The sequence below is a fragment of the Ceratotherium simum genome, chromosome 32 (genome assembly GCF_057802395.1).
Source record: "Ceratotherium simum simum isolate JZ-2026a chromosome 32, ASM5780239v1, whole genome shotgun sequence".
Taxonomy (NCBI): Eukaryota; Metazoa; Chordata; class Mammalia; order Perissodactyla; family Rhinocerotidae; genus Ceratotherium; species Ceratotherium simum.
The window spans coordinates 28355300-28499478 of NC_141931.1; the positions used below are offsets into that span (position 1 = coordinate 28355300).

General features: G+C 37.9%; 2 protein-coding genes and 1 pseudogene across 3 annotated transcripts; all 3 read left to right on the forward strand.

The window, feature by feature from the left end:
* The first annotated feature begins 23848 nt into the window (after positions 1–23848).
* On the forward strand, positions 23849–37459 carry LOC147912991 (aldo-keto reductase family 1 member C23-like protein). The gene is made up of 9 exons (XM_014783691.2): positions 23849–23938; positions 25918–26085; positions 26933–27049; positions 28363–28440; positions 28901–29023; positions 31813–31922; positions 32826–32991; positions 35681–35763; positions 37417–37459. The coding sequence occupies exons 1-9, from the start codon at positions 23849–23851 to the stop codon at positions 37457–37459; spliced, it is 978 nt and encodes a 325-aa protein (XP_014639177.2).
* Positions 37460–44173: 6714 nt separating this feature from the next.
* LOC101406189 (aldo-keto reductase family 1 member C23-like protein) lies at positions 44174–102977 on the forward strand. 2 transcript variants are annotated; one of them, XM_087420905.1, is made up of 9 exons: positions 44174–44257; positions 46503–46670; positions 47523–47639; positions 48949–49026; positions 49484–49606; positions 52745–52854; positions 53768–53933; positions 98556–98638; positions 102935–102977. In XM_087420905.1, exons 1-9 carry the CDS (start codon positions 44174–44176, stop codon positions 102975–102977), a joined length of 972 nt encoding a protein of 323 aa, XP_087277031.1. The 2 variants fall into 2 exon arrangements, with proteins under 2 accessions (XP_087277031.1, XP_014639180.2); XM_014783694.2 differs by lacking the exons at positions 98556–98638; positions 102935–102977 and adding exons at positions 56568–56650; positions 58322–58364.
* Positions 102978–136867: 33890 nt separating this feature from the next.
* The window catches only part of LOC101406446 (aldo-keto reductase family 1 member C23-like protein), a 14229-nt pseudogene continuing 6917 nt past the window's right edge, over positions 136868–144179 (forward strand).

Genomic DNA, 144179 nt, shown 5'->3' on the forward strand with positions numbered 1-144179 from the left:
TCACAGAACTTTGAGACTAAAAGTTTTTCAGGACCTGGGTACACTTTCTAACACCTTTACCTGCAACTATTACTTCCTCTCATGACCACACTCATCTGTCATAACCACTGGGCTTTCTAAAGCCATGCTCTTCAGCTGGGATCTAACCAACAAGCTGTGTACCCCACAGTCTTTCCTAAAACGATTCATCCTCAAAGTAGAGAAGGCTGTATAGTTATGTAGCATAACTTTATGTTGTTAAGATTTAACACATAATTATTGAGATGGAACAGGTAGGCTGCAATTGTACCCTTTTTATTCTTTATAATGTCTCCCTGGACATTTTTTCAGTCGGTTGATTGAAATTCATCTTGAAGGGCTGTTCCCCTGGGAAGATCAGTGTATATGACAAATATAGGCAAGTAAACTCCCTAGGCCTGCTTCAAGCAGGAAAAAGATAAGGAGAAGAGGCAAAGGCTCAAGAAAATATGCTGTCTAACTAATTCAGAACTGTTCACAAAAGAGAGCAAAATTTCAATATTATTGAAAAGGCTAGAGTTCCAATTTCTGATTACACAGATAAAGACGTTAGAATTGAAGATTTCCATCCTCATAACAAGAAAAAAGAAAAATAAACTAAAAATCAACAATTCTTCTTAGGTTCATCAGAAAATTGAAGTCACAGGGAAAATTGCAGACCCAACACTTGGAGAGACAGGTGGATACAGAGAATCACGACTTACTGGGAACAGGAGAATAACAAAGTTAGTCAAGTACCATTACTCAATTTCAGGGTCTACTAGAAAGGTACAGCAATCAAGAGATTGTGGTATCGGTGAAAGTATAGACCAATCAATTGATCAGAATAGGGAGACCAGAAACAGAGCTACACAAATAGAGTTAACTGATGTTTGAGAAAAGATCAAAGGCAACCCAATGGAGAAAGAATGTTCTTTTCAATGAATGGTGCTGGAACAACTAGACATCCAGATGCAAAAGTGAATCTAGACTAAGACCTTACACCTTTCACAAAAGTTAACTCAAAATAAATTAATAGACCTAAATGTAAAATGCAAAACTATAAAACTCTACAAGATAACATGGGTGAAAATCTAAATGACGTTGGGCATGGTGATGACTTTTTAGACACAACATCGAAAGCTCAATCCATGTAAGAAAAAGATTGTTAGACTTCATTAAAATAAAAAGCATTCTGCTCTGTGAAAGATGCTGTGAAGAGAATGAAAAGACAAGCCACAGACTATGGGAAAATACTTGTGAAACTATATCTAATAAAAGATAAGTATCCAATGTATACAAAGAACTCTTAAAACTCCATAGTAAGAAAACAAACAAACCAATTTAAAAACGAGCAAAAGATTTGTATAGACACTTCACCAAAGAAGATATACAGGAGGCAAATAAGCATATGAAAATTTACTCAATATCATTTGCCATTATGGAATTGCAGATTAAAAAAAATGAGATACCACTACACATCTACTAGAATGGCCAAAATTCAAAACAATGAAAACACCAAATGCTGGTAAGGATGTGGAGCAACAGCTTTCATTACAAGTGGGAATGCAAAATTTGGAAGGCACTTTGGAAGATAGCTTGGCAGTTTCTTGCAAAACTAAACATACTTTTACCATATGGTCCAGCAATTGTGCTCCCTGGTATTTATCCAAATGAGTTGAAACCTTGTGTCCATGCAGAAACCTTTACTTAATTGTTTATAACACCTTCTAATAACTGCCAAATTATGTATGGAGATTCACTGGATATGGATACATAATTGTATCTATAGAGTATAGTCTTATTCAGTGATAAGAAGAAATGAACTATCAAACTATGAAAAGACATGGAGGAACCTTCACTGCATATCACTAAGTGAAAAAAGCCAGTCTTAAAAGGCTACATACTGCATGATTCCAACTGTATGACATTCTGGAAAAATCAAAACTATGGAGACAGTGAAGATACCAAGGTTGCCTGGGGTTTGGAGGAAGAGAGAGAGGGAAGGGTGGATAAGTGTAGCACAGATGATTTTTGGGGTGATGAAACTATTCTGTTTGTAGACAGTAACAGTGGATACACATCAATATGCATTTTTCAATATTCATAGAGCTGTACAACCCAGAGGAACCCTAACGTAAACCATGGACCTTAGTTAATAATAATGTATAAATATTGTCTCGTCAGTTGTCACAAATGTCCCACAATAACGCAAAATACTAATAATATGGAAAGTGGGGGTATAGGAACATGGAAGAGACTGTGTAGGAACTCTCTGTGCTTTATGTGCAATTTTTCTGTAAATCCAAAACTACTTAAAAAGTAAAGTTATTAACAAAAATAAAAAATGTATGGTCCAATTTATATTTCTTCTAACAGTTCATTCCCATTAACTAAAAAAAGTTTTTGAGCACTTGCTAAGAGTCAGATTTTGTGATTGTCTCATGACACAACTGTTCAATGATCTGATATACACGTAGTCAAGATGTCAGTGCTTCTAATAGTTCTGAGGTCTGTGAAGGTGAACTGGAACAGGATGTGAGGTCACTCTCTGGTAAGCACCTACATCTTAGTGAACTAGGTTAGCAGGTTGCTAGGCTTACTCACATAAGATCAAATGGAGTCGTTTTGGGGAAACTGGTTTCCAAGGGGGTTTTTCCTCACAAGGGAAATGGAGCCAGACTTCAAGGGACCATCCACCTCTGTGAGTTGACCTACTTGATATCTGCAGGTTTATGGCAGCTCTCTTATGCTAGACATTTTCTGCCTGCACAGCATTTGGAGATACCAAAATTCCTTCATAACCTGCAGAGTAAACTAACAATTTCATTCCATACTGGCTTACAGTAGCACAAAGGTAAAGAGCAGATATTCCCTGGGCCTATAGGAATGTTCAGAGATGAAGCCTGAGACAGCATGATCTGTGAATGGCACTTGTATTCAATGCAGACTATAAGAACAGCCTTCTATTTGTAGAACTGAGGCAAGGGAGCAAAATTCCTAGCTTGGCGATAATTTCTACATTGTGCTCTGTGAAATTGAAGCTGTCAAAAATAGTCCCTGCAAGTAAGAGGCCATGGAAACTGCAGTTCTAAACATAAAGCATTTGAGAAATCATGGAATCCCTTACAGAGATTCAGCTAATATACTCCGAGTAAAAGGCCAGACAGTTATATCAATATTGGTCTATTTGGCATCAATATCAGGAAACTTGACTTTCAAAAGAAAGAGTGCAATCATCCTGAATCATAACTTAACACCTGGAACCACGAGAGTTACCACAAAACCCCAAGACATGCAGGAGCAAGAGTGTTACTGAAATCAAAAATGCTGAATCAAACAAGGAAACCTACCACCATGAAAAAGAACCAACAGACTCAACAAATAGGAAACAAAACCACACAAGAAGAAATAAAACAATAGAGTCATTTGAGCATGACATGAAAATAATTTGGTTTAGCACTCTCTAAGGAATTAAGAAGGGACAAACACTTATGAAAAGACAAGGTAACTAAGTAAGAAAAGACAGAGGAGAGAAAGAGCTAATTGGAAAATATTAGTTTATGAAAAATAAATCATTTCAATAAGATAGGAAAGCCCCAATAGACGCAATAAATAGGAGATTAGACACAAATAGCTATGAATTTTTACTTAAATTAGTGATTCCCTTTAGAACCTACTTGATTTCTTTTTTTCTACCAAAGCCAATGACAACAGTGTATTCTGATGACTTCCATGTAAAAGAGGTTAAGTCACTTTGAACCTGAAAACCGGCACAACACCTCTAGGCTTGCTCACCTTTGGAGAAAACACATATCCTTCTTGTTAAATTTACCACACCGATTTTTCAAATTACTAGAGAGACTGTTTCCTTCCAGTGGGGTGACTGCAAGAGTGGGCCTTGAGATTAACACTCAAGCTGTTCAGCAGGGCTGGTCTGTGGTCCCAGGTTCTGACTCTCCAGTAAGGCCCTGGCTACCACACACTATGCCTCCTGAAGTTTATGGATGAAGCATGGCCTTAAGGGCTGCCCATGGGTTTTGGGACCAAACAGCTGCCACTAGGGGCCTGAGGAGGCACTTTAGAAAAACAGATCCTTAGCCTACTGGGGTGTCTTGGAGAGTGAAGTCCTGGGCTCCTGTCAGTGGCATGAGGACTCAGATTCCTCTCTGCCGTGAGAAAGAGACACTTCAAGTGGGCAGCTGGGCCTAGACACACAGCCTCCTTGGTTAAATAGCAGTAGCTCCATCAGGACAGGGCCAAACTCTAGGAGGATGACCTCCCGCATGCTCAATCCCTCACCTGCAACCATGGGTGAGGTGTAATTGCACTTTCTGCCTGTCCTCTTGGCAAAATGAGGAGCCCCTTGGGACAATGGCAGTGACGCCATCACACAGAATGGAGCTCATGGGCCAGTGGTTGCATTCCACCCGCAACTAGCACATCCATGACTGGAATGGGACAGACGACTCTGCTAAGCTGGCAGGGTTGAAAGCTTTCCATTTGGCCCTCCCAAGATGCCCTGAAGAGATGCCTAACTGAGCTCCATGTTTTTACTTATTCATGGATGACTGCAAACGGTCTTGAAAATGGCCTGGAAAATAGAAAAAGCTTGTTTTTATTAAAAGAGAAACTGCTTTGGGCAGCCCCCATTTGGCAGGCATTTGTGTATTTTCTCCTGTCATTTGTGTTACTCAAGTCATGGCTCTCACCCAAGGCTCATCAGAGGCTCCATTAATGCCACTGCAGACAACCAATAAAAACTCAAGCAGCTGTATTGGCTCGCCCCGAGTACCAGGGTCACAAATAGGCCACCCCAACACATCAACTCTGGCCATCTGGGCTCATAGGACTTGCAGCCATAGTGGTATCCAGGCTCTGCCTTGGGACTGTCCCTGGATAAAATAGCCATTGATAACTGTGTCCCTTGTAACTAAAGTAAACACTGGAGACTCTCTCAGTGGGGAGCTCTTCCCTCTGGCCGGTTACCTTACTTCTGATAACAAATGGATTGTGTTGCTCCGCTGCCCTCCTCAGGTGCCATGTGACATGCTCTTACATGATATATACACAGCAGGGTAATGCTTGCCTATCCCACAGGGCAAGCCAGTGCAGACTCCACAATACAGGTCTGAGTCTATGTTGGTACCTCTGATCACAGCCTCTGACTGAGGCTCCCACCTGACTTCCCAGCCTGTATAAGCATGGACATTGGAACAAGGCATACAATGGAATTTTTACCCTCCTATTGCCCTCAGTGGCAGGTTTAACTAAAAGACGTAGTGGCTTCCTAGGGAATTGCTATGTTACAATCAGGCAATGGTCCCTCTAAATGGATCTCTCTCCTGCCTTAGGCCTTGGTCCTATTACATTTTAGACTGGAGGGCCTTAACATATCCCATACCAACTTTCATAAGCCACCGCGTCTCTACATATTAATTTTCAAGGAGAGGTAAAAGGATTCCATGTTCACCAAGAGTCTATTTTTATATTTACCTCATCACTCACTACTTCTTCTGCTTTCATTTTCTAATCATCCATCCTCCCATGAGGGCTGAATGCAGGGCACATCCTATGACACAGTGACAATAGAATGCCCTGAGGGACCCCTGATAGCTCTGCCGTGAGACCATCAGGGAAAGCTTATCTCTTCTCCCTGCTCCAAACTCTTTACCAGAGTTCCCAGAGTGCAATGGCTAGTTAATAAATCCTAATGCTCTCTCTCTGCTATCTTGCAGGAAATAGAAATAATTGTCCCAGGGCTGACTTCAGGACGAGTGTGGACCACTAAGAGAGGACATGACAAGTTCCACTTAGTGAATGCTAGCTGTAACCAAAAATGACCAGGGATGAAATTCCTGTGATTTCAGTGGAGTCCCCAAACCACACACAGATAGTTGGGGGTCCACATTCCTATGGATATGGAGATAAAAGGCCCCTACATCCACAATTGTCCTACCCTCCCCTGGTAATGGTACAGATCCCTGGGAGAGCAGCTACAAAATTAACAAGAAACAAATTTATCAAACGAAGCTGATAGCCCTTATGCCGGCTGGTTGTGTCTGCATCTGGTCTGGGTACTTGGCTAGTTTGTGACACTCAGGCTCAAGCACTTCGACCTGAGGATTGTTACAAGTTCCTGGACAATCAAACGTGCCCCTAGAACAATTGGATACTTTAAAATTGGAAATGTATGGAGTCTTTCCTAAACTTGTTTAGAACAGCTTGTCATGGTGTACGGTTCACCCAGGGCCTAGGTGAGAAGAAAGGTCACATGCCAGATGGACAGCGTGGAAAGCCTGCATGCCAAACCACTCACTAGGCCATTATCATAGCTGAACACATTTTACTGGAGGCGGGTCCATCTGCACCGTTACTGAGATGAACTCAGGTTGCCCAAGGCCCCTGTAATGACTTATCTGGGTAAAACTGGTGATTCTTTACCAACCACCCTGCCATCCCAGTTACACTGGTTTTCCAATGCACTTCCATAAACGAGCTCTGTGGTCAGGCTCAGAAATCACTGCATAAGCAGGCCAGGCCTTTGCCAACCTTGGAGATCTCACTGATATTTGCAAGTCCAGTTCTTGAGTCCAACAATGCCAGCAGGTCGCCCAGATTGCCCAGGTCGATTTTCATCTTTAAGAGCCTAAAGTTAGTAACCCCACACCACCTGAGAGGGTAGCCACTTGGGAAGGCTATCCCAGGCCCAGAGAAATGACATTGCCCCAGCCCGAGGACTCACTAGTGGATATGATGGCCTCTCAGACCCTTCGATGCCCCAGGGACAGCACAGAGCATCCCAGGAGAGACTACAACCACACACCTCTGAGTGACCAACTTTACACAGAGTAAACACTGTACCCTGCTGACATGACTGACTTTCTACTGTTGGTGCTTATTGGCCCTGGGACCTTGCTTGCTCAAGGACACCTGCCCCACTGTGAGTCCTGCCACTCACTGCTGGGACTCCAACATAACTCATGCCCACATTCTTCAAGTGCAGTGATTACATAACTCTCTTAAAACAGAGGTACCCACCAACATTACCACCCTATCTAGCCTACATGGCTCCCTGGCGAAATTCCCTCCCTCTGTACACTGCAAAAATCTACAGGAGATTTTCTTGGCCCAAAAACGTGGTACCAAGAGATTTCCACAGATACTCCATTTCTCTCTAGCACTAGAGATACCCATCCCTACACAAGGCCTCCACTGGCACTTTCTCTGTCTCTTATATCAGAGAATATCCTTCCCTACAAGAGTCCTATATGGGACCGGCACTGTGGCCTAGTGGTTAAGTTCATATGCTCCACTTCTGCAGCCCAGGGTTCCGTTCATGGGTATGGATCTACACCACCTGTCAGTGGTCATTCTGTGGTGATGACCCACAGACAAAATAGAGGAAGACTGGCACTAATGTTAGTTCAGGGCAAATCTTCCTTGGAAAAAAAAAAAAAAGAATCCTCTAATAAGACCCAAATCGTGTCTCATGTGATAAATTACCCATTGCTGCACGCAGCCTCCACCAACACCCTCTCTCTTTTATACCAGAGAATACCCATCCCCACACGAGGACTTTCCCGTAGCCCACACTCCCTGTTACATCCCAGAACACTCATCCCAGCACCAGGCCTAGACCAACATCCACTCTCTGTTGCTTACAAGAGATTCATCATCCCAAAATGAGGCTTCCAATAATATGCACTCTCTCTAGTACAGTAGATAGTATCTGTCACAACACTAGGCTTCCACTGACACCCACCCTCTCAGTGACACTAGAGGATACCCATGCCAGCAGGAGGCCCCACTAATAACCACTCTTCCTAGCACTGGAGGATACCCATGCCATTGCGTGGACACCACTGACACTCTCTCTCTCTTACACTAGTGCTTATGCATTCCAACACGACACCTCCACTGACAACCCCCCTCTCCTACCATAGAGAACACCCATCCCTGCTCTCCCATGCCACACTGTACTGCTCAGGCCCTAACCGTATCCCTCCCCCTGCTGCTCTTCCCTACTGCCACATCAGCACCACCAACATGCGTGTCCATCTTGCTCAGATGACAACTGAGCCTTTAAACAAATGCATCTATTGGACTTACCCTGATCACTGTCTTTACTGAAGCACCACATATTCCTCTACCCAACAGACGTCTAGATCAGCAATGACATATGTGAATATCAGCACCACAGTCAATGCCCATCTGCCCTGTACCATGTATTCCTCTCACCCCATCTAGGCTTTCACTAATTGTTTACCACAGTCCTCCCCAGGGGTGAAGTGCAAGACCCCTCTAGAGGACAACACAAATCATGCACAGTCTGTGTCTGTCCTGCCCCACCTACTGTCCTCCTCCCTCAACTCTTGACTCATATATCACCTACTTCATTTCACATCACCCTCTTGTACAGATCGTTCCAGAGATGGGTTATCAGGTGTACTGTGGAACTGATACCTCCACTTCTCCCCCTTCATAACCCATCTATTTTGTGATCCCCTTTCCCATAGATCAGCTATCAATCACTTGCTTCCCCATCATGGTAGGATTTCTTGTTCTCATTAAGGACACCCCTACCCTGACTGCGTCCTTCTGCCAACACAAATTGTGAGTCCTAACTATCCCGTATACTCTTTGGTGTGTAAGCATTGCCCATTCCACAGAGGACTGACACAGCAGGCAAACTTATAGAGGCCAAAGGGCAAATGTCTCAGGCTTTAATATCTCAAATGACACAGACGCCACAAGCCCTTGGCCTCTTAAATTAGGTAACATTTCTCTTACAGAATCTATACATAAAAGGAATTATCTTGTACTCTGAACACATTTCTTTGCAATAGCAATACTAGAAGGATGGGAGCAGGGGTTGCTAAAAGATAGGGAACCAGAATGCTGAAAGGGAAGGTGGGGTGACATTCAAGGCAGTTTTGACAAATGTCACAAGTTACCAAGCACTAGGTCTTACCTTGTAATAGAATCACTTAATTAAGACTTTAAGAGTGGTCAGAGTGTGTCTAATCCATTTTTATGTGTGGAGAAGAATAATATCTACAATTAATTATCCCTAGTTTCATGCTAAGTAGGCTAAACTTACTCCACCAATCAATACACGGAAATCAACTTTTATTGAATAGCCAAAAATTGGTTAAATTTTTGAAAAATCATATCTCTGTGGGCCATCCCCAGTGGCCTAGTGGTTAAGTTTGTCGTGCTCCACTTTGGTGGCCCAGGCTTGGTTCCTGGGTGTGGACCTACACCACTCATCAGTGGCTGTGCTCTGGCAGCGTCTCACATACAAAAAGAGGAAGATTGGCAACAGATGTTAGCTCAGGGTGAGCTCAGTTTCAATATTAATATCTCTGAAGAAACAAACTGCAGAAAAACATATGAAAGCAATGATTGTAAAATATATTACTATACCAACACTTAAACTTCTTTCAAAAGATTTTAGTTTTTCATTATTTCTAATTTGGCTTGGTAACTTTCTAGGTCTATGGCTACCTATTTTAATGCTTTCCTGGAATTTCATTAATCTTACCCTATCTGAAAGCAAAAAGATACCTTCAAAGACAAGCCCAAATATTGTACAGAGCGACTTCAGGGAAATGGCAGACTGAGAAGCACCGGGAATCCATCTCTCCACCTAGACAGCAATTGTGTGGGTAGAGTCTGTCTGAAGTAAGGATTTTGGATTTCTGGGGTCTCTTTGAAAGCTTGCCACATCCCAGGGAAAGCTTGGCTGGCAAATTGCAGTTAATATTGGTTGATTACAGCCCTCAGGGCGGCAGGGTCTACCTGTTCCCCAACCTCCCAGGCTGTGGCAGGCAGCTGTGAGGATGGAAACCAGAGGTTCTGGTGTGGCTTGCTGGAGCCAGGGCAGACAATAAGGAACTTGTCTTCATGTATGAGTGTTCTGTGTTTGATTATGGGTTGCTGCTTCTGATTGCTGAGGTGCAAACATAGAGGCTGCCATTGGTTCATACCCCGCTGGCTAACGTGGCTTCCAGGGCACTTAAAGGAGCCGTCCTTGCTTTGTTGGGTGTTCAGAAACACTGTTATGGAGGGCATTGCTTGTCGGGGGTAGGGAGGCTTGTGTCAGTTTAGGGCCCCTGCAGACCACTTAGCCACACAAAATGGATGCCGAGACAGTAATGTTATTGGGTAGTTTAGCTAAACTTTCAACAAGGCCATATATCAAAAACCCACATGTGACATCATACTCGATGTTGAAAGACTGAAAGTATTCCTCCTAAGATTGGGAACAAGACAGGGTGCCTGTTTTCACCACTGCTATTCAACACTGTTCTGCACATTCTAGCAAGAGCCATTAGACCAGAAAAAGAAAGAAAACAGTTGCGGAGGCTGGAAGTCCACGCTCAAGGTGCCAGCATGGTCTGGTTCCTGGTGAGAGCCCTTTCCCTGGATGCAGACAGCCGTCATCTTGTATCTTCATGTGTACGCTCATCTCTCTTCTGTCTCTTACTCTTATAAGGACACGAATCTCATTCGGGGGGTTCCACTCTCATTATCACCCCTGAAAGGCCACCCTCCTAATACCATCACATTGGGAGATGGGATTTCAACATACAAGTTTTGGGGGGACACAAACTGTCCATAGCACAGGCAAAGTGGCATGCACAGAAATGTCCTGCGAAAACAAGAGTCACAGATGACATGACCTACATATAGAAAATCCCAAACAATCCACAAGAAAACTACTAGAACTAATAAACAAATTCAGCGGAGTTTCAGGGTACAAGATGAACACACACAGTTCAGTTGTGTTTTTATACATCAACCCTGAACTACCCAAAAGGAAATTTTTTAACAGAATTTTTGTTGGCTATGACAAAAATGTTTTGGGTATAAATAATGGTGATGGTTCTACCACATTGTGAATATATTTAATGCCACTGGATTGTACACTTATGGATTGTCAAAATGATAAATGTTATGTTATGTATATTTTACCACAAATAAAGTAATAATAATCTATAGAAAGATAATTACAGACATTATAAAAACATCTGATAATTATATAGAGCAGAGATCCATAAACTATTGCCTATGGGCACAACTCACTGCCTGTTTTTGTATAGCCCATGGGCTAAAAATAGTTTAGACATTTTTTTAACAGTGGAAAATTTTCAAAAAAGAATATATTTCAAGACATGTGGAAATTATGTGAATTTTAACTTTCAGTCTTCATAAAGAAAGTTTTTTGGAACAAAAATAAATTATCCCAAATTGCTGAATTTGGATGATTGATTTATTCTTAGTAGGACCCTGGTATGGCTGCCTCTCCGAGAATGATTCCAATCCAAGCCACTGTCATCAAACTGACTTCTTTTTTGATGGCAAAACTTTACTTTCTACACACTTTTTTTTCGAGGAAGATTGGTCCTGTGCTAACATCTCTTGCCAATCATCCTCTTTTTCTTTTTTCTCCCCAAAGCCCCAGTACATAGTTACGTATCACAGTTTTAGACTTTTAGCTCTTCTATGTGGGACAACACCTCAGTATGGCTTGATGAGTGGTGAGTAGGTCCGCACCCAGGATCCGAAACAGTGAACCCTGGTCCACTGAATGGCAATGTGCTAACTTAACTGCTATACCACCAGGCCAACCCCACTACATATTTTTTAACATGTCCATATCTTTTGCCTTTCTCATAGGTCTTCGTATTTCTGCAATCTGGTGTCTCCTGAATTGACACACCTGTTAGAGTTTCCATTTGTCAGCATTATATAACACATGACATTTAATCACCTCTCCTCCACGTTGTTGAGCTCTGCTTTATCTTGGGTAAATTGACTCACCCTGGGAGTGCTTAATGTTCTTTTGGTGTAGCCCAAACGGGATCGATTGTCCCTCCTGTACTTAGTACTTTCAGAACTGCTTGGCTTGCTCTCAATTTCCTGCTTACAAAAACAGAGATGTACACAGCTCTATATCAAATTACTCATATATATTTACCTTCCTCAACTTATTAAAATCAGTGAGAAAATAAACGTATTTTATTTTTGTTCATCATTCTTTTGTATTTCAACTGCCTTTTCCTAAACTTCAACTTAGTTTTCTGTTTTCAGTATGATTAGAAATTCATGGCTTTTCATAGACTGAACTTTTTTCAAATGACAATGCTAACGTTATTTTCATTTTCAAATTGTCACAACAGGTCTAGCAGGATTCTCTCAGTAGACGCCTTTGTTTTTTCAGAGATATTACTAGCAGCAATACCAAACCAAGTTGGCTTATCTCCTGGTGAATCAAATAAGACTCTACATCAGTGGAAGTTGTCTCACAAAGTAAAATGTATTTGCAGCAAATAGGAGGTCATGAGGAATCATTTCCAAAGTCATGGTGTCCCCAAACAAACGGAATCAGGAACTGTTATTTCAGTTGGGGAATGAATATTCAAAAGGGAGAGGCAGATATTCACTTGTGCAGGCCCAGTTGGAAAACATGCTTCCACATATACTGTAGATTACGATAGTGAGGCTTAATCTTCTCCTGAAGAGATCTACATACTAAAATTAAGGCAAGGTCATGGGCATAGCTCTTGTATGTAGGGTTGGTTAGTTTCAGGGTGGTTTCTTTTTGTGTCTCTTTAACTTAAAAACAGTTCAAAGCTTCCAAATCCACCCTTGAATTCCTCAGGGCACTAGTCAGTGACAAATCACCCCTCTAGTTTTATACTGCTCTTCATTCTTGAGGGGCAAATGTTGAAGGCCTGTCTTCTGTAACTGCTTCCTGCTGAGCATGGGCATTGTCACAGGGACCAGTAGAGGAGCAGAATTTACAGCTAATCTTCAAATAGGTTTGTGGGTCACCAGAGTAACAGCCCTGAATTGGTCATAACAACAATTTGTAATTTTATAGCCTCAACGTTTTTAGGATCTTGGCATCCTTGCCCCCCTCTCCTCCTCCCCAGATTCCACTAGCTTTTTATAGTCTAGCTACTGGGTTGCCTATTTCTCTGATGGACCAGTCTTGCTGCCCAGGAACATGCAACCTCCTTGTAAGCATACTGTGCCTAAATGGTATGGGGTTGGTTAGGATACAGGGCAGAGCCTGGGGTGGATAGCTGGTCATTACTTATCTGCATAGTGTCACTGAAACAAGAGTTTCAAATCAGAGAGTAGTTTGAAGGAAAACTCAGAGTAATCAACTGTCTGTGATGATCTCTCTTGATGTTCAGGCGTGGGTGCCTTTTTTTACCTGTGTATGGTGGATCCAAGGGGTGACTCCTTACAAAAGAATGCTTCAGCAGCTTTGATCCCATTTCACAGTCCTTTTGAAACTTAAAGCATAGTCCAGAACCTGAGTGATACCTTGTTCCATCTCACTGAACACATTTCTTAGTCCTGATAATAGATCAGTCCAGTTAAGTTCATTTTAGAAGAGGGTGGCGCAAGTGGGCTCCCAAAATTAGGCCTATATTGTGGAAGCAAGCAATCAGGTATTTAATAAGAAGCATTTCTATGGAAACAAAAGAAAAACAAAGTTAATGGTTGGAGCAAGTTATAAACCAGTTTCTGAGTTCAGAGGACAGCCAGTCAAGAAGATTTCTAGATGTCAGCATCAAAGCATCTTTCGCAGCTTAAAATGTCTCTGATGATGTCATCTTGCATTCAGGTATCTTTCTGAGTGGCTTACAGAGCAACAGATATGAGTCTTTAAGTTTACTTCAGATTTCCCAGCTTCAGTTTGCAAGGCTTCAGGAAAAAGTGCAGGTTCAGTTCTCAGTGATTACAAATGAAAATGATGGGAAAATTGAAAATGTTAGCCCAGAGATTTGTAGTCAGATATTTCAGGAGATTAGAAGAATTCAGGACCCAGGCAAGTTAACAGATATAAAACAAAAACCTCAAACACAATTAACAGAACTAGAAGCTAATATCCATGAAGGTGTACTACAGTTTCTATTGAAATGTAATTTTTCTCTCTAAAATCACCCTCATTTTTACCAAAGATAGCTGAATTAAGACTAACTGGTTTGCAAAATAAGTCTAGTTTCAATAAAACTTGATTCAATTATTTACATAAATGCAGCAAGAATAGCAACTGATCATATAGGCTCTTTTAAATCTGCTTTGCTGTAACTCTATGAAGAATCTCAGATTGAACTTTAAAGGCCTCTTGAGGCCAGGAAAGCCAAGCCAAGGACTTTGTTGTAAGATTTTGCCTGCAATATCTACAGATTTGGGTGAATTCCCCTCTTCTTTTGTTGTTCCTGAAAATATTGAGGTTCCAGGCACCTGCCAGATAAGTGATCTTCCTTACTCACCATCATAAGATTGCTTGAAACTTCTGTAAACAAGGTATCAAACCAATATTTCCAAGTGGTTTTAGTCCATAACGTCCAATCTTTGTCTTTCAAAAGCTGTTTGGTCATATCTGAGTTTATGCATGTTTTTCTCAAATATGATATTCCAGTCAAAGCTTTGGTAATATAACCAATGTTTCAAATTGTGTCCTGTTATAAGGAGAACAGATTCTCCTTATATTGAACTCATGCAAATAAGTATATTGCCATGAAAACAATACTCACTTGTTAAGAGTTTCCAAATCCTGGAGTGATCAGGTAGGTAGAGAAAGATAAATGTTTCCATTTTGCTTACAAAGTTATAATTGACCAAATTATGTCATAGTTAGCTTAAGAGAAAAGAAAAAAAGTTTCCTTAAAAATGTAAAAAAGCAAAACATCAAAAAATCAGCAACACTTCTGATGAAAAATCATAAAAATTATAATAATCCTCCTCAGTCCATTCAGTCCTATATAAATCAATTTCTGATCTTAATCTTCTGTTAGCAGTTTCATAAAGTCATCAGTTTCTCTGTTAGAGTTCTGTAATTTCTTACCCTGTTCAGTTTTATGATCAGAAAGTTTATCATAAGCCTTACTTTAGAGTAAGTGTCAGAGTACTTTCCATGAATTTCTCTGACGTTGAAAGACAGTTTTCAAAAGCATCAGAGTAAAACAACAATTGTCTGTAAACAAGACCCCAAAATGACAATCAGCAAAGAAATTTGGTTAATTTTTATGACATAAAACTCTTTAAAATAATAACCAGAATTGTGACTGATAACCAGGACAGACCAGAATTTTAGTAATGTTATACAGTTTTTAAAAAACTTATATCAGTAACATTTACTGACATAATGCCACCTAGGAAGGTTTATCATCACTCATTTGACACTGCTTCCCATGCAATATAACATACCAAATAAGCCTGATAAATTTGGTATCTTCCTCTTTATAGGAAGAGAGAAAATTTCTTTGAGAAGTCCCAGGGGCCCTCTGGGACTTCTCAAAGGGAAAAACATTTTTGTTCTTCTGGGTGAAAAGAAAGACTTCATTCAGCATCTGAATATTTTTGTGGGGAGAAGTTTCTCAAAAATATCAAAGGATTTCAAACCACTTGATCAAGTACGAAAAAAAGTTCACTGTGAAGCAATACTCAGTTATCCATTCAATCAAAGTGACAACAGAAACAGTCAAGGGCAAACAGAGAGACAAAGTAGTACCTCAGTCTTTTTAAACAGAGGAAATTATTTTAAGAGAAATAAGACCAAATTTTAATTTTGCACCAGCTTACTTTTGACGTTAAAACTCATTTACTTAATTGGATTTAGTTTAATCTTAGCCAACTTGACCATGCACAACACTCCTCAGGGTTTAATTTCACAAACTTCCTGTCACCTTTTACATTCAGAATTTGTCCCGTGCCTTTCTTTCTTCCCTTCTGGTACTTTAGAACAAATTTATCTTTCTTAGCAAATTAAACAAAAGTATTTCCATTCTTTATACCTTCTTTACTGAAAACACATATCTTACTGTCCTTGAATACAAAGATGTTTTCTTCTTTAACATTTAGTTTCTTTAATCATATATTAGAATCTTATCCATTTTCATCTACCTAAATAATTTGTCTCTAACAATTATGTTTAGATTACCCATGAAAACTTCATGAGATATTAGACAAAATTAGCTATAAGTTAAAGGTATTATTTTTTATTGACGAATTTGTAACAGATAACATGAGCTTATTTGACTAATAACACCAGGCTGCTTGTCGAAATCATACCTAAATACTGAGTACTTTGAGGGCATGCCTACTTCAATCAAACCAACAAACTTAAACCAGCTTTCATTTACCAAAGATTAGTTTATATCAAGTTAACTTGAAAGACATTTGGGTTAATTTCTATCTCATTTTGAATTTATATAAGTGCTTACTTTAAGCCAATTTCAATAGAGCTCTTAATTTTGGTCATATCATCTGGAGGTAGAAAAATATCTCACATTTGCAACATACATATAGACACACATACACAGAAGTTTAACAGTAATTGTTTTAAAATTACTGTCATGAATCAGGCACAAGGATCCCTAGTTATGAATCCAAATTTTGTTCTAAGCCTTTTTACTAATGTTTTTGGAGAAAATACTCAAGATGCTAGATTTTTGGTGAGGGTGCTCTTATGTCCATGTTTTGGTATTTCTCCATTTTTTTCCTCCACTCTTAGGAACTGGTGGTGGGCTAGGTAATACTTCTCAGAGAAATGATAATACTTTCTGAGATAAAGCTACTGAGTGGAATCTGAACTGCCTCTAGGGTTGCTTTTACCAGAAAATCACAGTGAACAAGAATAAGGTTGTTACACAGATTTAAGCCCTCACCTTCCACATTAAGTTTCTAGAGATGAGGTCATCCTCCCTCTTCCTGGTACAGAGAGGGAAATACCTTTATAAATGGAGATTTCCCTTACAAAAGTAAATATTTGGTATATTGAGGGTTGATTTGAATGGGCTTAGCAAGGTCCCTCCCAGGCTATCTATACCCAGAGTTATTTATGGTGATGGCCTGTCCTGGGGACCGTCCTCTTATCTTAAGTTCTTTCAGGCAGTTAGTGGTGGGGGGAAGTCAAGGTTTCCCTCAGAGTCCCCTGTTCCCAAAACAATCAAGGTAAAGGAACATATTTTTAAGTGGCCAACCTTGATCCCCCCCACATACATATAGGCACACATAAACACACAGATATACATAGAGAGAAACACAAAATTTTTGTTATGAATCAGGCACAATACAAAGCTCACTAATTTCTGAGAAACATTTGCATTTCAAAGAATGGTTCCTGGGTTCTAGAGAAGATGGGAGCAGAAAATCTACATCATAAAGACACAGAGAAAATAGTCAAGTTTTTTTTAAGATGGAGTTTCTGGGGCATACCCCATCCAATTGAAAGTATTTCCAATTAGTTAAAATGCACTCAAGGGGTGAGTCTCCAGGGATGCTTGGGGCATCCCCGATGGCAGTAAAGCTGGTGTCTGACTGACAGCAGACTGGAGAAGGATGCTGAGCCCAACTGTGTGAGTCAATATAGCTATAAGTTTTAGCCAAGTACCACTCAACCAGGGCACGTAGTCTCTGAGCCAGCACAAGGCAAGCCAGGGAGGCCAGAGGCAAAATCCTAGAGCAGGCTGGGGGACAAAGCTCCCATTGCTGGAGTTGAGACTTAAATCCCTGGCAAAAATTTTCAAGTTTTCAGTTTTACAGAAGGTCAAGTTCTGTTCAAGTCCAGCCTGAACTTAACGTCAACTTGCTGACAAAAGAGGAGGTGATGAACAAGACAAACAAAGATGGGAAAAAGGTGATCAAGCCTTGCCCTCATGGCCTCTTCCCAAGGATTATCAAGATAAGGGTCACACAAACAGCAGTTCCAGTGCTTGGGCAACAGAACCCTGAAGGACAGTTTACAGAATACAGGTCTCTTGTCCCCACAACTGACTCATTAGGTGCTAAAAATACTCAACAGGTTCTTGACAGGAGACTAAACAGGGCTCCAGATTGTCAGTCAAATGAATGACGCAGGGGCCAACTTGGAATCCCTCCAGGTGCCCACAAACCATAGGAGAGCTCCCAGAGGTGGAGCATGGACTCTCCTAAACCAGAACTCAGAGGAGAGCCCCCACAGGTGGGGGTGGGAAGTGGAGCTTTCATTATGACCATGAGAGGAGGTTAATACTCCATATTTGATTAAGTTCTTAAGACTAGTCATTGCAAGAGCTTCTGACTGTGGATTCCAGTGTCTATTCTTATGGTCTATTTCCAACCCCCTGGGAGCAACCTGTACCTGTTAGTGGTGATGTAGATGCCACAGGTTGTGCCTAGAGGAAATTTAGCACCTTAATTGCTGGAAACTAGACCCAGACACATAACTAAATCCTTAAAGGGAAAATAAAATAGGTGGACACTGGGTGTCACTCAGCGACCACTGATAAGGAGGCAAGGACAAAAGAAGACCCAGGAATCCAGAAAAGCCAGATTGTGGAAAATGTCAACTGTCCTTGACAAAAACTCTAATGTCGAGTGTCTTTGACCAAAACACACAAACAAACAAACAAACAAAAAAACAGGCTTAACAACTCAGAGAGGTTTAACCCCATCCAAGGGGACCCCTCCTCTGATCACAGGCACAACACAAAGACAGACTCAGTGACCTCAGGGGCCTCAAACCCCTACCTCATCACTCCAGATGAGATTCAATCTCCAGATGGAATTTGACCCATGACTAGTCACCAGGGATTGCTCCTGTTTCACCAGAGCCAAATATCGGCCCTTCGAGAGTGGCTGGGTCATGAAATACTCCCAAACAGAAGGGACTCTCACTGCCCTGAGCCATACTATCTCTGGGTGGGGAATCAAACCCTGAAGCCAGGCCCCAACAGACAGGCTTTATGAGATAAGGAAATAACTCTTATAGCCATGTCATGGGGTTGGCACCACTCACCTCCGTGGAGAGATCCTCTGAGCAAAGTGCTCAGTGTGGCTTTTTATCTTCATATGGCTTTGACTTACGGTCTAGTGTCCTTTCATCTGAACCTGACTGACTCCTTTTACATTTCTTGTAGGACAGTTCTAACATAACGAACTCTTTCAGCTTTTTAAACATCTGATATTGTCTTAATTAGTGCCTCATATTTGAAGAACATTTGAAGAATTCTTGGTTGAGAAGTTTTTTCTCTTTTAGGGCTTTTGATAATTTATCTCACTGTCTTATCTCATTCAAGGTTTCTGATGAGAAATCTGTTGAAGATGTTATCCACCATCCATTATACCTGAGGAGTCATGTGTGTTTTGTTGCTCTCAACATACTTTCTTGCCTTTGTCTTAACAGTTTGAAGACAATGTATATGGGTGTGGATATCTTTGAGTTTATCCTACCTATAATTCTTTGAACTTCTTGGGTTTGCTGATTTTTCATGTCTTTACGTTCAGCCTGGGGGGATTTTGTTCATTATTTCCTCAAATAATCTCTCTGTTCCATTCTTTCTCTCGTCTCATTCTCGGACTCCAATAATGTGTATATTAGTTCACTTGATGGTGTTCCATAAGTCCTTTAGTGTCTGTACACATTTCTTCATTTTTTTTTCTTTCTGTTACTTAGGATCTATAATTTCTCTATCCTTGTTGAAATTATCATTTTATTCATATATGATTTACTTGATTTCCTTTAGTTCTTTGTCAAATTTTTCTTTAGCAATTTCAGCATACATAAGACTGTAGATTTAAAACTTTTTATCTAATAAATCCAATTTGCCTGCTTGTTCAGGAAGAGTTTCTGTCAATTTTTTTTTAAGTTTTTTGTTTATTGCAGTAAAATCGGTTTATAACATTGTATAAATTTCAGGTGTACATCATTATACTTCCATTTCTGCATAGATTACATCATGTTCACCACCCAAATACTAATTACAACCCATCACCACACACATGTGCCAAATTATCCCTTTCACCCTCCTCCCTCCCCCCTTCCCTTCTGGTAACCACCAATCCAATCTCTGTCTCTACGTGTTTGTTTATTGTTGTTATTATCTACTACTTAATGAAGGAAATCATACGGTATTTGACCTTCTCTCTCTGACTTATTTCACTTTGCATTATACCCTCAATGTCCATCCATGTTGTCACAAATGCCTGGATTTCATCGTTTCTTATGGCTGAATAGTATTGCATTGTGTATATATACCACATTTTCTTTATCCATTCGTCCCTTGATGGGCACTTAGGTTGCTTCCAAGTCTTGGCTATTGTGAATAACGCTGCAATGAACACAGGGGTGCATGTACCTTTACAAATTGGTGTTTTCAAGTTCTTTGGATAAAAACCCAACAGTGGAATAGCTGGATCATATGGTAGTTCTGTCCTTGATTTTTTGAAGGAATCTCCATACTGTTTTCCATAGTGGCTGCACCAGTTTGCACTCCCACCAGCAGTGTATGAGAGTTCCCTTCTCTCCACATCCTCTCCAACACATGTTGTTTCCTGTCTTGTTAATTATAGCCATTCTGATGGGCGTGAGGTGGTATCTCATTGTAGTTTTGATTTGCATTTCCCTGATAGTTAATGACTTTGAACATCTTTTCATGTGTCTGTTGGCCATCTGTATATCTTCTTTGGAGAAATGTCTGTTCAGGTCTTTTGCCCACTTTTTAACTGGGTTGTTAGTTTTTTTGTTGTTGAGATGCATGAGTTCTTTATATATTTTGGAGATTAATCCCTTATCAGATGTATGGTTTGCAAATATCTTCTCCCAATTGTTAGGTTGTCTTTTCGTTTTGTTGATGGTTTCCTCTGCTGTGTAGAAGATTTTTAGTTTGACGTAATCTCATTTGTTTATTTTTCCTATTGTTTCTCTTGCCCGGTCAGACATGGTGCTTGAAAATACGTTGTTAAGACCGATGTCGAAGAGTGTACTGCCTATGTTTTCTTCTAGAAGTTTCATAGTTTCAGGTCTTACATTCAAGTCTTTAATCCATTTGAGCTAATTTTTGTGTATGGTGTAAGGTAAGGGTCTACTTTCATTTTTTTGCATATGGCTATCCAGTTATCCCAACACCATTTGTTGAAGAGACTTTCTTTTCCCCATTGTATGTTTTTAGCTCCTTTGTCAAAGATTAGCTGTCCATAGATGTGTGGGTTTATTTCTGGGCTTTCTATTCTATTCCATTGATCTGTGTGTCTGTTTTTGTGCCAGTACCATGCTGTTTTGGTTACTACAGCTTTGTAGTATATTTTGAAATCAGAGTGTGATACCTCCAGCTTTGTTCTTTTTTCTCAGGATTCCTTTAGCTATTCAGGGTCTTTTGTTGTTCCATATAAACTTTAGGATTCTTTGTTCTATTTCTGTGAAAAATGTTGTTGGAACTTTGATAAGGATTGCATTGAATCTATAGATGGCTTTAGGAAGTACGGACATCTTAACTATGTTAATTCTTCCAATCCAAGGGCATGCAATATCTTTCCATGTTTTTGTGTCTTCTTCAATTTCTTTCAACAATGTTTTATAGTTTTCGGTGTATAGATCTTTTACCTCTTTGGTTAAGTTTATTCCTAGGTATTTTATTCTTTTTTTGCAATTGTAAATGGGATGGTATTCTTAATCTCTCTTTCTCCTACTCCATTGTTAGTGTATAGAAATGTAACTGATTTTTGTATGTTGATTTTGTATCCTGCAACTTTACCATATTCGTTTATTACTTCTAAAAGTTTTCTGGTGGATTCTTTAGGGTTTTCCATATATAAAATCATGTCATCTGCAAATAGTGACAGTTTCACTTCTTCGTTTCCAATTTGGATCCTTTTTATTTCTTTTTCTTGCCTGATTGCTCTGGTTAGGACTTCCAGTACTATGTTAAATAGGAGTGGTGACAGTGGGCATCCTTGTCTGGTTCCTGTTCTTAGGGGGATAGTTTTCAGTTTTTCACCATTGAGGATGATGTTAGCTGTGGGTTTGTCATATATGGTCTTTATTATGTTGAGGTACTTTCCTTCTATCCCCCTTTTATTCAGAGTTTTTATCATAAATGGATGCTGTATCTTGTCAAATGATTTCTCTGCATCTATTGAGATAATCATGTGATTTTTATTCTTCATTTTATTAATGTGGTGTTACGTTGATTGATTTGCAAATGTTAAACCATCCCTGCATACCTGGAATAAATCCCACTTGATCATGGTGTATAATCTTTTTAACGTATTGTTGTATGTGATTTGTTAGTATTGTGTTGAGGATTTTTGCATCGATGTTCATCAGTGATATTGTTTGCCAATTTTTTTCTTCTTTAGTGGCTATTGGTTTTTTTTTTTTTTTCTTTTTTGTATATTTATATGTGTGTTTACTTGGGCATTTGAAAAAACAGCCACCTCTCCCACTCTTCACAGATTTGTTCTGTGCCATGACAGTACTTCACTTTTAGCTTGGCCTGTTGTTTGTCTTGTGACCAGCCCAATATGAAATCTGAAGGTCACTTCAGTTATTTCATGAGCATGTATCCCACTTGGCCTGTGTGTGGCTTTCTCAATTCCCCTGAATACATGGCTGAATAGACGGCTCCCAAAATTTCACATCCAGCTTTTCCTCAGGGCTTTTATAATCTATTCCATGTTTCCAACCTTAATCTCTCACCCCTGGTCTCTGTACATCTGTAGTCCCCCCGCAGCTGTAAAGTGAAGCTTTTCATTTCAAGCTCTTACTGTTAGGTGAAACAGACAACAGTCCTTGAGGCAGCCTCAAAATATCTTAGGACATTGCACATAAGATCTCTGATAACTCTTGTTTGAGAGAGGCAACTGGAAACTGGGCTGATGTCTCCTATAGACCAAGCCTCCACTGTGTGCCATGCCAGAGGAATGGCAAGGGTGAGTAAAACATGATGAAATTTCCTAGCATTTTGAATCTGTCTTTTTCCTAACTGGATGTTCACTTTGTTGCTGTACATCTTTGACTGTTTTCCAGAGTGCCTATAAACTTATTTCAGCTGGTTTCTGGTTGTTTCCTTATGTTTCCATGGAAGAACTCAAGAGCTTCCTAGTCCACCATTTTGCTGACATCACTGTATGTGTTCAATTTTAAATGGCTTCATAATATTCCATTGTATCAATGCATCATAATTTCCCTAACTCTTCCCAAGTTTATTGTAATTGAAGTTGTTTCAAGTTTTTTCTTTCTTGAATACTTTTGAGCAAGATAATAAATTATAGAAAATATTCATCATTTTTTTTGGTAGTTACATCAGGATAGTTTTCTAAAAGTTATGTAACAGGGTGACAGATATAAACAGTCTACGATTCTGTTTGTATACTACAAATGATATCAAAAACTATTAAAAATTAACTGCAATAATCACCTTGCTGGAATATCTGTTTTGAGTAACCTTTTCTAGATTGCACCCTTGCTAAGGTGTGATATTCCTTTTTATAAAGCAAAGAAAAAAGAAACAAAAATAATTTTGCTGATGGGAAAGAAAATAAGACAAATTTTCTTTCAATTAGAAGTTTTAATTCTTTCTTAAGGGTCAACTCTTTGAAAAATGCTAATCATTCCTCTAAATTGTGTGCATCTGTGTGGTGTAAGACATTTACCTGTTTCAAATGATGTATGATCAAGAAGGAGCTTCATCATGGCAAGAACTAAAAAAGAGATTAGTATCTGGAGGTTTCTAGTCTAATATATGGTCAATAATTATTCAGCAAACCTCTTATAATAATTTACTAATGTACTTGGATCCTGAATGAAAAATTTGCATGTGCAAGAAAGTAATGATTTCTTTATTACTATATAATAGTTCATTAAGATTCCTCTTTGATAACAAACAAACAAGTTAATTGGTTCCAACTCTCTTCTCGCTCCATGGCTTCTTGCTTTAACATTTTTCCTTCTACAATCCATTTGATAACTGTTGGACTGTGGACGTGGGTGTTACCCTTCTGTTATTCATATAACCTGTGAGAGCAGCAGAATAAAACAGAATTGGCTTAGACAGAGGAACAAATGTCAATGGATCCTAAAGTCCAGTGTGTGGAACTAAATGATGGGCACTTCATTCCTGTACTGGGATTTGGCACCTATGCACCTGAAGAGGTAACAGTGGTGGTCTTAGGATTAAGGATTCAAAAGAAAATAGACATAGCATGAGTAGAGGCTGACTTGGGTTGTCAGGTCATGGAGTTACTGTGTGATTTTTGGAGGCTCACTTGGTTCTTGTAAACAGGCTAGAACCGTTCCTTAGACAAAGACAGATAGTATTAAGTGTTCACTCTGCATCAGGGTCTGACTGTGTGGTCACCTACAGATTATTCTGGGTTTTCCTCCAGGTTCCATCTATTTCCAAGGTTGGCAAAAGGGATGAAACTCAGCAGTCAGGAACACTGACAATCAGTTGCCTTGCTTTGAGGGTGATTACTTGGGAGTAGTTTAGCTGTATATTTCTGGAATTCAAAAAATATTTCCTCCCACGAAGACATTATCAAGAGAGATATTTGTGGTAAAAGTTCTCAGAGATGAGTTGAATGACAAATGGTGGGATACAATGGCTGTTATGCTGTGGAGTAGCCTGCTAAGTGCCAGGCAATAAATACTCCACCTGTAGTTTCCCTTGTACTTCTCCTCCTGCGTGGGAATTTATCTGGAAAGGAAAATATAATATCATTTGATGTAATAAGCTACAGTCTCCAGGGCAAGGTTTCATTTCCTCGTTTTTGTTATTACTTTTATTGAAGTAGATATGTAGAGTTGGACCTTGGACAGCAGAAGGAGCAAAGTGGACAAGACACTAGAATGGAAACCAGGAGTTTGCTTTCTAATTTTGTCTTTAGACTAGTTGTATGACAAGGGAGTAATCCTTAAACTTTGAATCTCACTTCCTCATCCATAAAACAGAAGGTAATATTCAAAGAGACGTTTTGGAGACAGATGACAGGACTTTTTTACTTTGTAGTGGAAAGTGGGATGGAGGGGAGAGAAGGGTCAAGGATACCACTGAAGCTTTGCCTTTGGTAAACCTCTGAATGTTCATACACCTAAAGTGAGAGCACAACCAGCAGAGGGAAGTTAGACCTCATATCTAGTTCACAGCAACATCATTGAATAATGAAATCTTATGAAATACATAACAAGAAATGGAATATTGTTCAGCCTTTAAACAAAAGGAAATCCTGCCATTTGCAATCACATGGATGAACCTGGAGGACATTATGCTAAGTGAAATAATCCAGACAGAAATACAAATACTGCATGATCCCACTTATATATGGAATCTAAAACAGTCAAACTCATATAAGCTGAGAGTAGAGGAGTGGTGGCCAGGGGCTGGGGAAGGGGGCAGTGGGGAAAATGGGAGCTTTTGGTCAAAAGGTACAAACTTTCAGTTATAAGATGAATAAGTTCTGGAGAAAAAATGTACAGCATGGAGATTACAGTTAATAATAGCATATTATATTGTTGAGATTTCCTAAGAGAAGAGATCTTAAGTGTTCTCACTTGGACACAAAGAAGTTAACAATGTGATGTGATAGATATTTTAATTTGCCTAATTGTGCTAATCATTTCATAATATATATGTGTATGAAAACATCGTGTTGTAAGACAAATATATATATTTTAAATTAATACACTATTTTTATTTAGCATGTTCTGTGCTACTACACTGGTAAAGGACTCTTAGTAACAATGAACTGGTTCTTTGACACTTCGTTCTATGTATCTTTTTAGTTTGTTGATTTAGTTTAGTAACATCTCACAATATAAAACATATCCATGGCTACAACTATATGATGAGTCCTGTGAGTTCTTTCAGCAGATTACTGAACCTAGTGGTCATCATGGGGACCTTCAGTGCTAGTGATCAACCAGTGATTACCTGGGATTGAAGGAGTTTTTGGGATGCCCAAATTTCTTTACTTATCAGGAAAGACCCAGGAAATTGCCATGAGTTCATCACCATACATGCAGAACTAGCCTAAGACGTGAGGAAAAGTTAATTCCTCAGAAGGCGAAAGTTGTGCCTTAGCTATCTCTCAATAATGTGGAAATTCAACTACTACCTTTTGTTGCTCATCTAGGTTCCTAAGAGCAAAGCTCTGGAGGCCACTAAGTTAGCTATTGGTGCTGGGTTCCGCCATATCGATTGTGCTTATGCGTACAATAACGAAAAAGAGGTTGGACTGGCTATCCGAAGCAAAATTGAAGATGGCACTGTGAAGAGAAAAGACATATTCTACACTTCAAAGGTGCTACATATGTGGTGTGTGTGTGTGCACATGTGGGAACATGATTGTGTGGAGATGACAATTACATGGTAGGACCAGTAGGTGTTTGGTGAATTGTGCTTATTGGTACCACTTTCTTCACACATTTTCATGTATTAAATTTAGTGTTAAGAAATACTGATGAATTTCTCATCATGCTTTGTTCAAATTTAATGATTTTAAAGTCACTTTACTTTTCTGAGTCACAGACCATATTAGTGTGATTTAGCATGGACTATTGAATCAGACAGAACTGTGATTGGATTATAATTTTCCCCATCATCCGTGTGGCATACTACAATTTCTTAACATTCTGAATCTCACTTCTCACATCTATCAATAAGAAAAAGCAATATAAGAGGCACTTTGTGTACTAAACAGGATATAGCTAAAGTGTCTTGAATTGTGCACAGCACAGATTAATATGTTCAAAGCACTTTTTCTCTATAATTGTCTAAAAAAAAGGGATGCTACTTATTCCCCATAAGATTGATTATTTGGTAGAATTAGTCTATTTTTGTGAACTGCTTTGTAAATTCCATCAAACAGAATTCAGATATGGGCATGGTTATGATTTGACAACACTTTTTATCTCTTGGGTTATTTCCTTCCCAGCTTAGTAGATGAACTAAGGATAAATGCAAACAAATAATATAGTTTCTTTGGGTAAGGCAGATCAGAAGGGAACCCAAGAAGGAAAAAGGTATTTTTCCTCTGTGGTCATTCAGTTTCCAACCAGTAGAAAATGTCTAATTCTTAGGTGAAACAAAAAAAGCAAAACTGACTGAAGTATTAATCCAACAGAACCCCCATTCTTTAACCTCTACAGCTTTGGATCACTTTCCTTCGACCGGAGTTGGTCCGACCAGCCTTGGAGAAGTCTTTGAAAAATCTTCAACTGGACTATGTTGATCTGTATATTATTCATTTGCCAACAGCTATGAAGGTTAGCAATTTGTGTGATTATACCTATTTTACTACTTGTGTCAGAATGTCTATCAACTTGTATGCATAGTTGAATTAAGACTTTCCTTAGAAGGATGTAGGGATTATTACAGTAGAGAAGAATCCCCCAAATAATAAGTCTTAATTAGATTTTTATGCGAATTTTTTGAATCCTTAAATTTCTTTCCATGCCTCCAAGAGAAAAAAAGTTCACAATCTCAAATCCTCTGACTCAAAAACTTGAAGAAATAAAAACAGGCATGTTCAATATCCTGTCCTGCCTATGATTCCTGAGTCTCTTGGGGATGTCATGAGCACAGAGGTTCACACAGTTGTGGTGAGTAATGAAACTGCCTTACAATTGGGCATAATAAATTGATCTCTTCTCTCACCATAAGAAGTTGAAAACAGGTTTGGTGGTGCTCCCTCTGGGTGGATCTAAAACTAACAGCCTTATTCATAGGGACTTGTGAGACCTTGCTTACACTGTTGGGTACCTTCACAATGAATTTTGTAGACTGTACTTAGCCATTAATGATTGTGTTATGTAGAATTCTTGATTTTAAGTTATAGAAAGCTACTCAAGCTCTCCTATGAAAAATAGTTTATTATGTAAATGGAAGTACATAAAGGGGAAGTCCAAGCCATGGATAAATTTAGAGATTTAGAATAGTCTCCAAAAAACTCTCCTTTTCCCATGAGTTAACTTTGCATTATTAATTGTTTGGTGTATTTTTGTCACAAAATTTTCCATTGGTGGAAAATATGGCCTTGGGGCAGTTCAAGCCTTATGGTCATTAACACTTGAATGTGTCTCTGGACCTTCCAGCATCTATATTAATCCTTAAGAGAACCTTGAATGACCCTGTTTGGTTCATCTGCCTGCCCTTGGACCATAGAATGTTCTGAAGGATAATGAAATCTGATTGTCTAGACTGGGTCAAGATTGGAACAGTTAGTCTGGAAATAAGGCCATGTAACTTATTGTCATTCACAGTGCAAGGGAGACCTTTTGCAAGAGGAAAGTATATGGGTCAGATAAGTGTAACATAAGTCACTATAAGTCCTCTTGAGAACCTAGGAAAAAGGTATTTATTCAAACATACGAGCACGTAAGAGATTAGTGGAAGCCTGTCTCCTAAAGACATCGCTTGCAACTCCATATGCAAATCACCTTGTAACTATTAGTATCTAGAATGTTACACGATCTACCTCATGGAGGTTTAGTGTCCTGGCCCCAGATATCCCTGGAAGCCTGGCTAAGTGTGGAGAAATTATTTTGTGACGTTGTTAAAATAACTGCTTCCATTCCAGCCAGGGGAAGAACTTTTTCCAACAGATGAACATGGAAAAGCATTATCTGACACAGTGGATCTCTGTGCCACGTGGGAGGTGAGTGCTTGGAAGAGAGAGCTCAGAGGAGAAAGACAGAAGAGGGGGATTCTAGTTCATTTCTTCCTCTTACAAAATGGGCTGTGCAACTTTGTCTTCAGCAATTCATATACTTTAAAAGAACGAGTCTGCTCTAGTGCCGTGGAGGAAATTATTACTGAAATGTTTTTAGAGAGAAATGGAGTGGAAGAATTCAGGATGACGAAGATAGGTATCTCTTTCTTTCAATGTGTAATACTCTCTAACATTTTTCTAAGGAGAATACATTAATTCTTATTCTTGCTGTCACTACATTATTTTACTGTATAATTTACTGCTTTTTCTCTTTTTTTTTTTGTTTATCCCAGTTGGCTTCATTGTCATTTCTTGAGAGTTGTTCCTGTTAACAGATTTTTCTTGCATTTATTGTTGATCTATAGCCAACTGCACAAATGATTCTTCACTACCCCTTCCTCCCCAGGCCATGGAGAAGTGTAAGGATGCAGGATTGACCAAGTCCATTGGGGTGTCCAACTTTAACCGCAGGCAGCTGGAGAAGATCCTGAACAAGGCAGGGCTCAAGTACAAGCCCGTCTGCAACCAGGTGAGCAGCCTCTGCCTCCTCTCCTTTCCGTTCTTCATCTCCTTCTTCTTGTACTACTGCCAGATGTCTATTTGGCCTCCCCTCCTGTTCATCCCACCTTTATCGAACAGAAGATTCTTGAGAGCAGAGCCTTTGTCTGGATGAGCATTGATAGAACCCATAATTGTATCTCTTTTTGTAAAGTCCTAGTGAAAACAGTGGCGACAACTTAGTGGTAAATTGTCAATAAGAATTTAGGGAAGGTAAAGGAGTTGATGGAGGGTTAGAATAGTTACCCAAACCTCAGAGGCATAGTTACATTTCCCTGAGCTTTAAAAGACATCCAGAGATGGGATGCATAAATGTGATTTTGAGGGAATTGTGTACAGCAAGGAAGGTCATGAAAATATGTAATGGGTAGTAAATAAGGAAAGAGTAAAAATACAATGAGGTAGGTGTCAGAGGTTTGTGTGGAGCTTGGATGCCTGAAATGCACCAAGATGCCCTTCATCTTGGTATCTCTGATTTCAGGGGTCTTTGAATAGGAAGCATAGATACAAGAAAAAACAACTGGAGACTATGAAAGTCATCCAGGCTAGAGGGATGGTTTATGGTGATACTAATGGTGGAGAAAATCAACATTAAGGAACATTTGCAGGAATACAGAGCAGACCTTGTGATTTACTCAGTCTTAGTCTGGTTCTCTCATCGATTTCCACCCTTAAATGAACTGTTTAGATACATTTTTCTGTGTCTGGTTCTGTGCACTGACTTTTCCTTTGTTCTATTTTTATTTTATTATGGTAAGAACAGTTAACATGAGATCTACCCTCTTAAGAAATTTCAAATATGAAGTACAATACAATACAGTATTGTTAACTATAGGGACAATGTTATACAGTAGATCTCTAGAACTTATTCATCTTGCACCGTTGAGAATTCACGACCACAATTATCAGCTTCCAATTTCTCCATCCTCCCAGCTGCTGGCGACCACCATTCTGCTCTCTGATTGTATGAGTTTGACTATCTTAGATTCCTCATACAACTAGTATCATGTAATACTTGTCCTTCTGTGAATGTCTTATTTCATTTATGTTCTCAAGGTAAAACTTTGAGTCAAGAAGTAAGAGTTTTCGACTGGAAAATGTGACCTATAAAATTGAAGAATTTGACATATCATGTTATAGCACTATTTATTTTCAATTATAAATGTTAAAAAATTCATGTGATTTTAACATTCATTTCACGCTCAATTTTTACTACGAAAATTTTCAGACATTCAGACAACTTAAGCGTATGATAGAGATCATCCATGTTTTCCCTCCTATATTGAAAACTTTTCACATTTTGCCACATTGCCAAATATATGTGTATATATGTGTGGATCTATTTACACAGATATATGTAATATTTTGCTGACCCTCTTCAAAGTTAGCTGTAGACATGACAATACACCCCCACAGACCTCAGAATGGTGATGTTCTAGTGTCCAATCCATATTCAATCCTCTGTATGGTTTTCCCAATGTCTTTTATATATCTTCTTTTCTAATCAGGAGCCAACTGTGGCTCACATATTACTTTCCATCTTGTTTCTTAAGCTTTCTTAACCAAGAATGGTTAATCAACCCTTTTTCTTTCACCATGACAGCCAGCAGGTTTTTGTTGAATATTCTGTATTCATCTGGTTGTTATCTTGTGATGTTAATTAACTTGTTTCTCTATTCCCAGTTTCTGTAAATTAGAAGTTAGATCTGAATGTCTTATGACAAAAGGTTAAACATTTTTGGCAAGAAAAATGTCCTTTGCATGCTGTGTCCCTCATATCGCTCTCCAGTAGGAAGCCCATCATGGCAAGTTTTCCCACCATAAGAGATGTTAGTTTTGTTCTCTTGGCTAAATATATCTCTTTGCAAATATATATGTTTCTCCTTTGAAATTGCCTAGTAGTCTGTTGTGTGATAACTGTCATCAGTGGGAGTCATATTGCCCCTAAGTTTTCACATAATAGTTGAGTAGCCATCAATGACTTTACTGTGAATTAGTTATTTCATTGGGATTTGTAAGTATTTTCAATTTTAAACACTCTTTTATAATTATTTTACCTGAAATTTTATTGTAAACAGAAAATTCCCTCATCAAGTCAGGATAAACTACAATTATTCCTATATGGCTGGGCAAAACTTAATTCCTTCCCTTTAATTATCAATGTTCTGAGAAAGAAGTTACTGTAATAATCACCATCAGTGGAACAAAGATTTTTCTTCTCTGTCTCTGTCTTTATCTCTCTCTCTCATCACTATGGACTCTTGGATTTTTATTTACTCTATGTGTTATAATTGCTTTTAGTCATTATTCCCTTTGATGTTCAAATCTACCCAATGTCACCAATGGGCTCCCCATCACACTGGCTCTTTTATACTTTAGACATCTCTTCATGAGTCTTTTAGTAATTTCTTACTTTATGGCACAATTTGATGTCCAAAGCTCAAACAGTTCTTCTGCTGTCCCAGACTTGGAATTAGTCATGTCTCGTTGTAGTGTACGATCGTATTGAGTAACCAAGATTTCATCTAAAGAGTCACTAGTTCTCAGGAATGTCAATTTTTTTTTCTTTTTTTATCCTTTTAAGGGAACAGAGATATAATATTTATTTTCTTTAAAAACGTAATTATTTGATGTTGATATTTCCACTTTAAATTTAATATTACATGGCTTTTTATTGATATTTCTCTATTAACCTATCAGTTTCATATTAATATTGGCATTTCATATAATCTGACACTCTTCTGTCTTGGCTTTCTACAGGTGGAATGTCATCCTTATCTCAACCAGAGCAAACTGTTGGATTTCTGCAAATCAAAAGATATCGTCCTAGTTGCCTACAGTGCTTTGGGAACCCAACGTCCAAAACCATGGTAATGAAGACAACAGGGAGTTTACCTATAACATTATTTTTTGAAATATTTTTAATGATACCATACTTAGTTTTCTGGGATTCACTCTCAACTGGTTTGGAGGAAAGAGGGGAGGGACAGAAGAAATCCTTCTCCTTTATACTCCCATCACCCAGCCAATAGTTTTACATTATATGTGTCTGGGTATAGATTAATCAATAACAAATACCTGCATTAAAAACCCAAAACTTGAGGCAAAAGACATAGCTTAAGTCATGATTTAGAAATTTACTAACTAATTGAGACATTTATAGTAATAGACTCTCTAAGCCTCTCTTACTTTATGACTAAAAGAAGGATAATAATATGTAACTCCCAGGTTTATCATGAGAGAATAAATTACAATCTGAAACAATTTTGTAAATCTCTATAGAAATATTGTAGGCTATAAGTAATGATAAAATGAAGAGTTCTCATTTTGGGACTTTTCAACTTTTATCAACATCTTAGAAAAGTTAAAATAAAAACTAGCCCATTCTTTTCTTTTCTCTTTCTCCTTTCATGCTCTGTTCTTACTTTGAGGGCTATGATCAGAGAAGAAAAACAGTCACTGAGAAGTAGTAAGAAAAATTCCATGATTTGGAAGCACAGGTTTGAACTCAAGCATTTATCAAAATGACATGAAGGGCTTTATAAACATAGATTACTTGATGCCACAGCTGAATTTCAGAATCAGTTGGTCTTGGGTGAGGCCGTGGAATTTGCCTTCCTAACAAGATCCCAGATGATAGTAATGCTTCTGATCCAGGGACCACCTTTTGAGAAGCACTGGTCTAGAGTGGACCTACTGAATCTGTTTAGGAAGCCTCCTAACAAACTGAATACTGAGTCTCAAGTCTTCAGCATTTCTGCATTTCCTTCCAGGGTAGACCAGAGCTCCCCGGTTCTCTTGGATGATCCAGTTCTTTGTGCCATGGCAAAAAAGTATGAGCGAACTCCAGCTCTGATTGCCCTTCGCTACCAGCTACAGCGTGGGGTTGTGGTCCTGGCCAAGAGTTACAATGAGAAGCGGATCAAAGAGAACATGCAGGTGATGAGTGAGGCTGTGGTCATAGGGCTTCTAAATAGTATCCTTCACCTGTATTCTTCTTTGTAAGGCTCTCAAGATATTTTGATCCCAGATGAATTACCTGTTATTTCCCATGCATGTGTGCCTTATGTGTATTCCCACCACTTTTCTCCTACTGGGCAGAAGGAGAGGCAGCATAGTGGGGTGGAATTCAGATTATACTGAAAACATAGATTTTGGTTCCAGTATGAAGTCTGCAATGTGCTCTGTAGCTCTGTGCAAGTAAATCTCATTTTCTTCATTCTAAAATGAGGGAATTGGATTATGTGTTTTTCTTAGTCTATTTGGGATGCTATAACAAAATATCACATCCTGGGTGTCTTATGAACAACAGAAATTTATTTCTCACAGTTCTAGAGGCTGAAATTCTGATATCAAGGTGTCAACGTGTTTGGTTGAGGGTCTTCTTCTAGGTCGCAGACTTCTGTTGTATATTAACAGTGTAGCAGGGACAAGGGAGCTCTTTCACGTCTTTTTTATGAGCTCATTAATCTCATTCAGGATGGCTCCATCATCATGACCTAATCACGACTCAAAGTCCCCCCTTCTCCCCCCGGTCTAACACCGTCACAGTGGGGGTTAGATTCCAAACACATGATTTTGGAGACATGCAAACATTCAGACTGTAGCAGTGATCTTCAGTCTCGAAATCACTGTGCTTTTAGCCTGCATTTCCCTGAACTGTAATGTAGTTTCATTTTCATGTATTTATTCTCCTTGAGTTGCCACTTCTGTGAAGTGCCTAGCCAAATCTGTATTCATTTTAACTTAGTTGTCTGTATTATTTTGTGTGGGAGAATATTATTATACCATTAGATATAGATGCACAAAAAACTGTCCCCAATTTAGAGGTTTACTACCAAAGCCATTTATTTAGCTCATAATTCCGTGGTTTGACAATTAGCCTGGGCTCAATGAAGCAGTTCTCTTCTTGGCTGGGCTCTCTCATGTATTTGCTGTTAAATACAGAACAACTAGGCAGTTCTGCTGTAGGGGTTGGTTTGGCTGTTGTCAGTGGTGCATAAACTCTGTTGCACATAATTTTTCATATAGTTGGCTAGACTATAGTCTACTAACCTGTTTTCATCTCCTCACAGTTTCATGATTCCAAGGAGGTGAGTGGATTCTTGCAAAGCCTTTTCATGTGTAGGTTCAGAGTAGACTCACCACTGCTTATGGCAAATTTTATTCTCCAGAGCAAGTGAAATGCCAGGCCAGATTCAAGGGGTAGAGAACCTTGCAAAAGTGATTTTGTCTTCTCATTCAAATTTGGGTCTCTACTACACCTGGAATTGATTTTTTAGTATAATGTAATAATGGACCCAAATATGTATACATTTAAATGAAAATCCAAATGTCCATATTTTCCCACAGATTTTCATTGTCTTCTCTGTAGTGTATGAAATGCACCTCAGTCCATTTCTGACCTCTCCTATTCAACTACTTACTTTTCTGTGCTAATTGTGGTGGAAAATATCTTGCTTTTTATAATGGTAATTTTTTCTCTTCATTCCTTTTTCTTCATTAAGAATGTCTTGACTATTCTTGACTAGTTGTTCTTTTCTGTAAAATATAGTATCACTTATCAACTTTCACAAAAAAGAAGTGTGTATGTTTTTGGTTCATACTGCATTTAAACTGTAGATGAATTTGGAGAAAACTGACTTCTTTGCATTATTGAGACCTCCAATCCATGATTATCATATGGGGTTCTAATTATTTTGGTGTTCTTTACATATTTTTAATAAATTACATAAATTATCCAAAAAGGCATTTACATAGTTCTTTTATTATATTTATTCATGAATAACTGGTAAATTAGATATCCTTTTGATAACTTTTTCCATATGTTTTGTCGCAAATATTTTCAAATGTACAGGAAACTTGAAAGAGTAATGCAATAAATGCATTATTTAGATTCATCAATTGTTATATTCTTGACATTTTGCCTACTGCCTATGTATCAATGGGTCGATCTATCAATCTTTCTATCTATCTAGCTCTTTATTAATCTATCTCTCCAACTTCTCTATGTATCACTATTTTGGAGTATTATTATGGATTGATGGATTTATTTGGTTCAACATATTAGCCATTATGACATTCTTTTTGACTCTTAAAGTGGACCATATTTCGACAGTGACATCATCTTTAAGCCAGTTACTGTGTCCTTTTAACATGATGTCATTAGTATTTGGAGAATTATTCGTTTCAATTATCTTGAAAAAAATTTTTTTTTCACATTCTAACTGTTCATTGATGAGTTATAGAAATCCACCTGTGTTCATCAAAACTACTAAATTATGTGTTGTGTTTTTAATTTTATTTCTAAATTCTTCTTGATTGCTAAGTACATGATGTTATCTCTTCGAAAAATATCAGCTTATGTTGCTCACTTTTGAAAAGGTCTTCTTTTTGTCTGTAGTCTTGTGCAGTTTCAATATATTATATCTAGGGATGGATTTCTATTTTATTTTTGCCTGGTATTTATTACCACTTGAGTATTTTGCCTGCTGTCTTTAAAAACTTTTGGAAACTTCTAAGACATTTTGAGTATTGCCTGTCACCATTCAGTCTGATTTGCTTAGATTTTCCAGATTTTCAATCATGCAATCTAAAAATCATAAAAATCTTTCTACTTCTGTGATAGATTTTTGAATTCCAGTTGACTTCAGAGGACATGAAAGTCCTAGATGGCCTAAACCGAAATCTTCGATATCTTCCTTTTCGCTTGTAAGTGACTTTGGTACATATGTTTGCCTCAATTCATTTTCTGATAATGAGTGTACGATGATTGTTAAAATTTACCTCAATGCCAGGAAGACAGAGTGCAGTTTGAGTCAGGGATGAGGCAGAAGCTTTCTGAAATCTCATCCCAGACTGCACTGACACAATGAGAGGGTGAGTGGATCGTGGTCGGCTTACATATGTCCTGCCCTCATCGCTCCATGGCCCTTTCCAAGAAGCTCGATATCATTGCTGAATCTACACCCTCCACATAGGCCTCCCGTTTCTACAACAGTCTAGCAACATACACTGTGGATATGACCAGTGTAGCCTCATTCAATATTTCCCAAACTGTGTTTCTCCTCTTCTTCTCCCAACTTCTCAATTCTTTATCAATTAAAGGATTCTCCATCAAGCTTGTGTTCCATGCCAGAAATGCCTGTCTCACCCAAATGGGATCTTCGTGAGATGCTGCCAAGTTTATGGCCTTCATAGATTTCCAAATATCTCCCTTCTTTTTAATTACATGCTTTTTCAGGAACAGAATACTGCATTTCCCTCCAGCAAGCCTGGCCTTGTGGTAAAAAGAGGAATTCTTGGTTTAGATTTTCTGAAATACGGAGCTCTCAATGCAGAGGACACAGTTTTTAAGAAGTGAGATATAAACCAAAGGAAGTTGTGTAAACAAAAGCACCACTGATGGAGAGAATTTATAGCCATAAAAGATCTTTAGTATTCCTTCATGCTTTAAGGTTCTGGAATTTTTAGAAAAGACCTTCGTTATAAATGAGAGAAATGGAGGAATGCACATTCCTACCTGTGAAAATTTTAATTCATGATAGTAATAAATGTGATAATGTATGGAAATGGATTAGCATAAGGGAAAGTTGTGAATTCTCAAATGTTGGTAGATATATTTTTATCCTTGCTAATATAGTTCTTGATATAGAGACAAATGAAGAATAAGATAGGGAACTAATGCAGAGAGAAAGAGAGAGTCTAAACAGTCATTTTTTCTAATAAATTAGGTATTTTAATAAGAATACATTATTTTCTATCAAGTTCTATTTTGGGTTATTACTGAATAGAGATCTGCCTACTGTACAGTAAGCTGTTTTGAAATGGGGGTCAATTTTTACATGACATTTTATCCATTTCTGAATCTAACTGGACATATTGTATGTGGTGGGCAGTTAGTAAATAATTAATACATTTTAAAAAATGGAAGTGAAATTGCATTCTGTAACCTGTGTCACCCTAAAGTATGTTTTAGTGCTGAGCATGTGGCTGGACTTGTCCTGTCCAAAAAAGGCAGAGTCAGTCTCTTCTTCCACTGAGGATTTGAAATAAGAAAGTAAAAGCTATCTTGTTGCTTTATTGACCGATGTAGCTAGGGAGAGCATACTTGAATATTTGACTGCATCTTCTGTGTATTCAGTTCTGGGCAAGGAATACTATTCAAATAATTTAATTGATATTATTATTTTTTTAATTATTATAAAGTCATGTTTGTGAAAGAAAGAAGTGCAGATTCCACAGCTAGTCAGGAAATAAAAGGTTTAACTTTACCCTAAAGATAGCTTCATAGAAATCACTTCTCTACCACCCTACACACAGAGTCATTGAACCCATATGATGAATTGTTTTTTCTCCTTTTAGTGGTGTTGGCCACCCTAAATATCCATTTTCTGATGAATATTAACATGGAGCCCTTCATCCTGACTTCTACCAGATGCCCTGCGCATGGATAGTGAGGAGAGAAATGTCTCAGATGTTGGTGATCCGACACATCTGCATGGGGTCTACTCGTGCTGCTTAGAAACTCATACTCAGCTAGACTTAACTCCATAGGTCAGGAAGGAAAGGGATTAAATTTTTGTCAGTTTCTGTAAAAATTAAAGATTTTTTCCTGGAAAGTCTCTTGCCTACTCCAGTCTCTGTTTTGTATATTTTCTTTCCTTCTGACACATTAGAGCCAAAACCTGATTTGCCTCGAGTTTGGGTGGTGGTGGTACTGGAATGGGATACAATAACAGAAATTTTATAGACATTTCTGGAGTGGGGGGGTGGTTAAAGTTTTCAGTCTCTAGGAAGTAGTAGTTAGCGGGTAATTATCAGTCACTGTTCCTTTAATCATTTGAGAAATTGGAGTACTCACTGCACGTGGTCTGGAAGGTGAGTTACATATTGCAAGGATGATCAGTAATACATAGATCCCCTTTCAGCAGCTCAGGAAATCATTGTTCTAGGAAATCTCAGAATGAGGCATCTCTGTGGCAGTGTTGACCCGGGAGGTTGGGGGGATTCACCCTGGAAGGATGATTAGGACACAGATATGCAGAAGGTTTAGGAGGAAGGAGTTGAGTGCATATCTGTTTGGGAAACTTCAGAAAATGCTTCTTTGCTACTTCTCTCCTGCATATAAGAAAAAACTTTCCACAGTATTTTACCAAAGGGCCAGAGCTGAGAGTCAGGACTAGACTGCCACGAGTGCCCAGGTAACAGTAATGAGCTTGCTGCGTTGTACTTGGGCAGGAATTCAAAGAAACAACTGACTGATCAAATTACCCTGAACATTAGCTCCACATTTAACTGCACGTTTCAAATCACCCTGAACATTAACTCCGTATTTACTCCGATTCAAAAACATATCAATTTGATATAGTTGATCCTTTTAAATGTTTCAAACACAAAGCAAGGCATACTTACAAATACAAAACACAAAATATTCCTAAACCATTAAATATTTTCTGTCAAGCCAGTCTAATATGGTGAATACATTTAGTAATTCCAATTCTTCTAAATTTTCAAACACCATTTCAAAATATGTGCATGCAAAATAGCACAATGCATACAGCATTTGTTGACATTTAGGAACTTCCTTTATAAAAAATATACATTTATTTTCTACAATTTTTAGAGGTACAAACTCAATCACGTAGTTGCAAGGAACCAAATTTTCATCTCAGACCACTTTGTTCAAATTTGAGACACTCATGGACCAAAACAGAGACAATCAAAGAACTTTGAGACTGACAGTTGTTCAGGACCTGGGTACACTTTCTAACATCTATACCTGAAACCATTGCTTCCTCTTATGACCACATTCGTCTGTCATAACCATTGGGCTTTCTATAGCCATGCTCGTCAGGTGGGACCAAAGCAACAAGCTGTGCAACCCACAGTCTTTCTGAAAATGATTCATCCATTAATTTAGAGGAGATCATATACGTTCTCAGATTTTAGTTCACATTTCTATGACTGTAGAATAACCTGACATTATTAAGACCTTGTCAATAATTGTTGGGATTGAATCGTATCTGTAGGCTGCATTAGAACCCCTTTTATTTTTATGATGGCTCCTTGGACATTTTTTTAGTCAGTTGATTAAAATTCATCTTAAAGAGTTTCTCCCTGGGGAAGATCAGTGTACATGACAAAGGTAGCCAAGTAAACTCCCTAGGTCTGCTTCAGGCAGGAAAAAGATAAGGAAACGATGCAAAGGCTCAAGAAACTATTTTGTCTAACTAATTCAGAACTGTTCACAAAAGAGGGCTACATTTTAATAATGTTGAAAAAGCTAGACTTCTGGTTTCTGGTCACATAGATAAATAACTTGGAAGTCAACACTTCTTTCCTCATAAAAACAAGAAAATAAACTAAGAATCAACAACTCTCTTTAGATCTATCAGAAAATTGAAGTCACAGGGAAAATTACAGACCCCCAAATTGGAGAGATAGTTGGATATAGAGAATCATAACTCAATGGGAGCAGAAGAACAACAAAGTTAGGGGACTGGCAGTACTCAATTTCAAGGCTTACAAGAAAGCTACAGCAATCAAGATAGTGTGGTATTGGTGAAAGTACTGATACGATGATCAATGGAACAGAATAGTGAGCCAAGAAATAGAGTCACATAATTAGAGTTAACTGATCTTTGACAAAAAGCAAAGGCAATCCAATGGAGAAAGAATAGTGTTTTCAACAAATGGTGTTGGAACAACTAGATATCCACATGCAAAAAAAGAATCTAGACTCAGACTTTACACCTTTCACAAAATTTAACTCAAAATGACTTATAGACCTAAGTGTAAAATGCAAAACTGTAAAACTCTACAAGATAACACATGTGAAAATCTAGATGATCTTGGGCATGGTGAAGATTTTTAAGACACAACACCAAATGCTCAATCCATGTAAGAAAAAAATTATTAGACTTCATTAAAAAAAATCAGCTCTCCCAAAAGATGCTATAAAGAAAATGAAAAGACAAACCCCAGACTGGCAGAAAATATTTGCAAAACATACATCTTATAAAGAGATTAGTATCCAAAATATACAAAGGACTCTTACATCTCTATAGTGAGAAAACAAAAACCCCAATTTAAAAATGAGCAAAAATCTGAACAGAAACTTCACCAAAGAAGGCATACAGATGGCAAATGAGCATATGAAAAGTATCTCAACATCATTTGTCATTACAGAATTGCAAATTTAAAAAAATTAGATACCATTTTACATCTATTAGAATGGACAAAATCCAAAACAGTGGCAACACCAAATGCTGGAGAGGATGTGGAGCAACAGGAATTCTCTTATGTAACTGATGGGAATACAAAATGGTACAGTCACTTTGGAAGATAGTTTGGCTGTTTCTTACAACATGAAACATATTTTTATCATATGGTCCAGCAATTGAAGTCCCTGGCATATACCCGAATATGTTGAAAACAGTTGTCCACCCAAAAACCTTCACACAGATGTTTATAACAGCTTTTAATAATTGGCAAATCTATATAGAGGTTCATTGGATATGGATACTCTATTGTATCCGTACAGTAGACTCAGTGACCTCAGGAGACCTCAAACCCCCACCTCATCATTTATTTGAGATTCAATTTCCAGAGGGGATTTCACCCCTAGACACAACCAGTGCACTCCAGATGAGATTCAATCTCCAGATGGGGTTTGACCCCTGACTAGCCACGAGGGATTGCTCTTGTTTACCCAGAGCCAAGCATCGACCCTTCCAGAGCGGCCGGGTCATGCAGTCCTTCCAAACAGAGGGGGTTCTCACTCCCCTGAGCCATGCTATCCCTTGGTGGGGACTCAATCCCTGAAGCCAGGCCCCAACAAACAGGCTTTGTGAGATCAGGAAATAACTCTTACAGCCATGTCATTGGGTTGGCACCACTCACCTTCATGGAGAGATCCTCTGAGCAAAGTGCTCAGTGTGGCTGCTGGGTCTCCCGCTGAGGCAGCAACATCAAGCCAGTGGCATAGGCACCATGAAGGAGTATGTCCCATCTGGGTCACCAATTTGATACTGAACCAAGTGGGCTCACCTCCTGGTGACTCAAAGAAGACTCTACACCAGTGGAAGTTGTGTCACAAAGTAAAGTGTATTTGCAGCAAATAGGATGTCACGAGGAATCATTTCCAAAGTCATGGCCTCCTCAAACAAAGGGAAGCAGGAACTTTTATTTCAGTTGAGGAATGAATATTTAAAAGGGAGAGGTGGGTATTTGCTTGCACAGGTTCAGTTGGAAAACATGCTTCTGCATACATTGCAGATTACAGTAATCAGGCTTAATCTCCTCCTAAAGAGATCTTCATATTAAAATTAAGGCAAGGTCGTGGGTGTAGCTCTTCTAGGGAGGCTTGCTTAGCTTAACCACCAGGGTGGTTGTTGGTTGTGTCTTCTTAACATAAAAACAGCTAAGTGCTTCCAAACCTACCCTTGAGTTCCTTGGGGCACTAGTTAGTGACAAGATGAATAACTATTTTTAGGCATCCACTTCTAAATTTTGTAGAAATGAAAAAGTAGAGTTACAAACCAAAATTAGGAAAGTGCATGAGTTTATATTTGCCCATATATTTACCATTACTGGAGTTCTTTATATCTTCATATGGCTTTGAGTTACAGTCTAGTGTCCTTTCATCTGAACCTGACTGACTCCTTTTACATTTCTTGTAGGACAGTTCTAACGGCAATGAACTCTCAGCTTTTTAAAGATCTGATGTTGTCTTAATTAGTGCTTCATATATGAAAAACATTTTTTCCGGGTATAGAATGCTTGGTTGAGAAGTTTTTTTCTCTTTTAGGACTTTAGAAGTATCATCTCACTGTCTTATCTCATCTTAGGTTTCTGAGGAGAAATCTGTTGAAGATCTTATCCAGGATCCTTTGTACTTGATGAGTCATGTGTCCTTTGCTGCTTTCAACATACTTTCTTGCCTTTGTTTTTCAACAATTTGAAGACAATGTATGTGGGTGTGGATATCTTTGAGTTTATCCTACCTGTAATTCTTTGAACTTCTTGGGTGTGCTGATTATTCATGTCTTACATTCAGTCTGGAGGTTTTCTGTTCATTATTTCCTCAAACAATCTCTCTGTCCCATTCTGTCTTCTCTTTCTGGGACTCAATAATGTGTATATTAGTCCACTTGATGGTGTCCCATAAGTCCTTTAGTGTCTGTTCACATTTTTTCATTTTTTTTCTTTCCGCTCCTTAAGATCTATAATTTCTCTGTCCTTGTTGATATTACCATTTTATTTATATATGATTTACCTAATTTCCTTTAATTTTTTGTCAAATTTTTCTTTAACAATTACAGCATATGTAAGGCAGTTGATTTAAGACTCTTTATCTACTAAATCCAATTTGTATGTTTGTTCAGGAAGAGTTTCTGCCAATTTTTTTTTTCTGTTTTAGTGGCTAATGGGTTTTTTTCCTTGTATGTTTGGGTGTGTGTTTAATTGGGTATTTGAAAAACAGCCACCTCTCCCACTCTTCATAGATTTTTTTCTATGTCCTGACAATCCTTCACTTGTTAGCTTGGCCTGTTCCTTGTCTTGGGACCAGCCCAACATGAAATCTGAAGGTCTATTCAGTTCTGTTCTGAGCATGTATCCCACCTGCCCTGTGTGTGGCTTTCTTAATTCCCCTGAATAGATGACTGAATAGATGGCTCCCAAAAACTCACATCTAGCTTTTCCTCAGGACTTTATAAGATCTATTGCATGTCTCCACCGTTAATCTCTTGCCCCTGGCATCTGCACATCTATAGTCCCCCTGCAGCTGTAAAGTGAAGCTTTTCATTTCAAGCTCTTAGAGTTAGGGGAAACAGAGAGTAGTCTTTGAGGCAGCCTCAAAATAGCTTAGGACATTGCACATAAGATCTCTGATAACTCTTGTTTGAGAGAGGCAACTGGAAACTGGGCTACTGTCTCTTACATACCAAGCCTCCACTGTGCCAGGCATGGGGAGGGGCAAAGGTGAGTAAAACATGATGAAATTTCCTACCACTTTGAATCTGTCTTTTTCCTAACTGGATGTTCACTTTGTTGCTGTAGATCTTTGACTGTTTCCAAGAGCTCCTTTAAGTTTACTTCAGCTGGTTTATGGTTCTTTCCTTCTGTTTCCATGCGAGAACTCAGAACTACCTAGTCCATCATTTTGCTGACATCACTGTATGTGTTCAATTTTAAATGGCTTCATAATATTCCATTGTATCAATGTGTCATAATTTCCCTGACTCTTACAAAGCTTATTGTAATTTAAGTTGTTTCTATTTTTCTCTTTGATGAATACTATTGAGCAAGATAATAAATCATATAAAATATTCATCATTTTTTTTGTAGTTACATCAGGATAGTTTTTTAAAGTTATATAACTGTGTGAAAGATATAAACACTGTAAGATTCTGTTTGTATAATGCAAATGATATCTAAAAACTATGAAAAAAATAACTCCAATAATCACCTTGCTGGAATGTCTTTTTTGAGTAGACTTTTCAGGATTGCACCCTTGTTACGATGGAATATTTCTTTTATAAAGCAAAGAAAAAAGAAACAAAAATAATTTTGCTGATAGGAAAGATAAAAATACATATTTTCTTTCAATTTGAAGTTTTAATTCTTTCTTAAGGGTCAACTTTTTGAAAAATGTTAATCCTTCCTCTAAATTGTGTGACTCTGTGTGTGGTGTAAGACAGTTAATTGTTTCAAATGATGTATGATCAAGAAGGAGCTTACCATGGCAAGAACTAAAAAAAAATAGTATCTGGAGGTTTCTAATTTAATATATGGTCAACAATTATTGAGCAACCCTCTTATAATAATTTGCTAATGCACTTGGATCCTGAATGAAAATTTTACTTGTGCGAGAAAGAAATGATTTCTTTATTACTATATAATAGTTCATTAAGATTCCTCTTTGATAACAAACAAGCAAGTTAATTGGTTCCAACTCTCTTCTCGCTCCATGGCTTCCTGCTTTAACCTTTTTCCTCCTACAATCCATTTGATAACAGTTGGACAGTGGACTTGGGTGTTACCCTCCTATTATTCATATAACCCATGAGAGCGGAAGGATAAAACAGAGTTGGCTTAGACAGAGGAACAAAAGGCAATGGATCCTAAAGTCTGGCGTGTGGAACTAAATGATGGGCACTTCATTCCTGTGCTGGGATTTGGCACCTATGCACCTGAAGAGGTAATAGCGGTGGTCTTGGGATTGAGGATTCAAAAGAAAATAGACATAGCACGAGTGGAGCCTGACTTGGGTTGTCAGGTCATGGAGTTACTGTGTGATTCTTGGAGGCTCACTTGGTTCTTGTAACCAGGCTAGAACCATTACTTACACAAAGACAGAAAGTATTCAGGGGGCCGGCCCTGTGGCCAGTGCTCCGCTACTGGCAGCCCGGGTTCGGATACTGGGTGTGCACCGATGCACCACTTGTCTGGCCATGCTGAGGTGGCGTCCCACATACAGCAACTAGAAGGATGTGCAACTATGACATACAACTATCTACTGGGGCTTTGTGGAGAAAAAGAGGAGGATTTGCAATAGATGTTAGCTCAGGGCCAGTCTTCCTTAACCAAAAGAGGAGAGAATTGGCATGGATGTTAGCTGAGGGCTAATGTTCCTCACAAAAAAAAAAAAAAAAAAAAGAAAATATTCAGTGTTCCCTCTGCATGAGGGTCTGACCGTGTGGTCACCTACAGATTATTCTGGGTTTTCCTCCAGGTTCCATCTATTTCCCAGGTTGGAAAAAGAGATGAAATTGAGCAGTCAAGAACACTGACAATCAGCTGCTTTGCTTTGAGGGTGATTACGTGGGAGTGGTTTAGCTGTATATTTCTGGAATTCAAAAGATCTTGCCTCCCACAAAGACATCCAGAGAGATATTTGTGTAAAAGTTCCCAGAGATGAGGTGAATGACAAATGGTGGGAAAGAGTTGCTGTTCTGTTGTTGGGTAGTCTGCTGAGTGCCAGGCAATAAATATTCCACCTGTAGTTTCCTTTGTACTTCTCCTTCCGCTTGGGAATTTATCTGGAATGGAAAATATAGTATCATTTGAGGGAATAAATTACAGTCTCCAGGGCAAGGTTTCAATTCCTCGTCTTTGTTATTACTTTTAATTGAAGCAAATATGGAGAGTTGGACCTTGGACAGCAGAGGGAGCTAAGTGGACAAGTTACTAGACTGGAAGCCAGAAGTTTGCCTTCCATTTTTGTCTTTAGACTAGTTGTACGACAAAGGAGTAATCCTTAAACTTTGAGTCTCACTTCCTCATCTATAAAAGAGAAGGAAATATTCAAAGAGACGTTTTGGAGACACATGACAGGACGTTTTTACTTTGCAGCAGAAAATGGGATGAATGGGAGGGAAGGGCCAAGAATACCACCAAATCTTTGCCTTTGGTAAACCTCTGAATTTCCATACACTTAAAGTGAGAGCATGACCAGCACAGGGTAGTTAGACCAAATATCTAGTTCATAGCAACATCATTGAATAAAGAAAGCTTATGAAGTACTTAAAAACAAATGAAATATTATTCAGCCTTAAAACAGAAGGAAATCCTGCCATTTGCAATCATGTGGATGACATTATGCTAAGTGAAATAAGCCAGACACAGAAACACATATGCTGCATGATCCCACTTATATATGGAATCTAAAAAAGTCAAACTCATATAAGCAGAGAGTAGAGTAGTGGTGACCAGGGGCTAGGGAAGGGGGCAGTGGGGAAAACGGGAGATTTTGGTCAAAAGGTACAAACTTTCAGTTATAAGATGAATGAGTTCTGGAGAAAAAATGTACAGCATGGAGACTATAGTTAATAATAACATTATATTCTTGAGATTTCCTAAGAGAGGAAGATGCAAAGAAGTTAACTATGTGATGTCTTGGCTATTTTAATTTGTCTAACTGTGCTAATCATTTCACAATGTATATGTGTATGAAAACATCATCTTGTAAGACAAATATATGTTTCTTAAATTAATGTACTATTTTTATTTAGCGTGGTATGTGTGACTACACTGGTAAAGGACTCTTAGAAGCAATGAACTTGTTCTTTAACACTTCATTCCATGTATCTTTTCAGTTTGTTGATTTTGCTGAGTAATGTCTCACAATATAAAACATATTCATGGCTACAACTATATGATGAGTCCTGTGAGTTCTTTCAGCAAATCACTGAACCTAGGGGTGATCATGGGGACCTTCAGTGCGAGTGATCAACCAGAGATTACCCAAGAATGAAGGAGTTTTTGGGATGCCCAAATTTCTTTACTTATCAGGAAAGACCCAGGCAAATTGCCATGGATTCATCACCACACCTGCAGAACTATCCTAAGACATTAGGAAAAGTGACTTGGGAAGGTCAAAGTTGTGGCCTAGCTATCTCTCCATAATGTGGAAATTCAACTACTATCTTTTGTTGCTCACCTAGGTTCCTAAGAGCAAAGTTCTGGAGGCCACTAAATTAGCTATTGGTGCTGGGTTCCGCCATATCGATTGTGCTCATTTCTACAATAATGAAAAAGAGGTTGGACTGGCTATCCGAAGCAAAATTGAAGATGGCACTGTGAAGAGAAAAGACATATTCTACACTTCAAAGGTGGTGTGTATGTGGTGTGTTTGTGTGCACATGCAGGAACATGATTGTGTGGAGATGACAATTACACGGTAGGACCAGTAGGTGTTTGGTGAATTGTGCTTATTGGTACTACTTTCTTCCCACATTTTCATATATTAAAATTAGTGTCAGGAAAAGACGATGGTTTTCTCGTCATGCTTTGTTCACATTTAGTGATTTTAAAGTAAAGTCACTTTACTTTTCTGAGTCACAGGCCATATCAGTGTGAATAGCATAGACTAGTGAATCAGACAGAACTGTGATTGGATTACAGTTATCCCTCTCATCTGCGTGACTTACTAGAATCTCTTTAACATTCTGAATCTCACTTCTCACATCTATCAATAAGAGAAAGCAATATAAGAAGCACTTTGTGTACTAAACAGGATATAGCTAAACTGTCTTGAATTGTGCACAGCACAGATTAATATGTTCAAAGTACTTTTTCTCTATAATTATCTAAAAAAAAGGGATGCTACTTATTCTCCGTAGGATTGAACCTTTGATAGAATTAGTCTATTTTTGTGAACTGCTTTGCAAATTCCATCAAACAAAATTCAGATATCGGCATGGTTATTATTTGATAACACTTGTTATCTCTTAGGTCATTTCCTTCCATGGTTAGTAGATGTACTAAAGAAAGATGCAAACAAATAATATAGTTTCTTTGGGTAAGGCAGATCAGAAGGGAACCCAAGAAGGAAAAAAGAATTATTCCTCTGTGGTCATTCAGTTTCCAACCAGTAGAAAATGTCTAATTATTAAGTGAATCAAGAAAAACAAAACTGACTGAAGTAATAATCCAACACGACTTCCATTCTTTACCCTCTGCAGCTTTGGATCACTTTCCTTCGACCAGAGTTGGTCCAACCAGCCTTGGAAAAGTCTCTGAAAAATCTTCAACTGGACTATGTTGATCTGTATATTATTCATTTTCCAATGGCTCTGAAGGTTAGCAATTTGCGTGATTATACCCATTTTACTTCTTGTGTCATAATGTCTATCAACTTGTATGGATAGTTGAATTAAGAATTTCCTTAGAAGGATGTAGGGATTATTACAATAGAGAAGAATCCCCCAAATAATAAGTCCTGGTTAGTTTTTTATGTAAATATTTTGAATCCTTAAATTTCTTTCCATGCCTCCAAGTGAAAAAAAGTCAACAATCTCAAATCCTCTGCCTCAAAAATTTGAGGATATAAAAATAGGCATGTTCAAGATACTGCCCTGACTACGATTCCAGAGTCTCTTGGGGATGTCACACATGCAAAGTTTCACACAGTTGTGGTGAGTAATGAAACTGCCTTACAATTGGGCATAATAAATTGATGTCCTCTCTCACCATAACAAGTTGAAAGGAGGTTTGGTGGTGCTCCCTCTGGGTGGATCTAAAACTAGCAGCCTTCATAGGGACTTGTGAGACCTTGCTTACACTGTTGGGTACCTTCACAATGGAATTTTGTAGACTGTCCTTAGCCATTAATGATTGTGTTATGTAGAATTCTTGATTTTAAGTTATAGAAAGCTACTCGAGCTCTCCCATACAAAAGAGTTTATTATGTAAATGGCAATACATAAAGGGGAAGCCAAGCCATGGATAAATGTAAGAATTTAGAATAGTCTCCACAAATATCTCCTTTTCCCTATGAGTTAACTTTGCATTATTAACGGTTTGCTGAATTTTTGTCACAACATTTTCCATTGGCGGCAAATACAGCCTTGGGGCAGTTCAAGGCTTATGGTCATTAACACTTGAGTGTGTCTCGGGACCTTCCAGCACCCGTATTAATTCTTAAGAGAACCTTGAATGACCTTGTTTGGTTCATGTGCCTGCCCTTGGACCATAGAATGTTCTGATGGATAATGAAATCTGATTTTCTAGCCTGGGACAAGATTGGAACAGTTATTCTGGAAATAAGGCCATGTAACTTATTGTCATTCACACTGCAAGTGAGGCCTTTTGCAAGAGGAAAGTATAGGGGTCAGGTAAGTGTAACATAAGTCATTATAAGTCCTCTTTAGGACCTAGCAAAAAGGTATTTATTGAAACATATGAGAGTATAAGAGATTAGAGCAAGCCTGTCTCCTAGAAATTGCTTACAACTCCATATGCAAATCACTTTGTAAATATTAGTATCTAGAATGTTATACCACCTACCTCATGGAGATTTAGTGTCCTGGCCCCAGATATCCCTGGCAGCCTGGCTAAGTGTGGAGAAATTATTTTGTGACATCACTAAAATAACTGCCTCCATTCCAGCCTGGGGAAGAACTTTTTCCAACAGATGAACATGGAAAAGCACTATTTGACACAGTGGATCTCTGTGCCACATGGGAGGTGAGTGCTTGGAGGAGAGAGCTCAGAGGAGAAAGACAGAAGTAGGGGAATCTGGTTCATTTCTTCCACTTTGAGAATGGATTGTGCACCTTTGTCTTCAGCAATTCATAAACTTTAAATGAACAAGTCTTCTGTAGTGCTGTGGAGGAAATCATTACCGAAATGTTTATAGAGAGAAATGGAGCAGAAGAGTTCAGGACAACGAAGATAGGCATCTCCTTCTTTCAATGTGTTATACTTGCACATTTTTCTAAGGAGAGTACAGTAATTCTTATTCTTGCTGTCACTACATTCTTTTCCTGTTTAATTTACTACTTTTTCTCTTTTTTTTTTGTTCATGTCAATTGGCTTCATTGTCGTTTCTTGAGAGTTGTTCCTTTTAACAGATTTTTATTGCATTTATTGTTGATCTATAGCCAATTGCACAAATGTTTCTTTATTATGCCTTCCTCCCCAGGCCATGGAGAAGTGTAGGGATGCAGGACTGACCAAGTCCATCGGGGTGTCCAACTTTAACCGCAGGCAGCTGGAGAAGATCCTGAACAAGCCAGGGCTCAAGTACAAGCCCGTCTGCAACCAGGTGAGCACTCTTGGCCTCCTCTCCTTTCGGTTCTTCATTTCCTTCTTCTTGAACTACTGTCAGATGTCTATTTGGCCTCCTCTCCCATTCATCTTAACTTTATGGAACACAACATTCTAGAGAACAGAGCCTCTGTCTAGATGAGCATCGATAGAACCCATAATTGTATCTCTTTTTGTAAAGTCCTAGTGAAAAAAGTGGCAAGACCTAAGTGCTAAATTGTCAATAAGAATTAGAGAAGGTAAAGGAGTTGATGGAGGGTTAGAATAGTTACCCAGACCTTTGAGGGAAAGTTACATTTCCCTGAGCTGTAAAGGATGTCAAGAGATGGGACGGGTTAGTGTTTTGGAGGGAATTGTGTACAGGAAGGAAGGTCATGAAAATACGTAATGGTAGTAAATAAGGAAAGAGTGAAAATAAGATGAGGTAGGTGTCAGAGGTTTGTGTGGAGCTTGGATGCCTGAAATGCACCAAGATGTACTTCATCTTGGTATCTCTGATTTCAGGGGTCTTTGAATAGGAAGCATAGATACAAGAAAAAACAACTGGAGACTATGAAAGTCATCCAGGCTAGAGGGATGGTTGATGGTGAGAAAATCAACATTCAGGAATATTTGCAGGAATACAGAGCAGACCTTGTGATTTACTCAGTCTTAGTCTGGTTCTCTCATCGATTTCCACCCTTAAATGAGCCATTTAGATACATTATTCTGTGTCTGGTTCTGTGCACTGACTTTTCCTTTGTTCTATTTTTATTTTATTACGGTAAGAACAGTTGACGTGAAATCTACCCTCTTAACAAATTTCAAGTATGAAGTACAATGCAATACAGTATTGTTAGCTATAGGCCCAGTGTTATACAGCAGATCTCTAGAACTTATTCATCTTGCATAATTGAGACTTAATGGCCACAATTATCAGCTTCTAATTTCTCCCTCCTCCCCGCCCCTGGTGACCACCACACTGCTCTCTGATTGTATGAGTTTGACTATCTTAGATTCTTCATATAACTGGTTTCATGTAGTACTTGTCCTTCTGTGAATGTCTTATTCCATTAACAATAATGTCCTCAAGGTATAACTTTGAGTCATGAAGTAAGTGTCTTCAACTGGAAAATGTGGCCTATAAAATTGAAGAATTTGACATATCATGTTATAGCACTATTTATTTTCAATTATAAATGTTAAAAAATTCATGTGATTCTAGCCTTAGTTTCACTCTCAATTTTTATTATGAAAATTTTCAGACATTCAGAGAAGTTAAGCATATGATAGTGATCATCCATGTTTTCCCTCCTGTATTGAAAACTTTTCACATTTTGCAACATTGCCAAATATATGTGTGGATCTATCTACACACATATATGTAATATTTTGCTACTCTCTTGAAAGTTAGCTGTTGACATGACAATTCATCCCTACAGACCTCAGAAAGATTATGGTCTTGTGTCCAATCCATATTCAGTCCTCCATATGGTTTTCCCAATGTCTTTTATATATTTTCTTTTCTAATCAGGACCCAAGTGTGGCTCACATATTACTTTCCATCTTGTTTCTTAAGCTTTATTTTCTTTTTTCTTTTTTTCAAAGTCTACAATGTCTTGTTCCATTTTTATTATTTTTTTATTTTTATTTTTTTCAAGTAAGATCAGCCCTAAGCTAACATGCATGCCAATCCTCCTCTTTTTGCTGAGGAAGACTGGCTCTGAGCTAACATCTATTGCCAATCCTCCTCCTTTCTTTCCCCAAAGCCCCAGCAGATAGTTGTATGTCATAGTTGCATTCCTTCTAGTTGCTGTATGTGGGACGCCGCCTCAGCATGGCCTGACAAGCAGTGCATCGGTGCGCGCCGGGGAACCGAACCCGGGCCGCCAGTAGCGGAGTGTGCACACTTAACCTCCAAGCCATGGGGCCGGCCCCTCTTAAGCTTTCTTAAGCAGGAACGATCAATCAACCCTTTTTCTTTCACCATGACAGCCAACAGGTTTTTGTTGAATATTCTGGATTTATCTGATTGTTATCTTGTGATGTTAATTGATTTGTTTCTCTATTCCCAGTTTCTGTAAATTAGAAGTTAGATCTGAATGCCTTATGACATTAAGGTGAAACATTTCTGGCAAGAAAATGTCCTTTTCATGCTGTGTCCCTCAAATTGCTCTTCAGTAGGAAGCCCGTCATGGCAATTTTTCCCACTATGAGAGATGTTAGTTTTGTTCTCTTGGCTAGGATAGTGATAGCCAGGTATTTTCTTTGTAAATGTATATTTTCCCCTTTGAAATTACCTAGCAATCTGTTGTGTGATAATTGTCATCGGGGAAGTCATGTTACCTCTACGTTTTCACATAATATTTGAGTAGCCATCAATGACTTTACTGTGAATTAGTTATTTCATTGGGATTTGTAAATAACTATTTTCAATTTTAAATACTCTTTTATAATTTTTTTACCTGACACTTTATTGTTAACAGAAATTCCCTCATCAAGTAGGGATAAACTACAATTACTCCTGTAAGGCTTGATAAAATCTTGATTCCTTCCCTTTAATTATCAATGTACCAAGAAAACAGTTATGTAATAATCACTGTCAGTGGAACAAAGAATTTTTTTCTCTGTCTCTGTCTCTGTCTCTCTCATCACTAAGGACTCCTGGATTTTTATTGACTCTATGTGTCATAATTGCTTTTAGTCACTATTCCCTTTGACGCTCAAATCTAACCAATGTCACCAGTGGGATCCCTATAACACTGGTTCTTTTTCCCTTTAGACATCCCTTCATGAGTCTTTGAGGAATTTTTTGCTTTCTGACATAATCTGATGTCCGAGGCTCAGACAGTTCTCTTCCTGTCCTAGATGTGGAATGAGCCATGTGTCCTTGTGGTGTGCAATGGTATTGAGTAACCAACATTCCATCTACAGAGTCGCTTGTTCTCAGGAATGTCATTTTTTTCTTTTTTTATCCTTTTTAGGGAACAGAGATATAATATTTATTTAAAAAAATCATTATTTGATGTCGATATTTCCAGTTTAAATTTAATATTAAAAGGTTTTCTATTCAGCTTTTTTTCTTTTTAAACTTTCTCTTTCATTTTAATATTGTCATTCATGTAATCTGACACTTTTCTATGTTGGCATTCTACAGGTGGAATGTCATCCTTATCTCAACCAGAGCAAACTGTTGGATTTCTGCAAATCAAAAGACATTGTCCTGGTTGCCTATAGCGCTTTGGGTTCCCAGCGTCCAGAACCATGGTAATGAAGACAACAGGGAGTTTACCTAAAACATTACTTTTTGAAATATTTCTAACTATACCATACCTAGTTTTCTGGAATTCACTCTCAACTGGTTTGGAGGAAGGAGGGGAGGGACAGAAGAAATCCTTCTCCTTTAAAAACCCCATCACCCAGCCAATGCTTTTACATTATATGTGTCTGGTTGTAGATTAATGAATAACAAATATCTGCATTAAAATCTATATATAATCCAAAAATTGAGACAAAAGACATAGCTTAAGTCATGATTTAGAAATTTATTAACTAATTAACAGATTTATAGTAATAGACTCCCTAAGCTTCACTTACTTTATGTCTTAACGCAGGATAATAATATGTAGCTCCCAGGTTTATCATCATAGAAAAAATTACAATCTGAAACATTTTCGTAAACTTTTATAGAAATATTGTAGACTATACATAATGATAAATGAATAGTTCCTATTTTGGGACTACTCAACTTTTATCAATATTTTAGAAAAGTTAAAATAAAAACTATCCCATTCTTTTCCTTTCTCTTTCTCCTTTCATACTCTGTTCTTACTTTGAGGGCTATGATCAGAGAAGAAAAGCAGCCACCGAGAAGTGGTAAGAAAAACACCATGATTTGGAAGCACAGGTTTGAACTCAAGCATTTATCAAAATGACATGAAGGGCTTTGTAAACATAGATTGCTGGGTGCCACAGCTGCATTTCTGAATCAGTTGTTCTTGGGTGAGGCCATGGAATTTGCCTTCCTAACAAGATCCTGGATGATACTGATACTTTCGATCCAGGGACCACCTTTTGAGAAGCACTGGTGTAGAGCAGACCTACTGGATCTGTTTGGGAATCCTCCTAACAAACTGAATACTGAGTCTCAGGTCTTCAGCATTTCTGCATTTCCTTCCAGGGTAGACCAGAGCTCCCCGGTTCTCTTGGATGATCCAGTTCTTTGTGCCATGGCAAAAAAGTATGAGCAAACTCCAGCACTGATTGCCCTTCGCTACCAGCTACAGCGTGGTGTTGTGGTCCTGGCCAAGAGTTACAATGAGAAACGGATCAAAGAGAACATGCAGGTGATGAGTGAGGCTGTAGGCATAGGGCTCCTAATTAATTTCCTTCACCTTTGTTCGTAGGCTCTCAAGATATTTTGATCCCAGATGAGTTACCTGTTATTTCCCATGCATGTGTGCCTCATGTGTATTCCCACCACTTTTCTCTTACGGGGCAGAAGGAGAGGCAGCATGGCAGGGTGGAATTCACATTAGACAGAAAATAGAGATTTTGGTTCCAGTATGAGGTCTGCAACGTACCCTGTGCCTCTGTGCGAGTCTCGTTTTCTTCATTCTAAAATGAGGGAATTGGATCATGTGATTTTCTTAGTCTGTTTTGACTGCTATAACAAAATATCACATCCTGGGTGTCTTATGAACAACAGAAATTTATTTCTCACAGTTCTAGAGGCTGGAAGTCTGATATCAAGTTGCCAGCATCTTTGGGTGAGGGTCTTTTTCTAGGTCGAAGACTTCTTGTTGTATCTTAACAATGTAGAAGGGGCAAGGCTGCTCTTTCACATCTTTTTTTGAGGGCATTAATCTCCTTAAAAGGCTCCATCATCATGACCTAATCACGACTCAAAGGTCCCACAGTGTAACACCATCACAGTGGGTGTTAGATTTCCAACATATGATTTTGGAAGCACACAAACATCAGACTGTAGCAGTGATCTTCAGTCTCCAAATCACTGTGGTTTTAGTTTGCATTTCCTTGAAAAGTAATGTAGTTTCATTTTCATGTATTTATTCTCCTTGAGTTTCCACTTCTGTGAAGTGCTTGATCAAATCTTTATTCCTTTTAACTAAGTTGTCTGTATTTTTTTATGTGTAGGAGACTATTATTATATCATTAGATATACATGCACAAAAAACTATCTCCAATTTAGAGGTTTACTACCAAAGCCGTTTATTTAGCTCATGATTCCATGGTTTGACAATTAGCTTGGGCTCAAGAAAGCAGTTCTCTTCTTGGCTGGGCTTTCTCCTGTATTTGCTGGTAAATGCAGAGCAACCAGGCAGTTCTGCTTTAGGGGTTGATTTGGCTGCTGTCAGTGGTGCATAAACTCTGTTCCATATAATTTTTCATATACTTGGCTAGACTATAGTCTACTAGCCTGTTTTCATCTCATCACAGTGGCGTGATTCCAAGGAGCTGAGTGGATACTTGCAAGGACTTTTCCTGTGTAGGACTCAGAATGGACTCACCATTGCTTATGGCAAATTTTACTGTCCACTGCAAGATTAATGCCAGACCAGATGCAACGAGTAGAGAATCTTGCAAAAGTATTTTTGTCTTCCCATTCAAATTTGGGTCCTACTACACCTGGAATTAATTTTTTAATATAGTGTAATAATGGACCCAAATATGTATATATTTAAATGAAAATCCAAATGTCCATATTTTCCCACAGATTTTCATTGTTTTCTTTGTCATGTATGAAATGTGCCTCAGTTGATTTCTGACCTCTCCTATTCAGCTACTTACTTTTCTGTACTGTCTAATTGTAGTGGAAAATAAGTCTTGCTTTTGAGAATGGTAATTTTTTTTCTTCATTCCTTTTTCTTCCTTAAGAATGTCTTGTCTATTCTTGACTGGTTTTTCTTTTATGTAAAATATAGTATCACTTATAGACTTTCATGAAAAATAAATGTGTATATTTTTGGTTCATATTGCATTTAAACTGTAGATGAATTTGGAGAAAACTGACTGCTTTACATTATTGAGACTTCCAATCCATGATTATAACATGGGGTTCTAATTACTTTGGTGTTCTTTATATATTTTTAATAAATTACATAAATTCTCCACAAAGGCATTTACATAATTCTTTTATTAGATTTATTCACAGATAACTGGTAAATTAGATACCTTTTAGATAACTTTTTCCTAACATTTTATTGTGAAGATTTTCAAATGTACAGGAAAGTTGAAAGAGTAATGCAATAAATGCATTATTTAGATTCATCAATTGTTATATTCTTGACATTTTGCCTACTACCTATGCATCAACTGGTCGAGCTATCAGTCTATCTAGGTGTCTAGCTACCTATTAATCTATCTCTCTAACTTCTCTATGTATCACTATCTTCGAGTATTATTATGGATTGATGAATTTATTTGATTCAACATGTTAGCCATTATTAACATTCTTTTTGACTGAAAGTGTATCATATTTCGACACTGACATCATCTTTAAGCCAGTTACTGAGTCCTTTGCACATGATGTCATTAGTATTTGGAGAATCATTCATTTGAATTATCTTGAAAAATTTTTTTTCACATTCTAACTGTTCATTGATGAGTTATAGAAATCCACATGTATTCATCAAAATTACTAATTCTGGATTTGCTAAGTACATGACCCTATCTCTTTGAATAAAGAGCTTTGTTCCCTCACTTTTGAAAAGATCTTCTTTTTGTCTGTAGTCTTGTACAGTTTCAATATTTTATATCTAAGGATGGGTTTCTATTTAATTTTTGCCTGATATTTATTATCACTTGAGTATTTTTCTTGACGTCCTTAAAAACTTTTGGAAACTTCTAAGACATTTAGAGTATTGCCTATGCTCCATTCAGTCTGATTTGCTTGGATTTTCCAGACGGGCCATTATGAGATCTAAAAAATCATAAAAATCTTTCTACTTCTGTGATAGGTTTTTGAATTCCAATTGACTTCAGAGGACATGAAAGTCCTAGATGGCCTAAACCGAAATCTTCGATACCTTCCTTTTCACATGTAAGTGACTTTGTTAAATATGTTTGCCTCAATTTATTTTCCGATAATGAGTGTATGATGATTGTTAAAATTTACCTCAATACCAGGAAGACAGAGTCCACTTTGAGTCAGGGATGAGGTAGAAGCTTTCTGAAATCTCATCCCAGACTGCACTGACTCAATGACAAGGAGAGTGGATTTTGATAGGCTTGGACTTACACACATATGTCCTGCCCTCATCACTCCATGGCCCTTTCCAAGATGCTCGAAGCTCGATATCATTGCTGAATCTCCATCATCCACTTAGGCCTCACATTTCTACACCATTAGTGGATGTACATTGTGGATATCACCAGTGTAGCCTAATTCAATATTTCCCAAACTGTGTTTCTCATCTTCTTCTCCCAACTTCTCAATTCTTTATCGATTCAAGTCTTCTCCACCCAGCTTGTGGTCCAGCCAGAAATGCCCATCTCCTCCAAATGGAATCTTCATGAGATGCTACCACGTTTATGTCCTTCATAAATTTCCAAATCTCTCCCTTCCCTTTCATTGCATGTTTGTTCAGGAATGAAATACTACATTTCCCTCCAAAGAGGCTGGCCTTTGGTAAAAATAGGAATTCTTGGTTTATATTTTATGAAATAGTCAGATCTCAATACAGATGACAAAGTTTTCAAGAGAGATATAAACCAAAGGAAGTTGTGTAAACAAAAGCACCACTGTTGGGGAGAATTTGTAGCCATGAAAGATCTTTAGTATTCCTTCATGCTTTAAGGTTCTGGAATTTTGAGAAAAGACCTTCATTATAAAAGAGAGAAAGAGAGGAATGCACATTTCTTCTGCCTGTGAAAATTTTAATTCTTGATAGTAGTAAATGTGATAATGTATGGAAATGGATTAGCATAAGGGAAAGTTGTGAATTCTCAAATGTTAGCAGATATATTTTTATGCTTGCTAATATATTTATTAATATAGAGACAAATGGAGAATAATATAGGGAAATCATGCAGAGAGAAAGAGAGAGTCAGAAACAGTCATTTTTCCAATAAATTAGATATTTTAATAAGAATACATTATTTTATATCACTTTCTATTTTGAGTTATTACTGAACAGAAATCTCCCTTCTCTACAGTAAGCTCTTTGGAAATGGGGGCCAATTTTTATGTGGCATTTTATCCATTTCTGAGTCTAACAGGACATATTGTGTGTGGTGGGCAGTTAGTAACTAATTAATAGATTTTAAAAAATGGAAGTGAAATTGCATTCTGTAACCTGTGTCACCCTAAAGTATGTTTTAGTGACGAGCATGCGGCTGGATATGTCCTGTTCAAAAAAGGCAGAGTCAGTCTTTTCTTCCACTGAGGATTTGAAATACAAAATCAAAGGCTATCTTGTTGCTTTCTTGACAGATGTAGCTAGGGAGAAGAACATATTTGAATATTTGACTCTGCATCTTCTGTGTATTAAGTTCTGGGCAAGGAATACTATTCAAATAATTTAATTAATATTATTATTTTTTAAATTATTATAAAGTCATGTTTGTGAAAGAAAGAAATGCAGATTCCACACCCAGTCGGGAAGTAAAACGTTTAACTTTACCCTAATGACAGCTTCATAAAATTAACTTCTCTACCACCTCAGAAACAGAGTCATTGAACCCATATATGCATTGTTTTTTCTCCTTTTAGTGGTGTTGATCACCCTGAGTATCCATTTTCTGATGAATATTAACATGGAGCCCTTCATCCTGACTTCTACCAGAAGCCCTGTGTGTGGCTAGTGAGGAGGGAATTGTCTCAGATGTTGGTGATCTGACACGTCTGCATGGGTTCCACCCATGCTGCTTAGAAACTCATACTCAGGAAGAGTTAAGACCATAGGTCAGGAAGGAAAGGCATTCAATTTTTGTCAGTTTCTGTAAAAATTAAAGATTTTTTCCTGGAAAGTCTCTTGCCTACTCCAGTCTCAGTTTTGTATATTTTCTTTCCGTCTGACACATTAGAGCCAAAATTTGGTTTGCCTAAAGTTTGGGGATGGGAGTGCTGGAATGGAATACAGTAATGGAAATTTTATAGACATTTCTGGAGTGAGGTGTGTCAAGTTTTCAGTCTCTAGGGAAGTAATAGCTAGCAGGTATTTATCAGTCAGCTCTTTGAGGAACTGGAGGACATGTTGCACTTGGTCTGGAAGGTGAGGCGCATATTGCAAGGATGACCAGTAATGCATAGATCCCCTTTCAGCAGCTCAGGAAATCATTGTTCTAGGAAATATCAGAATGAGGCATCCCTGTGGCAGTGTTGACCCGGGAGGTTGGAGAGGATACAGCCCGGAAGGATGATTCAGATACACAGAAGCTTTAGGAGGAGGGAGTTGAGCAAATATCTGTTTGGGAAACTTTGGAAAATGCTTCTTTGCTGTTTCTTTCCTGCTCAGGAAAAGAAACTTTCCACAGTATTTTACCAAAGGGCCAGAGCTGAGAGTCAGGACTAGACTGCCACAAGTGCCCAGGTAACAGTAATGAGCTTGCTGCATTGTACTTGAGCAGGAATTCAAAGAAACAACTGACTGATCAAATCACCCTGAACATTAGCTCCACATTTAACTGCACGTTTCAAAACACCCTGAACATTAACTCCATATTTTCTCAGGTTCAAAAACATGCTAATTTGATATAGTTGATCCTTTAAATGTTTCAAACACCAAGCAAGGCATACTTATGAATACAAAACACAAAATATTCCTAAGCCATTAAATATTTTCTGTCAAACCATTCTAATATGGTGAATACATTTAGTAATTCCAATTCTCCTAAATTTTCAATACATTTAGTAATTCTAATTCTCCTAAATTTTCAAACACCATTTCAAAATACATGCATGCAAAATAGCAAAATGCTTGCAGCATTTGTTGACATTTAGGAACTTCCTTTATAAAAAATATACATTTATTTTCTACAATTTTTAGAAGTACAAACTCAGTCATGTACTTGCAAGGAATCAAGTTTTCATCTCAGACCACTTTGTTCAAATTTGAGACACTCATGGACCAAAACAGAGACAATCAAAGAACTTTGAGACTGACAGTTGTTCAGGACTTGGGTACACTTTCAAACACCTATACCTGCAACTGTTGCTTCCTCTCCTGACCACATTCATCTGTCATAACCACTGGGCTTTCTATAGCCGTGCTTCAGCTGGGACCAAACCAACAAGCTGTGCAACCCACAGTCTTTCTGAAAATGATTCATCCATTAATTTAGAGAAGGTCATATATGTTCTCAGATTTTAGTTCACATTTCTATGACTGTAGAATAACTTGACATTATTAAGACCTAGTCAGTAATTATGGGGATCGAATCTTTTCAGTTTGCTGCAATAGAACCCCTTTTATTTTTTATGATGGCTCCTTGGACATTTTTTCAGTCAGTTGATTAAAATTCATCTTAAAGAGTTTCTCCCTGGGGAAGATCAGTGTACATGACAAAGGTAGCCAAGTAAACTCTGTAGGTCTGCTGCAGGCAGGAAAAAGATAAGGAAAAGATGCAAAGGCTCAAGAAACTATTTTGTCTAACTAATTCAGAACTCTTCATAAAAGAGGGCCACATTTTAATAATATTGAAAAAGCTAGACTTCTGGTTTCTGGTTACATAGATAAAGAACTTGGAAGTCAACACTTCTTTCCTCATAACAAGAATAACAATAAACTAAGAATCAACAACTCTCTTTAGGTCCATCAGAAAATTGAAGTCACAGGGAAAATTATAGACCCCAAAATTGGAGAGACAGTTGGATACAGAGAATTATAAGTCAATGGGAGCAGGAGAGCAACAAAGTTAGGAGATTGACAGTACTCAAATTCAAAGCCTACAAGAAAGCTACAGCAATCAAGATAGTGTGGTATTGGTGAAAGTACAGACACGATGATCAATGGAACAGAATAGTGAGCCAAGAAATAGATTCACACAATTAGAGTTAACTGATCTTTGACAAAAAGCAAAGGCAATCCAATGGAGAAAGAATAGTGTTTTCAACAAATGGTGCTGGAACAACTAGACAACCACATGCAAAAGATGAATCTAGACTCAGACTTTACACCTTTCACAAAAGTTAACTCAAAATGACTTATAGACCTAAAGTGTAAAATGCAAAACTGTAAACCTCTACAAAATAACACATGTGAAAATCTAGATGATCTTGGGCATGGTGATGACTTTTTAAGACACAACACCAAATGCTCAATCCATGTAAGAAAAAAATTATCAGACTTCATTTAAAAAAAATAAGCTCTCCCAAAAGATGATATAAAAAGAATGAAAAGACAAGCCCCAGACTGGCAGAAAATATTTGCAAAACATACATCTTATAAAGAGATTAGTATCCAAAATATACAAAGAACTCTTAAATCTCTATAGTAAGAAAACAAAAACCCCAATTTAAAAATGAGCAAAAATCTGAACAGAAACTTCACCAAAGAAGGCATACAGATGGCAAATGAGCATATGAAAAGTATCTCAACATCGTTCGTCTTTACAGAATTGCAAATTAAAAAAAATGAGATACCATTTTACATCTATCAGATTGGCCAAAATCCAGAACAGTGACAACACCAAATGCTGGAGAGGATGTGGAACAACAGGAACTCTCTTTTGTAACCGATGTGAATGCAAAATGGTACAGCCACTTTGCAAGACAGTTTGGCTGTTTCTTACAATATGAAACATATTTTTACCTTATGGTCCAACAATTGAAGTCCTTGGCATATACCCGAATATGTTGAGAACCTTTGTCCACCCAAAAACCTTCACATGGATGTTTATAACAGCTTTTAATAATTGGCAAATCATATATAGAGCTTCATTGGGTATGGATACCATACAGTAGAATCTTACTCAGTGTTAAGCAGAAATGAACTATCAATTGAAAAGACATGAAGGAAACTTCACTGCATATTACTAAGTGAAAAAAGCCAATCTTGATTGGCTACATACTGTACAATTCCAAGTAGATGACATTCTGGAAATGGAAAACTATGGAAACAGTAAAAAGATAAATGTTCCAGGGGTTTGGAGGAAGAAAGGGAAGGATGGATAAATGGGACACAGAGGATATTCAGGACAATTAAACTCTTCTGTATGTAGATAGCAATGGAGAATACACATCAATAAATATTTTTCGATATTCATAGAGCTATACAACACAGAGTAAACAGTAATGTAAACCATGGACATTAGTTAATTATAATATGTTAATATTTTCTCAATGGTTGTCACAAATGTCCCACAGTAAAGGCATGATGTTAATAATAGGGAAAACCGGGGATTGGGGGACAGTGGGAACTCTGTGTATTTATGTGCAATTTTTCTGTGAATCCAAAACGACTCTAAAAAGTAAATTACTAATAAAAATAAAAAAGTATGTTCCAATTTTTATTCCTTCTGATGGTTTATTCTCATTAATTTAAAAATGTTTTTTGGACACCTGTTAAAAGTCAGATTTTGTGACTGTCTCATGACACAACTGTTACAGGATCAGATACTCATGTAGTGACTATGTCAGAATTTCTGCCAGTTCTGAGGTCTGTGAAGGTGAACTGGAACAGGAGATGAGGTCATTCTCTGGCAATCAGCTACATCTTAATGAAATAGGTTAGCGGGTTGCCAGCGTTAATCACATGAGATGTGGAGTGGTTTTGGGAAAACTGGTTTCTAAGGGAGTATTTCCTTCAAAAGAAAAGTGGAATCAGACCTCAAGGGACCATCCATCTATGTGAGTTGATCTGCTTATCTTTGCAGCTTTGTGACAGCTCTCCTAGGCTAGACATTTTCTGCCTGCACAGCATTTAGAAATGCCAAAATTCTTTCATAGCCTGCACAACAAAGTAATGGTTTCATTCCATACTGGATTGCAGTAGCACAAAGGTAAAACACAGATATTCTCTGGACCTATGGGAAGGTTCAGACATGAAGCCCGAGATGGCATGGCTTGTGAATGGCACCTATGCCCAGGGTAGACTGCAAGAACATCCTTGTAGTTGTAGAACTGAGCCAAGGGGACAACATTCCTAGCCGGGTGACCATTTCTGCTTGTATTCTGTGGAACTGAAGCTGTCAAAAACAGTCCTTGACAGTAAGATCCCATGGAAATTGCTGTTTCGATCACAAAGGAGTTGAAAAATCATGGAGTCCGTTACAGAGATTCAGATAAGACCTCCAAGTAAAAGACTAAAGAGTTATACCAACCTCTGTCTATTTGGAATCAAAGTCAGGAACTCTGACTTTCAGAAAGAATGGTGCAATAATCCTGAATCCTAACCTAAGACCTGGATCCATGAGAGTTACCACAAAATCCCAAGCCACGCTGGAAAAAGACTGTTTCTCAAATCAAAAATAATGAATCAAACAAGGAAATATACCATCATGAAGAAGAACCAATAAATAGGGAAAAAAATCGCACAAGAAGAAATAAAAACAACGGAGTCGTTTCAGCATGATGTGAAAATAATTTGGGTTAGCACTCTCAAATGAATTAAGAAGGGACAAATATTTACAAAAGGAGAAGGAAATCAAGTAAGTAAGAAAAGACAGATGGGAGAAAGAAATAATTGGATGTCTTATTAAAAATAAATTATTTAAAAAAAAGGAAAACCTCAATAGGTGCAATAAACAGGAGACTAGACAAAACAGGTATGAATTTTTATTTAAATTAATGATTGCTTTTACAACGTACTTGATTTCTCTTTATCTACCAGAGCCAATGACAACAGTATATTCTGATGACTTCCTTCTAAAAGTGGTCAATCAGTGCCCTCTTCCCAGTAAAAATTATTTTGCCTCTATAACTTTTCAGCATTTGCATTCAATTGTTAAGCCATGTTTGCAAATATGTTGGCTTCACTCTTTATATGACTTTTTTTTTGCTGGGAATCATTATCCCTGAGCTAACATTTGTTGCCAATCTTCCTCATTTTTTGCTTGAGGAAGATTAGCTCTGAGCCAGTCTTCATCTACTTTGTATGTGGGTCGCCAGCACAACATGGCTGACTAGTGGTGGAGGTCTGTGACAGGGATCTGAAACCATGAACTTGGGCCGCCAAAGCAAAATGTGCTGAACTTAACCACTACTGTAGGCTGGCCTGTATATGACTCTTTATATAACTTTCAGGTTTCAATCTCACTCCTTTTATGCATGACTGTTTCTCTTGGCTCCTTCTTCTTCCTGACCCTCTTTCATGAGCCTCCATTTCTGTTCTGTAGCAGAAAGCTGAATCAGACCAACTCAGATTTAACCAGCAAATTCAGTGATTCAGTCAATTTAGGATTAAAATTTGTCTCTTTCAAGAACTTTACCATCCACAGAAATATGGGAAGGCAACTGCATGCTCCCTCACTCCTTCCTTTGCTGGCTCTCTTGATCTGACAGGAAGATAATGACATCGCACAGGATCTTTTTTTCCTTACACGGCATTTTTGGGTTCCCCTCAGAACCCGAGGAAATTTTCACATATCATGTTCTCACATGGAATAAGATCAAATCTCTGGCATTATTGCTGAGACACATAAAAAGGGAGCCCATGGAATTGGATCTGCCAGGAAAAATTGTTAGTACTCTCCAATGATGTCTGCTACATGTATGGAGGAACTATGTCCCATTATTGAAGATCTCTTTGTTGGAAATGTTATAATTCAAACAATAATTCTCCATTTAATAGCTTCCTATGGACAGTTTTAAAGGCATACAAAATTGAGTGGTGACTCTCAGCTGGTTATTGTATCTTAAATATTGTTGTCCTGCCAAGTATTGTTGAAGTTATCAAGGACATCCAAATCACTCCAGGTGCCTACCTTGCTAGCATTGATTTGTCTACTATGTTTTACTCAATACCTGTATCTGGTTTTCCCTCATGTATGATGGCGCACATTCAGTGTTCTCTCATCATCCTGTGGGTACCTCAGTAGCCCTGGCATGTCAGGCAAACTCTGCTACTAGGAAACAGTTGAAGAATATCTCATTTTGGCATTAAATGGACAGTATCTTTTTATGGGACCTTGCTTTAGAACAGGTGACCCAAATATTAAGTCTCTCACAAGTTGTTTGCAAAATAAAGGCTGAGCTATCGCCCCTCAGAAGATTGAAGGGCTTGCCAAATTGGTCAGATTACTTGGTTAACTTTATGTGGTTCTCTGACGTGTACAGTTCATGAGACCACCATGCAACTTTCGTTGCTTAGAGCATCTTGAATATGAAAACAGGCACAATCCTTCCTGGGCTTATTCACTTTTGGATAAAACACATATCCATCTTATTGTTTTTACTAAACCAATTTCTCAAATTACTAGAGAGTCTGCTTCCTTCTGGTGGGAGGAATGCAACAGCAGGCCTTGTAATTAATACACTAGCTGTCCAGCAGGCTTGATCCCTAGGTTCTGACTTTCCAGTGAGGCTCTGACTGCCATGTACTATTCCTCCTGGAGTTTATGGATCAAACATGGCCCTAAGGGCCACCCATGGGTTTTGGGGCCAAACAGCTGTCACAAGGCACCTTGTACGAAACATTTAGAAAAACAGACAACTAAGCCTACTCAGCTGTCTTGGAGACTGAAGCCCTGGGCCCCAGTTAGTGGCCTGAGCACTGAGATTCCTTCCTGCCATGCATAGAAGGCACTTCATGTGGACAGCTAGACCCAGACAAGGAGCCTCCTTGGTTAAATGGCAATAGCTCCTTCAAGACAGGGCAAAACTCTAGGAGGATTACTTCCCCCATGCTCAACATTTCACTTGCAAACATGGGAGGGTGGATATTCCCCCATTGTCTGCCACCTTGGCAAAATGAGAAGCCTCTTGGGTCAATAGTGGTGACACTGAGAACAAAGGTATAAAAATCTTCCGTTGATTGAAAACTTTGAGATGAGCTTTGCTAACTGCAGCAGTGAAAACCCAGCATGATCAACAGTTGTTTAAAACTAACCAGGTCTTTCTGACCCTCCATAGTATATGAGTGAGCTGTTTTTCTCAGGAAGTCAAGCTCCAGACATCGATATTCAGTCTCGCAAGGACAAATGCAGGCAGAAGATGAAAACTAGCCAGAAAAGTGTAGATAGTCAAGGGAAAAGAAATTCAATCTTCAAGGCCAAATGAGTCTGGAGGGAATAGGTCACCCAGTAAGGCCAAAGGCAACCTGTCCTCTACCTAAAACACCAGCATGTGCTCCCCCTCCTCTACCTAAAGCCTCAGAAATGCTCCCCCTCCCCTACCTAAAAACTCAAAGAAAAACCCCACCTTTTTCCCTTCAAGGAAATGGTTTTGAGTTTTAACTCCGATTTCCTTGTCTGGCTGCCTTTTGATAATAAACCTCTTTCCTTGCCACAAGCCTGGCATTCCAGTTATTGGCCCTCCTGTGGTGTGGGTAAAAGAACTTCTGTTTGTTTTCAGTAACAATTTGGTGAAAAAGCCAGGAGGCTCTTTGCCTGCTGCAACATTGCCCCTGGCCAACTTAGATTTCCTGGGAAGCATTCTGAGGCTGCCTAGGCAATTTACCTTATGGACTGTCTTCTTCAGTACTTACCATATGACCCAACACTGCTGGATCTAGGCACATTTTTCTTGTAGCAAGGAAACAGGCTTTAGATTTTTTGTTTGTTTGTTTTTCCTTCTGGTCTGGGATAGATGTCTTTTTGGTGAGTTTCTTCATTAAAATTGTCCCAGTCTTATTTTTCTTTCATTTCTTTGCTGCTGCTTCAGGAGTTTTGTTCCAGGTTGCTGGATTTTGGTGGTGGCAGGGGGCTGATTTTGTTGAAAGGACGAGAGACCTCACTCAGAGGGGACTGAATTTAGGCTCCATTTGTTTTGATCCTGTTGTGTGTATGTGTGTATGTGAATGTGTAATTTGTTGATCTCTATTTCAGTGGTTTGTTCCAGGTTCCTAGAATTTATTTAGTGGAGCCCTGATTTGTTGAAAGGATTTACTCTTGGCTCCATCTGTTTTGATACATGTGTATTTGCATGTCAATGCATATCATGTGTGTTTGGGGGGTGATGCCATGATGGGAAACTCAGATTCAGTTCCCAGCGGCAGCCCTCTGAGTTATGTGTTGCAAAATTGGAATGTTTTTAGTTGTAAACCTATGGAAAAGAAAAAGATGAAACAATCAAATTTGGGGTCTCAGCTTCTTCTCATGGTCTTACAGATGCTAAAGAAGACTTTAAATTAACAAGAAATTAAAAGAAGCTGAGAAAAAAATTAAAGGGCTCTTCTCAACAAGGTGAAAAATTTTAAGGGGGTTTTTAGGAAATAAGACAGTGGCGTAAATAAAACAAGTATTGGAAGGAGGAAAAAGAAAGAGGAATCAGAAAGGGAAGAGTCACAGTCTCATCGCAACAGGATGGAAATTTTTAGCTAGTTATTAAAAAGAAAAATTGGATAAATAAAATAGACATTAATGAAGTTAAAACAAAGGTTTTAATAAAATACTGCCTAAGGTTGGGCAAACTAAAGAGCCTCCTTACTGGTTCCCCAGCATTAAAGAAACTCAAGCCTATTCTGTTCATCCCAGGTTGGAAACTATTTTTTTTTAAAGTCAGAAGGAAGAAATCACAATGAGAAACCTGACCAACAATTGCTTAGGGCAACAGTTAGGCTGCTAAGGTTGATAAGATTATAAAGATTAAGATGTTTGAGCTAATATGATATGAAGAAGTCACGTCAACTTTACCTGAATGTTTTTTGGAAATGGATATTATGTCTGGCTGGGAATGCTTCCCCTACACAATACAATAAAACTGAGACTTGTTTATGGAATCCTAATGGAAACTGTAATTAGGGTATAAGTGTTGATAAAACTAAGATAAAATTTTGTAATAAAAATTGGTATATTTAAGTGGACTTTATGTGAAATGATGGTGTCTCTTTTGCCTGATTGTATTACAGATTATCTTGTAGGGATAAACATTGTGTTTCACTGGGGAATATTATTTCTCCCACCTGATAGTGAAAGAGCATATAAAGTTACCCTTCAGACAATGTAAATTAAACCTGCTAAAGGAGATCTCACTTTAAAATGGCCAAAATGGGCAATTTCAGTTTACCCAAACTGATATATTTGCATATGCAATTGGAAAAAAGCCAGTTACAAAATTAAACAACCAATGTAAAGCCTATTTTCATCTTTTGAGGCTTCTAAATGAGATCAGGAATACCTTACTTCCTCCTTAAGGGAAAATAATTAATTAAATCATGTCAGATTAGAGGATGTCAGCTGCACAGTGGTCTTGCTAGGGAAATAAAACCAAATCTTCTGCTCCTCTATCCTCTCTCTTTGAGCTCCCCCACTTTAGTTCCCTCAAATTTCCTGAATAAATTAAACAAATGAAAATAAGTAAACTTTTGAGATAATTTGAAATTATAGTGGCCATTCTGGGGAACCTCTGTTTCTGACAGGTTCACCTTAAGGGTCATCCTTCAAAGAGAGTATTCAAAACTTCTCAGAGACAATGGAATGCCTTCATTGATTAATATGTAAAAGCATATAAAGACAAAATGATTTCCAAAATACCTCTAAAAATGATCCTTACAACAAAAAGGAAAGCATCCTTAATAAAAATCTTTGGCCACCTGAACAGGTCCGTCTGTCTGAAAGACTGTTTGGACCCACCTATTTTTTGGAGTTTTGTCCCTGAGAACTGGTTAAAATGTTGAAGATCTCAGTTTGTGTCTCTCTGTCTCAATATGTAATTGTCTACCTCTGGTTGGTATAATTTCTAAAGAAACTCTATTTAATTGGCTTGAAGTAAGTGCTTACATAAATTACTTTTAAATATAAGAAAAATTAACCCAAATATCTTTCACATCAACATGATATAAAATGATCTTTGGTAAATAAAAGCTTGTTTATTGGTTTGTTTAAAGTAAATATGTTTCAGAGTTATCAACATTGAATACGGTACATATATGTTATCTCTGTTACAAAACTTGTCTGTAAAAAATAATGTAGACTATTAGCAGATTTTGTTTGATGTCTCATGAGGTTTTTGTAGGCAGTCTAAGTATAATTATGAGGAACAGGCAAACTAAATTACTGTGAAAAGGATAAAAGTTTTTTGGGGAAGTTTTTAACAATAATTATGTGTTATGGTTATGCACTTAAATCGACTTAAGATGATGATTAACTGTTTTAATGCCACACGAAGTTTTTGTGAGTTATCTAAACATAATTGTTGGGAACAGACAATTTAGACAGACAAAAATGGGTAAGAGTTTTTGGGTACAATTATGATGTTTTTTGGTACATTTACTTAAAAAATAGCTTCCAAAATCTTTTTGGTAAGTTAAAAGTTTAGAGTTTTGCTAAGTTAAATTAAATGATGTAATTTCATTGAATGTCTGGCTAATTTTCCAAATAAAATAAAATATTTAAAGTTGATTACTAAGCATAGAATACTGTCTTTTGCTTCTTGTTTTAGAGGAACTGAAAATACTTTGTATTTGTTGATAAAGATGTTTTGCGCATGCTGAGAAATGTTCTTTGAGAAAGCACGTATTTCTAGAAAGTCTGTACACAAGGAAAGTAAAATGTGTGTTTTCAGTAAAGAAAGTATAAAAATAGAGACTTTTTTGTTTTGATTTGTTAAGAAAGATAAATTTAGGGGGCCAGCTCCGTGATCAAATGGTTAAAGTTCCACATGCTCTGCTTCTACAGCCTGGGTTCACGGGTTCAGATCCTGGGCATTGACCTACTCCACTCCTCAGCCATGCTGTGGAGGCATTCCATATACAAACTGGAGGAAGATTGGCACAGATGTTAGCTCAGGGCTAATGTTCCTCAAGGAAAAATTTTAAAAAGAGGAATATTGGCAATGGATGTTAGCTCAGGGAGAATCTTCCTCACCACACACACACACACAAAAGATAAATTTATCCTAAAATACTAGGAAAGAAAATAGGAAAGAAAACATGGGACAAATTATGAATGTAAAAAGTAAGTGACAGAAGGTCTGTGGAAGTAAAACACTGAGAATTTTTTGCATAGTCAAGATGGTTAAGATTAAAATGAATTTAATTGAGTAAATAAGTTTCAACACAAAAGTAAGTTGATCAAAAATTAAAATTTGGCTTTCTCTCTTAAAAAGATAATTTTCTTGAACTTTTGGTCTTCTCTTGATAAAGAAGTTATAGAAAGGTTTTCTTTACCTTTGAGTAAGTCTACCTAAAAGACAGACAATCTATGTTTAGTTAAGATAATTTCCTATGTTCCAAAACACTTAAGTCTTTCTATTAAGGTTTTTTTGATTGTTTTTGTGGTCACTTTGATTAAATGGATAAATAAGTGCTGTTTCCTATATCACAAACTGTTTTAAAACATTTTGGTATTTCATACAAACATCCCCCCAAATTAAAGTCTTTCTTTTGACTTAAAAAGGAACTTTGAGAATTTCCAATTGGCCATGGGACTTTTCAAAGAATATGTTCTCTCACCTTGTAAAGAGAAAAATATTAAATTAGTTAGGCTTATTCGGTATGTTAAATTACATGGAAAGCATTGTCAAATAAGTGATGATAAACCTTCTTAGGTTATCTTGTTTGGGTAAATAGTATTAATATAAATGTTTGTTTAAAAAAATATATATAAATTTCAAAAGTTCTAATCTGTCCTGGTTGTTACACATAATTCTAGTTATTATCTCAAAGTGCTGTATGTCACAAAAATAGCCACATTTCTTTGTCGATTGCTATTTTGTTATTTGCAGACAGTTGTTGTTTTCCTTGATGTTATTGCAGACATGTTTAATCTTCAGAGAGATTCGTGGAAAGGATTCTGACATTTGCTCTAAAATACAGGTTTCTGATAAACTTTCAGAACTGGGTAAGAAATTACAGAACTCTAATGGAGAAACTGATGGCCTCATAAAACAGCTAAGAATGGATCGAAAATCGATTACATAGGATTAAATAAATTCATGAAGATGATTATGATTTTTATGACTTTTCATTTAAAATAATGCTGATTATTTAATGTTTTGTTTTCACAGATTTAAGGAAACATTTTTGTTTTTTTGCTTAAGCTAACTATGACTTACAGTAATTTGTAAGCAGCATTGAAGCATTTATTTTTTTTCTCCTTACTTGATCCCTCCATAATTTGAAAATTCTTGATGAGTGAGTATTATTATTTTCATGGCAATATAGTTATTTGCATAAGTTCAAGAATAATCTGTTCAACATATAGCAGGACACAATTGGAAACATTGTTTATATTATCAATATATGAGAGAAATATATATGTCACATGAGAGAAACCTGCATAGGTTTGGAAATGACAATACATATTTAAGGAACAAGGATTGACTTTATGGAACAAATAAAGCCACTTGGAAATATTGGCCTCATACCTTGCTTATAGGATCCCCAGAAACCTTACCAGGTGAATAAAGATGGTCGTGTCCCTGGCAGGTACAAGAAACTCATGATAATTTGGGAATCTTGAGAAGAGAGGAATTCACCCAAATTGGTATGTATTGCAGCCAGAGTCTGATGACAATTCCTTGGCTTCGCTTTCTTGGCCTCAAGAGGCCTTTAAAGTTCAATTTGAGATTCCTTATTAAAAATTCCAGCAAAGCAGATTTAAAAGAGCTTATATGATCAATTGCTATTATTGCTGTACTTATGTAAATAATTAGGCCAAGTTTATTGAAACTAGATTTATTTTTCAAACTGATGAGTCTTAATTTGGAAAAATTGGAAAAAATGAGGATGATTTTAGAGAGAAAAGTTATGTTTCAATAGAAACTACAATACACATTTGTGGATGTTGGATTCCAGTTCTTTTAATTGTCTTTGAGGTTTTTGTTTTCTATTGATAAACTGGACTGGGTCCTGAATTTTTCTACTTTCCTCAAATAACTGGCCCAAACTAATCTTTTCAATTTTTTTCTGTCCTTTTCATTTGGAATCATTGAGAACTGGGACTATCCTTTTTCCTGAAGCCATGCAAACATAGCTGGGCAGCTTGGTGTAAAATTAGGAGAGAGCACCATGATAGCCCATGTTTGGACAATCTTCATGCCTGTTCCTGTAAATGCTTCCTATTATGTACCTGGTTACTTGCTTACACAATATAGGCCTAACTTTGGGAGATGCTTCCTAAGTTTTAAAGATCATCTAAAAGACACAGAGTTAACACTGAATGGACAAATAAAGCCCTGACAGACTGCAAGTTGCATTCAGAAGACAGTCTCCTAAAGATAAAGGATGAATGACTCCCAGGGTCTTACTTTACTTGTTGGACTGTTAGACAGCAGGCTACTTGGCTACATGAGATTTCACCTGAGGTTCTAGGTACTAACTTAGATTCATTTACAGGCATGTTCTTCTGGGTTTCCCAAGGATTAAAGTCTATTATGAAGGGGATACTAAAATTTAATCTGTCTATTGTGCTAATCTTTGTGTTCATGTATATAACTATAAAATGTGGACTTAAGTGTTGTTGGAAAGCCATTGATCAGAGCACTAAAATAATAGTCATGCAAAGCTTATCTCACTTTCTCCACCTGGCACCCCAAAATATTTTAAAATAAAGGTAAAATGGTTTCATTCCTCTGTCCCTGATTTTTTGACCTTTTACAGCATGAGGTTTCTAGAGTGTTCTTTGCCCTCATTCTCCAAGATTGAGGAATGATCATAAGACAGTGGGTATTCAAATTGAGAGTGAAAGAGTTAAAATCTTCCCTACAGAAAAACTTTGTAACTGCACCTGTGCATTCTCAGAATGATCAGGTGTTGTTTACAATTAACCACTTCTTTCTGTCGCTCCTTAGTATACGAGTGAATTGTTTTTCCCGGAATATCAAGGTCTAGACAACAAGATTCAAACTCAAAAGGCCAAATGTAGGCTGAATATGAAATCTAACCAGAAAAGTCCAGATAGTCAAGGAAAAGAAATTCACTCTTCAAGGCCATATACAGGCTGGTGAGAGGGCGCCAATCAGCAAGACCACATGCCCCCTCTCCTACCTAAAACCACAACTCATGCTCTTCCTTCCCTACCTAAAACCCCAGGTAAATACTCCTAACTTTTTGAGGTAGGCAGATTTGAGGAGGCAGTTTTGAGTTTTAGCTCCCATCTCCTTGTGTGCCTTCATTCAATAATAAACCTTTTTCCTTGCCACAAGCCTGATGTTGCAGTTATAGGCCCTCCTATGTGGTAGAGAAACAAACCTCTGTTTGTGTTCAGTAATACCACTACACAGGATGGAGCTCACAGGCCAGTGGAAGAATTCCACCTGCCTCTATCACATCCTTGACCATGATGTGATATAGGGCTCTGCTAGGTTGGCAGAGTTGAAAGCTATCCATTTGGCCCTGCTAAGATGCCCTGAAGAGAAACATACCTGACGTTTGTGTTTTTACTTATTCATGGTTGGCTGCTAAGGGTTTTGCCACATAGCCTAGAAAGTGGAAAAAGCATAATCTAATTTCAAGGGAAACTGTTTTGGGCAGTTCACCTTTGGCAGGCATTCGTGGATTTTCTCTGCCCATTTGGGTTACCCAAGTGTTGGCTCTCACTCTGTATGGTTGGTACAAGGACAGACTAAGAGGCGAAATAGTAAGGAGGCATCACACAGAAGGAAATCTTTTTAAAGGATAAATGTAGAGAGAATTTGTGGAGGCTGATTTAACTTCAATTTAATTTATTACTTAACCTAATTTGAATATGTAAAAGTCTATGGTAACTGAAAGGCTGAAAAGGAGAAAAAAAAGACTCTGTGATTACAATTCTTGATGAATGAAGAACCTGATGGAGTGAGGTGTAGTAGAAACCACAGAGTAAGAGAATTGATCAGGGTGGAACGTGTCCAAGTTAATATTTTAGAGATGAAGCAGTTCTAAGAAGTAAACATGGGAGAAGTTATATCATGTACTGTAGGTACAAGTAGAAACTCTCAGGAGTTAAGGGCATTAAAATATTGAGAAGCCGGAGCCATCTGCATGAACAGGGATCATGTCAACATAGCCTGGGAAGGAATTATAAGCTTTATAAACATATAAACATTATAAAGACAATGAAGGGAGTGTAGGGAGAAGTGGGTTAGATTATAGGGTCAAGATGATGTCAGCATTAAAAGAACTGTTACATGTTTCTCTCTTTCTAAGGAATTTAACTTCCTTGATGAAATGGGCTATTGCTTGATCATTCCTTATTCTAAATCTTGCCCCTGTTGCATTTCATTCTGCATATTATGTTCTGAATAAATATAGGAAGAAAGCACTTGTTGGGATGAGATTGTGATCTTACCTATTCATAACACAGTTCTGTATCACTGGGTTGTAGGCGGTTGGTAGGGGTGCTTTGCTTAGTTTGTGCAGGCTGTGTGTCTCTGAACTTGGCACTGATAGTGAGAATGGCAGAGCAACTTCCCAGTACTTTCCCCAAGACCACATCTGTTCTCTTTCAGAGGTTGTAGTTCAAGAAACTGAAATTATTTCTTCATCCTCATTAAGGGTGTAATCAGAAATTCTACCTATTCTATTCTATTATTCCACAGAGAAGAAAGAGATTAGAAACTTTGATCGTATTTTTCTCCTCAGAAATTAAAAAAACAAAAATCATCCCTTCTCAAAGCATGGAAAACTGACCACGACTCAAGTCTGTGAAGGAGTAGAGAAAAATAGCAATAATTTTAATATTAATCGAGGCACATTCAATATACATATATCAATACTATAGTAAATGTAGTGTTCACCATATTAGGACCTCTTCCCAACTGGTGCTGCATTTCTATGTTTATTCTGAAGCTAGTATTCAGATTGCAATATTACTGGAGCAAAGGTTTGAATAGAGAATTGTCAGACAATAGCCCATTGCATATGGGATGCTAAATTCCTTAGAAAAAGAGAAGCAGATAACCCCAAACAGCTGATAGCAACACTATAATTTCCTTTGAATGTGTATAGATATTTAAACTTAACAATATTCTGATGGGGCACCTGCCATTTGAATGACTGGCATCAGTAGGACCGATGTTAGAGGAGTTGAATAATTAGAGGGCTGAATAAGAAAGACAATTCAGCAAGTGAAATTCAAATAACATCCACAATCAGAGAGGGCACAAGGGAAGATCAGGCTGTGGCATACGAACTAGTATATACTTGATCTCAGTGTCATCTTTTTGTGGTTTCTATAATTGAGATCAAGAGACAAATCTTGAACTTCCCCAATTTGAGGTAGTCACTAGGGCCACCCTATTCTGGACAACCTCCTCACTGATCATGAATGATCCTTAGAACTTCTAACCTGGTGGCTCTCAATGGGTCATTACATGTGGGTGCAGGGGATCCACTGTGAGAATAGAGGAGCTATACCTGGCTGACGAGATATTTATATAAGGAATCCATTGAATGTGCCAACCATTTTGGTTAGTGTTGCCGTCCTGATATTAAGTTCTTCATTTATGAACATGATTGTCTTTTCATATATTTCATCTTCTTTGATTTCTTTGAATAATTTTGTAATTTTGATTGTATAAGAATTTTGCCTCCTTTGGCGAGTTATTCCTAAGTATTTTATTCTTTTTTGTGCTATCCTAAGTGAGATTGTTTTTTAACTTCCCGCTCGGATCATTCATTGTTAGTTAATAGAAATGTAATTGATTTTTCTGTGTTGATTTTGTATCCTGCACCTTTGTTGAAATTCTTTATTAGTTCCAAACTTTGTTGTTTGATCTTTAGGATTTTCCTCATAGAAGATGATGTCATCCTGGAACAGAGATAATTTTACATCTTCCTTCCAATTTTGGATGCATATTATTTTTTTGTTGTTGTTGTCTTATTCTACAACTGGAACTTCCAATTCTACATTGATTATGAGTGGCAAAAACAGGCAAAATTTTCATATTATTGATCTTAAGAGGAAGTACTTTCAATCTTTCTTGGTCAAGTATGATGTTAGTTGTGGGTTTTACACATATGAGCATTGTACTGTTGAGGAAGATTCTTTCTCTTTCTAGTTTGTTGAGTGTTTTTTTCTCATGAAAGCATGTTGAGTTTTGTCAAGTGCTTTTTCCTCCTCAACTGAGATGATCATGTGGTTTTCCTTTATCCTGTTAATGTGGTGTATTGCATTTACTAATTTTTGTGTGTTGGAAAATCCTTGCATCCCAGAAAAGAATCCCACTTCGTCATGGTGTTAAATAAATTTTTGGCATGCTCCTGAATTCAGTTTTCTAGTATTTTTTGAGGATTTTTAATTCTCAAACCATACGGAATATTTGTCTTTATTTTATTTTCTTGTAGTATCTGTTCCTGGTTTTGTATGAAGGTAATGTTGGCCTCATAGGATGCGTTAGGAAGTGATCTCTCCTCTTCAGTTTTTTGCAAGAGTTAAGAATTATTGTTGTTAATCCTGCTTTAATGGGTTGGTGGAAATCACTAATGGAGTAATCTGGTCCCGGGCTTTTCTTTGTTGGGAGGTTTTTAATTATAGACTCAATGTGCTTAACAGTTATAGGTCTACTCAGGTTTCATATTCCTATATGATTCTGCGTTTTAGGTTATGTATTTCTTGGAATTGTCTATTTCTTGAGGATTTCTCAATTTGTTGGTGTACAATTATTCCCAGTAGTATCTTTTCTATTTCCTTATTGATCTTCTGTCTGTTTTTTTAATCCATTATTGAAAGTGGCAGATTGAAGTTTCCTACTAGGTTTATAGTGGTGTCTATTTCCCCCTTCAATTCTGTCAGTGTAGGTTTTATATATTTTGGGGCTTTTATCTTTGGTACATATATGTTTATAATTGTTCTAAATTCTTGGTGGATTGATTGTTTTATCAATATGTAAAATACTTTTTTTCTCTTGTCACAATTTTTATCTTAAAACTTTTTTATCTCTTACTCTTATAGCCACACAAACTTTCTCTTGGTTACTCGATACATAGAACATCTTTTACCATCTTTCCCTTTCAAACTATTTGTGTCCTTAGAGCAAAATGAATCTCTTATAGAGAACATGTACTTGATCCTGTTTTTTTTTAGATTATTTTATTGAGGTCATAATAGTTTATAATATTTTGAAATTTCAGGTGTACATTATTATTTCTCAGTCACCATGTATATGTGCCACTTTCTCCTTATGTCCACCCCCATCTCTTTTCCTGTCTGGTAACCACTAATCTGTTCTCTTTGTCTGTGTGTCTGCTTATCTTCCACAATATGAGTGAAATCATACAGTACTGTCTTTCTCTGTCTGTCTTATTTCACTTAACATAATACACTCACTGTCCATCCATGTTGCAGCAAACGGGATGATTTTGTCTTTTTTACGGCTGAGTAGTATTTCATTGCATGTATATACACTGCATCTACTTTATCCATTCATCAGTTGACGGGCATTTGCGTTATTTCCACAACTTGGCTATTGTGAATAACGCTGAAATGAACATAGGAGTGCATAAGTCTCTTTGAATTGTTGATTTCAGTTCTTTAGATAAATATCCAGTAGTGGAATAACTGTGTCATAAGGTATTTCTATTTTTAATATTTTGAGAAATCTCCATACTGATTTCCTTGATGGCTGCTCCAGTTTGCTTTCCCACCAGCAGTGTATGAGGTTCCCTTTTCTTCACATCCTCTCCAACATTTGTCATTTTTTGTCTTGGTGATTATAGCCATTCTGACAGGTGTAAGTCTATGTCTCGTAATTTTGATTTGCGTTTCCCTAATGATTAGTTATGTTGAACATGTTTTCATGTACCTATTTGCCATTTGTATATCTTCTTTGGAAAAATGCCTGTTCATCTCCTCTGCCCACTTTTTTGATCTGTTTTTTTGTTTATTTGTTGTTGAGTTGTATGAGTTCTTTATACATTTTGGAGATTCACCCCTAGTTAGATATCTGATTCGAAAATAATTTTTCCCAGTTGGTAGGTTGTCTTTTCATTTTGTCCCTGGTTTCCTTTGCTTTGAAGAAGCTCTTTAGTCTGATGTAGTTCCATTTGTTTGCCTTTTCTTTTGTTTCCCTTGATCGAGTTGATATGGTTTTCAAAAAGATGATTCTAAGAATGATGACAAAGAGTGTACTTCCTATATTTTCTTCCAGGATTTTTGTGGTTTGACATATTACCTTCAATCCTTTAATCCAATTTGAGTTAATTTATGTGTATGGCATAAGATATTGGTCTAGTTTAATTCTTTAGCATGTGGCTGTCCAGTTTTCCCAACACCAGCTATTAAAGAGACTTTCCTTTCTCCATTGTTATGTCCTGTTCCTTTGTTGAAGAATAGCTGTCCGTGTATGTGTGATTTTATTTCTGGCTTTGAAATTTGCTCTGTTGATCTGTGTTTCTGTTTTTTGTACCAGTACCATGCTGTTTTGATTACTATAGATTTGTAGTCTACTTTAAAGTCAGGAATTGTGATGTCTCCAGCTTTATTATTTTTTCTTAGGATTGCTATGGCTATTCAGGGACTTTTGTTGTTCCATAGAAATTTTAGGATTCTTTGTTCTCTTTCTGTGAAGAACATCATTGGGATTCTGGTTGGGAATGCATTGAATCTGAAGATTTCTTTAGTTTATATGGACATTTTAACTATGTTTATTCTTCCAATCCATGAGAAGGGAATATCTTTCTGTATCTTTATGTCTTCTTCAATTTCTTTCAATAATATCTCATAGGTTTCAGTGTATAGGTCCTTCATCTCCTTGATTAAATTTATTCCTATATATTTTCTTCTTTTTGTTGTGATTGTAAACCGGATTGTACTCTTAAGTTCTCTTTCTGCTAGTTCATTATTAGCGTGTAGAAATACAACTGATTTTTGTAAGTTGATTTTGTACCCTGCATCTTTGCTGTGGTTGTTGATTATTTCTAATAGTTTTCTGGTGCATTCTTTAGGGTTTTCTCTATATAGAATCATGTCATCTGCAAACAGTGAGAGTTTAATTTCTTCCTTTCCAATATGGATTCCTTTTATTTTTTTCTCATGCCTAATTACTCTGGTCACAACCTCCATTACCATGTTGAATAGAAGTGGTGAGAGTGGGCACCATCATCTTTTCCTGTTCTCAGATGGATGGCTTTCAGTTTTTCACTGTTCAGTATGATGTTTACTGTCAATTTGCCATATATGTCCTTTATTTTGTTGAGGTACTTTCCTCAAACTCATTTTTTTTTTTTTTTTTAGTGAAGAAGATTGGCTATGAGCTAACATCTGTTGCCAATTTTCTATTTTTTGCTTGAGGAAGATTGTCGCTGAGCTAAGATCTGTGCCAATCTTCCTCTATTTTGCATGTGGGGCGCTGCCACAGCATTTCTTGAGGAGTGGTGTATAGGTCTGTGCCTGAGACCCAAACCCATGAACCCAGGGCCACTGAAGAGGAGCACACAAACTTAGCCACTACACCACCAGGCTGGCCCCTCTTTCAAACCCATTTTGTTGAGAGTTTTTATCAAAAACGGATGTTGGATCTTGTCAAATGCTTTTTCTGCATCTTTTAAGATGATCATGTGATTTTTATTCCTCATTTTGTTAATGTGGTATATCATATTGATTGATTTGCAGATGTTGAAGCATTCTAGTGTCCCTGGTATAAATCCCACTTGATCATGGTGTATGATCCTTTTAATATATTGCTGTATTCGGTTTGCCAATATTTTGTTTAGGATTTTTGCATTTATGTTCATCAGCAATATTGGCCTATAATTTTACTTTTTTGTATTGTCTTTGTCTGGCATTGGTATCAGGGTGATGTTGGCCTCATAGAATGAGTTAGGAAGTGTTCCATCTTCTTCAAGTTTTTGGAATAATTTGAGAAGGATAGGTATTAAATCTTTTTTGAATGTTTGGTAGAATTCTCCAGAGAAGCAATCTGGTTCCAGACTTTTATATTTGGGGAGGTTTTTGGTTACTGTTTCAATCTCTCTACTTGTGATTGGTCTATTCAGATTATCCATTTCTTCTTGATTCAGTTTTGGGAGGTTGTATCGGCCTAAGAATTTATCCAGTTGTGCGAGGTTGTCAGATTTGTTGGCCTATAGTTTTTCATAGTATTCTCTTATAATCCTTGTATTTCTGTGGTATCTATTGTAATTTCTCTTTTTTCATTTCTAATTTTATTTATTTGACCTGTCTCTTTTTTTCCTCATGAGTTTGGCTAAGGGTTTGCCAATTTTGTTTATCTTCTCAAAGAACTAGCTCTTAGTTTTATTGATCCTCTCCACTGTTTTTTTTTTTTTTTTTTTTTTGGTTTCTATTTTATTTATTTCTGCTCTAATTTTTGTTGTTCCCTTCTGTCTGCTGACTTTGGTATTTGTTTGATCTTTTTTTTCTAGTTCTGTTAGGTGTACTTTAAGATTCATATTTGAGATTTTCCTTGTTTGTGGAGGTAGGCCTGTATGGCTTTGAATTTCCCCTTTGGGCCACTGCTTCTGCATCCCGTATGAATTAGTATGGTATATTTTCATTTTTATTTGCCTCCAGATATTTTTTGATTTGTCCTTTAATTTCTTCATTGATCCATTGGTTGTTCAGTAGCATGTTGTTTAGTCTCCACATGTTTGTCACTTTAAAAACTTTTTTCTTGTAGTTGGTTTCTTGTTTCTTAGCATTATGGTCTGAAAATATGCTTGATATGATTTCAATCTTCTTAAATTTCTTGAGACTTGCCTTGTTTCCCAACATATGGTCTATCTTTGAGAATGTTCCATGTCCACTTGAGAAGAATGTGTATTCTGCTGTTTTTGGATGGAGTGTTCTTCTTATACTTATTAAGTCCATCTTGTCTAGATTTTTGTTTAATTTCCCTATTTCCTTGTTGACTTTCTGTCTGAATGATCTATCCATTGATGTAAGTGGGGTGTTGAGATCCCCTACTATTACTCTATTGTTGTTAATTTCTCCTTTTAGGTCTGTTAGTAGTTGCTTTTTGTACTTTGGTGCTCCTATGTTGGGTGCATATACATTTAGAAGTGTTATGTCCTCTTGGTGGAGTGTCCCTTTCATCATTCTATACTATTCCTTTTTGTCTCTCACTGCCTTTTTTAACTTAATGTCTAGTTTGTCTGAAATAAGCATGGCAACACCTACTTTCTTTTGTTTGTCATTAACTTGGAGTATCTTCTTCCATCCCTTTACTCTGAGCCTGTGTTTATCTTTAAAGCTGATGTGTTTCCTGGAGGCAGTGTATTGTTGCTCTTGATTTTTAATCCATCCTGCCACTCTGTGTCTTTTGTTTGGAGACTTCAATCAATTTTCATTTAGAGCGATTATTGATATATGAGGGCATAATACTGTCATTTTACCTCTTATTTTCTGGTTTTTCTGTATTTCCTTTGTTTCTCATCCTGTGTATTTCCAACTGCCGTGTCAGTTTGGTGATTTTCGCTTATGATTTTCTCTTATTTATCATTTGGGTCTCTCCTGATTTTTCATTTAGTGGTTACTGTGAGGTTTGTAAAGGATCTTGTAGATGAGATAGTCCATTTTCTGATAGGCTCTTATCCCTGTGGTCTAAGGTGGTTCCATCCCTTTCCTCTTCCCCATCTAAGTTTTTGTTGCCACAACTTTTCCATTTTGTGCTGTAAGTTTGTGATTGAAATGCAGTGATTATAGATATTTTTGATGCTTTCCTTCCCTTTATATTTTATGTTATAATGAAGTGTTTGCTAACCTGTTCTGAAAGATAGCTACAATTTTCTGATTTTGTCTCTCTATTTACCTCCTTGCTTAAGGTTTTGTAAATTCTTTCTCTTTTTTTGCAAGTCGGTGGGCCTTCTTGATCATTTTGTGTAGGGGGTTCTTGTGGTGATGAACTCCCTCAGGTATTGTTTATCTGGGAAAGTTTTTATTTCTCCATCATATCTTGAGGATAATTTTGCTGGATACAATATTTTTGGCTGAAAGCTTTTGTCTTTCCATATTTTGAATATCTCAATCCACTCTATCCTAGCCTGTAACTGTTTCTGCTGAGAAATCAACTGATACCCTGAGAGAGGTTCCTTTGTAAGTTATTTTCCTCTGCCTTGCTGTCCTTAATATTTTTTTTGTCAGACTTTTGCCAGTTTTACTAACATATGCCTTAGAGAAGATCTTTATACATTGATGTAATTAGGAGTTCTATCACCTTCATTTACATGTAATTCAGCTCCTTCCCCAGGGTTTAGAAGTTCTCAGCTGTTATTTCTTTGAACAAGCTCTCTCTTACTTTCTCCCTCACTCCTCACTCAGGAATACCTGTAATCCTTATGTTGCATTTCCCAACTGGGGCAGATATTTCTTGGAGAATTTCTTCATTTCTTTTAGTGTTACTTCTCTTTCCTCCTCCACCTGAAGCATTTCTATATTTCTGTACTTTAAATTAGTAATTCTGTCCTCCATGATGCTAGTTCTGTTTTTTAAGGATTTCAGATTTCTATAAATCTCATTCATTGTGTTTTTCATCTCCAACATTTCTGTTTGGTTTTTTCTAGAGTTTCAATCTCTTTTTGAAGAATTCTCTCTGCTCATTAATTTTAATCCTGAATTCATTGAACTGTCTTTCTGAGTTTTCTTGTAAGGCATTGAGTTTCTTTGTGATAACTATTTTGAATTCTCTGTCAGTTAGATTGTAAATTTCTGTGACTTCAGGATTGGTTTCTGGATGTTTGTCATTTTTTTCTGATGTTGATTGTTAATGTATTTCATCCTTCTGATTCATGGGGTGGACATTTGCTGGCACGGAGTGGCAGTATCTGGTTGAAGGTTCTATATGCCACCTCTTGGGGGGAAAGAGCTGCGTTTTCTGAATCTGCTGCATCCCCTGGCAATTGTGCCTGTCTGTTGGAAGTTGTGCTGATAGTGGTCTCTTCATATGGCCACCATTGCTTCACACATGCTGGCACAGGTGATCTGTTGGGCATCACTGCCCTGGCCAACCAGACAAGCTGTTGTGTGACGCTGTATGGGAGGGGACGGGGTGTCTTCTTTCCTGCCCACACTCCCACTATGGACTCAGTGGCAGCCTGCCTTGGCTGCTTGGCTTTGTGAGGGCCCCTGCACAGTGACTTAGCTGTCTTGGTGTGGAGCTCATGTGGGCTGGGATGCAACTCTAAGAGCAAAACTGTTTCTGTAGATGGCTGCCTTTTCCCACTTCTTCTCTCAGAGTTGTGTGCTGGCCACTATAAGAAGTCCAGTACCCTTGATTGCTGCCACTGGGGAGGGGGAGGAGACCAACTTAACTCCTTCCACATACTCCTGGAGATCCAGCACCCCCACCTTCAGACAGAGGGCTGTGTGGATGTCTGAGACATCTATTGTACAGTGTGGATGACCTCTTTTGGTTAATGAATGTCCTTTTCATTGTATCTTATAGGAAAGTGACTAAAGGAACAGCTCACTCTGCCATGATGCTGACATCACACGATCTTGTTTTGTTAATCCATTCTGCCAATCTATTGCTTTTGATTGGGGAAGTTTATTTACATTTAAAGCAATTAGTGATCAGGAAAGACATATATATATATATATATACTTTTTTTCTATACAACTTAAGTCTCTTATTTCCTCCATTACTACCTTCCTTTGTGTTTAGAAATTTTTTGGTAGTGACATGTTTTGCTTTCCTTCACATTTTCAAGTGTGCATATTTTATTGTCATTTTCTTTGTGGTTAACATGGGGATTACAGATAACATTGTAAAGTTATAACACTCTATTTTGAATCGATACTAATTTAACTGCAATGTCATGCAAAAACTCTACTCCCATAAAGCTCTGTTCCCTTCTCTCAATTAATGTCATTGATGTCACTAATTTCACCTTTATACATTGTGTACATGCCTGCATCTTTTAAATTTTGTAGAAATGAAGAAGTGGAGTTACAATCCAAAATTATGAAAGTACATGATTTTATATTTGTCCATATATTTGCCTTCACTGGAGGTCTTTATGTGTTCAGGTGGCTTTGAGTTACAGTTAAGTGTCCTTTCATTGAACATGAATGCCTCCCTTTACATCTCTTGTAGGATAGCTCTAATAGCAATGAACTATTTTAGCTCTAGTTTAGCTGAGATTATATTAATTACTGCATCATTTTTGAAGGACATATTTATCTCATATAGATTTTTGGTTGACATGTTTTTCTTTTTCTTTCAGCACTTTAAATACATCATCTCACTGCTTTATGAACTCCTGGTTTCTGATTAAAAATCAGTTGATAATATTTCCCAAGATCCCTTGTACCTGATGAGTCATGTTTCCTTTGCTGCTTCAAGATAGTCTCTTCTCTTTGTCTTTCAACAGTTTGAATATAATGTATGTGGGTGTGTATATCTTTGTGTTTATCCTACCTGTAATTCTTTGAGTTTCTGGATGTGTTGATTATTAATGAAAAATTCAGTTTAGGGAGTTTTTGTTCATTATTTCTTTAAATAATCTCTCTGTGCCATTCTTTGCCTCTTCTCCTTCTGTGACTCTGATAGTATGTACATAGTTCACATGAGGATGTCCTAATTCTCCTTTAGGGTCTGCACAAATTTCTTCATTTTTTTCTTTCTGTTCCTTACACTCCATAATTTCTATATATTTTTATATTATCATTTTATTCTTATATGATTTACCTTATTTCCTTTAGTTCTTTGTCAAATTTTGATCACCAATTTCAACATAAGACAATGATTTTAGAACTCTTTGTCTACTAAGTCCAATGCTTATGCTTCTTCAGGAAATGTGTCTGCCAATTAATTTTCTTCTTCTTAATGAATCATGTTTTATTGTTTGTTTTTTTGGTAAAGTCGTTTGTATGAGTGAGTTTAATTGGGCATTTTAAAAAACAGCCACCTCTCCCACTCTTTGCAGATTTGTTCTGTGTGATGACAGTCCTTCACTTATCAGCTTGGCATGCTACTAGTCTCGGGATCATCCCAACATGAAATCTTAAGGTATATTCAGTTCTTTTCTGAGCATGCATCTTTCCTGGCCTCTGTGTAGCTTTTTTAATTCCAGTGGCTGCTTGTTGAATGCCTTAATATCCCCCAAATTCACACCTCAGCTTCTCCTCAGGGCTTAAATGGTCTATTCTATATTTCCACCCTTAATATTTTACCCCTGGCATCTGTGCATCTATAGTCCCTCTGCAACTACAGTAAGCCATTCCTGCTGATTTTCTGTTCAAGCTTAGTGTTAGGTGAAACAGACAGCAGAGACTCTGGCAGCCCCCAAATAGCTTAGAACATTGTAAATAATATCTTCTGTGATCAATTTGGTTTGAGAGAGAGAGGTAAGTGGGAACCGCGCTGATACCTCTTAGAGACCACACCTGCATTTTACCCTGCAGACAGATGAGAAGGGTAAGGAAAAACATGTTGAAATTTCCTACCATTGTTAAACTGGCTTTTTCCTAACGGAGTTTTCATTTTGTTGCTGTAGAATTTTTTTGACTGTTTTCCAGTGCTCGTATAAGGTTATTTCAGGTAGTTTGTGGTTGGTTCCTTCTGTTTCCATGGGAGACCTCAGAGCTCCCTACTCAATCATTTTGCTGACAACACTCTAGGTGTTTCATTTTAAATGGATTCATATTAATCCATTGTCTCAATGTATCATAAATTCTCTAACTCCTCTCAAGTTTCTTGAAGTTTCAGATGTTCCCAGTTTTTCTTTCAGAAATACTGTTAAGATAATAAATTATATAAAATATTCATTAGGTTATTTTAGTAGTTACATCATGATAGTTTTCTAAAAGTAATGTAAATGGTTAAATGATATAAACCCTCTAAGATTCTGTTTGCATACTGGAAATGATATCCTAAAACGGTTAACACTTAAATCTCCAATAATCACCTTGCCAGAATGTCTTTTTTTGGCACCATTTTCAGGCTTGTATCTTTGTAAGCACTGGATATTCTTTTTATAAGACAAATAAAAAAGAAAGAAAAATAATTTTGCTGATGGGAAAGGTAAGACGGCAAATTTTCTTTCAAGTTGAAGTTTTAATATTTTATTGAGGGTCCACATTTTGAAAAATCTTCATTAATCATTCTTTTAATTTGTGTGTGTGCGTGTTTTGTAAGATAGTTAATTGTGTCAAATGATGTATGATCAAGAAGGGGCTTCATCATGACAAAAGTAAAGAAGAGATTGGTATCTAGAGGTTTCTAGTCTAACATATGGTCAATTATTTTTAAGTTAATTTCTTGTAATAATTTACTAATGTATGTGGGTCCAGAATAAAATTTAGTTGTGCAAGATTTAGTGATTTCTTGATTAATATATAATAATTCATTAGATTTATTTTTTGATAAAAACAAACAAACAAGTTAACTGGCTCCAATTCTCTTTTCGCTTGATAGGTTACTGCTTTAACATTGTTCCTCCTATAATCCATTTGCTAACAGTTGGACAGTGGACTTGGGGGTTATCTTTCTGTTATTCACAACCTGTGAAGGCAGAAGAATAAAACAGAGTCTGCTTAGAAAGAGGAGCATCAGACAATGGATCCCCAAATTTGGTGAGTGGAAATAAATGATGACCACCTCTTTCCAGTACTGGGATTTGGCACCTATGCAACTGAAGTGATAACAATATGGTCTTGGGGTTGAGGATACCAAATAAAGTAGACCTAACTTGAGTGGAAGCTGCCCTGGGTCGTCAAGTCACTGAGTTCCTGCATGACTCTGGGAGGCTCACTTTGTTCTTGTAACCAGGCTAGAACCATTCATTATACAAAGAGATGAAGTAGTCAGTGTACACTCGGCATCAGGCTTTGACCACATGGTCACCCACAGATTATTCTGGGATTTCCCCTCAGTTTCTATCTATTTCTCAGGTTTGTAAGACAGGAAACTCAGCAGTCAAGACCACTGACTTTCACTTGCCTTGCTTTGAGGGTGATTGCATGGTAATGGTTTCTCTGTCTATTTCTGCAATTCAAGAAATGTTTCCTCCCACCAAGCAAACATTATCCAAGGAAATATTTGTGGCAAAATGTCCTGGAGAAGAGGTGAATGACAAATGATGGGAGAAAGTTGATCTGCTGTGGGATAACCTGCTGAGTGACAGGCAATAAATACTCCACTTGTAGTTTTCCTCATACTCCTCTGTTGCTTGGGAATTTATCTTGAATAAAAAATATAATATAATTTGAAAGAATAACCTATAGTCTTCCAGGGCAAGGGTTCAGTTCTTTGTCCTTGTTAATGTACTTTTGATGGAAGGAAATAGGTAGAGCTGGACCTTGGACATAAGAGGTGACCAAGAGGACAATTACCAGACTGAAAGCCAGATGTTTGCCTTCTAATTTTGTCCTTAGACTATTTAGTTGTATGACAAGGGAGTAGTGCTTAAAGTTTGAGTCTCACTTTCTCATCTATAAAACAGAAGGAAATATTCAAAGAGATGTTTTGGAGACAGTTGACAGGACTTGTTTGCTCTGTTGAAAAGTGGGATGAAGTGGAGGACAGGGTCAAGGATACCACTGAAGCTTCAGCTTTGGTAAAACTGAATGCTTCTACATCTAAGGAGAGAGCATGACCAGCAGAGGGCAGTTAGACCAAGTATGTAGTTCTTTGCAGTATCATTGAAAAAAGAAGGCTTCTGAAATACATAAAAAGAAAAGGAATATTATTCAGCCTTAAAACAGAAGGATATCCTGCCATTTGCAACCACATAGATGAACCTGGAGGACATTATGCTAAGTGAAATAAGCCAGACGCAGAAAGACAAATATTGTTATGATCCCACATATATATGGAATCTAAAAAGTCAAACACATAGAAGAAAAGAGCGGAGGAGTGGTGAACAGGGGATGGAGGACAGTGGAAAAAATGGGGAGATGTTGGTCAAAGGGTACAAATCTTCAGTTATAAGATGAATAAGTTCTGGAGAACTAATGTACAGCGTGGTGACTATAGTTATTAGTAATGTACTGTATTCTTGATATTTGCTAAAGGAGGATATCTTAAGTGTTCTTATCACACACACAGGAAAGTTAACTAGGTGATGTAATGAATATATTAATTAGCTTCATTGGGGTAATCATTTAACTATGTATAAGTATATGAAACTATCACATTGCACAGCTTCAATGTGTTCATATTAGATTTATATAAAATTTTTGTTTAGTATGTTCTGTGTGACTACACGGGTAGAGGACTCTCAGAATTTTTCACCTTGTTTCTTGAGACTTTGTTCCATGAACCTATTCCCTTTTTTGATTTTGCTTAGTAATGTCTCACAATATAAATCATATCTATCACTACAACTATATGCTGAGTCCATGAGTTCTTTCAGCAAATCACTGAAAGTGGTGGTGGTCTTGGGACCTTCAATGCTAGTGATGAAGCAGTGATTGCCTGGGATTGAAGGGGTTCCTGGGAAGCCTAACTTTTATTACTTCTTAGGAAAGACCCAGGAAAACTGCCATGGGTTCATCATCACACATGCAGAACTAGCCTAAGATGTGAGGAAAAGTTAATTCCCGGAAAGGTCAAAGTTGTGTCTTAGCTATCTCTAAATCATGTGGATATCCAACTGCTACCTTGGTTGATCATCTAGATTCTTAACAGTAAATTTGTGGAGGTCACCAAACTAGTTATAGATGCTGGGTTCTGCCATGTTGATTCTGTCATTTGTACAATAAAGACAAGAAGATTGGACGGGCCACCTGAAGCAAATTTAAGATGGCCCTGTGAAGACAGAAGACATATTCTATACTTAAAAGGTGCTGTGTATGTGATGTGTGTGTGTGCACATATGTGAACGTGAATGTGGAGATGACAATTATATGATAGGGCCAGTAGTTTGGTGAATTGTGCTTATTGGTACGACTCTTTTCACACATATTCATATATTAAATCTAGTGTCAAAAAATGATGATGGCTTTATTATCATTCTTTTGTTCAAATTTTATGATTTTAAAGTAAAATCATTTTACTTTTATGAGTCTCAGACCATAACAGTGTGATTTAGCGTGGACTATTGAATCAAACAGAGCTGGGAGCAGATTAGAGCTTTCTTTATCATCTAGATGACTTAACGAATATTTCTTAACATTCTGATTTCACTTATCGCCTCTTAATTAGAGAGCCTCCATTTCACCATCACTAACTTTGCACTAAGTGGCATGACAAGCAGTTGACTCTGGGGATTCAGAGTGGAATATCAGTATTATTATTTTAGTTATTTAACATATATTGAATGCTTACCAAGTATATTAATCACTTTTCACGTATTCTCTTTAATTCCTCAACAACTCTCCTAGGTAAACTATTATTCTTCTTATTTCTTACACATGAAAATCTAAGCCCAGGTTGCTCTTCTGGCACTCGTCTGCTGCCTCAGTCAGAGTCACTCTCCTCTTTGTCAGAAACTCTTAATGGGCAGTGGACACAGGAGGAAAGGACAAGTAACATGACTACTTCATAGCAGATTTGCTGTTTGTTTCTTAGGGCTGGAAGTATTTGCCAAAGTTTTCCATCATTGAAACCTTTTGTCATATCAGAAGCCATGATTATGGCAAGTGTTAAATATTAGAAAAGAAGACGTAGGAGCCATAAATTAACACTGCAGACAGAGTTGTGCTTCTCACCGAATGTATCGCGTTTTTCTTTTAATATAATTTTCTTTTTTTGTGTGTGTGAGGAAGATTAGCCCTGAGCTATGTCTGATGCCAATCCTCCTCCTTTTGCTGAGGAAGACTGTCCCTGGGCTAACATCTATGCCCATCTTCTTCTACTTTTTTTGTGAGGAAGATTAGCCCTGAGCTAACATCCGATGCCAATCCTCCTTTTTATTTTTTGCTGAGGAAGATTGGCCCTGGGCTAACATCCATGCCCATCTTCCTGTAGTTTATATGGGACGCAGCCACAGCACGACCTGAGAGCAGTGCATCCCTGAGCACCTGGATCTGAACCTGCAAACCCTGGGTCGCAATAGTGAGTGCATGCACTTAACTGCTATGACACTGGGCCTGTCCTATCACCAAATGTATTCTTTACATATCCATATGGTCAACAGCAACGCACTTGAAGGGTCAAACTCTGGTCACAGTGAGGTAGAAGCAGCTTTGGGTTTGCTTGGGAGAGACTGATTCCACATATGATGGGGACAAATATGCTGCATCTTGGTAGAGATGTGACATGAAATATCAATATGTAATAGCTTTCAGACAGGGCCAGAGCTTGCAATGACACAATTATCCATTGTATGCACCATTATAGCTTAAGCATAGAATATGTCTTATCTATGTTATATTCAACTTTTATTACTGTTGTTAAAGACAGAAAAGAACCACAGAGAATAGAACAAATAGTCAATGTTTCATGGGATCCTATAATGATAAATCCAACTCTCTGTAGCCTTAACATGTTAGTGCTGTCTGAGGGACTCGGAAAAGATATGGCAAACTCATACATACATAGAATGTTATCAGTCTCAGTGAAGATGAATTGTTGCTTCTGTCCCCAGTTAGATGGAGAGTTTAATATAATCAACTCGCCACCCAGGGGCTGGCTTGTCTCCTCAAGGTGCGGTTCTTTACCAAGACTCAATGTCAGTCTCTGCTGCTGCTGACAGGTCAACCGTCTCAAAATAGTGATAGCTCAAACTACCTTGGTGAGAAGAAGCCCATGCAGTTGGCCTGTGCATCAGCTTAATCCTTTCCACCATGGCTATTCCATTCATGGACCCATTGTGTAAGAACTGGAGGGGTCAAATATAGAGGCTAAGTATCATCTAGTGGACAAGACATCCTCTTTACCTGATTGTTGAGAACCTCTCCTGAAGACTCTGGTGGTGACAGAAATCTCCCAGGCGCAGATGTAGATCCTCACAGTTGGAAGTCTGGGTCAGTGTACACGGATATGTTGAGTGCCAAGCAGATATAGGTAGAGTGACAACTGTGTCTGTCACAATAATGGACTCCATATAGTAAATTTCTCATTTAATCCTCTGAATCTCCCTGAAAATTAATATTGTCTCTTTAATCCAATTAGTACACTATATATTTTTTAAAATTTTTTCAGCTTTATTGAAGTATAATTGACAAATAAAATTCTAATATGATTGAAGTGTATGACATGATGATTTGATGTATGTACACCTTATGAAAAGATTCCCAGATCAAGTTTAAGACTTCCATCATTTCACATGTTTGCCTTTTTTTCTTCTGGTGAGAATAGGTAAATTCTATTTTCTTAGCCAACTTCAATTTACAGTGTTATCAACTATAGTTACCATGTTATATATTAAATATCAGACTTTAATTGTTTTATAGGTGAAAGTTTGTACCATTTTAACAACGTCTCTCTTCTCCCTCAACCCCTAGCCCCCAGCAACCACTTTTCTACTCTCTGTTTCTATGAACTCGAATTTTTTTTCAGATCACACTATACAGTATTTGTCTTTCTCTCTATGGCTTATTTCACCTAGTATAATACCTTGCAGTTTCATCCACATTATTGTTGTGACAGATTTTCTTTTTATTTCAAAGCTGAATAATATTGTATTGTATATATGTGTATATATATATATACCACATAATCTTTATCCATTCATTGATCAATGGACACACAGTTGATTTCACACTTTGGTTGTTGGGAATAATGCTGAAATGAACATAAGAGTACAGATATCTCTTTGAGATGCAAATTTTTCTTTCTCTAGAAAATACCCAGAAGTGCAAGTGCTTGATTATATGGTAATTTATCTTTAATTTGAGGCCACTCCACACTGTTTTCCTTAGTATCTGCACCAATTTACGTTCCCAGAAACAGTGCACAAGAGTTCCCTTTTCTCCACATCCTTGTCATCATATGTTATCTCGTCTTCTTTTCTAAATTATTTTATTGAGGTCTTATTGGCTCATAACATTGTGTAATTTCAGGTTTATATTATTATATATCAGTTTCTGTACAGACTGCTTTGTGTTAACCACCAATAGTCTAGTTTATCCGTCACAATGTGTGTGCCCCTTTACTTCTTTTGCTTTCCCTCCACGCTTTTCCCCTCTGGTAACCACTAATCTGTTCTCTTTGTCTGTGTGTTTGTTTCTCTTTCACCTATGAGTGAAATCATACGCTGTTTGTCTTTCTCTGTCTTGCTTATTTCACTTAGCATAACACCCTCAAGGGCTAACAATGTTGTTGCAAATGGTACAATTTTGTTTTTTTTGTGGCTGAATAGTATTCTGTTGTATATATATATATATACTGCATTTTCTTTATCCATTCATCTGTTAATGGACACTTGAGTTGCTTCCATGTTATCTCTTGTCTTTTTCATAATAGCCATCCTAATAGGTGGGAGGTGATATCTCATTGTGGTTTTGCTTTGCATTTCCCTAACGATTAGTGATGTTGAGCACGTTTTCAGGTACCCATTGGCCATTTGTATGTCTTTTTGGAAAAATGTCTATTCAAGTCCTTTGACTATTTTTAAGTTAGGCTATTTATCTTTTTGCTATTGAGTTGTGCTTGTTCCTTGTATATTTAGGATATTAATCCTTTATCAGATATATAGTTTGCAAATATTTTCTCCCATTCCATATGTTGCCATTTAATTTTGTTGATGATTTCTTTTGCTGTACAGGAGCTTTTTATTTTGATGTAGTCCCACTTGTTTATTTTTGCATTTATTAGCTTTGCTTTGGTTTCAAATCCATAATATGATTGCCAGGACCAAAGCGAAGAAGTTTCCCCCTATGTATTCTTTTAAGAGTTTTAAGCAGGTCTCTTTTGTTAATGGTTAAATCTCCAGGGCTTCAGAGTCTAGCATAATGTGAGGAGCACAGGAGGCACTTAATAAATACTTGTTGCATAAATGTTGAATGAGAGCACTTAATGAGTGAAGGATAAAAAAAACAGTCATGAATGACTTTAAGAGCCCCGTTGGTTGTGAACTGGATAGATGATTGGTATTATAGATTCATTTCCAATTCTAAGCCAAAAATATCTGTATCTGTATCTATACCTGTATCTATCTATATCTATATCTTTAGAAGTTTTCTCCAAGTGTCAAAAGTATTCCTGTTAGTTACCTCCTTACGATGAATTCTTTTTTGAGTGAGACTTGATTTCCCATGTTCTATGGTGAGGCAGATTTCATGAATTTATTTCGGATTAGAGATTGTATTGGATTTTAGTCTGTGCCCCCAGAGGACAGGTTTTTTATCAAGGCTTACACCATCAAACAGTGGAACAGAAGACATGGATAAACAGCTGGTGAAAAGGCCCTGAACGAATCAAATTGCTTCTCTCTGAGTCAGGTGGAGTTCCAACCCTCCTTTTTCATATTTTATAGATTCCTAGAGCAAAGCTGGAGAGGCCACTACAGTGGTAATTGATGTACATTTCTGTCACATCGATGTGACATATGTATATCAAAATGATGAGGACATGTGCAAGGCCCCCTGAGAGAAGATGGTGGATCACACCGTGAAGAGAGAGGACATATTCCACACTAATAAGGTGCTGTGTGCAGAGTGACAAGAGGTTGCTGTCAGAACAGTTATGTTATTTTGAAAAAAAAAAAAAAACAACTTTGGTTTCGCTTTGAATAATTTATTTACCTCCTAACATTACAGAGGCCCATTATGGAAAAACAGAAAACATAAAAGGCTTTCATTGCTCTGAAATGTGTTAAGGGTGGGACCCAGTTGCTCAACCTCTCTGTATATCAGTCAGCATTCATATCTGAAACCCAAATAATGATACTTTTATTCTATATCTGTTGCATGGATTGACTGGGCCACTGTGGAGTGAGTCCACTCCTTTTACCCTTCAGTAGAGTCTCTCAGGACATAACCAAGTGAGGCTGACATGTTATTCAGAAAAGGCGGCCAGTCTAGGAAATACTTTTTTCAAGTCAGCATTGGGATTGGAGAAAAGTGTAAAATTTTCTGAGGTGGAAAACCCTGCTTCCAATGTCAAGACAGCTGAGGTCTCCTCAAAATGATCCTACCTATAGCAACATCAATGATCACGTGGTCTTAGAGTGTGGGTTGCTCACTCTAAGCAGAATTGTTTCCAGGCATTTATTATATAAGACAGTAAGTTCCATTTCCCCTTACCTGACATCTTTTTACTTTCCCTCCAGAGATGACTTTTTTAATCCTTGAAACACTTAGGGTGCTTTTCCTAACCCATCTAAATATTATTCACAGTTTTTATATAGTCACTCAAATAAATCTTAGAGAGTAAATGAGGAGAGATTGGTGTCAGAAAAGCCAAAGAAGTGGAATGAACATGTTTGTGTGAGCCATAGGATGGATCCTCCTGAAGTGCAGCCAGTGCACAGAGGGATAGAGAGAGTTATTGGATTTAGTGACATAGACTTCAGGAAAACCTCCCAGGAACAGTTACGGAGAGGCCAGAGAAAATGTCAGAGAGAAAAACAAAGGAGAAGAAAGTCGGGAAATTGAGAAATCATAATTAAAAGAAATCATTTTTAAAGGTAACACCCAGCACTACCAATTTTCAATACTGTGACATTATAATATTATATACCTTTTTTGCAATACAGTTTGAAAATTATGCAAGAAACCATTCAAATATTTATACTCCTTGTCTTAATTATTTCACATTTAGAAATATATTTGTAGAAAATAATTCAAAATATGTTAACGTGTGTCCCTCCCTTTCTCCCCTTCTCCTCCTCCTCCTTCTCTTGCTCTCTCCTTCAACTGATTTGTGAAAGAAACTAAGCCCTTTTTCCTTTAACTTTTTCCATGGAATTGATGTTACTGATGGATCCCTGTGAAACAGTATGACATGATACTCTGTCTTTGTGCCCCTGTAAACTGGAGGTTACAGCTAGGAGTTGATCATATGTATATGTTACTGTGAATTCATGAACATTAAGAAATATGATGTTTTCCCATGCAATGTAGTTACTGTACTTATTGATGATCAAATTGCTACCACTTTATTACCTCTTCAGCTGAGCTCTTGAGTCCTTTGACATGCCTCATTGTCTTTCCTATCTTCTTCACCTTGTAGAGTGTAAGATGTTCTAGGCTCAATTTGTAGCTTTTTGCCCAGACCTGGAATTAGCCATTTTTTTAAGGAATCTTGGTTTTTTTCCATAGGAAATGGCATTTAGAGGCCACATCCTAGGTGTATGAGTCTTTAGTCATTTTAAACAGTAACAAAAAAATAAAAAAAAAATTCTATCATTTCTGAAAACCAATAACATTTGAATGGATTTCAGAAGGTGCATGGGAAAAAGTATCATTCTGAAACATATAGTATATATATTCATTTAATGTTACATATTCCTTCAAAGGACTTTTCAAATTTGCATGTTATTGGCTCACGTCTTCTGATACCTTTTGGTCTTGGCAACTCACAGGTGGAATGTCACCCTTACCTCAACTAGAGCAACCTGCTGGAGTTCTGCAAGTCTGAGAACATTGTTATAGTTGCCTACAGTGCCCTGGGGTCCCAGAGAGACCCAAATTGTAATGAGAATATCAGAGTGAACCTATATCAGTAACTATTAATGAAGAAACCCTTTTTAAAAATTGTTTTAAATTTTATTATGGAAAGTTTCAAGCATAAAAAAATGAAAACAACCATATAGTGATCAATGGATGAATAGATAAAGAGGATGTGATATATATACAGAATGGAATACTGCTTAGCCATAAAAAGATGGAATCTTGCCATTCGAGGCAACATAGATGGACCTTGAGGGTATTATGCTAAGCAAAATAAGTCAGATGAAGAAAGACAATTACCATATGATTTCACTTATGAGTGAAAGACAAAACAAAAACAGTAAACAAACACATACTTATAGAGGTTAGATTGGTGGTTACCAGAGGGGAAGGGGGGCGGGAGCATGGCTAAAGGGGTAATAGGAGACATGTATACAGTGAAAGATGGTCTTTGGGTGGTGAACATGATGTAGTTTACACAGAAAAGAAAGCATAATGATGTACGTCTGAAATTTAAGTAATTTATAAACCAATAAACGTGATAAAAATATGGTATAGTGAATTCCCAAGTATCATCCCTGGGCTTCAACTGTCACCAACATTCTTCCATTCTTTTTTGCTTCATACGTCCACCTACTACAAACACCATTCTAAATATTATTTTTGAAGGGATTTAATGGTAAAATTTATACAACTTGTCATGCATAAATCTTAGCTTTCCAATGTCACAAATGGATGTACTGTATAACCTGCCCTCTATCATGATGCAGAAACTTGCTACCTTTCAACAACGTTCTTTTGCTTTCCCTTCCAGACAATCCTGCCTCACTCCAAGGCAACCATCTTTCTGATTTCTTTTTTCAACTTAGATTAGCTTGCCTTTTTCTAGTACTTCATATATAAAGGACATCACAGAGTATATACTCTTTTGTGTCTGGCTTTTCTGGCTCAACATAACATCTGTGAGATTTACCCACGTTGTTGCAGGTATCTAGTTCAATCCTTTTTACTAGTGAACAACATTCCGTCACATGGACATAAACACCACAAGCTGTTTCTCTATTAACATGTTGTTGCAAATATTAGTTGTTTCCAGTTTGGTACAATTTTAAATGAATCTCTACAACTGTTCATGAAACTCTTTTTTAATCATACAATATTGTACCTACTTCTCACAATTACCTGGGGAATTTGGGGATAAGGATGCTTTAGGTGTTCAGAACTGCACCCTTCAAATAAAGTTTTTTGATTTTTATTTTCAGGGTGGAAAGGGATAGTTCATATCTCTTGGATGAGCCGATCTTGGGTGCCATTGCCAAAAAACACAATCGAAACTCATGCCAGGTCGCCCAGCACTACCAGCTGCAATGGAGTTTGGTGCTCCTGACCAAGAGCTCCAGTGAAAAGAGAATCAAAGAGAACTTCCAGGGAAGTAGAGGCTGGAAAGTCTCTCCAGAGTGAGGAATGGATGCCGTATTGGGGGCCATCTCTCTTGACTTTCAGCACCCACCCGTGTTCATTCATTTCATTCATCTTTCTCTAGGTGCAATGGAAGCAACTAGAAAGAGTGTAAAGAGTGAGCACTGGCCTCAGAGTCCTAAGTTTTATGCCCTCTAGGCTTGGGTTTGCCACTTTCATAGTTGTGTGACACTGAGCACAGTTCATCTCTGTTTTTTAATCAGTTGTCATATTCCTTCCATGCACTAAAGAATTTTTAAAACCCTTGTTCCTCTTCTTCAACTTCTCAGGCTGATGAACCCTTATTTGTATGTCAATATCAAACTGAATAACATTAACCACATTGTTAATCCATTGGGACACCCCAGCACAGCTGTTGACCACCACACCTAAAGGCATGGCTCTATTAGTTAGTTTTTCTCTATTAAAGTCAAATTGTTTGTTTATATGTCACTGTGCTCTCTAACCATGAGGCCCTAAATGCTGTGACTCCCCCTAGGTTATCTTTTACCACCTTTTCCCCAGCAGTGATGCTGGCAGGTAGGGAGAAAGATACATAAGTTTATAAACTGACCAAATTAACAAACAAACGAGTAAAGATGTTCCATAAATTCTCCCTCACACATCTCCTGATGCCTTAGATTAATCAGTGGCCTTCAACTTATTTTGTTGTGAACCTCACAGGATTGCAAAAAATTACTTAAGCTCTGTCTCATTTTAATTTGACAGCTCAAAATTTCATCATGTGTACAATATCTGCAAAAGATGACCTTTGGAACATATTATTTATAAAGTATTTGCTCTAAAACTTTGAAGCTTAGCATTAGTTCATTAAATTTTTGAAAATACTGAATACAGAAATCTAAATATCTTTGTTAAATCAATAAGAAAAGAAACCCACATTTTATTTTCCAATTCAACTCAACATTTTTTTTTTTTTTTTGGTGAGGGAGATTGGCTCTGAACTAATACTATGCCTGTCTTCCTCTATTTTGTATGTAGGATACCTCCACAGCATGGCTTGATGAGCAGTGCATGAGTCCATGCCTGGGATTTAAACCTGTGAAGCCTGGGGTGCTGAAGCAGAGCACTCAAACTTAAAGGTTATACCACTGGGCCAGCTCCAACAACTCAGCATTTTAATACATATCCCTATGACAATCAAATCATTTCTGGAATATATTTTTAAGATGAATGACAGGTGGATAGGTAGATGACAGATAGATAGATAGGTAGATAGATAGATAGATAGATACATAGATACATAGATAGAAAAAAGATAAGGTACTGAGTTTTCCATAAAGTTGTCACTGGAATGAAATAATGTGCTTCCTGTTTTCATATTTCTTACCAAAGATCTGTCTGCTTTGCTATTAATAGACACTCCATTAAGGACTGTGTATTGTCAAATAAAAACAAATGTGGACTTAAATAACAGAGACTTTATTCAAAAGGGAGAACTCTCTGAATGTACCATCTATAAGTGTCTTAAAGATCAATCATAACGAGTTTTCTTTATAGGGAAGTGTAAACACCCCTTTAAAGAGAACAGTGTTTGGGGATTGGGATGAGCTGGAGGTATGCTTCAAGAGTTGTTCAAGGAATGCTTTTTCTGGAGGGTAGCAGATTCTTGGAGAAGATGTCACAAGGGGTTGCTCTTCCTTTCAATGTTTGCTTAAGTTCAAGTCTGTCAAAATCTAGGGGCTGGTGGGGAAGGAAAAACCTGACCAAAGTTTTATCAAATCAGCAGGTATTTTTTCCAGGTAATCCAACCGTCCCTTTGGAAAAAGGAAAATTTTTTTTTTTATCACAAGAAATTCACTTGAAAAGATTTGCGGTTGATGAGTTGTGAGCCTTTCTTTTGTGAAGAGGAGAGAGAAGGAGAGGATGTGGGTAAGGAGAGGTGGAGAACCCAGGCAGAAGAGTTCTCAGGCCACTACACCTGGAAGCTGATGACAGGGAGGGCTTCCCTGGACACTCTCCTTGCCTTTGTCCAGCTGAAAAATCTTTAAATTCCCTGGTAGAAGCCAGTTGACTTAAGAGAAAGCTTAATATTATTCTCTCCTTTGTTTCAGGTTTTTGACTTTGAATTGACTCCAGAAGACATGAAGGCATTTGATGGTCTCAACAGAAATTTCCATTTTGAAAAATTACTATTGTAATTGACTTGTAGATTGCTTTCACAGTTTATTTTCTGTAGCATGCAGGCTAGGAGAAGAACTAAGTTTCCCTAAATCAGGAAGACAGGCCTGATTGCTTGTGTAGGAGTAAAACAGGAGCTTCCTGTAGACTCAGAACAGAGGCGACTTCAGGGCTCAGTCTCTGACCCAAAAGAAACATGAGTGGACCCAGGACAGACCATAAGTAAAATGTACAGAGTTTGCATCATGGTGATTTCACTACTTTATGCCTCTAATCTCTGTGTCTGTTGAGCTTCCTCACAGAGCTGACTTACCCATTCAATGCAGAAGGCACAGAGCCTACAACCCACTAACTTTTATGGGCCTATGGAATGTTTCATCTTTAATTCTTTTTAAAATCAGAAGAAAAAGTGATTATATTAATAATGCCTATGTAATAATGAATATGGCCTCGTTTCTATGCATTTTTATCCTGATATGACAGTAAAGTGTAGCATTAATATTTTTATGGAGGAGTGGGCCCGTGAAGGCAAATACGTATAGGCCCTTTGAAAGGCATACCATGGCCCTGCTTCCATTTCTTCTCCTAAGTATCCAGTGGCATTTATCCTTAATGGGGCATTCCTGTTCCAATACGCCATCCATTTCTTCCTAATTTATCTCTTCATTGGCTTATTTTCTCATCATACCTTCCATTTCCTCAGCCATGTGATCTTATTAAATTGAATTATAAATGGATCGTTAAATTAATTGACCGTAACATTAGTGACTGATGTGTCCTCAGTGGCACACACTTAGATTGCTCCAGACTTACTCCAGGGTGACCTTGTCCATCAGCAGACTATCCCTTGGGAACCTCCACCTCCTTTGACTGTGGTTTGTTCACAAATATAGCATTCCACTTGTTCAGTTGCTGCAAGAGTATCTCAGGATGATTAGAAAGAAGACTCATCTAACCGAGAAGTTTGGAAGAGAGTTTAGAGATAAGAGGAATAAAATTTGAGTTATAGGATAGAGATTCAGTTCCAAAAGAAAGATCTCAAAACTCTCCTTCTTGTTTGTAAAACTATATCATGTTTCTGAGAAATTAACTTTTCTATTCCCAAAGGTTTTTATGTGTAAGCCTATGATCCCCTTCATTAGGCTGTGAATGCCTAGGCTCACTCCTCTTTGTGGTCTTATGTCAACAGCACTGCTCCTGGCTCATAGAATTGCTGAGAATGCACTCTTCAATGAAATTGAACTGAAAAGTAGGAATTTAAAATAGAAAAGAAGACAATGGAAAAAAAAGAAAACAAGAGTAAATATTGATGATTGAATAACAAGTATTCTCGCAAATTTGAGAAAACAGTAATCTCATTTTTTATGACTATGTAGGTGTACATGTTGTGTCCTAAATAGATTAGAAGTTCATTAATGGAGGGACCCTGGATTGTTGAGAGTGCTCAGAACACATTTGTTGAGAGAATGTGTGTAAAAGAGCAGCAAAGTCCTTACCATGGTCATTCTCTATGGCTGGGGACAAAAGCTACATCTGGGGTGAAAAGATCACAAATTTTAACATAGTTCTTACTTATAAATGAATACAAGTTCTAACCTAAATCATACTACATGTCACTTTGGCATTTATATTACATGGGAATGTTGGGGAATGGGGCATGCAGGTGGAGTTTGTACGTGGACAGGGAGCCTGCATGCATGTATGTTGGGAGAGAAGAAGGGACATGGTTGTAAATTTAGTTTTCAGCCCATCCTGACTGAATCCTCAGAAAAACCATCTATTTGATGGTGTGCAGACACAGTTAATACATTAATATGCCTCCTTCTCTTTCAATGCTATTGATAATCCTTCTTATCCATATACTGTGGAATATTGACCATGAGCTATCCACACGAGCTCTACCATAATTCCCTGCTTCTATGGATGTGGAGAGGATTTCTCTTCTTGGTGGAGTTGATTTAAAGCAGTGTCTCTAGTTTCAGGCTGCTGGCCTTTTTTTTTCTTTTTCATTTCTTTTTTGTTTCATTTTATGAAATAATAAAGGTTTCAAAATAAGGATGTTTGCTTTTCTTGGTTATTAACATAATACATATAAATTAGAAAAATCTTAAAAATGAAAGGGAAAAGATAGAGAATAAAAATAATGTAATAAGCTCACTTAAAAATTCTTGAGAGTACTGACTTCACCATCATGGTGGAGTGAGTCATTCTCTTTGTCTCTCCCCTCTAAGTTACACTAAATAGACATTCATCAACCAACATAGGATTCCCTACACAGCACAACAGGACACCTGGGAGAACCATGCACCCATACATCTGAAGGTGGGTGAATGGATACCCGGGAAGAAGCTGGACTTGGAAAGCACACCCCTCTCCCTCTCTGTTGGCAGTTATCCAAGTCACAGATCCTCACACAGCAGCTGGTGTGTCCATAAGATGAGGCGGGACAGTTCTGCCAGGAAACAAGTGCATTCAGAGTGGTAGCCTGGCCCAGGGGAATGCCCAACACATGTGGTGGCCCCCCCATCAGAATGATCCCCACTGAGTGGTGGCAGCTCAGCCTGTGAGATGGAGCCCCTCCTTCCCAGCACAGTAGCTCAATCGAACTTCCCACTAGTGCAGTGCTGACCCCCACATGAAAGAAAGCACCCCTCCCACCTAGTGCAGCAGCTCAGCCAGTCCCCTACACCTGCTGAGCAGAGGTAGCCAGCCCATGCAAAAGCAGAGCTGTTCTACCAGCACAACTTCCAGTACATGGGGTGGCATCAGAAAAACGGATCTTGCTCCCCCCAGCAGTGGTTCTTGGAATCTGTGACTTGATACTACCACAAATGCACCAGTAGAAGATCAATTCATCAAACACCATGAAGATTTACAGTAACTCTTCAGAGCAGAAGGAAAATGACAAGTCTCCAGACACCACTCTTTAAGTCACAGAAATTTACAATCTAAATGACAAAAAATTTAAAATAGTTGTCTTAAGGAAACTCAATGAGTTACAAGAAAACTCAGAGAGACAGTTCAATGGCTCAAGAATAAAATTAATGAACAAAAGGAATATTTCACCATAAAGATTGAAGCCCTTAAAAAAAGTATACAGAAATTCTGGATATGAAGAAGACAATTAATGAAATAGAAAATAATCTAGAAACCATAAAAAATAGAGCTGCCCTTATGGAGGAAGAATAAGTGACCTAAAATATAGAAATCTTGAAGTGCTTCATATGGAGGAAGAGAGAGAACTAAGATTAAAAAAAATGAAGAAATTCTTTGAGAAATATCCAGCTCAATTAGGAAAAGCAACATAAGAATTACAGGTATTACAGTGGGAGAAGAGCAGGCGAGAGGACCAGAGAGCTTATTCAAAGAAATAATAGCTGAGAACTTCCTAAACCTGGGAAAGGAACTGGACTTACTGGTACATGAAGAGTGTAGAACTCCTAATTACATCAATGCAAAAAGATCTTTTCTAAGGCATTTAATATTAAAATCGGCAAAGGTCAAAGGCAAAGAAAAAATATTAAGAGAAGCAAGGCAGAGGAAATGACCGAGCTTGTTTTCAAGCTCGCCACCCAAATACTAATTACAATCCATCACCACACATGTGCCTCATTATTCCTTTTGCTCTCCTACCTCCCCTCTGCCCCACCCCTCCCTCCCCTCCCCTCTGGTACCACCAATCCAATCTCTGTCTCTATGTGTTTGTTTGTTGTTGTTATTATCTACTACTTAATGAGTGAGGTCATACGATATTTGACATTCTCCCTCTGACATATTTCACTTTGCATAATACACTTAATGTCCGTATTATGGCACGATATATTTAAAGTGCTAAAAGGAAAAAATCTACAGCCAAGAATACTCTACCTGGCAAGGTTATCATTCAAAATGGAAGGAGAGATAAAAGGTTTCCCAGACAAGCAAAAGTTAAAGGAGTTTGTCACCAAGAAACCACTACTACAAGAAATGCTAAAGGGACTTATTTAAGGGGAAAATAGAAGACCACAAATAGGAAAAATTATCTATTTCCATGATAAGAGGGTAATGGATACAAATGCAAAGAAAAAAGGTTAGATAGGATATCAAAAAGGTAAAATGTGGGAGGAGAGGAGCTAAAGAGTAGAGCTTTCAGACAGAGGTCAAACTAAAGAGACCATCACCTTAATATAGATTGCTATATACGTGGGTTACTGTGTATGAACCCCATGGTAAATTTAGTTTTCAGCCCATCCTGACCGCATCCTCAGAGAAACCCTCTCTTTGCCGATGTGAAGACAGAGTTAATGCATTAATATCCCTCCTTCTCTTTCAGTGCTGTTGATCAGCCTTATTATCCATATTCTGAAGACTATTGACCCTGAGCTATCCACCACGAGCTCCACCAGAGTTTCCTGCTTCTAAGGATGTGGTGACGATTTCTGCACTTGGTGGAGGTGATTCAAAGCAGCATCCCTAGTTTCAGGCTGCTGGCTTTTCTTTTCTTAGTTTTTTTTTTTGTAGTTTTCATTTCCTTTTTGTTCCATTTTATGAAAAAATAAGGACTTCAACATAAGTTTTTTTGCTTGCCTTATTGTTAAAATAATACATACAAGTTGCAGAAAATTTGGAAAACAAAAGAGAAAGTATAGAGAATAAAAGTAACTTGTTATGAGCCCATTTAAAAATTCTTGAACTTCTGGTGCATTTTCCTTCATGCTTTTCCTACAGAAATGTGGGTGTGTGTTTATTTGAAAGTTGATATTATCTTCAATATACAGATACTATATTTTTTTTACTTAACGTGTAAGTATTCTCTCAAGCTATCAAATATTATTAAAAGTTCCGGTGTTGTATTTTGCTTGTTGTAAAGCAATGCATTTTTTTCATTTAATTTCTTAATCATCTGCCTGTTTTGGCATTTCTTTAGTTCTTGTATATTTTGCAATTCATTCATTTATTCATTCAGCAAAAACTTTATTGAACATCCTTTATGTGCCAGGAATTGTTTTATCAATAAATAAAATAGACAAGAATTAAAATAAGAAACATCTTGAGTTTACAGCTAGTGGAGGAAGAAGACCATGAAGGAAATAAGGAGTACTGGGCTGTTGGAAATGGGAAAGTGCCTGTAGGGAGATAATTCTGCAGGGTCTCACATTTCTATGTGCCTGATAAGCAGAGGCACTGTGTATCCTTCATTTCACATTATTTTTTCGAGAAGTTTGTCTAGCAAACAATCTTGGAATGTAGAGACAGTGGTTCCCTTCAAAGACATGGGAGATGTGTCTGCTGTGTAGTAGTATAAAGAAAATATCTCCCTCCAGAGAAAGGGCAGGGATGCTCAAAGCCTGCTATAATCCATCTGAGTTCCCTAGACCCAGGTCTTCCTCCTGTAAGTCAACCTGCAAGTTCACCTGTCATGTGGGTCCCTTCAATTCACCCTGTAGAAACAGGGCTCAAGAACTAGCACAACAATGTGGGAAACATTTTCACAATGTATCCATGTATCAAATCATCACATCATAAATCTTAAACTTACACAATGTTATATGCCAAATATGTCCCAAGAAAGCTGGAAAAAATGCTGTTACTTTGCCTACAGGTGTTGTTGTTAGTAATGAAATGTCCTTTTTCTCTGGTCCACAAGTTTCACACCTTCTACAGGATCCATGAAACCGTGGAAAGTTAATTTGGTAGCTTGCAAGTCAGGTTAAAATCTTAGATCCTCCATGATGCTTGAAAGAGATATGGAGAAAAATTAAGCAGGCAGGAAAAGAGATACTGGTGAGCACTGGGAGTGTAGGTGCTATCTTAAGTAGGATGGTGAGAAAAGATTTCACTGAGAGGGTGAGACTTGAACAAATATTTGAATGAGACAGGAGAGTGAGCTATGTGGATGTGTGGGAGAGTATTCCTGGATGTGGAACAGATAACGCTAAGGCCAAGAAGAAAGAGTGTTCCTATAGTATGAAAATGACAGCAAGTAGGGTAATGGAGGTGATGTTTAGTGAGAGAGAGAGGTAGTAGTAGAAGTTAAGGTCCAGATCTGCAATGGGGGACTACATCACGCAGGCTTTCGAAAGGGCTTTAAGTTTTTTTCTGAGATAAATGAAGAAATTTCAGAGTAGCTACATGAGCTAACATGTTTTCAGTGGATCACTAGAATGTTACATTGAGGGGATGAAAGGGAAAAGACCCCTCTTTCAGGGCTCTCTACAAAAATTATGGTGAGAGATGATGTCTGATGGACCATGGTATGAGCAGTCAAGGTGGTCAGAAGCTGTTAGAATATGGATCTATTTTAAAAGTAGAGTCAAGAAGATTTTCTAAAATATAGGATATATGATAAGAGGGAAAAAGAGAGTCAAAGTTGACTCCAGACATTTTGAGATAAGGAACTAGAAGAAAGGAGTTTCCTTTTGCTGAGATGGAGATGATGTGGAGGAGCAAATTTCTGTGGGAAGATGATGAGTTTAATTTTAGACATGTATGTTTGAGATGTCTGTTAGGTATCCAGGTGAAGATGCTGTGTAGACAGTGGGGCATACAAATGTAGAGGGAGAGGAGAGGTCTAGACCAAAGATATATATTTGGGATTTGTCAGAATATAGTTGCCATTTTAAAGCCGCAAAGGCAGATGATCAGAGATTAGATTAGATGAGTGAGTGTAGACAGAGAAGAGAAGAGCCATGAGCGATCCCATCATTGAGAACTTGTTAAAAAAGTGAAGGAACCAGCAGAGGAGGCTGGCAAGGAGGGGTAATGAGGTACCAGGCAAAGTGGGAGATTGTTTTGTCTTGGAAGGCAAAGGAAAGAAATGTTTCAAAGAGAAGAGTTAAATGCAACTAGTAGGACAAGTGAGATGAAGACTCAAAATTGACCATTGGATTGGAATCTAGTACTCAGAATGCAGTGTGACGGGAATAAATGTCAGAACAGGGAATGGTTAGACAATAGCTAATTGAATTGAAGATGTTAAATTCATTAGAAAGAGAAATATGTAACTGTTCTTTTAAGGCTGACATTATCTTGACATTATCATTTTACCCACCTCTCAGTACACTCTCTTCATAGTTTCGTTTATAATTCCTTCCCAGGATACGTTAAAATCATTCTTGTTCCTGCAAACAACTCAAGCTTCTTAGTGTTTTGACACTCTAAAATCCTGAGAATTTCTACTTGTACCTACGCTACACGAGGTAACTACTCCCATGTTTACTTACAACTACTTCATCTCTGAAATTTTAACTTTAGACCATTCCATTCCAATCAATTCTCTTACTTTGTGGTGTCTACTACACCTCAACCCATCAGGTTCTTGATTCATCATGAATCGTGGTCACTGAGTCTATTTTTCCACTTTTCATCCTTTCAGTTCCCACAGAAATGTACATTTTCAAAATAGGTTAAGTAATAGATTAAAATGAAGTTAAATCAGACTCCACTCATACTTTCTACATTTCTCCTTTAAAGAGATTTGCTGCTGGGTGAAACATCCTGGCTTTTTACCCCTTAGTGTACCCTTATACCTATCATAAAGGACATATGTTTCAACAAAAAAGACAATGGCTCTACTTTTACTAATGTGGAACCCTTTATCTGAAGCTAGGACCCAACACCCACTGGAGATTCTTATTTGTTTGACTGTAGTAAAACCTAGGCTCCCTTATGTTTTAAAGGCTCACCAAGTAGTTCTAAGTGTGGTCAAGGTCTGAAACATCTCATCTAAAGACCATCAGGTTCTATGATTTCAGTGTTAAAGGTGTTTTTCTCCCAACACCCATTGTACTCCAAATGTTTTGATTAGGTCACTCATGTTCATTCCATTGACCCTACATGTAATAATCTTGGGAAGGGGACCGTGACCGAATCCTGGCCAGTGACAACAAGAGAAACTATCCTGGGGGGCTTCTAAAGAGTTCCCCTCACTTCTTAAAGCAGACAGTCCTTCTCTTTTGACTGGATATGTCCAGTTGAGATATGATGTCTGAATTTGCTACACTCTCTTCACCCAGACCAAGGATGATGCCAATGCACAGAAGAAGGAAGAACCAAGAGAATATAGGAGAACATCTGGACATCCCATGATGAACCCAGAGCTGGCCCTTCCTCTTGACTACTTGTTATGCAATAACACATTTCTGCGGGCTTAAGCCAATTTGAGATACATTTTTTTTCATGTGGTTGTATCCTAAGCAATTCAATCGTGTAAGTTAATATTTTCCTCTTTACAACCCCATGCACTATGCATCTAGCTAGGAGTTTCACAATCTGTGGAAATTACTGAGTCATCCTCTGAGAGCAGGAGCCCCAGTGGATTCTAACGGTTTCCCAATAGTATTGAGTGACTTCAAAATAAAAAAATGATGCGGTAGACAGAGTGGTTTCCAAAAGAGCCTCAGCTTTCTTTCAGTCATCTTGAGGCCACATTCAAGACACATCTTATTCTTCAGACAAAACCCCTTTGACACAGCAATGTGTGCAGTGGATTTTACTTCAAATTCCATGGGTTATAAATTTCATCAAACACCGTAATTGAAACTTCATAAGTATCCCCTTAAACATCTCTGTTTTTTCCCCCAAATTCCTCCCAGGGCAACAGCAGTGCCTCACATCCTCTCTCCACCCTCCCTCCCTTCCATCCCTCCTCCCATACAACCTCTACCATCTCCTGCCTTTTCCAAAGCAATGCAGTCTGATGTATGGCCTACACAGCCCCTCAGCTCCACACACCACACCCATAACCCTCTGTCAAGCTCAAATGTTCTCTATTTTTCTTCCCTTTCACCACATGACTTCACTCTCCTCCCAGATAATTCATTAAACAAAATAGATCACCTCCTAGAGACAAGTACTGCTGGAACATAATTTTATTTATTTTTTAAACCACATCCATATACTTTTTTTCTGAGCAACTATTTCCTGTTCTCTGTACACTGACAGTTCTCTTGCAGGGAATGAATGAGGAGAAAATCAAGCAATTATTGACTGGTGAACACGGACAATACTTATTTATAACTCCAGGATGCCCTCTTCTTCTCCCTCTCCTACAGGACTTGGAAATCCTGAGGTCTCTTGACATACAGTATTCTTCTTCAGCCTGATTACATAAACTGGGGAAAGTTTGAATCCCCACCAACTCCATTAACCCAGCTTGGTCAAGCACAAGCCCCAGTGGACCAGCCAGTTCCTCCAGTGAGTCTTGGGACATTAGAGGATTCTATCTGGTCATTGGATTAACAGGGCAATGTCCAGCCTGGGCCCTCCGTGATACATAGTCTATTCTACAAGTCAGAGCCTGCCCTAATGTTCCCAAAGGATCAGCACACCGAGACTCAGGCCCCTTTTGAACTTCCCTCCAAGTGTCTGGGTCTGGTGAAGGCAGAAGTCGCTAAGTGTCCCATTCTTTCCCTCCTGCTTCCGGTCTCCACAAGATGCCTTTCCTTCTCACAACCCTTGCAACTTCTCGGAGTCCTAGCAGTCCTTGCTTGTTCTTTATCTGCACAAGTGTCACCAGCTGTTATGGAGTGGGTGACTTTAGTCCCTGGTCCCACAGTCCTACTGTTTGTAATGAAACATTCCAGACTGGAGACAAACTAGAAGGTGTAACTCCTGATCGAGGTCCTGGCTTGCTGAAGGAGACCTAAGTGGTCTTGAAATTGGTTCTCCTGGTATCTGCCTAAACCCAGTCTCCTCCAGTCCAAGCCCACACTGGAGGCAAATCCACACACAGGTCTTGTTACCTACAGGTAGCCAGGGCCAACTCCCTGCTTATTTCCTCCTAAATACCCAAAGGGCACAGGAATCTGAACTTTTATAAAAGCTTAGAGGTGGGTTGAATGTGGCTATTTTGTAGACTGGTATTTTGGAAGTCCGTTTTTTTTTTTTTTTTTTTTTTAAAAAAGGGTTTTTTTTTTTTTTATTAATTTTATTTATTTATTTATTTTCCCCTCAAAGCCCCAGTAGATAGTTGCATGTCATAGCTGCACATCCTTCTAGTTGCTGCATGCAGGACGCGGCCCCAGCGTGGCTGGAGAAGCGGTGCGTCGGTGCACTCCCGGGACCCAAACCCGGGCTGCCAGCAGCGGAGTGTGCGCACTCAACCGCTAAGCCACAGTGCCGGCCCTGGAAGTCCGTTTTAAAGGCTTTGAGTAGTTTACGGTTTTTCTTTGGAAACATCCAATAATGTATACCAGGCATGTTTTATAAGATTTTCCTGCTTCTCCTTTGTAAGGAATTTAACATCCCTAATGAAATGGGCTATTGTGTGACCATTCTCTGTTCTATCCTCTGCCCCAGTCACACTGCCTTCTGAGTATTAGCTTCTTAATAAACATAGTGAGGAATCACTAGAAGGAGTCATAAAGGATGGGAGCAGTAACAATGCTCTTAGGGTAAGTAAGTTCATAAGGCTGATGGGAACAAGAGGGAATAGAGGAGGCTATGCCAGTAGGAGGCAATAGCTGAAACTAAGGCACAGCTACAGAAATTCATCCTCGATCTCAGAACATTTTTTTCTTGCCAAAAAGATTCAAAGTAACAAGACACAAAAATCAGAAGGGGAAGTGAGTTCTTCATACAGGGAAAAACGTAGTGCAGCTAGGGCTGGGCAATCCTAAGGCATTTTGTCATATGTGTGCTTGGGAGCAAGAGTTAGTCTTTGTTCCAGAAATTTCGAACAAGTCTTTTTTGACAAAATGAAGGGTGAGGTATTTAACTAAAGTCCTATAATGGAATTAGTGTTTAGAAATGGCCAGTCTACTGATTATTTTGCATCTTGGAAAGTAAGTCTGATGTAATTATCAAGGACAAATTGACATGGTTAATTTTTTTTTTTAACTTGAGAGTCAAGGATGCACAATACTGAAGAGAAAATTCAAACTCCTGTAGCATGCATGACGTTTCTGCATGCTATTCCTGTAAGATATGCCTGGAAAGACCTGGAAGAATTATGAGACAGTCAGTGGCTTGATTCTAGTTTCATTTTGGAATCATTGGCCTCTGCAATCCCAGCCCCACCGATCTTGTTGTGGTTAATAGAAATAAAGAATGCTGGAGCCTTGTCTTCTACTCGGCTCACAGTTAGGGAAAGGAAGGAAAGACAGTCAGGTTAGCCAGGACTGTGGACAGTGAGGGACCTCAACCATAGTTGTTCTGTGACACTGAATGATGGGCACTTTATACCTGTGCACGGATTTGGCACTTTTGCTTCAGATGAAGTAAATGGAGGCCAGGAAACTGGAAGGTTGAATGCAACCAGCCTGAAAGGATGGTCAGTAGACCCATGCCACCATGCCTGGTGCACTTTGGGTTATTTGGAAGGACTCATTTGAGCTTCCATTTCACCATCTCTAACTTTTCACTAAGTGGGATGAGAAGCTGTTGACTCTGGGGATTCAGAGAGTGGGTATTTTGAGATGGATATTATCATTATTATTATTTTGGTTACTTAACATATATTGAATGCTTACTATGTGTTTTAATAACTTTCCATGATTTACCTTTAATTCCTCAACAACTCTCTTAGCTAAAGTGTTATTCTTATTTCTTACACATGTAAAATCTAAGCTGAGGCTGCTCTTCTTGCACTCATCTGCTGCCTCAGTCCGTGTCACTCTGCTCTTTGTTAGAAACTCCTGATGGGCTGTGGGCATAGGAGGAAAGGACAAGTAATGTGACTAGTTCGTAGCAGCTTTGCAGTGGGTTTCTCAGGGCTGGAAGTATTTGCCAAATAATTTGCCAAATCTTTCCTTTCTTCATATCAGAAACCACTATTATTCTAAGCTTTGTATTTAGAAAGGAAGAATTAGCAAGCATAAAGTAACAATGGAGACAGAATTGTGCTTCTCACCAAGTGTATTCATCACACATCCACATAGTTGACTACAATGCACTTAAAATGTCAAAGTCTGGTCATGGTGAGGTAGGGGCAGCCTTGGGGTTGCTTGGGAGGATTGCCCCCATAATGACGGAGACCAATATACTCCCTCTTGGTAGAGCTATGACATGAAATATCAATAGCTAATAGCTGTCAGACAGGATGTGTTTGTTTGCGATGACATAATTTACCATTGTATCCACCATTATAGCTTAAGCACAGGGTATGTCTTACCTATGTTATCTCCAACTTTTATTACTATTGTTAAAGACAGAAAAGGACCACAAAGAATATAATAGGTGATGTTTCATGGGATCCTATAATGATAAATCCAACTGTGTGTAGCCCTTACACAGTAATGCTATCTGAGGGACTGTGAAAAGAGGTGGACATTCAGAGATAGAATGTTATTAGTCTCAGTAAAGATGAATTACTGCTTCCATCCCCAGTTAGATAGAGAGTTTAATACAGTCAAATTGCCCCCCAGGGTCTGGCTTGTCTCCTCAAGGAAGGGTACTTTACCAGACTCAGTGTCAGTCTCTGCTTCTGCTGATAGGTCACTCATCTCAAAATAGTAGGAAGTCAAACAGCCCTTGTGATAAGTAGCCCATGCAGTTGACCCATGCATAGTCTTAGTCCCTTGCATCATGTCTCTTCCATACATTGGCTCATTGTGTAAGTCCTGGAGTGATCAGGTATAGATGCTAAGTAGCATCAAGTGGACAAAACATCCTCTTCTCCTAATTGTTGAGATCCTCTCCTGAAGACCCTGGTGGTGATAGAAATCCCCCAGGCAGAGTCGTAGGAGCTCAGAGTTGGAAGTCTGGGTCAGTGTACAGGGATATGTTGAGAGCCAAGCAGGTATAGGTAGAGTGATGACTGTGTCTGTCACAAGAGTGGACCCCATATAGTACATTTCCCATTTCACTCTCCCCACAACCTTTCTGAAAATTAACTATTATTCTCCCTTTAATCCAATTGGTACATTTTGCTTTAAAAATTTTTTCAGCGTCAGTAAGGTAAAGTTGACAAATAAAATTCTGATGATTAAAGTATATGATACGATGATTTGGTACAAGTATACATTGTGAAATGATTCCCCTCATCAAGTTTAACACATCTATGACTTCATGTTTTTACCTTTTTATTTTTTCTGGAGAGAACATTTAAATTCTATTCTCTTAACAATTTTCAATTATACAATACAGTGCTATCAACTACAGTTACCAAGTTATACATTAGATCCTCAGATCTTATTTATTTTATAGCTGAAAGTTTGTACCGTTTTGCCAATCTCTTCTCTTTTCCCCCAATCCCTAGGGCCTAGCAACCACTTTTCTGCTCCCTGTTTCTGTGAACTGGAATTTCTTTTTCAGATTCCACCAAACATTATTTTTCTTTCTCTATCTGGCTTATTTCACTTAGTAAAATACCCTCCAATTCATCTATGTTGTTGCAGATGACAATCTTTCCTTCTAGATCAAAGCTGAATAACATTCCATTGTGTGTGTATGTGTGTATATGTATATGTATATATATATATATATATATATATATATATATATATGTATGTATGTATGTATTTATAAGTACAGATATCTCTTCAACATAATGATTTTGTTTCCTCTAGAAAAATACCCAGAAGTGGAATTGCTTGATCATAAGGCAATCCCATCTTTAATCTCTTGAGGCACCTCCAGACTGTTTTCCTCAGTCTGTACCACTTTACATTCCTAGCAACAGTGCACAAGTGTTCCCTTTTCTCCAAATCCTTGCTAGCATTTGTTCTCTCTTGTCTTTTTGATAATAGCCATCCTAACAGGTGGGAGGTGATATCTCATTGTGGTCTTGCTTTGCACTTCCCTGGTGGTTTGTGATGTTGAGCATCTTCTTAGGTGATCTTTAGCCATCTAAATGTCTTCTTTGGAAAAATGTCTTTTCAGGTCCTTTGCCCATTTTTAAATTGGGTTATTTATTTATTTATTTTGCTATTGAGTTGTATGGGTTCCTTGTATATTTAGAATATTAACCCCTTATCAGATATGTGATTAGCAAATATTTTCTCCCATTCCATAGGATGCCATTTAATTTTATTGATGGTTTCCTCTGCTCTGCAGAAACTTTCTATTTTGATGTAAATGTAGCCCTGCCTGTTTATTTTTGCATTTATTGCCTTTGCTTTTGGTGTCAAATCCAAAATAAGATTGCCAAGACCAAAATCAAGGAGCTTACCACTAAACTTTCTTCTAGGAGTTTTAAGCATGTCTCTTTTCTTAATGGCTAAATCCCCAGGGCTTCAGGATCTAGCATAATGTCAGTCACACAGAAGGCACTTAATAAATGCTTGTTGCATAAATGTTGAATGAGAGCACCTGGGGAATGAAGGATAAAAAAACAATCATGAATGACTTTAAGAGCTCAATTGGGTGGAAACTGGTTAGGTTATGTACCAGTATTATGGACTCATTTCCAATTCTAGCTAAAAATAGATGCTGATATCTGTATCTATATCTTTAGAATCTATGTCTATATCTATATCTATCTATATCTTTCTACATCTGTATCTGTAAAAGTTTTCTCCAAGTGTCAGAAGTTTTCCTGTTAGTTACTCCCTTACAATGAATTCTTTATTTACTGAGACTTGATTTTCCTTGTTCCATGGTGAAGCCCATTTCATGAATTCATTTCAGATTAGAGGTCATATTGGAGTTAAGTCTGTGCCCCCTAAGGACAGGTTTGTTACCAAGGCTTGCACCATCAAACAGTGGAACAGGAGACGTGGAGAAACAGCTGGTTAAAATGCAATGAAGGAAATATTTTGCTTCCCTCTGAGTTGGGTGGATTACCTACCCTCCTTATTCATATTTTATAGGTTCCTAAGAGCAAGAGTGGAGAGGCCGCCAAAGTGGCTATTGATGTAGGTTTCCGTCACTTTGACTCAACACACCTCTATCAAAATGTGGAGGAGATCAGCAAGGCCCTTTGAGAGAAGATGGTGGATGGTACTGTGAAAAGAGACAACATATTATACGCCACCAAGGTGCTGTGGGCCGAGTGACAAGAGGTTGCTGTCAGACATGTTATTTTGAAAAAAAATATATTTGGTCTTGGTTCGAATAATATATTTATCTCCTGAAACCTTGTAGAGGCCCATTGTAGAAAAACAGAAAACAGAAAAGGCTTGCATTGCCCTGAAATGTGTTAAGAGTGGGACCCAGTTGCTTAAACTTTTTGCATATCAGTCGGCCTTCATATGTAAAACACAAATAATGATACTTTTCCTCTATATGAGATGCTGTGGAGTGAGTCCACTCCTTTTATTCTTCGGCAAATTCTCTCAGGACATATCCAAGTGAGGCTGACGTATTATTAGGAAAGGGAGCCAGATTAGGAAATACTTTTTTCAAGTTAGCATTGAGTTTACTGAAATGTGTACAATTTTCTGAGATGGAAAATCCTGCTTCCAATGTCAAGAGAGCTGAGGTCTCTATAGAATGATCCTATGTATTTTGACATCAGTGATAACGTGTTCTTAGCATGTAGGCCTCTCAGCAGCACTGTTTCCAGGCATTTATTATATGAGACAGTAGGTTCCATTTCCCCTTGCCTGACATTTCTTGACTCTCCTTCCAGAGATGAGTTTTCTGATCCTTGAAACATTTAGGTTGCTTTTCCTGGACCATCTGAGTATTAGTCACAGTTTTCGTATAGACTCTCAAATACATCTCAGTTTCCATTAATGAGCACATTTATAAAAGTCACACAAATTTAGCCCCAGCACCTCTTAATTTTAGACCGCTATAGTGGTTTGTTAATTCTTAACATTTTAACTATGAGGTTCAATTTGGTGTGAGATGTGAGATGTGAGAAATCATAAGCCATATTTTTATTTCTTTTGGTCATTACAGCTTTGGGCTACTTTTCTTTGCCAAGAATTGGTTCAACCAGCCCAGGAAGATCGTTGAAGAAACTTGGACTGGACTTCATAGATCTCTTCATCATTCTTGTGCCAATCACTTTGAAGGTCAGCTTCTGCTTTTCCTTGTTATGCCCAAGTGTATTTCATCACTGCTGTTGCACTTCCATTCTCTCATTCTGGCTGGGTTTTCCGGGTTCTTACTGAGAGAGGTAGGTTTGAGTGAGGAGAATAGAATTGCTAAATGATTCATGAGTCTACTTGACACTTGCATCACTTCACCATCAAGATTTTTTTAATCCTCATCCCATAGCCTTCAGAAGGGTTTAAGTTCAATGATCTCCCTGTCTCCATCTCAAAGAGTTGAGGACACCACCTTACATGTCCAAGTGATATGTTTCTGTCTGTGGTCTGTTAGTGATCAGCGTTCTTCAAGAAAATTGAGTTACAAAAGACTGCAGAGATACACTGGGAAATCCCCACCTCTTTAGAGGGAAGCCCACCAATTTGGACCTCTGAGGCCCAATCAAGAGGGAGGTACCATGGGATGGTCCATATTACACAGCTGGGCTCCTTTGGGCTTCACCGATCCAATGTCTCATCACAGTGGATGTTCCCTGAGCACACCGGGTATCTTCACTATCTCTGACTTGGGTTATCATAAACTGGAGCTAAAACACCTTGCTCAGTAGTAAAGGTAAGTCTTGTCATCCAAACAAGCCTGTCCCTGGGAAATAAAATCAATTCCAACTGTAGGGAAATTCATTATTAGAGAATTTCAGGGGTGGGTGTACATAGGAAGGTGGAGGTCACTGGTTAGAGGTACTTTGCTACAGTCTCTCTGGTGATTCTTATCTTCCTTCCCCCCTGTGTCTTCTCTTACACAACACACACATACACCCTCACACACACATAAACACGCAAACACTCAGATTAGCCTCTTGAAGGTTTTGTGACCAAGCTCCTTAGGCACAAGAGAAATAATTCTTTAAAAAAAAAAAACTCTCTTCTTCATCCTCTCTCCCTTCTGTACTCCAGCCTGAGGATGGGCTTGTGCTAAAGGATGCCAGATGGGAAATTATTTTAGATACAGTGGACTTTCCTGACACATGAGAGATAAGTACTGTTGTTGACACTCAAGAGGCGCAGGGGCACAAGACAGAAATCACTGGATGGGAGAGTCAGAAGAAATAAGTTCTGGCCCCATCAGCTGTCTGCCCTCAGTCACATTGCTGCACTTCTCTGTACCGTGATGTTCTCATCTGTAAAGGAAGGGAGCCGAATGGAATGACCTCTAAGGCCTATTTTTCATCTAAACTTCTGTGGTTCTAAGTAGGGGTTTCTTTGCCCTCTGATCAGGTAGAGCCTTGGAGCGCTATAACGGGATCATCAGAGCAAACATATGAGGAGTTAGAGCTCCATCCCAGGACTGACAAACAGGCCCATGAAGGAAGGAATGCTGTGTCTGACTTAGTAGAAGAGTGGACTGTAGAACAAGAGTGAAACCTGCCCTTATGTAGCCTTTCCCACCACATTTTTCACCATACTAGGAAAAAGCAAACAGCTAAACCCTCTACTAGGACAACCTGAGAGTTTCTCTTTGCCCATGACTCTGACACCTTTTGTTAAGAACTATTAGATGTCTTCCAGCAAAATAGACACATGGAAGAAGATTGGGAGGGGAATTGAAAAGCATCTTCATGTCTATTTATCATCCTAGGTATGCTTGTAATGGAAGCAAGGTGATAAAGTATGTGTGTATAGCAATAAATAACATTAGGAAATAACATATCCAAGTGATAAAATGAGTTCTGCCAAATCGTGATATATGTGATAAGAGATTTCCAGTTTTTACAACATTCAATATCAAATGAAAGGGCCAAAGAACACAAAAAGTGTACATACATTACCCTCCTCCTCAGGTCCTGGAGAAGTGTAAAGATGCAGGATTAACCAAGTCCATTGGGGTGTCCAATTTCAACCACAAACAGCTGCAGATGATCCTGAACAAGCCAGGGCTCAAGTATAAGTCCTTCTGCAACCAGGTGAGCCCGGAACCCACTGGGGCTTCCTTGTTTTCCACTCTTCACGCCCTCTTCCTTAAGTAACAGTCCACAAATCTCTGGCTTGATGTCAACTGTGTAATGATAGTTCATTTTATTTTCACAGGAAATATCAAATACGGAATAGGTTGACTGGTGTGGGAAAAGTATTGCTTCAATTCTTCAGAGGTGGGTGTGAGGTTCCTATGAGACATCCAAGTGGAGATGCTGAGTTGGCAGATGGCAATAGTGGTCTGGAGTTGAGGAAGGTGGTCCAGGCTGGGGGTACAGATTTTGGAGTTGTTGCTTTATGGATGGTAATTAACCTCGTGGAAGTGGATCTACCGTCCTGGGAAAGTTCATAGAATGAACAGGAAGAGGGCAGGAAAGTCAACATTTAAGGATCAGGCCAAGAGGCACTGGTTAGGAAGTTGAAGAGGAGTTGCTTGACAGGGAGAGAGAAAATGAGGAGAGTGTGGTGTCAGTGAAGTCAAAGAAGAGGGATGAACATGTTTGCGTGAGCCATAGGGTGGGTCCTGCTAGGAAGCAGCCAATCCAAACAGGGATGGAAACAGTTATTGGATTTAATGACATGGAGCTCATGGAACCTCACAGGAGCAGTTACAGAGAGGTGAGAGAAAAAGCCAGAGAGAAAAGCAAAGGAGTGGAAAATGAGGAAATAGAGAAATCTCAATGAAAATAAATAATTTCTATAAATAACACCCAATGCTGCCAATTTTTAAACACTGTGACATTGTAAAGCTGTATAGCTGTTTTTGTGAAACAGTTTGAAAATCATGCAAGAGATCATTCAAATATTTATACTCTTTGTCTTAATTATTTCACTTCTAGGAATCTATTTGTAGAAAGTTATTCAAAATATGTTAAAATATGTCCCTCCCATTTTCTCTCCTCCTCCTCCTCCTTCTTTTTCTGTTTCTCTCCAATTTATTTGTGAAAGAAACTAAGCTTTTTTCCTTTAACTTTTCCCACACAGTTAATGTTATTGATTGATCCCTGTGAGACAGTTTGATATGATACTGTGTTTTGTACCCGTGTACATTGGAGGTTACACCTAAGGACTTGATCGCATGTGTATGTCATTGTGAATTCATGAATTTTAACAAATACAATGTTTTCCCATCCCATGCAGTCACTTTTCTTATTGACGATCAATTGGCCACCATTTTATTGCCTCTTCAAGTGAGCTCCTGAGTCCTCTGACATGCCTCATCATCTTTCTTATCCTCTTCGCTTTCTAGAGTGTAAGATATTCTAGGCTCAATTTGTGGCTTTTTTTCCACATCTAGAATCAGCCATTTTTCTAAGGAATCTTAGTTTCTTCCAGCAGAAAATGACATTTAGAGGCCACAGACTGGTTGTATGAGTCTTTACCTACTATAAACACTAATAAAAATATAAGAAGAGAATTGTTTGATCATTCTTGAAAACCAAGAACATTTGAAGGTATTTCAGAAAGTGCATGGGAAAAAAGCATCAATCTGAAAAATATAGTCCATAGATTAATGTAGTGTTAGATATTCCTCCAAAAGACTTTTCAAATTTACATGTTATTACATCATATATTCTGATATCTTTTGGTCTTGACATCTTACAGGTGGAATGTCACCCTTACTTCAAGCAGAGAAAACTGCTGGAATTCTATAAGTTCAAAAACGTTGTAGTTGCCTAGAGTGCCCTGAGCTCCCAAAGTGAGCCAAACTGGTAATGAGAATATCAGAATGAATCTAGATCCACAACTCTACTGATGAAGAAACCCTTTTTCAAAGTTAAGTTTTAAATTTTATCATGGAGTTTCAAACATAAATGAGTGAACACAATAGTGTAGTGATCAATGGATGAATGGATAAACAAGATGTGGTATATATACACAATGAAATAGTAGTCAGCCATGAAGAAGATGAAACATTGCCATTTGTGACAATATGGATGGACTTTGACAGTATTATGCTAAGTGAAATAATTAAGACAGAGAAAGGTAATTACCCTATGATTTCACTTATTAGTAGAAGATAAAAACCATAACAACAACAAAGAGACACATAAATACAGAGATTAGATTGGTGGTTACCAGAGGGGAAGGTGGGAGGGAGGAGGGCAAAAGAGGTGACAGGGCACATGTGTATAGTGATGGATAGTAATTAGTCTTTGGGTGGTGAACATGGTTTAGTCTGCATAGAAATAAAAATATAATGATGTACACCTAAAATTCGTATACTGTTATAAACCAATGTTACCTAAATAAAAAAAAAAAGTAGTGTTGGGGCTGGCCCAGTGTCATAGTGGTTAAGTTCGCACACTCCACTCCGGCGGTTAGGGTCCACGGGTTTGGATCCCAGGCACATCTACACACTGCTCATCAAGCCATGCTGTGGCAGGCATCCTACATATAAAGTAGAGGAAGTTGGGCATGGATGGTTAGCCCAGGGCCAATCTTCCTAAGCAAAAAGAGGAGGATTGGCAATGGATGTTAGCTCAGGGCTAATCTTCCTCACCAAAAAAAAAAAAAAAAAGAATAAAAGGAGTGTAGTGAATTCCCAGGTACCATCACTGGACTTCAATCATCACCAACATTCTTTCATTCTATCTCCTCTATATGTCCACCTACTTCAAATCACACTCTAAATCTCATTTTTAAAGTGATTTAATGGTAAAATTTACACAGCTATTCATGCATATATCTTAGGTGTCGAATTTTGACAAATGGATGTACTGTATACTCCGACCCCAGTCATGAAACAGGACATTTCTAACTCCCAACAAAGTTCTTTTGTGTTCCTTTCGAGACAATTCTTCCTCATCCCAAGATAACTATCCTTCTGATTACTTTTTTCAACTTACATTAATTTGATATGTTCAAGTACTTCACATACAAAAGAAGTCATACGGTACTTTCTCCTTTGTGTGCAACTTCTTTGGCTCAGCATAACATCTGTGAAATTTATCCACACTTTTGCAGATATCTGGTTCAATCCTTTTTACTGCTGAGTAATATTTCATTGCATGGATATAAATACCACAAGTTGTTTCTCCATTCGCCTGTCGATGGAAATATTAGTTGTTTCCAATTTGGTACAATTATGAATGAATCTCTACAAATATTCATGAAATTCTTTTTTAATCATTCCGTTTTGAATGTATTTCTCTCAATTATTGGAGGAACTTAGAGAAAAGATTACTCTAGATTTTCAGTCCTACTCCCTTCAAATATGTGTTTTTTGATTTTTGTTTTCACAGTGGAAAGGGATAGTTCGTATTTCTTGGAGGATCCAATCTTGAATGCCATTGCCAAGAAACACAGGCCAGGTCACGCTGCACTACTAGCTGCAGTCGGGGGAGTGGGGGGCGGTCCTGGCCAACAGCTTCAATAAGAGAATCAAAGAGAACTAACAGATTCAGGCCAGACAGTCTCTCAAGAGTGAGGAACAGGTGCTGTATTGGGGGCCATCTCTCTTGTCTTTAAGTACTCACCCGTGTTCGTTTATTCCCATGTGTCTCTCCCCTGTGTGCTATGGCGGCAGCTTGGAAGGGTGGGAAGAGAGAGCACTGGCCTTGGAGTCCTAAGTTTTATGGTCTCTAGGCCTGGTTTTGCCACTGTCATAGTTGTGTGACACTGAGCACATTTCATCTCTGCTTTTTCATCTGTTATAGGAGTTCTTCCATGCAGAGAAATCTTTAAAACCCTGGTTCCTCTTCGTCACCTTGTCTAACAGAGGACTCACTATTTGTAAGTCAATATCATACCAAATGGGATTAGCTGCTTTGTTAAACTATTGGGACAACCCAGCACAATTGTTGACCACCATGGCACTTGGCATGGCTCTGTGAGTGAGTTTTTTCTTACTAAACTAAAATTGTTTGTTTACATGTCACTGTGCTTTCTAGACCATGAGACCCTAAATGTAGTGACTCGCTTTGGGTCATCTTTTAACACATTTTCCCCAAGAGATCTCCTGGGAGGTAGGAAGCTAGATATATAAGTTTATATATGGACCAAATTATCAAATGGAAAAGTAAAGTTTTCCCCTAAATTCTCCCTCATATATCTCCTGGTCCCTTATGTCAATCAGTGGTTTTCATCTTACTTTGTTGGGAACCTCATGAGAATTGTGAAAAACTACTTAAGCTCTATCCCATTTTAAGGTGACAGCTAAAAATTTCATCAGGAGTTTAACATTTGCAAAAGATGACATTAAGAGCATATTGTTTATAATGTATTTGCTCTAAAACCTTGAAGCTGGAGATTTAGTTCATTCGATTGATCAATATTTGGAATATACATACCTAAATTTCATTGTTAAACCTATCAGAAAAAATTCCCATTTTATTTTTTAGTTCGACTCAGCATGTTAACACAGATCCCTATAACAACCAAATAGCTTCTGGAGTATATTTTTAAGATGAATGACAGGTGGATACATAGATGACTGATAGATAGATAGACAGACAGATAGATAGACAGACAGATAGAAAGATAAGGCTCTGGGTTTTCCATGAAGTTTTCCCCAGGATCAAATAATGAGCTTCTCACTTTCATATTTCTTACCAAACATCTGTCTGCTTTGCTATTAATGGACTCTCCACGAGGGGCTATGCATTGTCAAATAAAAAGAAATATGGACTTAAATAAGAGAGTTTTTATTCAAAAGGGATAACTCTCTGAATGTAAGATCTATTGGTGTCTCAAAGATCAATAAGACTGAATTTTCTTTCATAAGGAAGAGTAAATGCCCCAGAGAGAGAATGGTGTTTGGGGGTTGGTGTGAGCAGGGAGTGCGGCCTGACAGTTGATCAAAGGAAGCTTTTTCCAAGGGCGACAGATTCCTGGAGAGGACCTAACAGGGGGTTGCTCTTCCTTCCATCACTTGCTTTAGTTCAATGCTGTCAAATTGTAAAGGGTTGTGGTGAAGGAAAATCTGACTACAGTTGGGTCAAGTCAGCCGACATTCTGTCCCCATTGTCCAGTTGTCCCTTTGTTTGGAAAAAGAAAATTTTTTCTTTTCTGTCACAAGAAATTCACCTGGAAAGATTTGGGATTGATGAGTTGTGAGCCTTTCTTCTGTGAAGTGGAGAGAAGGAAGGGAGTGGGGAAGCAGAGGTGGAGAACACAGGCAGAAGACTTCTCAGGCCAGTACACCTGGAAGCTGAAGAGAGGGAGGGCTTCCCTGGACGCTCTCCTTCCTCCATGCAGCTGGAGAGTCCTCACGTTCCCAGGGAGAAGCCAGCTGCCTCGGGGGAGAATTTACTATCATCCTCTCCTTCATTACAGGTTTTTGAATTTGAATTGACTCCAGAAGACATGAAAGCAATTGACGGCCTCAACAGAAATTTCCGATATGCTCAATTACTCTTGTAGGTGACCTGTAGATTGTTTTTCACAGTTTGTTTTCTGCAGCATACAGGATAGCAGAGGAAATAATCTCCCTAAATCAGGAAGACAGGTCTAATTTCTGGTGTAGGAGTAAAACAGGAGCTTTCTGTAGACTCAGACCAGAGGTGACCTCAGGGCTCAGTCACTGACCCAGCAGATGTGAGCGGGGCCCAGATCAGACCACAAGTAAAACCACCAAAGTTTGTATCATGGTGAACTCACTACTTTTATGCTCTTCGTCTCTGTGTCTGCTGACCTTCCACACAAGGCCAACTTACCCATTCAACATAGAAGGCTCAATGCCTACAGCCCATTAAAATTTTAGGAGCCGATAAAATATTTCACTTTAATTCTTTTTCAAATCAGGAGAAAAAATGTTTATATTAATAATGCTGACATAATAATTAATTCAGGCTGGATTCTATTCAGTTTTGTCCTTACACAGCAGTGAAATGTAACGTTAATATTTTTTTTGAGGTGGGACCCCAGGAAGGTCAATGTGCATCGATGCTGTGAAAGTTATACCATGGCCCTACTTTCAGTTCCTCTCCTTAGCATTCAGTGACTTTTCTCCTTAATGCACATTCTGGGTCCAAGACAGCATCTATTTCTTCCAAATTTATCTGTTTGTTGGCCTTTTTTCCATATCACACTCCCATTTTATCAGCGATGTCCTCCCACCAAAATGAATTATAAATGGATCGTGAAATTAATGGACCCTAATGTTAGTGACTGATTTGTCCTCTGTGGCAAATAGAAAGATGAGATCCTCTGGACTGCTCTGTTTCTTGAATCAAGGCTTACTCCAGGGTGGCCTTTGTCCATCAGGAGACTATCCCCTGGGAGCCCCCACCTCCTTTGATTTTGACTTGTTAATAAACACAGCATTCCAGTTGTTCAGTTACTTCAGGAAGATCTCAGGATGAAGAGAAAGAAGACTCATGGAACTGAGAAGTTTGGAAGGGAATTTAGAGATAAGGGGAATAAAATTTTAGTTATAGAATAAAGGGTTAGTTCCAAAACAAAGATCTCAAAATTCTCCTTTATGTCTGTAAAACTATATCATGATTCTGAGAAAGTAACCTTTCTATTCCCAAAGGCTTTTAAGTGTAAGTCTATGATCTCCTTCATTAGGCTGTGAATGCCTAGTCTCACTCATCTTTGTGGTCCTATGTCAACAGCACAGCTCCTGGCCCAGAGTTGTTCAGAACGCACTCTTCAATGATATTGAGTTGAAAAGGACAAATTTAAAAAGGAAAAGAAGATCATGAAAAAAAACAGAAAACAACAGTAATACTAATGAATGAATAACATATATTCTCATAAATTATAAATTCATAAAACAGTAATCACATTTTGTAAATATGGTTATGTAGGTGTTCATGTTGTCTCCTCAATACGTTAGAAGTTCCTTAATAAAGGGACCCTGGTTTGTTGAAGATGCTCAATATATATTTGTTGAGTGAATGCATGAAAAAGAGCAGCAAAATGATTACTGTGATCATTATCATTGGCTAGGGACAAAAGTTACATCTGGGACTGAAACGACCGCAACATTTTAGCCATAGTTCTTACTTATAAATAAATATGAATTATCATCTAAATCAAACTACATGTCACTTTGATGTTTATATTACATGGGAATGTGGGTACTGGGCATGAAGGTGGAGTTTACCTATGGACTGGGAGCCTGCATGCATGTATGTCGGGGTAGAAGGAGAGATGTTGTTGCAAATTTAGTTGTCATCCCATCCTGACCACATCCTCAGAGAAACCATCTTTTTGATTGTGTGAAGACCGAGTTAAGGCATTAATATCTCTCCTTCTCTTTCTGTGCTGCTGATCACCCTTACTATCCATATTCTGACGGTTATTGATAGTGAGCTATCCACCATGAGCTCTACCAGAGTTTCTGGCTTCTAAGGGTGTGGAGAGGATTTCTATACTTGGTGGAGGTCATTCAAAGCAGAGTCTGTAGTTTTGGGCTGCTGGCCTTTCTCTTTTTTCATTTTCATTTCTTTTTTTTTTTTCATTTTATGGAATAATAAAGACTTCAAAATAAGGATGTTTGCTTTTACTGATTATTAAAATAATACATACAAATTACAGAAAAGTTGAAAAATAAAAGAAAAAGGATAGAGAGTAAAAGTAACTTATAATTAGCCCATTTAAAAATTCTTGGTCTTTTGGTGCATTTTCCTTTGTGATTTTCCTATAGAGATGTAGGGGTGTGTGTTTCTTTACAAATTGAAATAATCTTCAATATACAGCTTGTATACTTTGTTTTTACTTAACATAAGTACTCTCTCAAGCTATCAAATATTTAAAATTCCAGTACTGTATTTTGCTTGTTGTAAAGCAATGCATCTTATTAATTTATTTAATTCCTTAATAATCTGCCTATGTTTTGGCATTCTGATTAGTTCTGGTATATTTGCCATTGATTCTTTTATTCGTCCAGCAAAATCTTTATTGTACATCCTTTATGTGCCAGACTTTGTGTTATCAATGAATGAAATATACAAGAATTAAATTACACAAGAAGTGTCTTGAATTTACAGGCTGATGGATGAAGAAGAACATGAAGGACAGAGGGAGTACTGAGCTGTCAGAAATGTGTAAGTGACTGCGGGGGATAACTCTACAGGGTCTCACATTCTGTGTGCCTGATAAGCAGAAACAATGACTACCATTCGTTCCACACTATTTTTTCAAGAAGTTGGTCCAGCAAACAGTCTTGAAATGTAGAGATAGTGGCTCCCTCCAAAGAAATGGAAGACATGTTTACTGTCCAGTAATATAAAGAAAATACCTCCCTCCTGAGAAAGAATAGGGATGCTCAATGCCTGCTATAACCCATCTGAATTCCTAGACTCTGGTTTTCCTCCTGTGAGTCAACCTGCGAGCTCAGGGGTCATATCGGCCCCTTCATTTCACCCTGTAGAAATGGGGCTCAAGGACCTAGCACAGCAAATCTTATTGTGGGAAACATTTTCACAATATATCCATATATCAAATCATCACATTGTAAACCTTAAACTTACACAATGTTATATGCCAACTATATTTCAATAAAGCTGGAAAAAATGCTGCTACTTTGGCTACAGCTATTGTTGTGAGTAATAAAGTGTCCTTATTCTCCAACCCACACATTTCATGACTTCTACAGCATCCATGAAACCACTGCAAGTTAATTTGTTAGCTTGCAAGTCAGGTTAAAATCTTAGATCCTTCGTGATGCTTGACACAGATATGGAGAAAAATTAAGCATACAGGAAAGAGGTAATGGTGGGCAATGGGAGTGTTAGGTGCTATTTTAAATAGGATGGTCAGAAAGACTCCACTGAGAAGTTGCACTTGAGGAAAAATTTGAATGAGACTAGAGAGTAATCTATGTGGATGTGTAGGGAGTGTTCTCGGATGTGGAACAGAAAAAACTAGGCCAAGAAGAAAGGGTGTTCCTATAACACTTAAGTGGCAGCAAGTAGGCTAATGCTGGTGATGTTTAGTGAGCAAGTGAGTTAGTAGTAGAAGATAAGGTCCAGATCCACAATTGGGGGACTACGTCACGTAGGCTTTCGAAGGGGCTTTAACTTCTTTTCTGAGAGAAATGGAGAATGATTGAAGAGTAGCTACATGAGCTGATATGTTTTAAATGGATCACTCTTGAGGTTATGTCAAGAAGAAAGAAGGGAAAAGACCCCTCTTTTAGGGCTGTCTACAAAAACTCAGGTGAGAGATGATGTTGGATTGACAGTGTTACGAGCAGTCAAGGTGGTCAGAAGTTGTTAGACTATGGATCTATTTTAAAGTAGAGTCAACAAGGCTTTCTTAGATATTGGATATGTGCTCAAAGGAAAAAAGGCGTCAAAGTTGACTTCAAACATTTTGAGATAAGGAACTGGAAGGAAGGAGTTGCTATTGGCTGAGATGGAGACGATGTGGGAGGAACAAATTTTTGTGGGAAGATAATAAGTTTACTTTTAGATATGTATGCTTGAGATGCCTGTTAGTATCCAGGTGAATGTACTGTGTAGACAGCATTGCATACAAGTCTAGAGGAGAGGACGGGTCTAGACCAAAGATACATATTTGGGATTTGTCAGAATATAGTTGCCATTTTAAAGCCACAAAGGCAGATGATCAGAAATTAGATTAGATGAGTGAGTGTGGACAGAGAATAGAAGAGCCATGAGGGATCCCATCATTAAGAAGTTGTTAAAAAAGTGGAGGAACCAGCAGACGAGGCTGAGAAGGAGGAGCTAGTGAGGTCCAAGGAAAAGCAGGAGATGATTCTCTCTTGGAAGGCAAATGAAAGAGCTGTTTCAAGGAGAAGAGTTAAATGCTACAAATAGGACAAGTAAGATCAAGACTGAAATGGACCGTTTCATTTGGCAATTGATCTTAACAATGTCCAGGGTAGTTTTGACAGAAGCTTGGAGACAAAAGCCTGAATAAAGTGAGTTCAAGAATGTGTGGGAAGAGAGCAATTAAAGAGATAACACAGACAGTTTTCAAAGAATTTGCTATGAAGAAAACCACAAAATTGGGCAGCTGCTGAAGAAAAAATGAAGTCAAGTGAGGATTGTCAGTGATAGGAGAAATAACAGCATGCCCCTGTGCTCTAAGAACAGTCTAGTAGAGAGAAGAAAATCAATGATGCAGGAGAGGGAGGGGAGAATTGCTGGAATCATATCTCAATTAGTTTCCTGTTGCTGCTATAATAGGTTGCCACAAAATTTGTGGCTTGAAACAACATAAATTTATCATCTTATACTTCTGGAAGTCAGAATTTCATTTATTTATTTATTTATTTATTTTTTGTGGGGAAGATCAGCCCTAAGCTAACATCCATGCTAATCCTCCTCTTTTTGCTGAGGAAGACCGGCTCTGAGCTAACATCTATTGCCAATCCTCCTCCTTTTTTTTTTTTTTTTTTCTGCAAAGCCCCAGCAGATAGTTGTATGTCATAGTTGCACATCCTTCTGGTTGCTGTATGTGGGACATGGCCTCAGCATGGCCGGAGAAGCGGTGTGTCGGTGTGCGCCCGGGATCTGAACCCAGGCCGCCAGTAGCGGAGCACGCACTTAACTGCTAAGCCACAGGGCCGGCCCTGGAAGTCAGAATTTCAAAATCAAGTTCAATGAGCTAAGATCAAAGCATTGGCAGGCCTGCATTCCTTGAACCTCTAAGGGAAAATCCATCTCCTTGCCTTTTCCAGCTTCTAGAGGACAGCTTCATTCCTGGTCTCCTAGACACTTCCTCGATCTCCAAATCTAGCTGCACAGTATCTTCTAATCTCTTATCTACGCTTCTCTCCTCACATCTCCTCTTTGACTGAAATGCTCCTAGGTCCTAGTTATAAGGACTTTGTGATTACATTGGGCCTCCTCAGATAATCTAGGAAAATCCTCCCATCTCTTGATCCTTAATCACATTTACAAAGTCCTTCATGCCATGCAAGGTGACATATTCACAGGTTTCCGGGATTAGGGCATAGACATCTTTTGAGCCATTGTTCAGTCTACTACACTAACTCTGTGGTTAATTTGGGGCAACTAGCCTCAGTTTCATATTCTTTCTAGGAGGAATAATTATATCACCAGGTGCTAAGTACTGAAACTCTAGTTTTTCATCTCAGATATCAAGTGGAAAGACACATTAATAAAAAAGGATCCTTTTAAGGCTGATATTAGTTTGACCGTACCATCTTACCCACTTCTTGGTACACTCACTTCAAAGTTTTAGTTTATGCTTCCTTCCCAGGATATGTAGACATCATCCTTGATCTGCAGACAATGCGATCTTCTTGGTGTTTTGACATCCTCAACTCCTGAGAGTCTCTACTTGTACCTACACTATATGAGGTAACTGCTCCCATGTTTACTTCTTATAACTGCTTGATCTCTGAAATCTTAACTTTAACACATTCCACTCAAATCAATTCTCTTATTCTGTGGTTTCTACTACACCTCGATCCATCAGGTTCTAGATTCATCAAGAATTACAATCACTGAGTCTTTTTGTCTCCTTTTCATCTTTTCAGTTTTTATAGAAGTTTACACATTGAAATTAGGTTAAATAATAAATTAAGCTGAAGTTAAATCAGACTCCACTCATTCTCTCTACATTTTTCCTTTGAACAGATTGGTTCTGGGTGAGACCTCCTGGGTCTTTCACCTCTTAGTCAGGCCTTCTACCAATCATACAGGACAAATGTATCTATGACCAAAACAATTACTCTGATTTTATTTATGTGGACTCTTTTATCCCAACCTGAACCCACACCCACCAGAGATTCTCATTCATTTGACAGTAGTAAAGACTAGGTACCCCTATGTTTTAAAAACTCACCAAGGAGTTCTAAGTGTGGCCAAGATCTGAAATGCCTAATCTAAAGACCATCAGGTTCTCATTATGATTTCAGTGGTAAAGGTGTTTCCCTTACCAACACCCACTGTACTCTAAATGGTTTGTTTAGATCACTCATGTTCACTCCATTGCTCTTGACATGTAATCACCTTGGGAAGAGGACTATGACCCAATCCTTGCCAGTGACACATGAGGGTAACTGTGCTGGGGGGCTTCTAAGAGAGGTTCCCTCACTTCTTAACACAGGTGGTCCCTCTCCTTTGACTCAACATGTCCTGTTGAGATGTGATGTCTGAAATTTCTGCACTGTCTTCACTCAGCCCAATGATGATGCCAATACACAGAAGAAGGAAGAGCCAAGAGAATATCAGAGAAGATCTGGACCTCCTGTGGCTGACCCAGAGCTGTCGCTTCCTCAGGACTTCTTGTTATGGGGGCAACATATTTCTATGGGACTTAAGCCAATTTGACATAGGTTTTCTTGACCTGGTTGTATTCTAACTGCAAAAGCCATCAAAGTAAATAATTGTCTCTTTATAGCTTCCTGCACTATGCACAAGCCAGGAGTTTCACGTCTGGAAATTGCTGAGTCACCCTCAGAGCAGGAGGCCCAGAGGATTCTAAGGATTTCCCAACAGTATTGGGAGATTTTAAAATAAAAAATGATGCAGTAGAAGGATTGATCCTCACAAAACCCTCAGCTTTTCCTTACTCATCTTGAGGCCACATTCGGGGCACATTTTATTCTTCAGACAGAGCCCACTCCACGACACAAGAGTGAGTGAAGTGTATGTACTTCAAATTCCATGGGTTATGAGTTTCATAAAATATAATGATTCAAACTTCATAAATATCTCCTTAAACATCTCTGGTTAGTCCCCAAAATTCCTCCCAGGGAAACAACAGTGCCTCAGATTCTCTCTACACTCTCCTTCCCTTCCATCCCTCCTCCCACACAGCCTCTACCATCTCCTGCCTTTTCCAAAGAAATTCAGTCTGACCTTTGGCCTGCACAGCCCCTCAGCCCCCTACGCCACATCCATAATCCTCTGTCAAGCTCAAGTGTACTCTATTTTGTTCCCAAAGAACACCACTTGACCCCACTGCCCCCTCAGAGAATTCTTTACTCAAAACAGGTCACTTCTAGAAACAAGTATTGCTGGAACATAATTTTTTTAAAAAGCATATCAATATGCCCTTTGCTCAGCAAATATTTGCTGTTCTCTGTACACTCACAATTCTCTTGTAGGGAATGAGTGAGGAGGAAAATCAGGCAATTACTACTGGTGAACACAAATATTACTTATTCATAACTCAAGGATGCCCTCTTTTTCTCCCTCTCTTACAGGACTGGGAAATCCTGAGGTCTCTTGACATACAGTTTTATTCTTCACCCTAATGATATACTCTGGGGAAAGTTTGAATTCCCACCAACTCCATTAACCCAGCTTGGTCAAGCACAAGCCCTTCTGACCAAGCAGTTTCTCCAGTGAACCTTGGAGACTGGATGATTCTAACTGGTATTGGATTAACAGGGCAAATCCAGCCTGGCCCTCTGTGATACATAGTCTATTCTACAAGTCGGAGCCTGCCCCAGTGTCCCCAAAGGAGCAGCACACCAAGACTCAGTCCCCCTCCATCCTTCACTCCATGTGTCTGGGTCCAGTGAAGGCCAAATTTGCTAAGTTTCCCAGGCTTTCCCTCCTGATCCCAGTCTCTGCCTTTCCTTCCCACAACCCACACAATTTCACAAAGTCCTAGCAGTCCTTGCTTGTTCTTTGTCTGCACAAGTGTGACCAGGCATGTTATGGAAGGGGTGACATTAGTGCCTGATAGCCACAGTCCTACTGTTTGTAATGAAACCTTCCAGATTGGAGAAAAACTAGAGGGTGTAGCTCCTGACCAAGGTCCTGACTTTCTGGAAGAGTCCTCAGTGGTGGTAAACATCGTTCTCCCTGTATCTTTGTAAACATGGATCTCTTCCAGTACAAGTCCACACTGAATCCAAATCCACATATAGGTCTTGTTACCTAGAAGTAACCAATGTCACCTCCTTGGTTGTTTTCTCCTAAGTGAGCAGGTGAGCCCAGGATTCTGAACTTTTATGAAAACTTCAGAGGTGAGTGGAATGTGGCTATCGTACAGACTGATATTTAGGAAGTCCTTTTTAAAGATTTGAGTAGTTTATGTATTCTGTTTGAAGAGGTCCAATAATGCATACCATGTATTTTTTTTATTAAGGCATTCCCTGTTTATATTTTTTGAGGAATTTAATATTTTTGATGCAATGAGCTATTGTCTGAACATTCCCTGTTCTAACCTTTGGCAAAGTCCCATTGCATTTGAGTATTAGGTTCTGAATAAACACAGGAAGGGAGCACTGGTTGGGATGAGATCCAAATCTTACCAGTTAAGAACATGGTTCCATAGCACTGGGGTGTGAGGAGTCACTTGTGGTGCTTTGCTTAGTTGGAGCAGGCTGTGTATCTCTGACCTTGGCCTTGACCATGAGAATGGCAGAGCAGCTTCCTACTAGTTCCCCCAAAACCACATCTGTTCTCTTTCGGAGGTTGTGGTTCTGGAAACTGTATTTATTTCTTCATCTTCACTAAAGCTGTAATCAGAAATTCTACCTATTCTATTCTATTAGAAATTACACCTAATACTATTCTATTCTCACTCTTGCACATAGTTAACTGATATTCACTATTTATAGGGCAGTCCTAAAATATCCTCTTGTCTGTGTTTCGTGTTGGAGACCCACTTATCAGTATTGCTAACTAGGAGCAAATCTGCTTTATCTCACTAAAATTCCAGAGGAAAGAAGGAAAACAGAAACATTGATCTTTCTTTCTTTTCAGGAGTTAACTAAAGAACAACCACTGTCCTTTCCCAAATCATGGAAAACTGACCATGACTCAGGTCTGGGAAGGAGTAGAGAAAAATAGAAATAATTTTAATATTAATCCACACACATTCAATATTTATATTTTAACACTATAATAAGTATAGTGTTTGTCTCATTAGGACCTCATCTCAACCAGTGCGTCCTTCCCATGTTTATTCAGAAGCTAATACTCTGAATGCAGCGTGACAGGATCAAAGGTTAAAACAGAGTTATGGTCAGACAATAGCCCTTTGCATCAGGGGATGTTGAATTCCTTAAAAAGGAGAAACAGGTAACCCCAAACTGCTACTAACATCAGTATAATTCTCCTTGATTGTGTCTGGATATTAAAATTTAACAACATTCTGACAGGACACCTTCCATTTGAATGAGTTACTTCAGTGGGACAGATGGCAGGGGAGTTGAATAATCAGAGGGCTGACTAAGGAAGAAAATTCATCAGATGAAATTCAAATAACATCCACAATCAGAGAGGCCACAAGAGAAGATCAGGTTGTGGAATACCAACTAGTATATTCTTGACCTCAGTTTCATCAATTTGTGGTCTCCATAATTGAGATCATGGGGTAAATCCTGAACATCCCCAATTTCAGGTAGTCACTGGGGCCAGCCAATTCTGGACAACCTCCTCACTGATGGTGAATGATCTTAGGACCTTATAACCTGGTGGGTCTCAGTAGGGTCATCACATGTAGGTGAAGAGGATCCACTGTGAGAAGAGAGGAGCTACACATGGCGTTGAGATATATAAGGAATCTATTGAATGTGTAAATCACTTTGGTAAATATTTCCACCCTGATATTAAGTCTTTCACTAATGATGATCATTGTCTTTCCATATATTTGAGTCTTATTTAATTTCTTTTAACACCTTTTTGTAATTTTGATTGTACATATCTTTTGCCTCCTTGGTTGAGTTACTCCTATTTTATTCTTTTTCGTGCTATGATAAATGGAATTTAAAAAAAATTTCCTTCTCAGATTGTTTGTTGTTAGTATATACATATGTAATAGGTTTTTCTGTTTTAATTTTGGATCTTGCACTTTTGCTGAAATTGTTCGCTAGTTCCAAGAATTTGTTGTTTGATCTTTAGGGTTTCCTACATATAATACATATCTTACATCATTTTGGAACAGAGGTAGTGTTACTTTTTCCTTCCCACTTTTGATACATCTTATTTCTTTTTTCTTATCTTGTTTCTGTAACTGGAACTTCCAATACCATGTTGACTATGAGAGACAAAAGCAGGCAAATTTTTTACATTATTATTTTAAGGGGAAATGCTTTCAGTCTTTCACCATCGAGTATGATGTTAGTTACGGGTTTTTCATGCATGGGCTTCATTATGTTGAGTAAGATTCTTTCTCTTTCTAGGTTGTTGAATTTTTTTTATTATGAAAGGGTGTTGAATTTCATCCAGTGATTTTTCCATATCAACTGAGATGATTTTGTGGTTTTTCCTTCATCCTGTTAATATGGTGTATTGCATTTACTAGTTTTTGTATGTTGAAATATCCTTGCATTCCAGGAATGAATCCCACTTGGTCATGGTATAAAAATTTTCATTTGCTGCTGAATTCAGTTTTCTAGTATTTTTTTTTTGAGAGTTTTTAATTCTAAAATCATATGCAATATTTTTCTTTAGTTATTTTCTTGTAGTATCTTTGTCTGGCTTTGTATAAGGATAATGCTGGCCTCTTGGAATGAGTTAGGTAGTGTTCTGTCCTCTTCACTTTTTTGCAAGAGTTAAAAACAATTATTGTTAATTCTGCTTTAAAGGTTTGGAGGAATTCACTTGTGAAGCCCTCTTGTCCTGGGGTTTAGGGGAGAGGGAGGTCTTAATTACTGACTCAATCTCATTAACAGTTATAGTTCTACTCTGGTTTTCTATTCCTTTATGATTCAGTTTTGTAGATTATATGCTTCTAGGGAGTTTCCATTTCAACAGGATTTCTGAATTTCTTGGCATACAATTGTTCGTAGTACTCTCTATTTCCATATTGATCTTCTTTCTGGTTGTTTTATCCATTATTGAAAATGAGTTATTGAAGTTTCCAACTAGTTTGGTAGTGATATCTGTTTGTTCCTTCAATTCTGTCATTGTGGGTTTCATATATTTTGGAGCTCTGATATTTGGTACATATATGTTTGTAATTGTTCTATATTCTTGGTTGCGCTGACCCTTTTATCAATATTTAATATCCTTTTTGTCTCTTGTCACAATTTTTATCTTAAATTTTTTTTTGTCTGTTACTGGTATAGCCACGCCAGCTTTCTTTTTTATTGAGATAAACATGGCATATCTTTTACCATCTTTCTCTTTCAAACTATTTGAGTCCTTAGATCTAAAGTGAGTTGATTGTAGAGAATATATACTTGATTCTTTTTTAAAATCTATTCTACTAGTCTATATCTTTTGATTTGGGGAGTTTATTTACATGTAAAGTAATTACTGATAGAGAAAGACTTACATTTTTATTATTTTCTATATGACTTAAGTTCCTTATTTCCTCCATTACTATCTTCCTTTGGGTTTAGATGATTTTTGATTGTGACATATTTTGATTCCCTTCTCAGTTTCAATTCTGTATATTCTATTGTTATTTTCTTTTTCTTTACCATGGCGATTACAAATAACATTGTAGTGTTGTTAACAACCTATTTTGAATTGATACCAATTTAACTGCAATACCATGCAAAAACTCTACTTCTATACAGCTCTGATACCCTCTCCCAATTAATGTTATTGATGTCACTAATTTAATCTTTATAAATTGTGTATACATTAACATGGATGCATAATTATTTTTATGCATTCTTCTTCTAAATATTGTAGAAATGAAAAAGTATATTTACAAACCAAAATTATAAAAGCACATAATTTTATATTTGTCCATATAGTTACCTTACTGGAGGTCTTTATATCTTAAGAAGGCTTTGAGTTACTGTCTAGTGTCCTTTCATTTGAACCTGAATGACTCTCTTTACATTTCTTATAGGGAATTTCTAATGGTAATGAACTATTTCAGATTTTATTTGTCTGATATTGTCTTAATTACTCCCTCATTTTTGAAGAATATTTTTGTGTGATATAGAATTCTTGATTGACAGGTTATTTTTTTGTTTTAGTACTTTAAATATATTATCTCACTACCTTATGTCCTCCAAGGTTTCTGATGAGAAATCTGTTGGCAATCTTAATCAAGATCCCTTGTACTTGATGAGTCATGTGTCCTTCACTTGACTTCAAGATAACCTCTTGTCTCTGTTTTTCAACAATTTGAATACAATGTATGTAGATGTGGATATCTTTGAGTTTATCCTACCTGTAATTCTTTGAGCTTCTTGGATTTGTTGATTATTCAGGTCTTACATCCAGTTTGGGAATTCATTTTTTTTTTTTTTTTTGTGAGGAAGATCAACCCTGAACTAACATCCATGCTAATCCTCCTCTTTTTACTGAGGAAGATTGGCTCTGAGCTAACATCTATTGCCAATCCTCCTCCTTTTTTCCCCCAAAGCCCCAGTAGATAGTTGTATGTCATAGTTGCACATCCTTCTAGTTGCTGTATGTGGGACATGGCCCCAGCATGCCCGGAGAAGTGGTGTGTCTGTGCGCGCCCGAGATCTGAACTCGGGCCGCCAGTAGTGGAGCGCGCGCACTTAACTGCTAAGCCAAGGGGCCGGCCCTGGGAGTTTTTATTCATTATTTCTTCATATAATCTCTTTATCTCTTTCTCTCTCTCTTCTTCTTCTGAGACTTCAATAATGTGTATATTAGTTCACATGGCGATGTCCTGTAAGTTACATAGTGTCTGTTCACATTTCTTCACTTTTTCTTTCTATTATTTAGGCTCCATAATTTCTTTATCTTTTTTTGATATTATCATTTTATTCATATGTGATTTACCTGATTTCCTTTACTTCTTTGTCATATTTTTTCTTTAGCAATTTTAGCATATATAAGACAGTGGTTTTGAAACTCTTCGTGTACTAAGTCTAATGCCTGTGCTTGTTCAGGAAGAGTTCCTGCCAATTTATTTTCTTCTTTTTAACGGGTCATTTTTTTTGTATGTTTGTTTGTGTATTTAATTGGGTGTTAGAAAAAACAGCCACCTCTTCTACTCTTTGCAGATTTTTTCTGTGCCCTGATAATACTTCACTTACCAGCTTGGCATGCTCCTAGTCTTGGGATAAGCCCAACATGAAAGCTTAAGGTCTATTCAATTCTTTTCTGAGCATGCATCCTGCCTGGCATGTGTGTGGCTTTTTTAATTTCCCTGAATAGATGTTGCTTTTTGAACATCTTAATGTGTCCAAAATACACACCCTACCTTCTTCTCAGAGCTTATGTGGTCTATTCAATGTCTTCACTTTTAACCTCTTGCCTCTGGCATCTATGCACCTATAGTCCCAACAAACTATAATGAACCATTTCGTCGGCTTTTCACTTCAAGTTTAGAGTTAGGTGAAACAGACAGCAGTCTTTCAGGTAGCCCCGAAATAGGTTAGAATAATGAAAATAATCTCTTCTGTGATCACTTTTGTTTGAGAGAGGTACCTGGGAACTGGACTGATGCCTTTTACAGACCAAGCCTGCACTGTGCCAGGCAGGGGGATGAGCAACGGTCAGTAAAAACATGATGAAATTTCCTACCACTTTGAATCTGACTTTTTCCTAACTTGGTATTTACTTTGTTGTTGTAGACCTTTGACTATTTTTCCCCCAGCTCCTATAAAGTTATTTCAGCTAGTTTATGAATGTTTCCTTATGTTTACATGGGAGAACTTAGAGCTTCCTAGTCTACCATTTTGCTGACGTCACTCTATGTGTTCAATTTTAAATGGCATCATAATATTCCGTTGTATCAATGCATGATAATTTCCCTAACTCCTCCCAAGTTTATTATAATTTAAGTTACTTCCAGTTTTTTCTTGCAGAAATACTGTTGAGTAAGATAATAAATTATATAAAATATTCATCAGTTTTTTTGTAGTTACATCATGATATTTTTCTAAAAGTTATATAACTGGTGAAAGATACGAAGAGTCTAAGATTTTGTTTGCATACTGCAAATGATATCCAAAAACTGTTAATAATTAATATTCCAATAATCACCTTGCCAGAATGTCTTTTTTTGCACCCTTTTGGATTGCACCCTTATTAGGACTGGGTATTATTATTAAAAAGCAAAGAAAAAACAAACAAAAATAATTTTACTCATGGGAAAGGCAAAAAGGCAAATCTTGTTTCAATGTGAAGTTTTAATTCTTTATTGGGGGTCAATATTTTGAACATTTATTCCTCTAAATTGTGTGTGTGTGTGTGTGTATGGTATAAAATAGTTAATTGTGTCAAATTATGTATGATCAAGAAGGGGCTTCATCATGGCAAAAACAAAAAAGAGACTGGTATCTTGAGGTTTCTAGTCTAACATATGGTCAATAATTGTTCAGTAAACATCTTGTAATAATTTACTAATATATGTGAATCCTGTATAAAACATCTACTCATGGAAGAAATTAATGATTTCTTTATCACTATACAATAATTCATTATTATTACACTAGATAAGCATTAACCAGTTAACTGGTTCCAATTCTCTTCTCACTCCATGGGTTACTGCTTTAACCTTGCTCCTCCTACAATCCATTTGATAACAGTTGGACAGTGGAGTTGGGTGTTACCTTCCTGTTATTAAAATAACCATCAAAGGCAGAAGAATAAAGCAGAGTCTGCTTAGAGGAGCCTCAGGCAATGGATCCCAAATGTTGGCGTGTGGAACTGAATGATGGCCACTTCATTCCGGTACTGGGATTTGGCACCTATGCACCTGAAAAGGTAACAGTGGTGTTCTTGAGATTGAAGATGAAAAGAAAATTGGTCTAGCATGAGTGGAAGCCGACCTGGGTTGTTAAGTCATTGAGTTTCGGTGTGACTCTGGGAGGCTTACTGTGTTCTTGTCACCAGGCTAGGACCATTGCATATACAAAGAGACGAAGTAGTCAGTGGTCACTCTGCATCGGGGTCTGACCATGTGGTCATGTGCAAATCATTCTGGATTTCCTCCAGTTTCCGTCTATTTCCCAAGTTAGCAGCAGAGATGAATCTCAGCAGCCAAGAACACTGACTATCAGCTCTCTTGCTTTGAAGGTGATTTCATGGGATTTGTTTCTGTCTATTTCTGCAATTCAAGTAACCTGTCCTCCCACCATGAAGACATGATCCAGACAAATATTTGTGGTAAAACGTCCTAGAGATGAGGTGAACAACAAATGATGGGAGAGTTGCTGTTCTGCTGTGGGGTAGCCTGCTGAGTGCCAGGCAATAAATGCTCCATCTGTAGTTTCCCTTGAACTTCTCCTACTGATTGAGAATTTATCCCAAATGGAAAATATAATATAATTGGAGAGAATAACCTACAGTCTTCCAGGGAAAGGTTTCAATTCTTGGCCCTTGTTATTACTTTTGATTGAAGCAAATAGGTAGAATTGCATCTTGGACAGAAGAGGAGGCAAAGTGGACAAGTCACTAGACTGGAAGCTATAGCTTTGCCTTTTAATTTTGTCATTAGACTAGGTGTATGACGAGGGACTAGTATTTAAACATTGAGTTTCACTTTATCATCTATAAAACAGAAGGAAATATTCAAAGAGATATTTTGGAGATGGATGACAAGACTAGTTTACTTTGTATTGCAAGGTTGGATGAAGGAGAGCAAAGGGTCAAGGATAATACCAAAATTTTAGCTTCAGTAAGCTTCTGAATGCCCCTACACTGAAGGAAAGAGCATGACCAGCAGTGGGCTGTTAGACCAATTACCTATTTCCTCAAAATATCATTGAAAAAAGGAAGTTTCTGAAATATTTAGAAAGAAATAGAATGTTATTCAGCCTTAAAATGGAAGGAAATCCTGTGATTTGCAACTAGAGGGGTGAACCTGGAGGACATTATACTAAATGAAATAAGCCAGACACAGAAAGACAAATACTGCATTATCCCACTCATATATGGAATTTAAAAACGTCAAACTCATAGAAACCGAGAGTAGAGGAGTGGTAACCAGTGGCTGGGGAAGGAGGCAGTAAGAAAAACTGGGAGATGTTGATCAAAAGGTACAAACTTTCAGCTATGAGATGAAGCAGCTTTGGAGAACTACTATACAGCATGGTGACTAGTGTCAATAATAATGTATTATATTCTTGACATTTGCTAAGAGAAGTGATCTTAAGTTTTCTCACACACACACAAAAAGTTAACTATGTAATGTTATGGATATGTTAATTAGCTTAATAGTGGTAATCATTTCACAATGTATACATATATGAAAACATCACGTTGTGCACCTTAAATATGTACTTTATTTATTTGTATACAATTTTTTAGTGTGTTCTGTGTGGCTACACTGGTAGAGGACTCTTAGAAGCTATCACCTCATTTCTTGAGACTTCATTCCACATACCTTTTCCCTTTGTTGATTTTGCTTAGTAACTTCTCACAATATAAATCATATCTTTGACTACAACTATATGCTGAGTACTGTGAGTTCTTTTAGAAAATCACTGAACCTTCGGGTGTCCACGGGGAACTCTATGCTAGTGATCAACCAGTGATCACCCAGTATTGAAGGGGTTCCTGGGATACCCAACTTTTATTATTTACCAGGAAAGACCCAGGCAAACTGCCATGGGTTCATCACCACACATGCAGAACTAACCTAAGAGATGAGGAAAAGTTTGTTATTGGGCAAGTCAAGGTTCTGCCTTAGCCATCTCTCAATCATGTGGATATCCAACTACTACCTTTGGTTGCTTATCTAGGTTCCTAAGAGCAAAGCTGTGGAGGTCACCAAACTAGCTATAGATGCTGGGTTCCGCCATATTGATTCTGCTCATGTGTACAATAATGAAAAGGAAGTTGGACAGGCCATACGGAGCAAAATTGAAGATGGTACTGTGAAGAGAGAAGACATATTCTACACTTCAAAGGTGCTGTATATGTGGTGTGTGTGTGCCCTTGTGTGAACGTGATTGTGTGGAGATGACAATTATATGATAGGATCAGTAGTTCAGTGAATTCTGATTATTCGTACAACTTTCCTTACACATATTCACATATTAAATTCAGTATCAAAAAATATATTCACTTTCTCATCATTGCTTTGTTCAAATTTTATGATTTTAAAGTAAAGTCACTTTACTTTTATGATCCTAAGACCGTATCAGTGTGATTTAGCATGGGCTACTGGATTGGACAGAACTGTGATCCAATTAAGCTTTCCTTATCATCTGGGTGATTTACCACAATTTATTAACATTCTGCATCTCAGTTTTCACCTCCTTCAACAAGAGAGAGCAATATAAGAGGCATTTTGTGTATTAAAAAAGATATAGCTAAAGTGACTTGAATTGTGTTCAGCACATATTTATATGCTCAAACTACTTTTTCTCTACTCTTATCTAAACAAAAGAGATATTATTTATTCCCCATAGGATTGAACATTTGACAGAATTAGGTTATGTTTGTGAATTGCTTTGTAAACTCCATCAAACATGATTCAGATAATAAGCATGGTTATTAATTGATGATATATTTTATCTCCTGGATTATTTACGTCCATTGATAGTAGATGTACTGATGATAAATCCAAGCAAATAATAGAGTTTCTATGGGTAAGTGAGATCAAAAGCGAACCCAAGAAGGACAAGAGCATTTTTCCTCATCAGTTTCCAACCATTAGAAAAATGTCTAATTATTAGGTGAAGCAACAAAAATAAAACGAACAGAACTTATAATGCAACACAACTTCCATTCTTTATCCTCTGCAACTTTGGATCACTTTCCTTCGACCAGATTTGGTTCGACCAGCCTTGGAAAAGTCTCTGAAGGAACTTCAACTGGACTATGTTGATCTCTATATTATTCATTTTCCAACGGCTCTGAAGGTTGGCAACTTGCATGGTCACACCTATTTTACTTCTTGTTTCAGAATATTGATCAACTTGCATGGATGGTTGATTTCAGATTTTTCTTAGAAGGATGTAGGGATTCTACAATAGAGAAGAATTCCCAAAATAGTAATTACTGATTATCTTTTTACTCACTTTATTTGAATCCTTAATTCCCTCTCATGCCTCGAAGAGCAAAGAGTTCAGCAATCTCAAATCCTATGCCTCAAATACTTGAGGAAATAAAAACAGGCATGCTCAACACACAATCCTGATTATGACTCCTGAGTCTCTTGGGATGTCACAAACACAGAGTTTCATGCAGCTGTGGTGGGCTATGAAACTGCTTTACACTTAATGAGTTGGTCTCTCTATCATCATTTCAAGTGGAAACCAGATTTGGTGGTGCTCCCTCTGGGTGGGTCTAAAAGTAACAGCCTTCATAGGGAAATGTGAGACATGGTACACTGTTGGGTAACTTCACAATGGAATTTTGTAGAGTGTACTTAGCCATTAAGGACTGTGTTATGTATAATTCTTGATTTTAGTTATAGAAAGATACTCAAGCTCTGTTCAATGCGAAAGAGTTTATTAGACTATGTATATAGGAAGTCCTAAGTTGTGGATAGATTTAAGGATTTGGAATAGGCTTCATAAATGTCTATTTTTCTTTGTATTATTATTGGTTAGCTTTATTTTTGTCACAACATTTTCTGTTGGTGGCAAATATAGCCTCGGGGCTGTTTAAAGCTCATGGTCATTAACACTTGAAAGCATCTCTGGATCTTCCAGCATCCATGTTAAACTTGAACAGAACCTCAGCTGACCCTGTTTAGTTCATGTGCCTATCTTTGTACCATCATGTATTCCAAGGGATAAGGATCTCTTATTTTCTAGCCTGGATCAAGATTGCAATAGTTTTCTGGAAATAAGGCCATGTCACTTACTGTCATGCCCAGTGCAAGGGAAGCCTTTTGCAAGAGGAAAGTATTGAGGGCAGAGAAAATAACAAAAGTCAATATGAGTCCCAATTAGGACTTAGGAAAATGGTATTTATTAAAACGTATAATAAATTTAAGAGATTAGAGGAAGCCTGTATCCTAAAGACACTCCTTACAACTTCACATGCAAATCACTTTATAAATATTAGTATCTAGAATGTTGTACCACCTCCCTCATGGAGGCTTACTGTCCTGGCCCTAGATGTACATGGCAGCCTAGCTAAGTGTGGAGAAATTATTCTGTGACATCACTAAAATGACTGCTTCTATTCTAGCCAGGGGAAGAACTTCCTCTGGAAGGTGAACCTGGAAAAGTAATATTTGACACATGGATCTCTGTGCCACGTGGGAGGTGAGTGCTTGAAGGAGGGAGCACAGAGGAAGCCAGGAGAGGGAGAATCTGGTTCTTTTCTTCCATTTATGAGAATGGCCTATGTACCTTCTGATTCAGCAATTCATCAACTTTTAAAAAGCTGGTATGCTGTATTGGTGTCAAGGAAATCATTACTGACATGTTTATGGAAAGGAACAGAGGAGAATGGGGACAGCGAGGATAGGCATCTCTTTCCTTCAATATGTGATATTTTGTCACGTATTTCTAAGGATAAGACAGTAATTCTTATTCTTGCTGTCACTACCTTCTTCCCCTGTTTAATTTACTACTTTTCCTCTTCTTGGTAATCATGCCAATTGGCTTCCTCGTCATTTCTTGACAGTTGTTCCTTTTAACAGATTTTATTGCATTTATTCTTGATCTATAGCCAATTTCACAAATAATTCTTCACCACCCCTTCCTCCCCAGGCCATGGAGAAGTGTAAGGATGCAGGACTGACCAAGTCCATCGGGGTGTCCAACTTTAACCGCAGGCAGCTGGAGAAGATCCTGAACAAGCCAGGGCTCAAGTACAAGCCCGTCTGCAACCAGGTGAGCACCCTTGGCCTCCTCTCCTTTCTGTTCTTCATCTCCTTCTTCTTGTACTACTTTGAGACGTCTATTTGGCCTCCCCTCCTGTGCATCCTACTTTTATGGAACAGAAGATTCTAGAGATCAAAGCCTCTGTCTAGATGGGTGTGAATAGAACCCATAATTGTATCTCTGTTTTGTAAATTCTTAGTGAAAAGTGTGGTGAGACTGTGTGGTAAATTGTGTGTAAGAATTCAGGGAAGGTAAAAGAGGAGACAAAGGGCTGGAATTGTTAGCAGACCTTAGAGGAAATGTGACATTTCCCTGAGCTGTAAAGGATGACCAGAGATGGGATGTGTGACAGTGAATTAGAGAGAATTTTCTACAGAAAGGAAGGCCATGAAAACATGGAACAGTCAGTAAATAAGGAAAGAGTGAAAATAAGATGAGGGAGGTGTTAGGGGTTTGTGTGTAGTTTGTATGCCTGAATCCTTCATGTTGGTATCTCTGCTTTCAGTGTTCTTTGAGTAAGAAGCACAGATACAAGAAAAATTAACTGGAGACTATGAAAGTCATCCAGGCTAGAGGGATGAAGTGATTGGTTTCTGTTGATGCTCATGGTGGATGAAATCAACACTCAGGAAAATTTAGTAGGAACCTAGAGCAGACTTTGTGATTTACTCAATCTTACTTACTAAGTAAATCTTACTCAATTGACTATTCTCCTCATCGATTTCTAACCTTAAATTAACTATTTAGATACCTTATTTTCTGTGTGGTTGTTCTTTCTGTGCTGTTACTTTTTTTTTCCTATTTGTATTTTATTATGGTAAGGACACTTAACATGAGATTTACCCTCTTAACAAATTTTTAATTGTACAGTACAATACAATATTCTTAACTATTGGGATAACGTTATACAGCAGATCTCTAGAACCTATTCATCTTGCATAATTTAGACTTCATGCTCACAATTAGCAACTCCCAATTTCTCCCTCCTCCCAGCCACTGGTGACCACCATTCTGCTCTCTGATTCTATGATTTTGAGTATTTTAGGTTTTTCACATAACTGGTATCATGTAGTACTTGTCATTCTGTGACTGTCTTATTTCATTTACCATAATGTCCTCAAAGTATAACTTGGAGTCAAGGAGTAAGCATTTTTGATTCAAAAAAGTGGCTTATAAAACTCAACAGTTTTAAAAATAGTGATATAGCACTATTGATTTGCAATTATAAGTGTTAAAAAATTCATGTGATTCTAGCATTAGTTTTATTCCTAACTTTTATTATGAAAATTTTCAGACATGAGAAAAGTTGAGTACGTTAGAGAACATCCATATTTTCCCTCCTATATCCAAAATTTTTCACATTTTGCCATGTTACCAAATATATTTGTATATATATGTGGGTCTATCAACATAGATATATGTAATATTTTGTAGACCCTCTTCAAACTAAGCTGTAAAGATCACTATTCACTCCCACAGACCTCAGAAAGCTTATCATCTAGTGTCCAATTAATATTAAATCATCCATATGGTTTTCCCAATGTCTTTTATAGATCTTCCTCTGTAATCAGAAGCTGATTGTGGTCCACATATTACTTTGATGGATGTTTCTTAAGCACTCTTATTCTGGAATGGTTTCTCAACACTTTTTTTTTTTTTTTACCATGACCTCCACATAGGTTTATGTTGAATATTCTGGATTTATCCGATTATCTTGTGGTGTTTATTGACTTGTTTTTCTGTTTCAAGTTTCTGTAAATTAGAAGTTATATCTGAATGCTTTATTACATTAAGGTTACACATTTCTGGCAAGAAAATGTCCTTTGCATGCTGTGTCGCTCAAATTGTTCCCCAGTAGGGAGCCCATCACGACAAGTTGTCCCACTACGTGAGGTGTTAGTTTTGTTTTCTGGATCAAGCTAGTGGTAGCCAAGTCTGTTCCACGTAAATGTGTATTTTCCCCTTTGAAATTGCGTAGTAAACTTTTGGGTGATAATTGTCATCAGGGGAAGGCACGTTGTCCCCAAATTTTCACACAATGTTTGAGTTGCTATCAATGATTTTATACTGAATTAGTTATTGGGATTTGTAAAAGGTTATTTTCCATTTGAAACACTCTTTTAAATTTTCCTACCTGAAGTTTTATTGTAAAAAGAACATTCCCTCACCAAGTCAGGATAAAATGTGATTATTCATAGAAGGCA

Bases quoted from the DNA above. Each gene is read 5' to 3' on its own strand.
- LOC147912991 (XM_014783691.2), top strand. From the start codon at position 23,849: ATGTCAATGGATCCTAAAGTCCAGTGTGTGGAACTAAATGATGGGCAC. The intron at 23,939-25,917 runs GTAACAGTGGTG...TTGCTCATCTAG, and splicing joins GCACCTATGCACCTGAAGAG to GTTCCTAAGAGCAAAGCTCT. The intron at 26,086-26,932 runs GTGCTACATATG...TAACCTCTACAG, and splicing joins ACATATTCTACACTTCAAAG to CTTTGGATCACTTTCCTTCG.
- LOC101406189 (XM_087420905.1), top strand. From the start codon at position 44,174: ATGGATCCTAAAGTCTGGCGTGTGGAACTAAATGATGGGCACTTCATT. The intron at 46,671-47,522 runs GTGGTGTGTATG...TACCCTCTGCAG, and splicing joins ACATATTCTACACTTCAAAG to CTTTGGATCACTTTCCTTCG. The intron at 49,027-49,483 runs GTGAGTGCTTGG...CTTCCTCCCCAG, and splicing joins ATCTCTGTGCCACATGGGAG to GCCATGGAGAAGTGTAGGGA.